The sequence below is a fragment of the Aythya marila genome, assembly GCF_965140915.1.
Source record: "Aythya marila genome assembly, chromosome: 3".
In the NCBI taxonomy this organism is placed as follows: Eukaryota; Metazoa; Chordata; class Aves; order Anseriformes; family Anatidae; genus Aythya; species Aythya marila.
Window position 1 is genome coordinate 30015222 of NC_139044.1, and position 142729 is coordinate 30157950.

A 142729-nucleotide genomic window follows, 5' to 3' on the forward strand; every position below is an offset into this window, starting at 1 on the left:
CAGCTCCTGCTAGCGGAGTTGGTGCCGGGTGATGTCTGGCAGGAGGCCAGCTCAAAGGGTTGGAGACAACCAAAAGGCTTCCAAGCGCCCAAGCCCTTCAGGTCTGGCATTGTCAGCAGCCTCGCTCTGCTCTCCTGCAAAGCGTCTGATGTTTGTGTCACAGATATTCCACTCAAAATCCACAACTTGCACGCTTGTATTAATGTTCACGCTTAACGCTCAAACGAATTGAATGAAAAGAAAGTCAAAACGAAGGCAGAAATGAAGGAGGGAGCAGGGCTGCTCATCCTGCTGCTCTTCAGCATCGTACTGAAGAGCCCCATCCTGAAAACTACGGCTTTGCAAGCGGCCGAAGTGCCTGTGAGGCTGCTAATGGAGAACTAGAGCCATTTGTCAATTTGCAGCTCCTTGACCCCAATTCCACAGGTTTCCTAGAAAAACGGCCCAGCATACCGATGGACTGGCTGGTGGTGATAGGTCTACTGCTGATTCAACATCCTGGTAAGCTGATACTAAGAATTTGGCTGTAACCAAATTTATATCAGTGGCATTCAATTTTCACACAAGTCCAAATGCAAAACCAAGTCATTGCTGAGTAGGAGAAATGTGCGATCACTGAGATCACCACATGAGACCAGCGTGGGCTACAAACACTATCGACAGACCCTTAAGCAAAAGCCCCATCACGTCAGCAGAGACCAGTCATGGGAAGTTGCCCTCCATCCACCTACCAAGATGATAGTGACCCTAACAGGACTGCACAACAGAACAGCCTGTTCCCTTCACTCCTAGCTCTTGTGGTTGACTACACGACCCTGATGCTGGACAAAATTTCTGGCTGATGTGCCAGAGTTCTCAAGCAAGGAAAAAAAAAAACAAACATGCAGTGTGTGCAGCAGAAATTTGCCAAAAATATAAGCTTGATTCAGGACTAGCTAATACTGTCTTCCCCCAGGGTACCATGGTCCCACTGAGGGCTACAATTCCTTCACAGAGTACAAGCATGGCAAGTGTAAAGTCGGTGTAAGACTGCATTGATCACACCTCCGTAGGAAACGCAGATAAAACGGTAAGTGCCAGACCAGATATGTAAAGGTATTGAAAAGGATGATTTTAAGCTTTTTTTCCCCTTCCCCCAGCCTGATAGTTCAAACAGTGTCATGCTTGCTGTTGGCTCTTTTGTAGGAACAGGTTGTTTGCTTTTTGTTTAAGTATTAGTGGAATTGGTCAAGGTCATTAACCTGGAAATTTAAGCACAAAAGCTAAGAAGAAATGGGGACAGTGCTCTGTGATTCTGCTTCCCAGTGAACTGAAATCTGCCCCGTTAGCTTTTCTAAAAGTAAACCAACTTGGTAATGTGTCAAGCACAGGTTGGCTCATGTGAGTGAGTTCTGGTGCCTGCCCAGGGAAACGGGAACATTAGAAACCCGGCAGGGGAATCAGTTAAGTTGAATCTGAATGCAGGGTGTGCTGGAGACCTTTTGGGGGATTTTTAGATGGAAACTGCTTTTGGCTTTGCAAAAGACAACATACACAAAATTAGAAATGGAAGCTGATACCTTGACTTTCAGTTTTGACTTTATTTTTTTAATCTCACTATAAAGATACAAATATATCTGGATTAAAATCAGTCTGTACCTGATATGAATGTGTTGTATGTGTTTTATTTTCACTGTAGATGAATGCTCTGTATCGAGACTGAAATGTCAAAGCTGATTAACATCTGTAATTGCCACAGAGAGCATAACAACACTGAAACACAGTTTTCTTCCCTTAATTGAACTTGCCATACTAAGATTCACTTCAGCAACGCAGTTTTGTCTGTTCTTAAATTGGTCCCTATCCAGCCAAACAACATACTGTGTTTAACTTCAGGATAGATTTTAGTCTGTATTACTTTCAAAATTTGGAAGGGAGACCTCCCTCCCTTCCCATTCATAACCTCCCCCAAGAGTTCTCTGTCTAATGATATGCAGAAGAACAAGGAGGCAAAAAACAGTAATAAATTGAAGCGAAGCATAAATCAGAGCAGTTCACAGCTGAAAAGGGAAATATGGAACTATTTAAAAAATAATACACCAAGTTAAAAAATGGAACCACAGGTGATGAACATTTTGTTTTCCAGTGATTTATAAAGGAAAAATGCATTGTTTAGTCCTACTCCATGCTACCAAATTGAAGAGACGTCAGCAAATCGCTCAGCGGTTAGCTGTTGTCTGTGTCTAGTCAGTTTACTAGCTTGAAAAGCAAATAGATGTAACAAGGTATCATTTAGAGGAAAAACAAGTAGGTTATTTGAAGAAAACCATATGTTATCTGTGAAAATGCAACCTGTGTGTTGCTTCAGCCCTGCGGCCCAGCTGCTGCAGCAGTGAGAGAAGTGCGTGGGGAACGGCACCGCCAAGGGCTGTGGGCTCCACACACCCATCTCCGCGAGCCGGTACAACTCCCGCACCTTCTGCCCCTCCAGAGACATTTTGGACATTTGGTTCTTGCAGCTAACAGGCCCACGGCAGGGAGAGGAGCAAGCGTGCTTTGTTGTGTGTTCAGCCTCGCTAACAGGAGGTGGTTTTGTGCCTGAGCTGTGGCTGGTTTCCCCACAGTGGCACGGCAGCGGGTGGGTTATGCAGGCTGGGATTTCCAGAGTCCGCAGCCTGGCTGATGCATGTTCAGAAACAAGTGGGTGGCTCCTAGAAGCCGTAGCAGAAGGACAGCAGGGCTGGGGTTCAGATGGAAGCACGCAAGCCTGGAGGTGCACCCCGTGCTCATGTGCATCCCATGGACCTGAACCACCGCTATTCATCGAAGTCAGCCCACCCGCTGCTGGTTTCTGTGAGTTTTGGAACAGGGCCTCTGTGAGGCTGTGAAAGCCCTGGGTTTGGCGCTTCAGACTTAAGAGCGCCTGTCTCCGTGGGTGTATTTGAGGCAATGTTTTAGTAAACTTGAGTGTGCGGGTGAGCCCTAAACACTTATTTAGGGAAATAACTTCATGTTTGTCTCATAATTGGTAGAGGAGGATGATGCGATTAGAGTGAGGCTACCCACCTGGTAGGCGTAAGGATTTGTGAGACCATTCTTTAAACTTGTGATGGGTACGTGAACTCCCAAAGGACAATTATATATAATTAATAATATAAATATATAGTTTTCAGTGGATTTATGCCAGGGTAAATTTGATTCCATGTGTTTTTAAGCCTGTACTAAACTTTCCACTGTTTTTTTGGAGGTAGATTTTAGGACAAAGTTCAGCTAAGGGCTCAAACCGAGACGATGAGGTAATTACACAGAGACATCCACATTGCAGGATTTTATCCAAACCAAACCTGAACTCCTAATTCTTGTTCAGTTCTCCTACAATGGGGGTGGGGAAAGGAGACCATGAACTGGGAAAAAAAAAAAAAAAAAAAAAAAAAGGATGGAAGAAAAAAAAGCCCTTCAACAGTTTGTTCAGATAGATATTAGTTCCTCTTTCTGCAAGCATTTCTTGCAGGTCGTGCAGATTCTGAATGGGCACATTCGCTAAGCAAGAGCAGTGTCAAAAGCAGTGAAAAATAACCTCAGCAGTATACGTTTATGGTATTTCTCAGACAAATGCACTAGTCAAGTCTCCTAGGACATTGCCTTCTTTGTAACCCAGTCAGATGATATGCAAATGTTCCAAACACCAGGCTGGTGAACAGAAACGAATACATTAAGTTTCCATTTACAGACACAGAGCATCCAAATGCTATAGGCAGTGATTTCAAACTGGGAAAAAAATGGATGGGCTTTTAGGGTTATAAAACAGTCATTCCAAATGTGGCTTTTCCATATGGCAGGTAGTGGTGTGTCTGGAATGAAAAGCAGGGTTTCTAACAGCAAGGAACAGCAGAAGCTATGCGTATTTCCTGCTATCATGTAAGAGGTAGCACTTTGTGAAGTGCAGCTGGCTTCAGTAGGGAAAGCTCTGAGCAGTGAAAACAAGCTCACCATCTGAAGGAGGGATGGGGGCTCTGAAACGGATGCAGAACATTGATGAAACCCACAGGAAATCGCTGATTATGAGAGTCACAACAATTACAAAACGGGGCGCTTACACTGTCCGTTGGCAGTCGGGGCTGATGCTGTCATAACGCTGTGCTGCGTGGTCACAGACCCAGCTGGGCACGTACACAGCTGCTTGTGCTTCTCTGTAGTTAGGTGCTGAAATGCAGAGCTGCTTTCGGGTGTGTTTTTTTTTTTTTTTTTTTTTTTACCCAGAGCCCTGTAAGAACAGAACATTTTGGGATGCTTCAGGAGCATTCATTAGTATAAAGTACCAGTGCGCCAATGCTTATAGCTGTTATGTTTTGGCTGATGCTTTTCTCTGTTCTAGAATAAATCGATTTTAACTAATCCGTCTTCTGTTCTAATTTATGAAAAAGCAGCTCTGCTGGCTTAGAGCAGCAAATTAAATGGCACCAACCCTAGTGGATGATATAAAGCTGAGCTTCTCTACAAAGAAGTATAATCGTTGCCCAGTGTCTGTGGTAATACCTAACATCCATCTGGTATTGCCTGCAGTTGGCTATTTTTAGGGCTGTTACTTCGATTGTGAGAAGCCTGCTGCACTTTAGAAGCTCTAGAGTATGACTCCTTGCTGTGCTAAACATCAGAAATCATGTTTATGGAGGCAAGCTCTGTGTTTATAGTGTTGGTGTGTGGGAGTCCCACTTCAGGAGGAAAAAGGAAACGAAGATCGCTCAGTTATCTTGTGCAGAGCTTTGGCAAGAACATCCTCTATTCATGGAATAGCCTTCATTAAAAAAGTCCCAGGGTGCTTTTTAGCATTCAAAAACCAGTTAAAAGCAGAATCAGCTATTAACTGCTGCACTTTGGGTTTAAAGTAGTTCCAGATTTCAACAAGAAGCTGCAGGCTAATTATTTATCAAACAAGCTGTCTCCAGCGAGAACACAGCCGTCCTTATAGACCCTATCAGCTGGGGCTGATGCAAACGAGGCTGAAACAAGCGGAAAGCCTCCACCGAGCCCCAGCGGGTTTCAGGCCAGGCCCCGTGAGCGCCAGACGAAGGCAACGCGCTGCGGGCCCACAGCCAGCACCCTCCGGGTTTCTAGCCACGGTGCCCCCCGTCTGCCTGCTGGGGGCCCGGCCAGGCGTCCCCACCTCAGCGGCTCCCCGGGGCGGTGGGGACGGGCTGGATGCCCGACCGAGGCGGGGGGAGGCAGCCCTGGGGCCGGGGGCGAGGCCGGGCGTCTCCCGGGCAGGGCCGAGGTGAGCCCCGAGGGGCCCCCTGAGGGGAGCCGGCGGCGGCGCTGCGCAGCGCCCCCCCCCCCCGCCGCCGCCCCGTTAGCGGTTACGGGGCAGCCGCCGCCACAGTGCGAGGAAAGTAACGGAAACTCTTGCGGGGCCGCGCGCGCATGCGCCGCGCGCCCGCCCGGCGAGGGGCGCGCCGGGGCTCGTAGTTCGCCTCCCCGCCCGGCCCCGCGGCTGAGAGGGGCGGCGGGACTACGGCTCCCGGCAGCCCCCGCGCCCACAGCCGCGTCCCCCCTCACCCCACCCCTCCCCTCCCACCCCCCGGGCGGCTCCTGGCGTGTGCGGGGCGAGCCGCGGGGCCGTGCGGCGGGTGAGATGCGCGCGAGGCAGCGGCGGCCCCGGGGGCAGCCGGCGGCGGGCGGGGCCGCGCAGGTGAGGGCGGGGGGCGCGCGGCGCGGCCGTTAGGGCCGTTAGGGCCGTTAGGGGGGCAGCGGCGGCGCCGGGCAGCCGGGGAGCCGGGCCGGGAAGGGCGGCGGCGGCGGAAAGGTCCCGGCGCGGGGGGGGCGCCGCCCTGCCGCGGGGAAACGGCGGAGGGCAGGGGGGCAGCGGGCGGCTGGTGGCAGGGCCGGGGGCGCGGCGGCGCTGAGGGGAGGGCTCGGGGGCTGCCCCCGCGCTTCCTGGTGGCGCCTGGCCTGCGGCTGCTCCGCGCCGCTGCCGCCTGCGGGGTGTCCGCAGGTGCCGGGGCCGGCCCCGCAGAGCCCCGCGTGCTGCCGGGCGCTGCCCCCCGGGCGCCGCCGGTGCCCGAGGTCCGGGAGGTGGCCCTTTGGTGTCTCCTCGGGAGCCCCTGCTAGCAGTTTCTGTCAGAACTGACATGGTAGGCAACCTATTTCGACTCGGCTTTGTAGAAATAAATGAGGGCAGGGAATAGTTTAAAAGAAATTACGTGGCTTAGCCGTGAAGGGCAGGCATAAATAATGGGATGCTTTGATGTGTTTGAACTGTTGGTCCTATCACTGAAAATCAAAGCATTGCCGAAGTTACAAAGTGCAAGTCTGACTTCCTTCATTCCATGCTGCCAGAGGGGACTGGGGTCCGGATAAAGCTGCTTGGTACCGTTTGGAAACTCCGTAGTTGGAGTGGGCAGTGTGCGTGAGCATTTGTCTTTCCTTCCAAATGCTTCAAATACGGCTTCAGCGCAGCAGCTTGTAGCAAGTAGTTGGAATCTCTGCTTGTGAAACTCAAAAAAAAAATAAAAATCTGGAATCCAGTCATGAAATGATTTGTTTTAAAAGGTTGTGGCAGGTTTTCTTTTTTATTAAAAGTGTAAACACTAAAGGATTTTTTTCAAAGGAACCGATGCTCTATTGTATGCTATTTTCCTCCAGTTAAGAGTTTGTGCAGGATGTTTTTAAGTTGCTTTGAATTAAAGTGTTAAAATGTATCCTGAGTACATTCTACATAGAGGGTTTTTTTCTTGGCATTATGTTTTTTGGAAGGTTCAGTGTATTTAATAAAATTCCTTCTCTACCCGCCAGCTCTTCAGCATACACCTGCAGAGCAGACCTATGGTCTATTCTCCCCCCTTTGTTTTACATATTTATTTTTTTTTTTGCTGTTATCAACTGAAGAGCTTTGCTCTGCTAAATTACTGATAATTAAAAGTTGTGTTCATGTATCGGTCAGCATTAGGTCTGATTTGCATATTGTACAGTAGGAGAACAGTTACATTCAAGTTATGCTTACAAAATGTTACAAATTTACCCCATATTTGAGCGCAAGGAATTGGTTATCCTGCGGCTTCGGAGGACCGCTTATGGCCTTGCTGTGCAACTCCTTGCATTTCACGTGAAATAACTGTACCTCTTTCCCTACAGGCAGAGTACAACGTTTCAAAATGCTGGAGGTTGTCTGGGTGAACCTAGAGATTACATTTAATGCGATTGCGTCTTCAGAAATTCTGCTCCTGTGTTTCATGAGCTAAACTATTTCACAAGGATGAAATCAGATACCTTTGAGGATCTCCAAGTTAACAACGTCCTGTGAATTCAGAGATTTTCTGAAGGAGGAGTAGATTTCATCATATACGTGGACTTCGTTTGTTGCCCGAGGATACAGTTTTCCCTTTTTTCATTCTGAAAAGCTGTCTACATGAAGATGAGGTTGCATCCAAGATACAGTCTGGGGAATTAGGTGAAAAAGGACACTGTTAATGAGTTTACCAACATTTTTTTCCATTGGTGTTTCCAGATTTTTTTTGGTTGTTGTTTTTAATACAGAAATGAAGGACAAGTATAAAACAGCAGAGCTGATGTATTTGTCTGAGGCCTTTGTGTAAGCCTCTCTTGTCTGGACCTGGTGCTAAAGGAAGAGCAGTCTGCTCTTGATCAGCTGATTGTGACTGTGGAACAGAACCTTTAATTTAAAGTAACTTTCTCTGGCTTGCACAGGATGAAAGGGAAAATTAACATGTTTTACCGGTCAGGGGCATTTTACTGAACTATGAAAGGGAAAGTTAGGTTTTCCTAACTTCTAATTTAAAACCAAGAACTGACAACATTTTTCTTAGAATTTGACTACTAGGCAGATCTCGACAGTTTAAAGCAAGTCAGATGTCAGCAAACGACTCTTCTCCCCCATCCTTACAGAAGTTTTCCCCACCCACGTGTCATGCTGCTGCACAACAAACTCCAACGTTGTCTTCAAGTCCCCAGTCGGGGCTCTCCAGTCGGCTCTCCAATGGCAGTTTCAGCACGCAGAGCCTCACAAACTCCAGGGGCTCTGTGCACGGGGTCTCATTCCTTCTGCAGATCGGTCTCACTCGAGAGACTGTCACCATTGAAGCTCAGGACCTGTCCCTCTCTGCTGTTAAAGACCTCGTGTGCTCTATAGTTTACCAGAAGGTACAGTATAACAGCACCGTGTTCTGCTGTTGGCAGTGATTGTTTTCTAACAAACTGCTAGGAATATCAAGGTGGAATTGGAATGTGCCGAGAAGTTTGGTACAGGGGCAGAGATCCATGGCAGATGGTTGCAGTTACACACAAATTTAGCTGACTCCCGAGGCAGAAGCTTTTGCTTTAGAAGGAATAAACCCTCCTGTTACTTCCTTGCTTTTGAAATCTAATAAGGGAAGGTGTAGAAGTCAACTTCTTGCAGGGATTAGTTTTCACAATATGGCAAGTGTTTTTTCCTTTCCATAATTGTCACCGGTGTCCTGGGTTTTTACTTGCTTCAGTTTGTGCTTGCTGCTGCTAATGGATAGTCTTGGTACAGTATAGCCAGCTGTAACCTAAGGACCAGTTGTAGCTACAGAAGTACACCGCAAGCCTGTGGACTTGCATGATGCTAGCTTTTACTTTTGTTTTTAGTTAATAATTAAAAAAAAAAAAAACACTAAGCAGCTAATGTTGTATGATTTTTTCCATATATGGAGCACATACTCTGCTCTTTAATGAGAGGACTATTATCAGTGTCATTTCTTTGTTCTAAGACAGTTGACCAAAACATAAAAACATCTTAGGGTACTTCTAAGATGTATCTTGATTAGGCTGTTGCATCGTTCTGACTCTCTGGGGAGGAAATGCCATCTCTCTTGTTTTTATATCCAAGTTTTATCCGTGTGTTTACGTTAGGTAGGGTAGGTACTACTACCCAGCCTGAAGAGTGGTTAACAGTGTTTAGTGTAAATAAGAAGTAATTACTCTTTTCCCTCAAGGAAGTCAAAGGTAGATAATTTTGTAGGGAATTGCTTTCCTCATGTCTTTCATTGTAGTGGCTGGTATTTTTGGTTAATTAGTTTTATTAGATGGTTCTTTTTCACTTAATAGCTCGAGAGAAAGTAAATGCAAATGTTACATAAACTCTCCTTTGCATATGCTGGCATATCTTTTCCCTCATCTCACAACTTACTGCATCTTCCATATGTTTACAAATTAGTTGGCAAGCAAGTTGATTTCATAATAGCTTTATGGGCTACCACAATGTACTTCAGCGTGTTAGTTCCTTTCTAAACAGACAAATTATTTGGGTCAACCTTTTTTTTTTTTTTTTTCATACAGTGTGTCTTAGGTGTACTTTTTTGCAGCCATTTTAGGGGCCGCTTTTTCTTTCTGTATCAACTCCTTCTCTTTGCATCTGCATATTTCCTGTCTTCTGTCTTGAAGAAAGATGAAAACAAATATATTCATACTTACTGCTGTTTTCCCTCTCTGTTCTCTAAGCAGACAGCTAAAAGTTTAGTTCAGGTTCTTGTTATAGCTTAAGAAACTTCCTACACACTGAGCCTAATCTACTGCAAAAGGATTTCAGGATCACAGTTTACCTCTTTCCATCTGGCTTTGATTCAGTGCACATTCTCCTGCAGCTGATGCTACCAAAAAATGACTGTTCAATGAGCGTATGCTTGCAGGCAGCAAACTGATCAAGAAACGCGTGTGGGGTAACAACTTTATGTGCGGCTGGCTCATCTTTCAAGAGGAGTTTTGCAGCCGGTGCACAAGTGGCAATATCCTCCCTCTATTGGATAGTAATGTGCCCTGCCTGGATTTTGTTCTTTGATCCGGTGACAGTTGCAAGCATATAAAATAAATGAATATTAATATATAAGTATTTATGTAAGAAGTTGTAAACCATGTTCTTCTGTGTACTGCCATGCATATGGCTGCCTGTTTTCTCCAGTTGCAAGCTTGAAGCTATTGGGCATGCCTTTGGGATTTGGTGATGTTAAAGCTTCCCTTTTCTCTGGCATTCTGTGGCTGGCTCAGATTGTCTTCTCTTGACCAGTTCCTGGTTGTCAGCTTTAGGAAGCTGTAGGGTTTGTTCTTGTTAGCAGTATCTATATATTGTTGCACGTCTTTAATGGAAAAGGAGGTATATTTTTTTATACTTGGAATTGTTCATAGCTTGTCTTTTTATTTGAATGCTATCTTAACTCTACTAGAATGAAGTGGAATTTTTCTTACTTATTTCTAATAGTGCTTTCAAATCATATTTCAGACTTGTATTTCTCTATATGCCTTGAACAAAAAATGTTTGAGGGAGATGTGACCACCCTCGGTTGCTTGGGAGCTTGAAGTACCTTCCTGGCTCTGTTTGAGGCTACAACTATGATATCAAACATGTTGGTTAGGACTTGCAGCTGATCTCTGAGGGGGCTGGATTTTGACCTTTGTAAAAGTAATTGCAGCATCCTCAGAAGTCTTTAGAAAAATGACTTACGCCTTTTTTTTTTTTTTTTTTCCCAGGGGAAATTAATCAACTGGGGAAAAAAAATCTTGCAAAAGCCTGTCTTGGGGAGCAGCTGAGTTAGGAAATAAGTACTGTGTCTACCTAATGCCTTTTCCTAGCATTTAGTGTCAGTCTTTCTGTAGTACTGATGATCAGTAGTGCTTCCTGTTTCAGATGCTGCTCAGTGCAGCTTGTTCAGGTTTTGCAGAAGGGTATTTAAAAGTAGCATCAGCAGAACTGAAACTAAAGAAGCAGCAGACACATATGCAGGGAGAGGGAGATGGGTAATGCAAACGTTTGATGTGTCTCTCAATTTTGTTAAAAATGTTCTAAACATCAGGAGAGGAACAAGAAAAGATTTTTTTCAAGTTTAAAGTGAAATTTGGGGAGTGCTGTGTGAATGGTATTGAGTATTAGAATGCTTGAAGGAAGTCTTCAGGGAAACAAGTCAACTGTAAACTTGGTAGGGATGCTTGTGAAGATTCTTCATTCTAGTCTTGATCTCTCTTCTCTGTTCATTCCTTACCTAGATTGCTGCCCGTTGAAGCACCAGGCATACAGTTCTCAGGGAAAGTCTGCAAAGGAAGCAAAGCAAGAACAGATGGGAAGAGAGAGAGTGTGTTTAGAAGCAGACAAATGTGTCTTTAGCATAAGTTGTAGATGGACAGTGTATGTTGTGCACAGTGATCAGATATTAGAGAGACAAGTTCTTAATCTTGTCTTTACATGTTGTTTCTTTGTTCTAGACAAGTAGAACGTGGGCCTTACTAGTTTAAGACGAGAAAAACCACAACATGTGGTGATGCCCTGCTGTCCGCAAACAGAATTATGTAGGACAGCATATGGTGCTAAAAGTGCTTTATTCTAGCTCATTTATTTTGTCCTGCTTGAAGTAATAGCTACAAATGAAAGACATTTGATTGTTCTGTGCTGTTACTTGTACAGCATCAGTATCTGCAGGATATCTTGTGACCTTTTTCCTAAACTTGTACATCTTTACTTTCATGACTCTGAAACTTCCCTTTTTCACTTTTCTTTCCGTGTTGTTTTTTCATCATCTTTCTCTCTATATGCTGAGTCTTTAAGGTGTCATTGTTTACCTTAAATTTCTTCTCTCAACAATATTTATGCTTTCTTACTGATGTTAATTTCTCGATTGTTTCTTGCTTTATGTTGCTTCAACTTGCCAGAATTCCAGCCTTAATCTGTTAATAGCTATTTAGGCAGGTGCCTAATGTGTACTCATATTTATTTGTTCAGCCTCTGTAAGGTGTTGAGAATGCAGTCGCTGCAAGTGTAGTTGTGTTCAAAAGGAGTTAAATTTTGCGTATTACACCTTCTTGTGACTCTTTCTACTGTTTCTGTAGTTTTAGACTCTAATTGCTTTTCTAAATGTCATAGCTCTGGTACACAGTGTTCCCTGGTCAATAGTTTGAATGATCTGTATTGAATATGATCCTGGCAGTATGTTTGTACTTTTTTGATAGCTCTGCCTATCATTTTAATTAGAGTGGTTGGGATTTAGTTTTTGATAGCTGGAATATAACTGAAGTCCTTGGGTTCTTCAGAAAACGAGCCAGTTTTCTGTGAAGATGAAGTACATTTGAAGGAGGCAAGCAAAAACTGGGGAGATGTGTCCAAATGTTTTGCTTTGATAATGAAATAAGCCTGACAGGAAAAACACAAATAATGCTGTAGACTCTTCTAAACAAGTGATGATTAATTGTATACTTATATTATTGATACACCTAAGAACTTTGGTTTTAATGGGACAGTAGTTTGGATAGGTAGCTCTTCTTTAATGGCTGCTGAAGAGGGGAAAAAAAAGAGTGTTCATTTTAAAATGCTTAAAATTATGTTGTGAAGAGACCAAAACATGTGGTATGAGTATGAGCTGTTTTCTGAAGGTTTGGACACTGTCGTAGTAATGGGGAGCTATCTAACCTGTTTGTGGCAGAGGCGTTGACTTGGAGCTGGAGATGATTTCTAAACTGCTAACAGATGTTATGTTTAATAAAATACTGAGAAGTAGAAGCATCCTGTTACAAGGATCATATTACAGTTGATCTGTATTACTACAAGAGTTGCAGAGATCCATTTTTTAATAATTTGGTGTAATAGGTATCAGTACTTGAACCTTTCCCCCCCACCCCCCCAGGTTAAGCTTGTATTCTTAGTTCATGGTGCTTATTTTTGAATGGGTCTAAAATTAATGCAGATCTTGCTTCATGATCAGGCTGTGCTTGAATGTTTTTTTCCCTGTTGGTTTGCCTTCTTGACTTGCCATCTGCTTTCTCCGTACAAGCTAAACAAGTCAGCAGTGTAATAGAGGTGGGGCACGAGAAGCCACCAGGCCTTCAGGAAAATGGGAGCTGGGGGAGTATGGGGGCACAGAGACGGTATGTGCAGGGCAGGTGAGCATCTGCAGTGTGGTAATAGGTTTGTGTGCTGCAAAACCTAGCCAAGCAGTAGTCCAAGTGTGTCTGTGCTGAGGCGTCTAGCGAGGGAAAGATCTCCTCCAATGTGGTTGGAGCCCAGTTCTCTGTGTGACAATGTGATTTGGCACATGACTTGAAAGAGTGGGAGCAGATAGCTGCGTAGGGATGCAGGAGAAGAGATGGGAGTGATTGCAGTGAAGGAGGAGGCTTTCCAAGGTAATGGGTGTTTTTGCACCATTAGACTTTGGGATTAACTTCCAGCAGTTTGAAGCATTTGTTTTGAGTTATGACGGGTCATGAGATATTGGACCTTGAAACAATATCCGCCTACACTTTTCCCTAGTGTGAATTTTTGGCGACTGGTCCAGAACTTTGTAAAGTAAGTCCTGGAACTTGAACTAGAAGGATCTTTTGGTTACTGCCAAGCTAGAAAGAAACCCCAGTCGTGTTCTGCTCCAGCAATACTGGCCGCTGGCTGTTGTGTTCTTCTGGGGAAAAAGAGCAGCGTACCGGTGCGCATCAAGGAAAAGCAGGCATGTGGCAACGCTTTGTTTGAGCACTCTAGATATGCCCCTTGTTTTCCTCGGTGTAACTGTAGCAATGCAGTAGTAGTGTTACTCGTGCTGGTACCACCTCCGTACAAGGATCACGTGTGCTCTTTATGTGAGTTAATATTGGTGTACCAGAGATGAATTTGGCACAAGCCATCGCATACGTAGACTTCCCGCAAGTGATTTCCTGTAGTTAGATGCTCTTCTGGAACTGCTAACGCTGGGAACAGCCTCCTTTTTGCTTTTAGGAAACAAAGTGGTACGGGGATTAGCAGTTTATGTGTTCTGAGTGACTGCGCAGATAGTTTGGGCTTTTAGGCAGGAAAGTAATAGCCATGTAATCCGGTAAGATAAAACAAGCTTTAAAAAATTCCACTTTGAATTTTGTTTTCAAGTTTACATTAGGAGCTCTTAACACTTCAAAGGAGCTGGATAGTGTTCCTCCTTAACAGCTTCGTGTAACAGCATAAAGACAGCTATAAAAGCTCTACTTCACTGCACTACAAGAGAGAAAAGTCTGGTAGTGTACAGTGTGAGCACAGTTTAAGCTTCGTGTAAAAATCCTGTTACAAGATACCACCTGAAGCAAACAAACAACCCCCACGACCAAAACCCTGTGTCAATCGCCAAGGTTATTGCTGGCCAGCACTCCACACGCATCCTTCTGGCGAAGGCGCTGGCGAGGGGTGTTGCATTCCCGGCTTTGGGGTGGAGGAGCCAGCAGGCAAGAAATTAAGGCATATCTTTATCAGAAGAAGGAGGCTTAAACCTGTGAAGTGTCACAGGGGCTGCTTCAAATCTGTGATTTGTAGGTGGTTTTGTGAACCGAGTGCAAAGAGGCAATAGTTCATACTATTTCTCTGAGTCACCAGTTAGCTGTCCGTCCTGGCAGCTGCAGTTAACCACCAGCATCGGTAAGGAGTGGTGCGCTGATCTGCAGGCAGATAGCATAGTCTGGTTGGCTTTCTCTCCCTTTTGTTGGGATGAAGTTATTCAGCAACATAGCGCAAAAGATATACTATAATTAGACACTATCTTGAGGATTAAAGGAATTGTAGCATTGATATGATAGCTTTCTCTTGTTGATACGAGCATGAAGTCTGATATCTGGCTAACCAGCATATATAAGATCAAGGAATAAAACCTCACAGCACATATTCAAAGACTGTAAATACATTTTGCTTTCTTGTTAATTGAGGCACACAGACTTTTTAACTTTTTACTCATTTACTGGAGATACAGATTAACTTTATTTTTTTTTTTTCTCTGTTAATGGGGCTGGAGGAAAATGTGTAGTGATTTAGTGTAAGGGGCCATTGGAGCCCATGCAGCAGTTGGAGAGTAAGCGAGTCCTTTACTGTCTTGTAAGAAATGGCAAACAGCCCCTCAAGGGCTCTGCATCCCACAGAACACTTGTGAATATTTGATGTGAATGTGCAGGGCGTGCACACCAAAACAGAGAAGGCCAAATTAATGTTTTGGATAAAATTGCTGCCGGAAAGAGGAAATTATTTTCTCTCTGAGTGGGAAGGGAGTGTGAAAACAATGGCCATGACGGATACCTTCATTACGTCTTTGATTTGGTAGAAATGAGTCTTTAGGCTACTTTAGCAAAGGACAATTGACATACCACAAGCTTCATGCAGTTTAGACCCTCTTACTTACGACGCCAGTCTTAAATTACCAAGCTGTAGTCTGTTTGTTACCTAATCAATAGAAAACATGTTGTGTGCTATTCTATATTTTTTCTGCACATTCTTCCTACCTTCTGTCTAGCCCTTCTGTGTGTTTATTCACACCTCGAGATTGAGTTCTGGTCTGAACAGAAGAAGGCCAGAGCAGCTGGTTGATCGCTGTTCATTGCTCTCACGGTTCTGTTCCTGCTCTTTTTCTCTGTGAACTGTCTGTTAACTTTTAAACTTTTCACTTTAATGTGTATTAATCGCATTCAAAGAGTGGAGAAAATACAGAATAAGAGTCATTTTAGTGGAACGTCATGGAAATATGGCATGTTGTATAGCATATCTGTTCCCTATATGAATTGGGAATATTATCTTCTGCCCTTGGAATGAACTGAGTTCTCCTTTTTTTGCATCTGCAAATCTCAACTGTTGTGGGACATGAGCACTGAGCCTCTTTGGCTTGCCCCTCAATGGAAGAGTGGCAGGTGCTGCTGGAGTGGCTGGAGCTGCCTGCCTGGCTGATCACAGTGTCTGTGAAATAAGGGTTGCAGGTGGTGATAAGCTGCCTTAGAGAAATCTGCGTTGGCTTTCAGGTACCAGACTGATTACGTATGTCTGAGAGATAAAAAGCCCAAGCATTTTTCCATTTCAGGCTTGCGAAAGTGTCACTGTTGGTTAGCAGAGAGGGAGGGAGGCAGGGAAAAAGTTCTTATCACTGGGTTTTGTTTTATTTTTTTTCTTGTTTAATGCTACATTTCAGTTCAGAAAATGCTTCAGTTCCTCAAAAATGTCAAGCAGATAATATTTTTTTTTTCCCCCATGGAACACTTAAAACACTTGAGTTCTGTAGTTATTAAAAAAAATAAATCATTTTGTGGGTAGGATTAACAAAGCATGTGTTAATTTAGAGTTTGCTTTCTATTGCAGTTCCCAGAGTGTGGTTTCTTTGGCATGTATGACAAAATTCTCCTCTTCCGGCATGACCTGAACTCAGATAATATTTTGCAACGGATTACATCAGCAGAAGAGATACATGAGGGAGATCTTGTTGAGGTTGTTCTCTCTGGTAGGTATTGTTAACAGAGTAGCACTTGCTTTGGCTGCTTAAAAGAAAACCGGGTTTTATGGAATATTAGTATTGTGTGTGCCTTGAACTCTTTTGGCTAAGCAGTCTCACACAGGGTCACCGTTTTGGGGTAGAGATTTCCAAGAAAATCCATGCAGTACTGATGCTTCAGTACTGAGTTTTGTTATTGTTTTCATGTTTTAATCTTATTTAGATTTATTAATTATTGAAATTGAAATGCAGGTATGGTTCAGAAATTGCTTTTCCAACCGTGTTCTTGGTCTTTTGCTTAGATTTGTCATCGTTCCGTAGCTTTTGCATTGACAGTTCATATCACGGAAATGTTTCATCCGTATGTAGTTGCTAAATCATACCTATAAGGACAGTCTTAATGGTTATTGTAGTGTTTGAAAACAATTTCTTTTAAATGATGAAGTCTGTAGCACTGGCAGTATTAACCTGTAGTTGTCTTCAGTAACGTCAGTTAGCAAACCCTGAGTGACTTTGGTTGTGTGTGTTTTGGAAATACCCTGTTGAAGTCAACCAGAAGTCAGATGTAGACTGGTAGCTAGTTAAGCTACAAATAACAGCTGGCCTAGTATTGAGCGGTGCTTTCAGGCTTTGAGGACTCAGTGCCAGACTGAAGCTGTGCTCTAGAAAGAGATGTCTTGGCTGTCATGGGGTTAGATTTGTTACTTGGGTCGATAAAGTGTGACTTCAAGAGTTCGAAGGCTGAGTGCCTTGGCTGCATTTCAGGACCTAGGCATGTTTAGTGTGTTTAATAATCGATCATCTCGGTTTGAGCTTTTCATTGCTTCTGGTTAGTGGCACATTGGGAAAACTTGTGTGTGTTTCTTCTTGACAATCTGACAGTTTCCTTATAAACAGAGACAGATCACCAGAAACTGAGGTGTTTTGAGGACATAAATCTCTTTCAGTAGGGTTTTTAAAACTGAGATGTGGGAGTCTGGATATGAAGCATTAGTGTATATTTTAGTCAAAGAATAAAAGACAATGGGGTAAGGTAATGATAGCATAATTTTATTTTTTTTTTTTTTACGTTACAAAGAAATAGGACAAAAACAGTACAATGGGACAAAATATATTTGTGCTTTTTTTAAGAAAAAGAACAGGACTAGTGAAGTTTGCAGTGTTCCACAGAAACTATCCGCAATTCCATTCTGACACACATCAAGTTCGTTCTAATAAACTTTTACTGAAAAAATCCTTTACAATATGAAGGAACCTGTGGAACTATCCTTTGTTTGAAAATGTTATAGGTTACAAAACAACTTGAAAATTTAATTGTTTCATCAATTGTTTACCTTTAACAAAGCTTGTTATATTTTTCCTTCTTGACTTACTGAGGTTTTCAACATGAAAGGAAAAAAAAAAACCAACACAACCTGATGATTGCAATTATTTTACTGTGACTCATACTGTTGATTGGTTGTGGCCATTAGCCTGCAAAGTCCACAGGATTTTCTTCCTCAATAAAAAAGCTTACTGAAAACTATGTAATCTTCTGAATGCATTTTTAAATGGTATACGGAATAATGCTGGTGTCTAAATGGCTTATTAGTGTTCTTTGAATCAGCCATTTTTGAAACAATCTATTCTTTTCATAAATCCTTGTTGATCTTATGGCAAGAACTGTAACTTACTGCAATTTTTTTAAAAGCTTTGGCTACAGTTGAAGATTTCCAGATTCGTCCTCATGCGCTTTATGTGCACTCCTACAAGGCTCCTACTTTTTGCGACTACTGCGGAGAGATGCTTTGGGGTTTGGTACGACAAGGGCTGAAATGTGAAGGTAAGTCTGATTTTCGCTGTATTTTTGTTGTGATTAGTTTTAACAGATGCAGAGGAAGAAATTGCATCTTGTTCAAAATGGAAACACATAGCATTGGAAATCCTCCTGCATCAGGAAACCTCAGTTCTGGTCTTGGCTTTAATACAAATTGTGTGACCCTGGGCAAACAAACAGCTTAACAACTGTTCTTGTCTCGCTTTGAAATAATAGCTAGCTGACAAATGCCTGTTGCTTGCTCAAGGAGCATGTACTTTGGAGAGACTCCCAAAGGGGAATCCCATTGCTTATGGCCTTCGTCCAGCTGGCTGCAGAGTGTTCTGCAACTGCTGACAGGTACCAACCCTGCCTGCTTGCTGGCTGCTCCTTGGCTCCTCTGCTCCACAGGGAGGGAGTGGTGAAAGCCTCCTGCTGGGAGAAGAAGTGAGGAGGGAGATCAGCTGCCTCAGAGTCTTGCACCTTGTTTCTAGGGCTGGGCTTACCGGAAAACAGTATTCCAGTGTGCTATGCAAAAACCGTTTCTGTGAATTGCATCAAGAACACTAAAATCAGAGAATTTAACAGAATCTGTTTCTGTCTTCACCATTCTTTTGAGTCCACTTTTAACGATTCCCTTTATCAAAAACAGTTTGTTGCTATTTCTGTTACTTTTTTAAACTTTTGTCTGCAAAAATGTCTCTTTCAGGTTGTGGGTTAAACTACCATAAGCGATGTGCCTTCAAGATCCCAAATAACTGTAGTGGAGTGAGGAAGAGGCGTCTGTCTAATGTGTCTTTACCAGGAGCAGGGCTTTCAGTTCCAAGGCCAGCACAAGCTGAATACACGGCCTCTGCCTCTGAAGAGGTACGTAATGTGAAAGGGGAAACCATTTCTGGCTTTAAATCTTTTAACATCTGGGGAACTAGTTGGTGTTTTAAGTGGTTGAAAATCAGTAGGAGAGAGTTGAGCTTGACTGGTATGATTGGTTTTAGTTAATTTTTAAATCTCTGGTGAGTCTTAGACTGTGACACTTACAGATAATGCTATTGCTGTGAGAAATGAAACTGGAAGGAAGAGATAACTTATGTATAATTTTGTCATTAGTCTGTCACTTGTGGTTATGTGAACTATGAGAACCTTGATTTTTGGGAATGATAAAATACCTTGCCTTCATTGTAATCCAGATTCATTCTGTAATTATTGTATCATTGTAGAATGGTTATTTAGCTAGCTAAGTACAAACTGTAAGCTTTTATGTTGGGAGAGTAGAGAATGTTCCTGATATGCTGCTAAACTTTTCACAGAGAGAATCTGAAAAACCAGCCCCTATCAAGGAGGATGCAGGGGATGAAGGGCTTGTGGTAAAGCCATCATCCATAACAGTTTTTTGTTATAATGGGTGCTATGGTTGCTAAGACATTACTGGATATACTTATAACACAGGGAGGACAAGGGGGAATGGTTTTAAATGAAAAGAGGGGAGGTTTAGGTTACAGGTTAGGATGAAATTCTTTGCTCAGAGGGTGATGAGGCACTGGCACAGGCTGCCCAGAGAAGCTGTGGATGCCCCATCACTGGAGGTGTCCAAGATGAGGTTGGATGGGGCTTTGGGCAACCTGGTCTGGTGGGAGGTGTCTCTGCCCATGGCAGGGATTGGAACCAGGTGATCTTTAAGGTCCCTTCCAATCCTTTTCTGTGATTACAACCCTGTTCTGTGATTCTATGACAGGACAGATGGTTATTGGATCCACTAATTTCATTGCAGCTTTTACCAAGGGGTAAAAGGTGTGCTTTTGACACTTAGTCTTTCCCACTTATCTAAGTTTCTATTACTTTACAGTATAACTATTATGTTCTTGTCGTAGTTTAAAATATAATTTATTTAGGTTGTCTAGTACAAGAATGTATTTTTTTAGCTCTGAGCTAAGAAGTATAATTTTGAGTCATGAAATATATTAATGCTGCTGTTTATGACTATTGGTAAGATTTTGTTTAGTGAACATAAAATAGTGTTTCTCCTCTCATGGAATTTCCTAGTGTTTATGACTTCTGCATACCTATTTAGTACCTCTTCAGTAACTCACAGAATCACAGAATTTCTAGGTTGGAAGAGACCTCAAGATCATCGAGTCCAACCTCCGACCTAACGCTAACAATGCCCACTAAACCATATCCCTAAGCTCTACATATAAATGTATTTTAAAGACATCCAGGGATGGTGACTGAACCGCTTCCCTGGGCAGCCTGTTCCAATGCCTCACAACCCTTTCAGTAAAGAAGTTCTTCCTAACATCTAACCTAAAACTCCCCTGGCTCAACTTAAGCCCATTCCCCCTCGTCCTGTCACCAGGCACGTGGGAGAACAGGCCAACCCCCACCTCGCTACAGCCTCCCTTGAGGTACCTATAGAGAGCGATAAGGTCGCCCCTGAGCCTCCTCTTCTCCAGGCTGAACAAGCCCAGCTCCCTCAGCCGCTCCTCGTAGGACTTGTTCTCCAGGCCCCTCACCAGCTTCGTCGCCCTTCTCTGCACCCGCTCAAGCACCTCCATGTCCTTCTTGTAGCGAGGGGCCCAAAACTGAACACAGTACTCGAGGTGCGGCCTCACCAGAGCCGAGTACAGGGGGACGATCACCTCCCTAGCCCTGCTGGTCACACTGTTTCTGATACAAGCCAGGATGCTGTTGGCCTTCTTGGCCACCTGAGCACACTGCTGGCTCATATTCAGCCGACTATCCACCATCACTCCCAGGTCCTTCTCTGCCTGGCAGAGCAACTCTTTGCTATCTGGCTTCTACTATTGGCTTAGATTATCAGTAGTATATTATGGTAATTGCTGTTAATCTTCCAGCAGTCTTACTTTCATGTGTGGGGCCACATTTTCCTCTATAGTTTTTTAGATTTAGATAACTGTAAGTTTATCCTGCTTGAAAGTTCAGTAAGATATTGAGTATTTGTTTGTTTGACTTTACAAAATACTTTTAATTTTTTAAAAAATATTTTTGCCTAACTTAATAAGCTATCCAGGCACGAAGTACTTTGCTTTTGAAAACTGGTAATGTGAGGTAATTGTGGTTTCCTAGTTTGCCTACCTCCAGAGTTCTCCATTTAATCCCCGATTTGGGGGTCTGTATATGCTATCTGTGAATGTGGCCAGGTTGCTCTAATAAAAAAAAAAAAAAAAAAAAAAGTCATAAGAATGAATTTTGGCCTTGTTTTTTGGCATTTTAGTTCCTGTGGAAATATAGATTCATGCATACTTTCCTGAACTTTGCAAGGCTTTTCCATCTGGTGTTTTCTTTTTTTTTTTTTTTTTTTAATAATTTATTTTATCAAAATGTCCTCTTAAAGCTTCTTGGCCAGGGTTTGCTTTCTTTATCTGATCACTTTCAGTGCCAACTCTTTGTCCCACCCGCACCTCACTTTTCTCCCCTGCTTTCCCTCTGAAGTGGAGCTCTGTTGATGCAAGTGCTGCATACCTTCTGTATTCTAGCGCTGCTGCCCAGAACCTAGTAAAAGGATTCCCTCTTGGAGTGGCCGTCCCATCTGGATGGAAAAAATGGTGCTTTGCAGAGTGAAGGTTCCTCACACCTTTGCTGTTCACTCTTATACTCGTCCCACCATATGCCAGTATTGCAAACGGCTCCTCAAGGGCCTTTTTCGCCAAGGAATGCAGTGTAAAGGTAAGCGCTTAATTTTCTGCCACAGCAATGAATTTCAGTAAAGGTCTTCTATATAGAACTTATTTAAACATACATTTTGATTACTAGAAGCTTGTATACTGCAAAATAAAGCAGTGTACATATTTGAAAATTGCATGTTCTTAAGAGTGTTACAGCACTCGTCCTTTTCATTTGAGTAGACTGTGCATTCTGTTTCCATTTTTATGAAAAATGAGATCTAATCATGTAGAATGGAACACTAATTTTAGGATAATTCTGAAGTATTAATGAAAATGGGAAATCCTTTTCTTTGTCTTCTAGACTCATCAATAAAGACTTTAGAAGCTTTCCCTATATTGTTCTAATACAGGATAATGATGATTATATTTGTTTATATTGATGACTATGTTTTTGGAAAATTTCATAAAGATAGGTACCTTTCCTGAAGTAGCTTAGGTTCCATCAGTTGTATATTTTTTATTTAGCATACGTTAAGATGCATGGCTTCAGCTCTTAGACTCTTCCATGAAGTTCCCAGGATGTAATTAAAGCATTGCGATTTTCTTGTGGCACTTCATTACTGGATTGTACAGGTGTGTTAGCTTTGTTGCAGGAAAGAAAACTGTAGTGAAGAATCCTAAATATTAATACGGGAAGGACTTTTAATTTCTCATGTGAGTTTGTCAAATGTGAGTACCAGAGGCTAACATATTGAAAGAGATCACTTAAAGCGAAAACTGTAAGCTTATAGCTGTGTTAGCTTTCTGTTGACTAAATATACTGCTGTTTTGTATATGAAAGAGTAGTTTTATTTCTGTTTTTGTTTTATTAATTTGCAGGTCTTTTAGTCTACTTGAAGTATGCATCCCTGTTTGATTTTTCAATTGCTGTATCTCTTAGACATGTGTAATAATGAAGCCTGTAAAAGATGTTTTGCAGTTTTAACTTTTAAATGCCAGTGACCATACACAGTTGTTGTGATTGTATATACAGCTATGAAAAACTGGGCTTACAACTTCATTTTCAGTAAAATGAATGACACTGGATAGAAAACTGTTAATATATAGAAAACGAGGCTAGAAAAATATTAAACTTACACACAGAACATGAATAAATATATTAATAGGCATTTATGCAGTTGTATCTTATATGTATTTTTAATATATTGGTAACTGATGTCAATCAAAATATTTATATACTGCTTTGTCATACAGATTCTTAATGTTTCCCACTGACTTCCTTGCTCAGATTCCCAAAGTCTGGGGTCTTGCAGCAGTCTCATGTTCTGGAGTGTCTCTGAGAGCCCTGCATTTCTTAAATTCATCGGGGCTTGTACTCTAGACTGTGAGATGATCTTTGGGATGCTAATGCTATATTTATATTAAATTAAATGTGCCCAGGAACATTCCCGGACACTGAGGTCAACTAGGACAAAATGGTCTTTACTCACGCCCAAGTTATCTTAGCCTCCCAACCCTGAGTGGCTGCGTGTGGATGGCTTGTTGGGAACAATGTCATAGGATGCTCTGATTTATGAACTAGGTCTGGGAACTGTTTGGGACTGTGCTAGTGCCGTAGGCTAAAAGCATGTTAGGGATTGTGGCTGTTTACTAGACTAGAGTTGCACTGCAGTACTGAAGAATTTTTCTGGACATCAAGAGTAAGTCAATCCTAATAAGTTAGTTTTTCTAGTTTCCTGGGAGGATCTGAAATTTCTCCATTTCTTCCAGCCTCCTTCAGACTGGCGAAGTAACGGTATTCAATAATACGGACTGTAAACATTGCTACAGAAAGGACAATTTATTAGTCTTCTAGAATTCTTCCTCTTAGGCACTCAGAAGCTAAACCAGGTTGCAGCTGGCCCCAGGGTTTGGCTACTCAGCTACTAAACCAGGAATGATAATGTCTTTCTTATTTGGACTTACAGGGAAAAAGCATGATGAACTTTCTCTGGATAGCAGAAATGGGCTAAATTATTGCTTTGAAAACAGCTGTGGGGACACTAGGGAGCTCTAAAATTCATGATATGGATACGCAGTTGAAAATTACAGTGATGCTGCTAGTAAAGGAAATTCCTGTAATGCTACTAACGGGTGCCGGACTATTGAGTAGGCAGCATCTGATACCTCAAATGCAGAAATGGCACACATCCAAGTTATATTCCATCTCCACATCAGGCCAGATCTGGATGTGCAGTATTCTGTCAGCCACGTGTCCAAGGAGAGATTTGGGCGGGCAGATATGGAGCTTCATTGATGTCTGGCCAAATCTGTAGCCTGAATGATAGGGGAACTGAACTTTGGGATTTACTGCGAAGCATACTTGCTCCGCGGTATAGGAGTGTGATCCTAGGGGCTATGGTGGCTGCAAGTCTTAAGCAGCAGGTGGGGAAACATGATAGAGATGAGACATTTAAAACAAGTAGCAATGGAAAAAAAGGGTGTGGAACAGATGAGAGGATGGGGAAAATTACATCATAATGGAAAAAAAATAACTAGAGGGAAAGCTATAGAAGTAAAGTCTTTTGTACTGGGAAGGGAAGTGCTGACATAATAAACAGTGGTTGGACAAATCATGAGACATCAGGACAAGATCATAAATTCTGGAAGTGATCTCATCAGTACTGTCTTCTGTTATGTGCATCTGGACTGAAGCTTGTGAAGGAAGTCGTGATTGTATGTTAGTGTCTGCTTGAAGAGGAGTAAAATCCTGGTATCTTGGGCTTATTTATCTTCTGTTTTAGATTGCAGATTCAATTGTCACAAACGTTGTGCATCTAAAGTGCCTAAAGACTGTCTTGGAGAGGTGACTTTCAATGGAGGTAAGATGAGAAACATTTCAGCTTTTGACGTCCTAGTTTTTGAATATTTTGCATGCTTTTATTTTACTTTCCCATTTTTTTTCACCTGAGATTGTTGACAATTAAAAGATTGACTGTAAAACGTATTTTGGTGGCTTTGATTTTACTTAATCAGTCTTGGCAAGTATAGTATGCTTTGCTTGATTGTGATTGTTCATAGAAAATGAAAAATTGAGAAATCTTCTTAATGTGCAAAAACTAACACTTATTGTTAATCATCTCATTGTTCACTGGAAACTGTTCATTGCAAACTGTGCCAGTGCTCAGTCACCTGCACAGTTTAAAAAAAAAAAAAAAAAAAAAAGAAAAGTGTTCCCTGGTGTTCATATCATATAGAGCCTCCTATGTTCCATTTTTTGTGTGCCCATTGCCTTTTGTCCTGTCCCTGGGCACCACCAAAAGGAGCCTGGCTCTGACCTTTGCACCCTCCTTTCAGGGATTCCTGTACATTGATGAGATCCCCCCCGAGCCTCCCTTTCTGCACAGTGAACAGGCTCAGCTCTCTCAGCCTCTCCTCATAGGAGAGACATTAACATACTGGAGAGAGCCCAGTGAGAAAGAAATTTTGTTGATTTCCTTTTCTTCAAAAGCTATGTAGACATGGTCCTGGTGACCCTTCTTGAGCAGAAAGGTTGGAATAGATGAGCTCCAGAGGTCTCTCACAATCTCAGCCATTCTGTGATGTGCTGCCCAAAATCTTGGGACTTGTAATTTTTATTTTTGGGGGGAATAAAATTGGTAACATTCAGCAGATCACACTGAATTGCAGAGCCTGATTCAGAGGCTTAGGCAGCAGCCCTGTGTGTCATTGGGTCTGCTGTAATTGCACAGCATATCCCGTCGTTAGTGTTTGCCTTTTCCAGCTTCAAGGCTCTTGTCTGGGTCTTGAGACTGGTGGCCGTGAACTATTATGTTGAACTTGTTGCAGCAGCCTGTTTTCAACACCCTTGTGGTGCTAAGGTGTTAGGCTATGTAATTTGGGGAACTATAGTTTCAGACAATTTTTTCTCTTGTGGACTAAAGTCTGGGTAATTTTTTTTTTTTATTGTTAAATGGGGCTCTCAGAAAAAGAACAAACAAAAAATAACAACAAAAAAACCACAGACACAAACAAGAACAACAGAGGGCTGTGGATGAAAGTGTTAATATCTTTTTATTCTTAGTTTTCAACTGTGCAAGTTGTAGAACTTCGGGTAATTTTAAAGTGCCAGCAAAGAGTCAGATGTGAATAAGACCTGTTCTGCTTTTCTCTTCTACAGTACCACAGAACCCTCTTTTCTTTCTTTTGATGTTATGGGCTGCAAGGGCAGCAAGAGTAGAATTGAGTTTCTGTTGATGAAGTATTTGATCTGCATAGGCATTAGTTGCCTGGATTGTCTCTAGCCATCAAGAGGTCACTTTGTACCAGTCGCTTGTGGAACAGAATTACTTAGTGAGATGTGGATGTACGCATTAAGATTTTCACTAAAACCCTTTCAATATGGCTGTTGTTTTGGTTGGCTTTCTCTTGCCCTGATATTAAGCAAAAGCAAATTGACAACGTTTGTTGGGATATTCTGTATCATTTAGCAAAAACTTGAGGATTTTGTATATTCATATTGCACTAGTATGTTTACTTGCATAAATGGGAACTGGAGAAGATGATTTTTTTTCAATTGTATATTTGAAATAATATCTGAATCCTGTATTGCTTCTAGAACCTGCTAGCCCAGGCCAGGATTTGGACATGCCAATGGAGGTTGATAGCAGTGAAATGAACAGTGATGGTAGCCGGGGTCTTGATGATACTGAGGAGCCCTCTCCTCCAGAGGACAAAATCTTCTTTATGGATCCATCTGACCTCGATGCAGACAAAGATGAAGAAGCTGTCAAAACCATTAGGTAAGTCATAAAGTGGATTTCAGTGCTCTGGATGCACTTTCCTCAATATTTGAAGTAAAACTTTGAATAAAACATTTCTGAGTAGTCTAGCTGTACTGCCTAATGTTTTTCTTTTCTTTTCTTTTTTTTTTTTTTTTTACTTGAAACTGCTTTGTAAAGTTATCTTGTCCCAGGTAAATCTGAAAAATAAATAAATTGAAATAATGTAGTCTTTTCTGACTGAGAAAGTACCATGCTATGACTGCTATTCAAGAAATAAGACAGATTATTAAAGCATGGTAAAATGCATGCCTTAGGCTAAGTCATATTTTAAGGCTAAGACATGACTAAGATCTTCATGACTTCAGCCTAGGGGGGTCTAGAGACATCTTCCCCAGATCAGGTTGCTCAAAGCCCTGTCCAGTCTGCCTGTGAACACTACCAGAAGTAGTTCCTTTGAGGTTTGTCCTCTTTACTTTCTGTATTCTCAGAAAATCATAGAACAGCTCAGGTTGGGAGGCACCTTGTAAGATCATCAGGTTCAACCTTTTATATGTTTTTGGCGGGGAAAGAGAACCTAGATGAGATTATCTAGCACCCTATCCAGTCGCATTTTGAAAACCTCCAGTGATGTGAATTCTACCATGTCACTGGGAAACTTCTTGTTCTGAATAGTGTTATCCTGATTTTTTTAAGTCATTCTTAAAAACTGAAGAGCAGTTGTAGTAGGCCAAACAAGGGTGATTTTAGCCCAGTGTCTCATAGCAAATATTTAAGGAAGAGTATAAGAACAGGAAGCACATATAATGATACCTTTCCAGTTTTCAGTGATTTATAGCTCAAGGACTTCCTGAGTTGGAAGTAGCATCTTTTTTTTTTGTGTTCCACCTCTAGGTAGGATTTTTCCATGTAATTCTAACTGCATCTGAAGCAATTTAAATTTTCAGTATGTTCAGCGTCTTGTGGCAGCCACTTCTACCGTATAACTGCGTGCCATCTTAAAGCATTCCTATGTTTTGGTTTGGAATTTATCATATGATTTTCTGTGATTGCAAAGCATTCTGCTAGCACCACATGTAGGAGCTGTGGTGCTAAGTGGGCAATGTGGTGGTGTATTCCACCCTGAATGCTATCAAAACCTGTTGTTTAACTAATGACTCTCAACATCTTAGGCTGTCATATACTTGTCTGCAGGAAAGTTAATATCGATGAACATTGATAAAACTTTCTAGTATGATTTGAATTAATGCACTTTTGTTTGTTTTCATAAAGAGAAAATGTACTTTATTAGTGTAATATTATGTTATAATATAGTTGATGTAGGCAAGAGAATGTAATAACAATGCTGATGTTAATCGCTTTTATGTTGGGCTAAGAATCAAGTGGCCAGTTAATTGTTTTGAGAGAATGATTTCTGTGGTTATCCCTATTCCACTGTGCTTCTTTTTGTCTTTCTGTAATGCCACTTAAGTACTGCAATACTTGCATTTGGACAGCTAGTGGGAGCTCAGATTTCTTATCAATTTCATCTATCAGTGAGATAAAGTTGGGAAGAGAAGGTGCCTGTTTTATACATTTAGCCAATAGTTCAAGTACTGTTATAATTGCAATACTGTTGTATTTTAATTTAAATACTAACTGTTCTATCTTTTTAGTCCCTCAACAAGCAATAATATTCCTCTCATGAGGGTTGTACAGTCCATCAAGCATACAAAGAGGAAGAGCAGTACAATGGTGAAGGAAGGATGGATGGTCCACTATACTAGTAGAGACAATCTGGTCAGTGATTTTGATTCTTTGTACATTAACTTAAATTATTTCTCTAAACCAGTGTACTTTATTTATGTAGATATACTGATTTACGGTATCATCTGACATAATTTAGCAATTGTGTTCATTAGAAAAAATTCCGGTGCACCTGTAGTTCATTCACAATCCTTCGTGGGGTGATTAAGTAATTTTCATTTTAGAAAGTACTTTTCATTTTAGAAAGAGAAGCATCTCTGAACTGTCTCAAATGAATAGCATCTTTAAGATTTCAGCTTTCCCAAAACTGGAATAATTTGTTTACTTGTATCTTCCTTCTGTTTGGAAGTTTTTTCAATTACATGAAAAGGTGAAAATTGTTATAAAATGATGAGTACTTAAACAGTTAACCATATTCTAGTGGTCAAGGTATTGAGTAAATGTAATATGTAGATATGGAAGCCCTTCATTCCTCTAGCATTAATTCTATTTGGAAGTATTATTGAGCACCGTTTCCTCCCTCAGCCTGCTATTTCTCTTCATGTCAGTGGAATAAAGATCTGTGGCTTGGCTGCATATCCTTAGGTATGCAAGCATCTTTCACAAGGACTATGTTGGTTTGCAGTGCTACCAGTAATGATCTCTTAAACCTTCTTAGGCAAGTTCCTTGTTTTTATATATTAAGGAGGAAGATAAGGAAGGATAGCTGGCTGTCTGGTGGGAGAGAGTGAATTTATTCATTTGAGGAGATGAAAGAAAAATATGAAGTCGAGAAGTTTCCAGAGCTTGTGACACCCAGTTTGTCACGTTGAAACTGTTCATGAAAAGCAGCATTGTATTCTTTGTCTCCATGCAGGAGTCTGATAGAAGGAGACTTCAGGAATTTAGAGAGGCAAGGTTTATTTCAGTTATGTTGCAGTCAAGCTTAAGGGTGTGATACTAGTCAGCTCAGGTTACTGCAGTATTTTTACTTGTTTTGGTTGTCACCTAGACAGACCACCACAAGTGGTCTGTCGAAAGCTGCCTTGCAAACCAACTCTTGAAAGTACAGTTTTCTAATAAACAGATGTATTTATCACAAATCAAAGTAAATATCTACCATATTTCAGCCCAGACTCTTAAATAAGCACTACTGTCAGCTGGCTATCAAATTAGGACCAGGTGGTAGACAGAAGACGAGTAGCTCTAGCAGTGTTCAGGGTAGATGTGATATTCAGATCTGATTTCATCTTTCAGTACAGTCAGTACATTTTTTCCGTGGATTCAATGATCAGATTGTACACCTTACCTTAGTTTGATAATTTTTATTTGTCAATTTGGCTGCCACCTAGATGATAGCTAACAAAAAGGTGGTGTAAATGAAATAGAGTATTCTGTTCCAAAGCTAGGTACCTTCAGCCAAGCAAGATTTGAGAGAACTTCCTAATGGGAGGAAGCTTTTGTATTAAGCACTGCAACATCAGATATATTAATTGATCACTTCGGTCTCAGCACTGTTAGCCTATTTCTTATTCCTGATATGATTTTAGCTTTCCATCAGTTCCAATGATGTTTGTTTTACCAGCAATATCCCTATACTTCTTGCTGACCCTGGGTAACACTGTATTTTACACTTCATAAGGAGAAGTTTCCAATCATCATCTGTATTCTGGTTTTCCTTGCTCAGAGCCCTTCCTTTCTCAGTATGCAGTATAAGCATATATTGAATCCCCAAGTACTTACCAACCTGTTCCATAAACACTCTTCTCCACAGGTCTTCCCTGACTTACATTTCAAAAAAAACACCACATATACATGTATGTCAAAAGGATGGGTGTACCCTTATCCTTTCACCGAGCTTCTACTCAGTGCTGGCTTGGAATTCTGTTAGGTTAAATCTCTTCATGTCCAAGCTTTCTTGGCTGAACTCCTACAGGTGGTCCTAGCTTCACAATGATTTAAGCTCTGCATTTGGTTTTAATGAGGGTATTAAGTTTCTAAATGTTGTAAACGTAGGCCAGAGCTAGGGGTCTTTGATTTTTCTTCCAGAAAATAATGTTTTTAACTATATGAACATGGTGCAAGCAAAGTAACTTAGATCCATATGGCTACGTTAGCTTTCACGTGCTTTTCTATTTTGAGGAATGTTCCTGTGCTTAAGATTATTGGACAGTTATGTGCATCAAGCATATTGCTTTTTTTGTGGAGAAGGTATTTCTTGTTCGTGGAGACTTCTGAAAAATGGCTCTTTTAGTCTGTCTTGATTTTTGTTTTATTTTTTTCCCCAAGATATTTTGTCCACCTGAGTCTTCTAATTTGTCTTTCTTGCCACTCTGCACTTTTGACCTTCTAGAATTTTGTGTTGACAAAATGATTAAGGACTTACTAGGCTTGCTCAGTCCTTAAACACATGAGATCTTGTGAGGGCATGGAAGGAGAAAGCATGGCTCCCGTAATTGTTACTGAATGAAAATAATTCAGGTTTTGTGAGTACATACGCCTGGAGTGAAACTTGTGTAGGTAGGTGTTTGCTGCAGGAGGTAACAATTGTTGTCACCACTGTCAGAGTAAGGTAAGTTAAATTTTTTCTGGTTTGTGGAAATATTTCTGCTAGCCTCTTCTTGAGTTTTAAAAAATAATCATAAAAAACCTGCATTTCCAAAGTATTTTTCATGTGTCTAGCCTAAGATGCAACTGTAGATTAACTTTACTTGATTATCATAGTTGTTTAAAGCATTTCTAATTTAAATAATTGGATAAATAAAGTCCTGTCAGTGATTTATTCCTTTTTGTACTGTGCATTTTCTAGAGAAAAAGACATTACTGGAGACTGGACAGCAAATGCCTCACACTGTTTCAAAATGAATCTGGAACAAAATATTACAAGGTACTTAATGATGAGTAATAACTGTGTTGCACTTGATTTACTCCAGGTGCTTTATGGACTTGAAATATGTCCCAATGAATAGTATACTAAGTATTATCTCAGTTTTCCGTATCTTTTTTTAATCAAAACTGTGACAGGTCAAAATTTGGCCAAAGCTCGTAAGTGGGAAGAACCAAGACTAACTCTCTGAAGCTGCTTGCAGCTCCTGTTTTAATCCTCGAGTATATCTCTTCTGATGTTTTACATGTTCTGTTCTCCTGAATTGCCTTGCATATTGAGCTTTCTTCACAATTCCTAGGTGATGTGTTTGGCTGTGAGTCTACTTAAAGGCTAGGATTTTTGCATTCTGTAAGAAGTGTGGGAAAGTTTGCATGCTTAAATATTTTATTTTCTGGTTCCCAAAATGAAATTCCCAACTGTACAACTGAAAGTTACAAGTAAGATTTAGAGGAAAATTTACTCTGCAGCCTGGCATAAATGAAGCTTAGCAATGAGTATGTTATATTGCTAATATATTAATGTGTTCAGTGGTGGAATGTTCAGAAAATGTCTTGAAATGTATAAAACAGGATTTTTCCCTTTCTCGTCTTACACCCTTAGGTGGGGTCCAAATCTTGCAGCTTCTTCCCTTATAACATCTCTAAGATCAAGCCTTTTCTCTGTACGCCCAGCTAAACTTGCCCAGATCCTTTTCATCCCTATCTTGACCGCTGCAGTCTCTTCTTCTCAGACCTCCCTGATACTTGTATTGCCCTGTGCGTTCAAAACACAGCTGGTAAAATATGTTCCTTGCTTGTTGCTCCGTCCTGTCACTGCTTTTAGTCCTTTTACTTGCCCCTTTGCCCCCCTTTTTTACTGCTTAAATATTAGGTTATTTGTCTTTGCTGTTAGAAAATCCAGTTGTTACCTCTGTGTTTATTTGCTCTTCATCTGAATCAGCTGCTGTCTTTTAACCCCATAATGCCAGCCTGGTGTTCACCTGCTTGTTCGCTACTCTTGCAAGTGATGTGCACCTGTACGCCTTCCTATACATGTGGAATGTCCTTTTCCAACTAGTGTCAACTTACAACCGTTTTTTCCTTCAGATCTGTTCTCTGTACTGCTTCGTGCCTCGATCTTAAGCTGGCAAGGTAGAGGAGCTGAAAGAAGTTAAGATCTATACGAAAGAGAATCTTTACCAAAAATAATTCAGATACATGAAGCAGTGCTTTTTGGCTAGCTTACATAACCACATCCTGTTCCTAATGTTGTCTTGTTTCACTTTTTTCCCTGTCATGTTCTTCTCTAGCTAAGCTGTATAAACTATAGGGGGAGAGAAACAGTCACTCCATAGCTGCGCATCGCTCATATGTTGGGGTGGAGTGTGTCGTGCTGAATATAAATGCAGGTTATAAAGAGAATGGTGATGGTATGGAAGGCACTGTGGTGGGGCTGACAGTCTCTCTAGGCATGTATACAGGAATTTAGAAAGCTGTGGGAGGGTGATGGTTGTCTACAGTTTGACATCAGTTACAAAGCTTGTTTGTTTTTTTTTTGTTTTGGTATTTTCATGCATGTGCTTTGATTTGTCTGCAAACACTTTAAGTTCTGAACATCAGTGTATTTAAGTATTATATGCATTTTCATTTTTTTCATCTTTAATATTTTTCTTCAGGAGATTCCACTTTCAGAAATTCTCCAGGTGACTCAGCCTCGAGATTTTTCAAACGTGGTGCAGGGCAGCAACCCATACTGTTTTGAGATCATCACTGACACGATGGTGTACTTTGTTGGCGAAAACAATGGCAGCAGTCATCACAGTCCTGTTCTTGCTGCCACCGGAGTTGGACTTGACGTAGCTCAGGGCTGGGAGAAAGCCATTCGTCAGGCTTTGATGCCAGTCACTCCTCAAGCTAGCGTTTGCACTGCTGCAGGACAAGGAAAAGATCACAGTAAGCAGGCAGACAAGGCACTATTACTCATATTCTGAAGCTGTAAATTACAGATTCCTTTTCAGAAAAGTTCTTACGAAGAATGGAGTATTTTTGTCAATTCTCTGCTGAATTGGGTCCATAATCTTCCACCAGTTTCTAAGAAGTGACGTTCAAGTTTGTGGAGGGTATATGGGCAAATCTTTTACCTGTTGTAGCAGGAAGTAGTAGTTAAGAATCGGATTTCCCCTATGAATGCACATTACAAAACCTTTATCACAGGAGCATTGAGAGCTCACACGTTGTTGTTGGTTGTAAAAAAGGGACTATAGTTTAGATATTTCTAACATAAACTTCCATACGTATATTTATTTTAGATGATATATATGCATACATTGGATGCTATTTGATATTGTCACCTATGTTTAGAAAATAAAATTGCAAAATGTCTGTAGCTAAGGAGAAGGAAAGGAGTTAGTGCTGAAGTGTGATAACTGCGAATGATGGAGAGAACTTATGCTGAGCTGTGGGTAGTAGTTTTTAAAAAAAATATATCTTCATATTGTGCCCCTGCTACCCTTTTTCTCTGGCACAGGATCATATTCATTATCAAGGCTCCATGAAGCATACACTGTGCTCTTTCTCTTCAGACATCTTGTTCCGTGCAACAACATCCATGCACGTTCTGTACAGGCATTTATGCTTTCATTCCTTAGTTTCCTTTCATCTTCCACCTACTCCTTAATCTTCTTTTGGTGATGTATATTTTTTTTCTGGAGATCCTGGGATTAGTTTTCCTCTCTCTGGTATCTCATTATTCTGCATCAGCAACAGTTCAGTTCATGTAAATGCTAATCGTAGGTAAAGGCACTTATTGAAAACCATGGTCTGCAGTGGTAAACTATGAAATGGTAGTCCTGGTATTTCTATTTAATTATTGTGAAGAAACATTTTCAAGAAGGTGTCTCAAGCAGGCCATGAACTTAAGTGATATGCCACTTCTGATAAGGAAGTACTACTTTCAAACACATACATACCTGTTTTTTAAAACCTAAAGCTTACTGTTGATGAGAGACTTGCAAACACTGTTGCAATTTGTAGTGTCAAAACGTCCACGAGGCACGAGATAGTCAATTTATACCATGTTCTAGCCAGCAAGCAATTAGTAATGAGGATACTCTTCCAGTCTGACCCATTAGAAACAATCCTTTCTGACCCTTTACCTGGTGTTTGGGATAGGATGTTTCTTTCTAGGACGTTTCTGAGCTGAAACGGGAGCAGACAGATTAAAGGCAGAGGAACAGTTCAGTAAGCTATTACATGGTATAAATTACATGCTGAATTCTGGCATTACTGTTTTCTTCAGAGATGTCAGCATTTCAGTCCTTACTTGTGTGCATTTTGAACACTTCAAAAAACTAGCTTGGAGTAAGTTAATCTGTACCTAATGTGAGGAAGAAGGTATTTTGTGTTCTGTAGCCATTTGTGGAGAAGGGTTCAGTGTGTTCTCTTAAACAGTTTCAAAAACCGTATCTTCATTTTTTTTTTTTTTAATAGTTGACTTGTTTCAACTTTGCTGCAATTTGTCCTTAGTCACTTTTTAGTATGCCTTTGTGTTTTTTTGTTTCTTTGTTTTCCCTTGTGCTCTGTGTTGTCGTTACAATACGGACTTGACCATCTTCAGATAGAGGGCAGTAATCACTAGACATATGCAGAGCTGTAGTTCCAATTGGTATTTCAGATGCAGTGTTCAGAGTGCCTTTGAGAACTACTATTTGTTGCTCTCTTAAGTCTGTAAATTCCTTCTTTGAGGTAAGGTACAGGTGACAAAAATCAGGTACATTTTCTTTGTTCTCTGAAACAGCGGTTCTGAAACACAATGCTCTTCTTAGGGTGATAAATATTCTTTTCAAAGTGCTAGTAAATCTGTAGTGTACTCTGTATTCACCTGATATGTGAAGTAGTGTTTTTTTTTTATTTTTGAAAATTAGCATTATAAGTAGTAGGTGTCCATTTTCTGAAATGCTTGACCTCTATCTTGAAGTCAAAGGAAAAAGATTCTTTCTGCCTTCATGCGTCTCTTCTTGTCTGTGCATCCTAATGTTATTTCTGGAATGAAAATTTTGTCAACATCGTTGTAGGCTGAAAAGAAATTATACATCTTTTTCTGGTGCTTTTACTTGCAAGGTATACTTTCAAGATGTGCTCTGAAATTCCCAGGATTGAAAGGCTTCTGTAGTTTATCCATGAAATCCTTTGCTTACATTGTGGGTTTTACTGCTTTCCTAAATTATCAAGTCTTCTGTTACTTGCTTTGCTTGATTTATTTCCTTTTCTTATACATCAATTCTTAAAGCTACAGAAAATCTGTAACCACATTCATTTGACTACAAAGGATCTACTTGGTCCTCTTATATTTTTTTAAATTACTACCAGAATTCTTAGTAGTTCATTGAATTCTGATGCGATTGCCACATCACTGTTGCTTTCAATTCTCCAGCTCTGTATTTTGTACACACTCATACTGTTTTTATAATCATTGATATGACAGAAATGAACAGTTAATCCCAGCTAAACTCCCAGGGTTGTTCATCCAATCAATGTGTGAAATTTGAGTTTCCAAGTATGATGTTTTTGCAAAACATCAGTAAAAAATCCTTTCACTGTGACTGGGTTAGAAGTCAATAAAGGTCTTTTTTTTTTCTTTTTTTCCTTCTCACTATCAAAAGCCTAACTTTTCTTATTTTGTTATATCTTTTTATTACAGAAGAGTTATCCCTAAGCATCTCTGTTTCAAATTGCCAGGTCCAGGAGAATGTGGTGAGTCATATGCATTGTAATAATAATGGTGTTCATTTACCTGGCTATTTTAAAGTAATTGATAATACTATCTGAAGGAGGAAGCAACACCCCAGGGTACTGCAGCTACAAAAGTCTGCATTAGATACCTAATTGGAAGTAATCCACTTGCCTACTAGCACAGCTGGTTGGTTTTAATATATGTCCCTGTATATGATGTGGTTAAGTGGAACCACTCCAGGAAAGTTTCTGCTTTTTTCCCCACTCTATTTTGGGGTAATGATGATACTCTTTACGTAATTAAATGTAAAACTTAAGAACAGCTTAGCCAGTACTAAGTAATATGTTTGTGAGTGCTTTGATTATGCCTGATAACTTGTGATTTCTTCTTTTCATGCCTTAGGATATCAGCTCTGTGTACCAAATATTTGCTGATGAAGTGCTGGGTTCCGGTCAGTTTGGTATAGTATATGGAGGTAAATTATATTAGATTCCATTATGCATTTATTTGAGATAGAGTGACTGCTTATAATTTTCATATTTGCCTAGCTGTATCTAGAATGTTTAGGTGAAGTTTAGCTTGTTAGAAGTTTTGTTTGGGTTACTGTGGTTAAGTCTTTGAGGTTTTATTTATAGTATTTCTTACTATTTTTTTTCTTTTATTTAGAGTTCTGTGTTGCATCAAAATCAGTTTGGGATTTTTGTGTTTTGACCACATTTAAAAACAAAGCAATCTCTAGTCTGAATTCAGCCCATGTGGACTGTATTATACCGTGTAAGAAGTCATGTATTTCAAGAGGCCGTTGAGTATACCTGGTATTTTTATAGATATCTGAGAAAAGTAGAGGAAAGCAATTAGAAAAACATATTTTAGTTTGTGCTTTTCACAGTACTTTATGCAGACAATTTTATACAAATTTTTGTCAGCAGGAAAAAATAGAGGGATTCTTTGTCAAGAGTTCTCAGCTTTAGACTTTATGTAGTTTTATCACTTTTTTATTTAAAACATTCCATTGCAACGTATAATGTGTTTACAGTGTATAAGCTTGACAAGAAGAAATATAAGAAATATGTTGTGTGAACTCTATTTCTTTTTCTTTTTCTTTTTTTATAAATACCATATATTGCATCTCTACGGTTTGTGGTTTTCTCAACACTAAATCTGTAAAGGAATAAAAAAGGGCAACTAATGATTTAACAGTGGGAACCTTTCTGTTTCTATCATGTTGTCTTTCTAGTCAGGAAATATTGTGGCTATGATTTTTCTGTGAGCCAATATTGTAGTTAAATACTTTTTTTCTATTACTTTAGTACTGTTTGATGGAAGTACAATTTGAGGGTCTAGTTTACATCATTCTTGAGAGGCCATGTTCCCCCTGCGCCCCAGCTTGGATTTCCTAAAGCATATTGTGAATTGAATTATGCTTCTTTTCTTATGAATAGAATGTACATAAATGCAGACAGTAGTTTAATGTTTTCCTTTTACCTCCATATATACTTCCTAAACTGCATTTTAGATAAACCTCAGCTTGGTATTTTTCACAATTCAATGAAATGACATTCGTAAATACATATTTTAAAAGCTTTTATCATATTCAATCTTTTTCACTTAATGATGTCTCAAAACATATAGGACATGCACACTCAGTTTCTTAAGATACAATCACAAGCTGAAAGAGCAAGGGAATATAATCTTATATTTTTTTCTGGCTCTCCACAGCGTTTAATTGTTGCTGCTGTTTGGGGAGACTGTATCTGGTAACTTTGCCTTGTCTTCTCCCCACCTTTATACAATTAGTGAAATAATAATAACAAAATCTGTTATTGAAAGCAATACAAGGGTAACATTAAGTTGCTTCCATTGTTGTTTTCCCCCTCACCCCATCCTCTTCTGGACAAACATTGCACTTTTACAAACTGTAAGTCAAAAAATTATAGGCTGCTAGTATCCAACTGGTGTTTCTTCCTGTGAGAATAGTTTCCCTCTGCTTTTTCTATTTAAGTACATTTTGAAAGGTCTGAAAAATGGATACTTACAGGGGTGCGGGGGGGAGAAATTCTAGGCAGTTTCTAACTGATGTTAAAAACTGATGTTAAACTTCCCCTGAAACTTGGGATAGTTTGACATCAGGAAAGGAATTTTCAGGCTGCCTTTCTGTAAATCTTTCTTCGTGTTCTTCTAGCTTCTGTGGCTAAGTGTGTTGTTAGTTTAGTGTTTTTGTTTTATGTTCTCTTGCAACCTTGTGTTTGTTTTCTGATGTTATTTCTGCTATTTCTGTTTGGTAACCTTGTTAACCCTTCTGGTCCTTGAGTGATGTCTCCATCACTGCCTCACTTCCTCCAGTGGAGATAAGCCTGATTTTAAGCCTTTAAGGCAGGAACAGGAGCTGCTCCATGCAGCAGCCTTCAGGAGCAGCTCCTCTGCCCAGCCTAAATGCTGGCCACCAGTACTGACTGCAGAGCAGCAGGTGAGGCCTGTCAGGGTCAGTGACAAGGCATCGCCAGGCTCTCCAAAGCCCTGCCTCTAGCTGTGATGGCAGAATCAATCCCCTGTGCTGTAGCTGCGTGCATCATCCCTTCTGAAATGGCCTCCAGATGTGTCACTGTGCAGATAACTGCTTTCGTTTTCCTTGGTACACAGGTTCACTTTGATCTGTATTAGTGTAGTATTAAATTATCAAGGTCTTCCAGCATGTGTTCCCATTAATCTCTCTGATCTGAATGTGAGAGGAAACAGTTTTAGTAGTTATGGGGAAGCTGAGTGAGCATTTACAGCTACCCAAATAGCCCTTGAAACATCCTGTGTATTGCAGGATGCTTCTTATGTAGCTGGTGCAGGCTGCAGCAGGGATACTATCAGCATTATCAGCTCTTTATTTAAACTATAAACTTCCAGAGCTTTTTGGTGACAACAGACCACCTCCTGGGTGTTAACCTTTTCTTCTTCATGGCACGTAATTACCTGCGGTTCCTGCAGAATATTAGGTATAACTTCTGTGCACATGGAGCCCGTAAACGTGTTTACTGAAACCACTGAAGACTTCTTTTTAAACACAGAAGAGAGGCAAAATTCTCATTTAGGTAGCGCGTCATAATGTATGAGTCCCTTACACAAGGAAAACCTCCAACTAATACATCTAACGTCAATGTGTATATCTGAGAGCCAGTTTAAATTTATCCACAGCCCTCCTATCAAGGTTGATCACTCCTAGTTATTCACATGCCAGCTGCAGTTTTAAATACAAATATAGTGATACTGTACTTTTGTACTAAATAGATCTGTTTCTCCAGAAAGGAACTTTTGCTGTACTGTTTTATAGCTGTGAATTATTTCTGCCTTTTGATGTCTGATATTGACTTTCTGTTCAGGAAAGCACAGGAAGACTGGAAGAGATGTAGCTATCAAGGTCATTGACAAGATGAGGTTTCCAACTAAGCAGGAAAGTCAGCTCCGTAATGAAGTAGCCATTCTCCAGGTACCAAGATATTTTAGTATGGTTTTGGAGTTCAGGTCAAATCAGCTATTCCTAAGATTTTGTAATGTGTTTAGGTGCTCTAAATTGATGTCTAAATCTGTATGTGTGATTTCTGAGTCTTTTTGTAAGAAAGAATCTTCTTATTGGGGGAACTCCTGACCATTTGGTAGTGTTGATAACTTGGCATTGGTATCTACTGCGTATGTGGAATCCACTGAAGCCATGTACTTTGGCTCCATGTTGTCCTTCAGGCAACAGGAAAATGTTTGTTTGTCTTTTTGCTAATGGCCACTTAGTCTAAGTGGTGTTTTTGCATGTTCTGCAGTCAAACTGCAAAGAGTATCAACTTTAAAAAGTAATCATTATAGATAAGTAGTGTTAAAATAAATTAGTCTTAGTAGTGATAGATGGCACGTTTCATGGGCTGATGTGTACGTTTCAAGCTCATTTCTTGCCTCTGACATTTTGTTTTTAATTTCTAACTTTCCACTCAGCTACTTTTTGATCTGTGGTATGTTATTTCTATGTAATTCAGAATATTTAATGCTGTTTTATTTTAGTTCTGTACCTCTACTACTTTATTTTAGAATTTGCATCACCCTGGGATCGTGAACCTGGAATGTATGTTTGAAACCCCAGAACGGGTCTTTGTTGTGATGGAAAAGCTGCATGGTGATATGCTAGAGATGATTCTCTCCAGTGAGAAAAGTCGACTTCCAGAACGAATAACTAAGTTCATGGTCACTCAGGTTGGTATTCAGTCATTTTTCCTGGAGATGAAAGGCTAGATATGTCTTCTATAATTATGTAAGAATGGAGTTTGGAGAAGGATTTTTTGTGTAGTTATGAAAGAGATAGATATACAGCCCCATGTACTAACAGCAGTTGAATAAATGTGGAAAGAATTTTGAATGCTAATTTTTTGTTCTTCTATCCTAAGGATTAAGGTTGTGGGTATCCAGAGATGCACATCAAAACTCTAGGTATTCAGAAAGATAGATAGGGGTGGGAAAAATACATTTTAAAAGAAAATCAAAAATTTTTAGCAGGTTAAACCACAACACAAAACCATCAGTTCCACATTTTTTTCCACTTCAGTTCCAGCCTATTGATTGGAAAAAATAGTACTTGCACGGTCTTCAAGAATTAACCCGTATATACTATGTTGATACAAATTATTGCATTGCTCTGTTTTGAAAATATTATTTCCTTTTTAAAGATACTTGTTGCTTTGAGGAATTTACACTTCAAGAATATTGTGCACTGTGATTTAAAACCAGAAAATGTACTACTAGCATCAGCAGAGCCATTCCCTCAAGTAAGTGAAGATTAAAAGAATAATTGTTTCCTGACTTCTCTTTGGGGGTTTGGAGGATGTGATGGGGGTAGAAGTACACTTCAGAGATCAGCCAGAGATTTCTCAGTTTAAAACCTACTTCTTTTGCAGGTAAAGCTGTGTGATTTTGGCTTTGCTCGTATCATTGGTGAAAAATCTTTCAGGCGCTCTGTGGTGGGGACACCTGCGTATCTTGCCCCTGAAGTGCTCAGGAGTAAAGGTTACAACCGCTCTCTGGACATGTGGTCGGTTGGTGTTATTGTCTATGTGAGCCTTAGTGGTACATTCCCATTTAATGAAGATGAGGATATAAATGATCAGATTCAAAATGCAGCATTTATGTACCCACCAAATCCTTGGAAGGAAATTTCTAGTGAAGGTAAAGAAACAAACTTTGTTATGTATTTATGTGTAGACAATGCATTCAAATACTTAAACCACAACTTTTACTGAGACGGGAGTGCAAAAATTATTAATAGTTTGGGTTTTGCTGGCTATGCCAGAATGGCTAAATTTAAGCTGGCATCTTTTTCTGAAAGATAAAATGTCAAATACCATGTTTTAGATCATTTTCAGAGAAGGAGCCAATAGATTTAGCAAGAATAATTGATGTAATGACTTAATAGCATGTTTAGGGAGTTGGGTCAATAGCCCAAAACCCCTCAGAAATCCCAGTGGAAAGTTAAATCTTGCATGAGTCTTCGGTGAATATCTAAAACATATTTTATCTAAAAAATTGAAGTTGAATCTGGAGTTTTAGTATTGTACATTAGTAAGCAAAGCAAAACCTGGATCTAAATGTCAGCTCTGAACAATCTAGAAGTTTACCAAGTTGGTCTTCAGAGCTCTCTAACACCAATTTTGTTGTTATTAATGTATATATGATTAACACAGGTAGATGTGAAAGTGGCACATCATTATACAAATAGTGGAAGTACCTACATAATTCTGGAACATAGGATTATGCTCAAGCTTTGTTTAGACACTTAGGAAAAGCTTTCAATGTTTCCATCAAAGTGGGGAAAATGACAACAACAAAAAAGTTTACCCCATTCCTATTTTGTGGCCTCGTTTAACATAAACAAAGGTAAAAATCAAATTCGGGAGCTTGATTTGTTGTAAGAGCTCAGTAGGACACACACACACACACACTTCACTTTCACTGCAATGTGTGAATGATGATAGATGTGATTAGTATATAAACAATGTAATTGTTTTGTTCCTCTTTGACAGCCATTGATTTAATAAACAATTTGCTTCAAGTGAAGATGAGGAAACGTTTCAGTGTTGACAAATCCCTTAGTCACCCGTGGTTACAGGTAAAATGATTTGCCTTTATCACTATGCTTATAATGATTGAATAGTGATTTTCGGATTAAATCCAAAGTGTTTATCAAAGTGCTTATCAAAACTGTTTCTACTACTGCTTGTTAACAAGCAACTACGGAGGCTTGAGTATTTCTGGTTTTAGCTTAATATTTTCCGTGCTCCAGGATTGTGCCCATTTCTTAATGGCTTTGTTTTCAGGGAAAACTGTTCACCCTTCCTTGCCCTCCCTCCCCTTTCCTTCTTATTCCCTGCCTGATGCTAACAGACACTTTCATTTTTCTGCTGCCTCTGAATGCAGACAGTGAGAAATGCACAGAGCCCCACTGAAAACGGGATAGAGAAAAGCATTGTTCCATGCTGAAGGAAATTCACAAGCTAGTGTGTGCTATAGTTTGTAGTCATTTTAGAAGAGAATTGAAATAGAATTTATTAAATAACTTAAAATACATTACACAATTTAAAAAGATATTAAGGGGGAAATCTAATTAATGTTGAGTACAAACTGTACTGGAAATATTGTTACTTGATGTATGTGTATGTATACCATTAGTTTTAGTTTAAAACTCACGTATTTGTCTTGCTACAAAGAGTTTTCAGAATTTCTAGTATTACGGCCTTGGACACTAGCCTATTTCTTTTTGAACTCTTTTTTGACGTGTTCTTTTTATTTAAACAGATCCTGTTGGCTGTATCTTGTGGTTATTTACATTAAATTCTGCAGTTAGTCTCTGTACTTTTATCTTTGGGAAAATAGGACTTCTGTTTCTTAAACTGCTTCTTTGAATCTTTTATTCCTTAGGATTATCAGACTTGGCTTGACCTCAGAGAATTTGAAACACGCATCGGAGAGCGTTACATTACCCATGAGAGTGATGATGCACGCTGGAAAGAACATGCGTATGAACACAACCTTGAGTACCCCCAGCATTTTATTATGGCTCCTAACCCAGATGACATGGAAGAAGACCCTTGATTTATTCGTTTTGCTAAATTCCAGCACAGATGAACACTCCAGACAGAAACTGAAGATAAGTTTTGGAACAACTGTCACTCTTTCTGAATGTTGTACACACAGCGCAGTGTACAAAATCTCAGAGGATCCTGCATTGACTTGGGGATAGACTGTCACCCAACAAGCTTTACTCCATCTCTGACTTAAACTCTGAGTAGTTACTGGACAGTGAGATAAGCCCCGTTGGGTAACATTACACCAAGTTGTATGGCTACAGAGCCATTACCGAAGTGGAATGTGTACAGATTGAATGGTTTGCGTGTTTTTCCTTTTTTTTTTTTTTTTTGTAGCCTACACAGTAAGAATTTTGTAATGGTTTCCTAATCCCTATTTAGTAGGCCATAGAGGACTGTTTTCTGTTACTTAGATACATCTCCCATTTCTTAGACTGCATTGTGAAAAGACGTCGTGTAAGGAAATCAGTGCAGAATACCTTGGCTAATAGCAGAACGTGTTTTAGGGTTGAATATGGCTTCAGAGATGAAGGAGTAATTTGCTGCTGTTAAGACAGTTATGTATGTCTGTCTTTGCCCTAACTGAACTTTTTCCAGATACCAAAAAAAAAAAAAAAAAAAAAAAAAAAGAAAATCCTGTAACTTCTTACATTCCTCTTGAAATGCTGACTGACAATCTAAAGAGACGACAATCAAAGCTGTGCTAGTCCTTTATTTTGTCTGTTAAAACAGAGCAATAAGCCCCAACAGTGTGCTGTTGTGCAAGGCTGGCACATGTTGTAGATGCACACCAAAGGCATTTGGCCTTAAAACCACACAAGCAGTGCAGAGAGAGCGCGAGACTTGATGTAGCATATCCTTTCACTCTGGAAAAAGTTTCTAGCAGAAGGATGTGGAAAAATACATGCAGCTTTCTTCTGTTGTTTTTCAATAACTAAATTGAAAATTTTTATAGTATTTTTCTAATTTTTTTTTAAGGTTCCCTGGATTTGCATCAGGACTAGTTTGTAGCCTGCTAGCTTATACCTTAATTCTGTTCTAAACCTAGGTGTGACAAAATTACCTGTTGCTTCTGCCAGGGCAGCTGGACTGTAAGAGAAAGGGCTCTGCCTTCCAATCTTTACCTGCAGCCCCTCCTATTCTCTTCACTGTGCTCAGCTTTGTTGTTCTGAGCTGAAAGAAGAATCCAAAACCAACTTCTAATTCAGTTTTTTTTGCAGATGTTTTGCTTGATGGATTCCCAGCCACTTACGGGACTTTGTGGCACAATTGAGAGGAAGCAGCAATGATCTTTGAAACGATTCCTTAGGAGGATAGTGTAACAAAATTCTTCGTATTTCAAGGAGGTTTGAAGCCTTGGATGATAAGCAGATAGAAGAGTTTTTTTTTTTTTTTTTTTTTCTTCCCCCCATCCTGTTTAAAAATGGGAAAAAAATGAAATCTTTTGTGCGGGAACAACTGATCTGTGCTGCTGGAAGGTGCTGGATGGCTGTATGTATCCCTGGTGTGCCAAGCTGCTTAACTGGAGCTTGGTTTAAAATACTTTTTAAAATACTGATACAGGCTTGAACTGCAAAGGTAGTAGGAGACCTTGGGGTAGCTCCTTTCTCTCCTAACATTTTTTTTTTTGTGTATGTAGATGAGTATTATTTTTTCTTCCTTCTGTTGTTCAGGTAAGGAAATAGGTGAGCAGATGTCTTCTAAGCTGTTAGAAACCCGTAACATTTTAGAATTCTGGGGCTAGCAGCTCCTTGCAGTCACTGAACTGGCAGTAAAGTCAGCAGCAGCTGCAGAAGTACGTGCTTGTGGGCAGGTTTGGGTCTTGAACCCACCCTTCCTTTTCTGGTTGCCCTTAATCTAACTTCTACCACATTTTGTATGCATCTGAGTTGATTACTCTGAAGCTTGGTTTCCCTGTTAGGATACACTGAGCTTTGCACAAAACTTTTGGTGCAGTCTGCATAGCAGTTTCTACAGCCGCCTGTGGGCAGAGCGTTCCCACCCGTCCTGCCATCCCGCCCTCTCTCCCAGCACGTGTGTTTCTCAGGTTTGTGCAGGGGACTTGCCTGATGGCGGCCTGGTCCGTGCCACTCCTGCACTGGGGAGTCATGCTTCCCCTTTCATGCTGTCAGAGCAATATAAAGGAATTCAAGAGGGGCAGGGTTTGTCCCTTAACCTTGCCATTGTGTTAAGGTGAAGCTTTGGGACTGATTCTTCTCAGACAGGCACTATTTTTTTAATCTATAGAGACAGAACAATCATCGATTAAGTTGGTAGTCTAGTATTGGCCCAGGTGGCAAGGGAAGCGGTGTTTTTTTTTCTTCTAACTTTTACCACCCAAGCGACCAAATTTCAGTGAAGCCATTGCTATCTTCCATCCCAACTGTAATAGTGTAGATACGGTTTGGTTTTAAGCTTCAGATTTCGAACTTGAGCTGTCACGTCAGGTTTTCCTTCCTTTTATTTTTAAGGGAGGAAAAAAGCCAGCTCAGTTGCTTGAAAAGCACAATGCAGAAGAAGGGGGTACAATTAAAAAAAAATAAAAGGCCTGGCTGATGTCTCTCCCCATGAAGTCTGCTCTGTGCTTCAAGAAGTTATATGCGCTATTTATTCTTAAGTTGTATTTAAAAAAATAAAAAAATAAAAAGCTGTTGGCCTTTGGAGTGGATTGCCTGACAATATATGCAGACTTGTGGGGCCAGACAATAGAAGCCACAAGCTAGTAGTACAAGAACCACAAAAAATCAGATACCCACCAGAAGTAAACTTTCTTCACTGATGGATAAAAATAGCTGTCTTTTTTTTATTCCCTTTTTTCTACCTTTACTGCAACCTTTGACAGCAGTAGGTTATAGTGTTTAATATCCTTATCCCTAGATGAATTAAGTTGCGTTCATTCAATAGTGCTATGATGATGCTAGAAAAAAGCTCATGTAAAATTTTATAGCCTCAAAAGGACACTGTCAAGTACTTTTATATTTTTATACATCCCGTTGTTTGTAAATATCCTCTGATAAGCTTGAAAATAAAATTTATTTCCCTATCACATTTGTTCTCCTTATTTACATGAACTCCCTCTCCTTTCAGATGTTCTCAAAGTCAGTATTTTTTCATACTTGTTTGGGGCTCTGTCTGGCATGAGGTGTATACCCTGCTATGGGATTTCTGTTAGCAGGTACTTTCAAACAAAACTGTTTTTGCATTCTTCCTATTATCAGTCTATTTATTGAAAAAGAATCTTCGGTGGCATCAAGGCATGTTGTTTTGAGCAAGTACCTCTGCTGAATACAGTTAAAGTCTCAGAGCAGATTTGTCACCGACAAATTGTAACTGGATCGCATCAGTGAATACTTCCCTTAGCTCTACGGTGAGATCCATGAAATGTTCATTCTCCCCTCTGTGCACACCCATTTCCAGATGTGGAGTTTTCGATTTCTACATGCACTGCTTTAAGTAGGTCAGTGTCTAGGTTTGGTTTGGCACTAGCTGTACCCTTGAAGCATGCTCTACCAAAATGCCCCAAAGCCCTGAAGTGTAGTGATTTCCCTATCAGCTTTGTGAAAGATCAGTGTGAGGAAAACTGCCTGGAGAAAGTGTGATGTTTCACGTGCTTTCAGTTCAAAGATCACTCGAAATGCTTACTTCTGTACCAATTATATTATTGCAAAAGCTTTAATACTTGAAACCAAAAAATGCACAGGCTTTGATTTCTTTTACTCTTTTTATTCAATAGGTTGCTACTGGAAGCTGCCACTATTAGACATTTTGGTATTGCAATCGATATTATTTCAGTAAGAGCTCACCAAATCCAGCAACAGGTGGGAGGGGGGACTTGGATTGCAGATTATGTTCCTTGTGAGGGGGTGTAAGTCTGTGATGAGGCAGCAAGGCAAAAAAATGAAAACGATCTCCCATTTTCTTAGGGTTCATCAACATATCATAGCTGTGGAGTAACTGCTCCCGAGTTGCTGAGTCACGTGAATTCTGCAAGAGCACCTACAACAAAAAGGTAGGTTGTAGCCCTTCCTGCGTTCCTACAAATTCCCTGGTACCTGCAATCTCTTATTGAATCCTTTCTTTTATGCTAGTATAGCAGCACCAGTGTTCAGTAAAACTCGTGAGCTTGCTGGCAGAACTCACACATTAATCCACGTAGCCAACTTTTGCATTAAGTACTCCTAAACATAGTATGATCAATTCACTTTGAGGGATCCAGAGTAACTTATGTCTAGGAGAAGCAACTCTTTCTTAGACCTACAAGTAGTTTTAAACAGAAATCTGATTTTAAAAGAAGCTCTTTTTCTGCTTAAGAGCATTGCTTGTGCATTAGGAGTGTGTTATGTGCCTGTAAACACTGTTTGTACCTGCATTCGGAGGTCAACACCCATGTTCTTTAAAAACTCCCGTTGTTTTATGGGGCCCAACGTGGCTATTTTTCCCTGTGCCATTTTTCGAAGATAGCTGAAATCAACATCTGCTGTCAGGTCTGCTGTACCTGGAGCTTTCAGCACATCGTGGAGTTTGTGATTCCGGAAACCCTGAAAAATTGGAAGATTACACTCAGCTTTACTCCTACCGGGTCTAGCAAAGCTGTAAATGCAGCAAGGGCTCAAAGTGGTTCTTCCCATATGATAGAAACCCCTGCAGGTACTGATTAAATGAAAGATCAGTTACTCACTTTCATGGTTGCAGTGTAATACTGTTGCTTTTGTGATTACATCCATCCAAGACCTTTCTTGTACAGGAACTTAACGATCCAAGTGAGAAGGTAACTGAGTGTTTTAGCACAGTACTTCAGGGAAAATGCCTTACCCGGAAAGTGTCAGTTTTGGTTCCATCGTGACCATAATCAGCAATCAGTGCGGCTCCGCCATCCTTTTCGATGCGACTGGCAAGCCTCTGAATGAGGACACCGGCCTCGGGACATACTTCCACATGATCTCTCGTTTCCTCAGGCTAGTGCAGAGTTCAAACATCAAAACACCTGTATTAGCAAACAGGTACAGGGCAAGAACTTTTCACACTTGACTTCTTGGAACTGTTGTCATTATTTGGGTGTGGAGGTCCAGGGGTATACTCCAGGCTACCTATTGCTCAAGCTAGTTTTTGATAATGGCCACTTCCAATTAGTGCTTTCAGAGTTCTCTCTTTCCTTCATCTTTTGTACAGCCCAGAGACAACTGGAATGAGTTTTTATAGGTAAGTGAGAATACCTACATTACTGTGGTAATGAAAGAATTAAAATAGCACTTCTTCCATGCATACACTTCAAAAAAGCCTTTCTGTATAAAATCTTGTAGGTGGTTTAAATCTCTATTACTTCATTTTATAAATTTAAGAATCCAGTGAACTTCAGAAGGAAAAGAAAGTTTTAGACACTTGCCGTTACAGATTAGTATCGCACCTGTACTCAGTGACTGTGTACGCAACAGGTTGAGAACCTGGCTTAGGCAGGGCTGGTATTGAGATGGTGAGGTGACACCTGCAGCACAGAACTCTTTGCTGCTTGCCGCCTCTCTGAAGTGTCTGCTTAAGCCCTGATTTTGCCAAATTTGATGTACAAGTTTATTTTTGTGCTATATATTCACAGCACACAAGGTTGAATTGCTGGTGGAAGTTTTGTAAAATACAAACTGGAACTGTTTACTTGTTAATAGATGGAAAAGCCTCCTCTTTCTGTCCATGTAACTGACAGGTAGTGCGTGACTTGAAAGGGTAATGATTAAGTTATGAACGCTGACTGGTATAATCTTACCTGAATAAAGTTTTCTGTTGCAGGGGTACTGGATGGTGACAGGACAAATCGGAGCTGGTCAGGAGCCTCTGGATCTATATCAACCAACACCTCACGCCAGCCTTTCTCTGTTCTCTGTTTAGTAAGCCCAGAGTACTCATTTTACACTCTTAGTAGGTACACAGAATCTTACTTGATTGGACTAACATGCTACGCATTTTCTCAAGTTTTAAGCACATAATGTGCTATTAACAATAATTCATTACTATTTAATTCCAGAAGCTGCCTTAGAAATGCTTGCAGTAGAAATGGGTCTGAAGATCTAATAAGTACAGGTTTAATTAAATGGAATAAATGATGCTGTTGAGCAGAATGCTGCCTCTTCTAGCGACAGTGCACTGGTTAACTTACCAAAACAATTCTATCAGTAACTTTTCATAAAGTAATTATGAAATTGAAGTTGAAAGGTTCTTCTGAAACATATCTAGACTTCATTTTGCTATTCACATTGCTGTTCAAATGAAAGCTATCCAGTGCACTGTCTTTGTTGGCAGTGACACATAGAATAATGTTGGAATTGGAGCCTTATTAATGTAGCGTAAGAAAATAGAGGAAAAAAAAAGTTTACTTATGGAAGTAAAAACAAGTCTTTAGGTTTCTAAAAGGCTTTTGCATTCAAAAACAATTAACATAAGGCTTGGTTCAGCTCTTATTTGTCCAAGCTTAGTTACAAACATTTTATCACCATAATCCATGCATGTGTTCCCTTTGGCACCATAATTCTGTTCTTCAGCAAAGGCCTTTAAGTTGATGGTCACATTTATGGTATTCCTCTTGCTATACCTGAAACTTATGTATTGGCAGGGCATCCAGAAACTCATGTGCTACGTAAAAGCTGTAACCTGTGGAAAGGTTAAAATAAATGCATTACCATACCAATGCTTCCATAGCTGTTTCCAGCAGAAAATTTAAATGTTTTTTATAAATTGTAGTGCATTAAACTAGTTAATGTCATTGGGAAATTGCTATTATTCCCAGCTTGGAGACAGTAAAGGGAACACTTGAGGTGCTAGCTACAGCTTCCAGTGCATGATTTTTTTTTAGATCTGTATCTCAACATTAGCTCCTCAGTCATTATTTAGACAAAACCACTGAATGGTGTCCCATGCAAAGAAAATAAGAATCAAACTACGTGAAACTGGATAGCTATCCCAAAAGGAAGTTATGATTCTCAGTTATAAGAATCTGAGTCAAGATCTCATCTAAGACTCATACATGAAGTAGGACTGTATATGTAAAACTACTTTTCTATACAGTATGAAGGCTGGTGTGATGTCCCCAGTTATTAAACACTGCAAATGGAGGGAGGATGCTATTGCTGTAACAAAATGTTCAAGCTGCTTACCTTGTGGTACATCTTGAATGCCTCTGTACCAGTAAATTGGAATTCCAGTCTTGCTGATGCCTTTCATATAAGCAGCTTCGTCCTCAGAGTTTGACTGCACCTTCCCTCCTGTCAGCATCTGTGCTTGGGTCTCACTGAGTTTGGGACTCACTTCTACCAGGTGAATGGACACGTCGCATTTACTAAGTAAAGAGGCAAGCTGCTTGAAGACCTACAAAGGCAGATGAGTTCTATTAGTCAATCACAGGCTCCATGTATGTCTTAAAGGTCTATAAATGTCTATTAGGTACAGTCAGGGGCTCCATGTATGTCTCAAATTAACCTTTAATCACATTATATTTAAGATAGAAGATTGTTAGCTCTCATCAGTAAAATACTCTCGGGAGAAAGGACTGTGTTTTGCTCTTCTCGAAGGAGAATGGGAATTTGTTAGTTTTAATAAAAGCTGCTATGCTTCTAATAGAAGTTGGAGAACTACTACATATATAGCAATAAGGACATAAAATGCTAGTAAGTAGCTTGAACGTGAGTAGCTCTTCTAGTAGCTGCAGAGGAGCTAACAGGGAGAAAAACGGTTCAGTTTGTTTAAACAGCATAAATAAAAGCTGCTCACTATTGCTTAGTTCACTACGGTTATTTGGGCTTTTTCATTAGCATATGTAAATGAAACAAAGCTTTTGAAGTACTAAATCCCCTTAGCAGTTCGGTTTTTGAATTAGTAGTATTATAATTAGAGTGCTAGGACAGGAAGGGTTAACTCAGAAGCAGCAAGCTCCTGAAAGCCTCAGAGAGCTGAATTCAACTTCACTCCTGTGCTCATGGCCTCCCTGCTCCGTGCTGTTGCTTGCACTAAGGCCTCTCAATTAGGCACAGCAGCACCCTCCAAGATGGTGTTCCAGTTTGGAAGAGATCTTTCCATAAATGAATAATCTGTGCTGGAGCTTTCCTGCCCTCCCTTTCTATCAAGAGGCGATTGCAGCGTTGCAGGTGCCTGTGCAGCACACGGAGGCCAGCCCACGTTCTCCTGCCACTAGAGCAATGCCGTCTCTTCACCAAGTCCCACTAGGGAATGTTACACCTCCATACCAAAACCTTACTTCAGATACCAGCGTAGCTACGCAATAAAATAAAGCCAGAAACGAGCGGAATAACCTTTATTTCCACCTACCCGCAGGATATCGTCGGTGAGCGCGCCCGTCCCCGGTCCCAGCTCCACCAGCTGCATGGCTGCGGGCCTGCCGGCGGCCATCCACTCGCTGAGGCACCAGAGCCCCACCACCTGCCAGGGACACGGCGTCGCTCTCAGTCTCAGCCGCAGCCCGCCCCGTCCCCGGCTCGGCCGGGCTGTGCCGGCTGCCGGCGGGCGCTCACCTCTCCCGGCAGCTGGCTGACCTCGGGCGCCGTGACGAAGTCCCCGCCGACGCCGCCTCGCCGCGTGTAGTAGCCCTGCGGGGGGAGGCGGTGAGCGCCGCGCGGCCGGCACCGGGACCGGGGCCAGACCCGGCGGGGCTCGCGGAGCCCCGGCCCCGCCGCACCTGGCCGGGGTTGGTGAGCGCCTCCCGCATGTACTCGGCCACCGTCAGCGGCCCGGTGGCCCGCAGCTTCAGCAGCAGGTGCCGCAGCACCCCGCCGCCGCCGCCCCCCGAGCACGGCCGCGCCCCCGAGCCCGAGCCCGAGCCCGGGGGACCGAGCGCGGCGGCGCTGCCCCGGCGGCGGCCGCCGAGCCGCAGAGCCGCGGGCAGCAGCAGGCGGCCCGGCCACAGCGGCGCCATGGCGGGGAGGGGCCGCGCACGGCCCCGCGGCGCGCCGGGAGCAGGCAGCGCGTCTGCGCCGGGCGGGGGGCGGGCGGCGAGGCGGCCATGGCGGCGCTGAGGGGACGGCGGTGGCCGGGCGAGGGGCGGGCGGGCGACGGCGACGAGTGGAGCGAGGAGGACGGGGATGGCGACGGGGATGGGGATGGAGGCGGCGGGGACGGCTTCACGCTGGACGAGGTGCTGCGGCTCGGCGGCACCAAGGTGAGGGGCGCGGCGGGGAGCGGGAGCACGTGGCGGCCGGTAACGGCTGCCCCCGGGGTAACGGCCGCGCGTGTCCCCGCAGCAAGATTTCCTCATGCTGTGCGCCCTGGACGAGGAGGAGGAGGAGATGGTGGACGGCGGCAGGAAGGGCGCCATCGATGACCTGGAGGAAGGGGAGCTGGAGGCCTTCGTCAGCTCGCTGGGGCTCGGCAGGTTCGCGGAGAGCTGCCTGCAGGAGGATGAGGAGGAGGAGGATGGCGGTGGGGAGAAGGGGAAGCCGCCCAAGAAGGAGAAAGGGAAGAAGGAGAGCGCCCCAGCTTTGCAGGGGGGGAAAAAGGAAAAAAAAGGCAAAGAGCAAGTGAGCGGCAAGAAGGAGAGCAAGAAAAAGAAAGCTGGTGGGGTCCCAGAGCAGCAGCTCTCGGCACAGAAGGAGAGGCCAGAGGAGGATTTTGAGTTTCACGCCAGGCAGGTGATACTGATCAAGCCAGGAGGCAAGTGGTATGACCTGGAATACACCAGTGAGTTCTCTTCTGAGCCACAGGACCAGGCGCTTCTGTCCAAGTATAAGGCCTTGGCCCAGAAGCTGTACCAGCACGAGACAGACCTGTACAAGAGCAAGACAGATTATCAGAAGGGGGCCTCTTCGGCGTGGATGAAAACTGTGGTGTCATCGGGTACCTTAGCCGACAGGATGGCAGCCATGACCCTGCTCATCCAGGACAGCGCTGTCCACAGCCTGCAGTTTGTTGAGAACTTGGTGAACCTCGTCAAGAAAAAGGGTGGCAGGCAGCAGAGCCTCATGGCTTTGGATACTTTCAGGGAGCTTCTCCTTTCAGATCTTTTACCAGACAATCGAAAACTGTGGTCCTTCTCGCAGCGTCCTTTTAACAACATAGAGAAGATGTCAAGTGGCAACAGGGATTCAAGAGACAGGAGGCTGATACTGTGGTACTTCGAGCATCAGCTGAAACTGCAGGTGGCAGAATTTGTGCAAACCTTAGAAACCCTGAGTCACGACTCTGTGACAGCAACCAAAGCGCGAGCGCTGGCAGCTGCCCATGAGCTGCTCTGCAACAAGCCTGAGCAGGAGAAATTTCTGCTCGTTCAGCTGGTAAATAAACTGGGAGACCCGCAGAACAAAATAGCCACCAAAGCCTCGTATCTCTTAGAGACGTTGCTTTACAAGCATCCAAATATGAAAGGAGTGGTGTGCAGTGAGATGGAGAGGCTGTTGTACCGCTCAAACATCAGCGTGAAAACTCAGTACTATGCCATGTGCTTTCTGAACCAGATGGTCCTCAGTCATGAAGAAGTGCCGCTGGCTAACAAGCTGATAACTTTGTATTTCTCCTTCTTTCGGAACTGCATTAAGAAAAAAGATGTTGAATCCAAAATGCTCAGCGCTCTTCTTAGCGGGGTGAACAGAGCTTACCCTTATGCTGAGACTGGTGATGAGAAAGTGAAGGAGCAAATGAACACCTTGTTTAAAGTTCTGCATCTCGTCAACTTCAGCACCAGCGTCCAGGCCCTGATGCTGCTGTTTCAGGTCATGGACTCCCAGCAGACTGTGTCGGACAGGTACTACGCAGTACTATACAAGTGAGTGGCACATTTGGATTTCTGGTCTAAATTTAATTTTATGAAGTAGTCGCTGGTAATTCGAAGTGATTTTAACTTGTAGAAATGTGTACTTGGCTTTTAGGATCTTGCAAGTTTTGTGTCTCGCTGGCTAGATGTTTCTGATGTTTTCTGTGAGCTAGAAGAAAATATATGGGGTTTCTTTTACTTAACAGGGGGATAAAACATGGTAGTGGTAGTTCCTAGGAACATGCCTGAAGGATTTTATGCTTTGTGCTGTTTTCTGGTAGTATGCTTTAATTCCAGATATATTTTGAAACTAAATTATAATCGCTTCTTCTAAAATCACTTGTACAGGTAGTGTGTTTTAGCTATGTAATAGCCTACAATCCTGTTTTTTTAATGAAAATCCTTTTTTCATGAAAAAATGCAATGTCAGCAAAATCCTTAGGTGATTTAATTTGTTAAGTTGGGAAACCTTGGGCTGTAAAACTATCACTTTCTTCTGTCCTGGCTGATTTTTTAGACTCTTCATAGGATCCTTGCAGGCTTCTGTTTAATTGCTGGTGATTTTAGAAAGGGAGCTCAGGTTCTCCCAGGACATGCAATGCATTTAGCGGCCTTCCTGAGCCAGGTGGCCTGGAAAAAAGTAGAATAGAAAATGCACTTGCTAACACAGATACCTGGACAACACAGATACCTGGACTCATTGTGAAGCTTGCTGATTGCTAACCATTTTCTTTCTACTTTTTGAACATCTGAATAGATCACCTTCTCACTTTATACGTCTTCAATTTTTAAACTTTTCTGTTGAGCTCTGTTTCTCTAGTATTTTTTTTTTTCATTTACTGCTAGCTGTATTCATAATATATGATATACTGAAGATTAAAACTATTACTCAGCCATTGATGTTTTGGGCTTGGTCATAATGGTTTGGAGTATTGGCGAGCAAGCTGGAAGTGGTCTTCTAGATACCAGTCTGAAAAATGTACCTAATTGTTGTTGACAGCAATTACTATTCTATGTGCATCGTGACAATTAACAGTATTTTCTCCTGCGTTTTCTACAGGAAGCTTCTAGATCCTGGTTTAGCAGCCTGCTCAAAGCCATCCATGTTTCTTAACCTTGTCTATAAGTCTCTGAAGGCAGATGTAGTATTACGGCGGGTGAAGGCCTTTGTGAAGAGGTTACTTCAAGTTGCTTGCGGGCAAACGCCACCCTTCATTTGTGGAACCCTCTACCTTCTGTCCGAGCTTCTGAAAGTAAAACCAGGACTAAGGGTCCAGTTACAGGATCACATGGTACAGCATTTCTTTATTTCGTTGGGCTTTTACTAAGAGCTAATTTCATGAACGCCTTTCCCTAACCTGTTTCCCTTTGCAAGTAATTCCTCCTTTACTGGAAGGACTGCCTTTCTAAACAGAATTTTTATCAGAGTTTGCTAACATTTGGTTACCTTATGGGAGAAAGTACTTGAACAATCATAATTACATTAAGAATCTGTATAGATGTAAACATTCTAGCAAGTCTTACGTCCTTCTTTTATGGAGAGAGGATTATTTTGCTAAATGCCGTATAAGCAAGCAGGTAAACATTCCTGCCCAAAAAGCTTTTTCCAAACATGTCCTTCTTTGTGACTGTAGAGTTCAGTTTTAAGTCTTGTAAATATCAAGGCCAAAAGTCTGTGTTGCTGAAATACTGGCCATTGTTTGTCTGTGTTTTTGTGAGCAGCTACTTTAGAAATACATGCATCTTTCTAACAAATCAGAATAAAACTGGAAAGGAGAAGGTGTTCACAAACTTTTTTTTTTTTTAATTTATTTAGGAGTCTGATGAAGAAGAGTGCTTTAAGGATCAGGAAGACGATGAAGAGAATGAGGAAAAATTTGTAGATGCAGACAAAGAAGTAGAAAAGGAAGAGGGGAGTACAGCAGAAAATTCTGGTAAACCAGACAATTCGAGCTCAGCAGCTTCATGGGTGCATCATGTGAATATGAGAGGTAAATTAGCAAGAAACTATAATGCATGCAAGGCCTAACTTCAGTAACATGTTGACCAAGAGTTTTTTGTAAAATTGATTTAAACATTGTTTTATTTTTTTTAAATGTAAGTTTGATTCAAAGCAATCAGAATCATTTTACTGGTTTTCCAAAGAGACTGTGTTAATCTCCTAGCTATTTTCTCTGTACATAGTTCAGTGTGCTCGTGCCTAAGTAGTAAACAGATTGGGGATTTCTTGCTTCTAAATTGAAACACCTACAGAGCGACGTAGCCAGTGTTACGATGTGTAACTGCACCTTCACTTGAAGCTTGCTAAAACAAGTTGTCTAGCTCTGAGCCTGCTTCTAGCTTTTTTCTTTCCTGATGACCTTTTCATAGCAACGTAGAACCATCTAGGTTGGAAAGGCCCTTCAAGACATCAAGTCCAACCATCAACCTGACCTACCGAGTCCCATCACCAAGCCATGTCCCTTAGTGCCATGTCTCTTAAATACTTCCAGGGGTGAGGACTCCACCACCTTCCTGGGCAGCCCTTCCAATGCTTGACCATCCTCACTGTGAAGAAATTCTTCCTAATGTCCAATCTGGTACGACTTAAAGCCGTTTCTTCACATCCCGTCACTTGTCACCTGAGAAAAGAGACCAACACCCTTCTTGTTGCAGGCTCCTTTCAGGCAGTTGCAGAGAGCAACGAGGTCTCCCCTCAGCCACCTCCTCTCCAGACTGAACAGCCCTGGCTCGTTTAGCTGCTCCTCATAACACTTGTTTTTTGGTTCCTTTTTTCAGCTTTGTTGCTCTTCTCTCTACATGCTCAAGCAACTCAATATTCGTGTAGTGAGGGGCCCAAAACTGACCGGTATTCAAGATGCAGTCTTACTGGTGCTGTGTACAAGGGGACAATCACTTCCTTTTTGGAGCAGAGCAGGGCTTTTCAGGGGATTCCTTGGAAGCAAATCCTTTGAACTCTCCTGTGTCCTGATCATAGTCTGGGCTGCTGAATATAATCCTGTCTTGCTACTGTACAAATCTGTGGCCTGTCCAGCTAAGAATGATGGGCGGCATTGCTGTCATGGTGAAATGAAAATAATACTCTCATAAAGTTGCTTGAGGAAATTTAAGTCTTTTTTTCATCTCCTTTGCCCCCTAGGCAGGAAGAATGGGGTTTCATATGATCCTTTGCACCGAAGTCCTCTCTACTGTGGTGCTGAAAGTACAAGCCTTTGGGAACTGAAGAAGGTAAAGCATTCTTGTGTTGGTACTCTAAAGTGTTTCTTAGTATGGCTCTTGCTTCAGGAGAAGAAAATTAACTTGGTTATTTTTGCAGTAGCTACCTGGGTAATGTGACAAAGGTTAAAGGACACATTGTTCAGCTCTAAACTTGTTTATGCTACATTCAGTGCTGATAGTCCAGAGGAGGGAATAGTAACTTTTAGGTGGAGATTTGAACTGTAATAATTCTTTTTTTTTTTGACTTTTGGATCTTAGTTTTTATTAACAAAACTTTCTAGCATTGCATTAAATAAAACTATAGTTGATCCTCATTGTATTTAATTAATGTAAGTAGAAGGTTAGAACTTGATGTTTCTCAGTTGTTCAAGGGCAGAGCACATCGGCCTTCTGCTACTCATGCAGGTCTATGTTTTATTTGGTGAGTTGCAGAGTGGTGTTAAAACGTAGTGTCAGGAGTCTGATATGACAGCGTGAATGATGTTCGCATTTATTTTTGGACTAGAAATAAACAAATGATTTGTGTTTTTCAGCTTTCCGAACACTACCATCCATCTGTGGCTCTGTTTGCAAAAACAATTCTAGAAGTAAGTCTTTATCAGTCTCTAGCTTTGAACTTTGATTTTTTTGTTAGCTGTCTTTTACCATTAAAAAAAACACACATCGTAAGGCCTCCTTGAACTCTGCAGGTAATTAGAAGTTCTGCAACACTGTGAGTAGCATACACTCGAAAACAAAGCCTTTCATGGAATCAAAGCCTTTTTATCTAAAGCAGGCTGCTCACAGAAGTAATCAACTTAGCGAAAACATGGTATCACGTGATTCTTAAAGCTGGTTTAGAGTTTTCGTCTATCTGTTTAAAGTTCTGTTTGTTTTTTTTTTTTTGAATGTGGGGAGCTCTGCTCTTGAATCAAATCCTTTTTAATTCTGCTGAATTGTGCACAATGCCTGCTTAGAATTTTTATATTCATTTGAATATATGATATTTAAATTGCACCGAGTACTGACTTCCTGGCTGCAAGCTGTAAATCTTTTTGTCAATAAAAATGTTTTGTCTGTTAGTACAGTACATTGCAAGGTAGTTCATCACTGAAACAAAGCAAGAGAGATGCTGTTTGTAGAAAATACTGGTATTTCAAAAACAAAAAAGTATAAAGACTGCAACCTTTCAGGCTTATATGATGAAATATCCCCCAAGTCCTTGTCTTTCGAATTGTGGTTTAATGATTTTGGTCTGTTTGAGTCCTCTAACTATGTTTTGTTGCTGTCTTTTGAAAATGAAGACTGTAACGATTTTTTCTCCTTTCAGGGAAATCACATTCAGTACTCCGGTGACCCTTTGCAGGATTTCACATTAATGAGATTCTTGGATCGTTTTGTGTACAGAAATCCCAAACCCAATAAAGGCAAAGGTAAACATTGCTATGTACATATTAGCATTTAATCTTGATTATCGACGATGAAACTTCTGTCAGACTGTCAAGTGCCAATTTGTGTTTGTCAAGAATTTGGAGTACACGTGGTGCAACAGAGGAATGGCGTCAGTCTTCAGGGCAGCATGAGAGATGTCTGCACCTTAGCAGAAAGAATCCCTTCCCTTGACGTGTTTGTTGGCATATCAGTCACTCCTCCCAGCTTTGTATCAGTTGTAATGAAGTGTTTTTTGTTCTGCTACAGAGAACACCAGCAGTGTGGTAATGCAGCGGAAGAAGAAGCAGTTTATGACAGATAGGCGAACTCTTGCAGGTAATCCAGCCACTTACCCTTTAAGATTATGAATAAGAAGTCATAATTTTATAGTTAAGAAATTCTTGACTGATTGTTGTGGGCATCCATCCTGTGTGCTGTCCATACCACTTCTGCTAGCAATAAAAGAAGAACAGATAGCAAGTTCTGTCCATCAAGAGTGGTATTTGATGTTCAGGATCAGGTCTAAACTTCATGTAAGGGTGCATGAAGTCTCCACAGCTGAAACTTTGGATCCATTAAATCATCTTGAGACAAAGGAACTGAGTTCCTTTTTTTAGCGAGGTGGGGGTTGGTCTGTTCTCCCACGTGCCTGGTGACAGGACGAGGGGGAATGGGCTTAAGTTGAGCCAGGGGAGTTTTAGGTTAGATGTTAGGAAGAACTTCTTCACTGAAAGGGTTGTGAGGCATTGGAACAGGCTGCCCAGGGAAGTGGTGGAGTCACCATCCCTGGAAGTCTTCAAAAGACCTTTAGATGTAGAGCTTAGGGATATGGTTTAGTGGGCATTGTTAGCGTTAGGTCAGAGGTTGGACTCGATGATCTTGAGGTCTCTTCCAACCTAGAAATTCTGTGATTCAGTGATTCCTTCAGTCATTATCTTTGAGTAGGAAAGCAGTTTTTCTTCTACTGTACTTTCACTTGGCTTTACACGTCAAAGCTTGCTAATACCTTTCTTTTCCCTGTATTTTTTCCTTTAGTTGTCAATTATTTTCTATCAATATAATTCCTTTTTCTTAGGCATTGTTAAGGTCATACTTCCTCTTAGCCCTTAAAAATGTGTAACAGCAAAGGACAAAGCTACTGCAAACAGTGTGCCTTGCTATCACCTGCATATGCTTTCTGTATCTTCTCTCATGCCAGACTACCCTTCTCTGCATACCCTTGTATGAAAAAAGATAGTACACTCACTGGGTAGAGAGTAGATTTGCAATCTTATACGAAAAAATTAGAATATTGTGCTTATAGCTGGCAACAGCATTGGGGAAAAATGCTAAAAACCTTAGAGTTTGTTCCAGGTTATGGTATTTCTAGTTAGAAGGGCAATCTGTTAGGGTACTAACTTCAGAGATAGACGTATTTATAAAATACTAAGGTTTCTGCGCACAAACATGCCATTTTTATGTCTGGCATCCTAGTTTTACAAATAATCCTTTTTATTTTTTTTAATACATAAAATAATGTAAAAATCTTTAAAATGTAAGCTTATCTAGTAGTTATTGCAGTAGTAGTATGTAGTTAATGTTTTTTTTTGTTTCCAAGTTATTGTGTAACCACATCCTGCTTAATAAAAGTGACTTAAAAATAAGAAAATTGATTTATAAAATGATGTAAATTTCATTAACCTCTTTCCTTAAATGATATGGATTCCTTCATGCAGTGCCTCAGCTGCAGCTGTTGCTAGGATTAGCGTAAGGTATCTCTGGCAGTGTTATTTTGGTTAGCATCTTCCTGCCTCCTGAAAGAGGCTGGGTTTTGTCTAGGCGCAATTTTTACAGTAATTAAGAACTATTAGTTAAAAATCAGTGTAAAAACTCAGTGAAAGTTGCTGCTCGAGGACAGAGGGAGGTACCATCTTCTGTGCTGGAATCTGTAACATTTTCAGGGATGTGCTTCGTGTCACTTCAGGTCTGTGGTGTTGTGCAGAGGTTTTACTGCTACAGATTAGCTGATGTATCCATAATTGTGCATGGCTTTAGGGCTATCAAAGATTAAACTAAGAAGCTTTACCTACAGTGCATTTGAGGATACAGTTTGTTTATTGCATTCTTTAGTTTATTTTGAAGAAATTAAGTGATCATTTAGTACAGGTTTGAAGTGGTTTTGTGATGAAGTTGCTTTATTTAACAGATGACACTGGATATCAGTGTGCTTCTGTCTGTGCAATGCTGTTTCACCTTTCAAATGAATAACAATCATTTCAACTTGAAGTAATATCAATTCTTTTTGGCCTTTGCAGTCAACAGTAAAGAATTCCTTGCCAGAGATGAAAGCAAAATCCCAGTGGATGAAGTGTTCTTTCACAGGTAATGAAATATTTGAGAACATTCATTGTAAGTTTTGTTTTTGAGTGCATTGCCTTCAAAAAAAAATTGCTTTTCATAAATATTCTGTAGTGTTCCAAACGTTTGCAAATTTTGATTAATTTGAGTGACTTGTGATGACAGTAGTTTCCTTAGAACATAATTTCAAAATTGGGCAAAAGTAAAGAATATTACTTATGAATGAAAGCAACCAGTCTACATATCAAATAAGTTGACATTATAATATAACTTAAACACTGGGTGATGGTGAATGTCTTGCGGGTTGCAATTCTTACGCATCAGAAGTAGATTTAAGAAAATTGAATATTTTTATTAATTGTTTATGTTACTAATATCAAAGCTTATTAAAATGGAACAGTGCGAAGAAAGTCAGAAGAGCTAATCTTCTGCATTTTTTTATGATTTTTTCTATATGGTTGGTTTTCCTTTCGGATCATTGTCTAAAAATGCAGCTATAATACTTAGTTTAAAGTGTTACACATTTGGCAAAAAGTAGTTCATATCTCCTTGGGAGATCAGTCTTTCTTTTCCCATCTTCCTTTTGCCCTTTTATGAATTCAGTATGTTCAGAATGATTTCTGTCACCTCTGTAAAATTGCTTGGTTTTAAACTTTACGGTAGTGGCTTATAGTTTAAAAAACAAAGAAAACACAAATCTCTGTTTTGGGATGAAGCAGTTAACTTACACTTTTTAGCTGGGGAAATACGCATGAAGCAATCTCCTGTTTTTTTTTTTGTTTTTTTTTTTTAACTTGTCATAAAGATCATCTCTTTGTGCCTAATTATGTTATTTCAGATTTTATACAAAGATTGACAATAAGAGAGAGAAACGAAATCATCAAGAGGATGAAGAAAGTGTGGAAGACGTAGATGATGATGAGTTCGAAAGAGCGTTGGGTAAGGTTACGGTTTTCCGTGAAGTAACTGTCCCAGTATTTTGTGCTTATATGAATTATTAATGTATCCTTCACTAGTTTATGTTGTATAAAAGAACCAAATACAGTCATATGAAAGTAGAAGAAAACTATCTTTTCAATTCCTATTCTCTATTCTATGCTACTATAGTCAGCAGGTCATACTGTCCCCTCACATGAGACAGGCCAGATGGATCGCTGTCTTGTAGAAAGTTTCTCTCACTACTCCAGTAGTGTTCAGCTTGTTCAGCTCAGGCTGGAAGTTTTCAGAGTTTGAATATAAACTCGTAAATAGCAGTTTGTGCCCTTTTGTTCTTTTCCTAGTGTAACCTAAGCATTAAATAACATTTATAATTTTGTATAATGTTTTTTATAGAATTCAGAGCTCCCATACTGGGGGTATTCCTTAGTGACATGATTAATATGGTCCTCGTTATGAGAAGAACCTGTCACTAATTGTATTTACCATTTAATTGTTAGTATTTCTAATACATAAACTGTCTCTGAAAATTTTTGACATTAAATTGAGATGCTTAAATTAAAGGTAGTCTAATGTTACATTTTACTCTCTGAATCAGAACATTTCTAATTTTTCAGATCTCATTTTTACCACTTTTTTTTTTTTTTAAGAGCAATTTATTCCAAAGTGAATCTGATGATAGGAGCTTTTGCTCCCTGAAATCAGGGCCCTTTGTTATTGAAGCAGATGTTATTAACTAGTCAGGAAAATGACACCTAAAATAATGTATTTTGCATTGACTTCACTTTTTTTTTTTTGATATCTTTTAGTAAAAAGTTTTGTTTTCTTTGAATTTCCCCCCCCAGATACATTTGAAGCTGATGATAGTGCTGTTGATGTTAGCCAGGATGACCTTGATTTTGCTGGGTAAGACCTTGAGACAATTCTTTCATCTCTTGTTCTAATACCCATATAGAGTTTTACTTTGAGAAACTGGATAGAGGTTTTTCAGAAAGACTGCGCATATCACTTTGCAAAAAAAAAAAAAAAAAAAAAAAGGCAATAGCAGTTGAATGCTGGGTAATCCTGCTTTTCTGCATCCCTCGGAATGGGGCATCATGATCCTGTGGTGCTTACAGTATGTTGGCTTGAAGTGTGAGACCTGTAGTATTTATCTATACAATGCGGTGACCCTGTAAGCAAAGTGCAGTCTTACTTGGTTTTCATCATCTCAGGTTTCTGTTTGAGAATTACCAAGTACAAAACAAAGCAGAATGAGGCATAATGGTACTACTCTAAGGATTGGTTGTAACTGGACCTAACTGAGTGATAAACTTTGTGGGATCCAGAATCACACAGCTCAGTTTTCAGGAGGTCAGCAGTTACATTACTGATTAAGTAGCCTCTTCTTTACTTAAACCATCTGCAATGCAACTTTAAAATCAGCACAGAAACTTTATTTTTCAAGACATTTTTGTGATGCAGACTAGTGTGTGTATTAAAAAAAAATAGGAGACACAAAACAACCAAGCACCTAGTGTCTGAAGAGCAATGTTTACTTTCTGGGAAAAAAAGAATATAGGTGTTATCCTCATTTAGAAATACCTGCGTGTTACGTGTTTTTTACAAAGACTTTGTGAAAAGGAGCAGAGACACATAAGGAAAAAATACTAAAGCTGACTTTTGTGTTTATTTTGGAATAGGATTCTCTCCAGAACTTAAAATGGTTTAGTTTTTAACAGTTCCATATGATGATGTTGAAAACATACCTGAGTGCATAATACGTTCACTAGCTCTCATCCTACATTTACTACTGTGATGCAGTGCAGCTGCAGTGATGTTTAAGTTTTCTAACAGTGTTTGCAGGTAGATAAATGTTATGTGGATGCAAACAGTATTTTGCCAGATGATTTGCTAAGCCTGTTACATATTTGTTTTAGTAACATAAAAAAGAAAAACACAGGCAGTAAGAAAAGCAAAAGAACTGAGGATTCTGGTGCTGACTGGGATGATTCTGATGATGAAGATGAATTCAGTGATCTGGATGATGAGGAGGTCTCCTTAGGAAGCATGGATGAAGAAGACTTTGAGAAGGATATGGATGAAGAGGGAGGTGTATTTATGGATGTGTCTGATGATGATGACAACCTAGGTAAAGTAACATTTAATACCAAAAACAAGAAGAAAAAGTTTTTAAAAGTACATTACCTGATATGTAATCACATACTTAAATTTAGTTACCTAGGTGGGAGGTTTGGTTTTTAAGAAGTGACCAGTCCTTCTCTGGACATGACATTTTTTGCCACAGTCTCCTAGGTGAAAGTGGGCATTAGGCATCTGGGTTCAACAGTTTGCATACAAAACATGCTTTCTTCATTCTGAAAAAAATGGCAGAACAAACGTAGCTTTATAAATAAATAACTGTATGCAAGATGCAAAAGTATTAAAATATTTAAAAGACAAAAATAATAAAAAATCTATTATTTCTGTAACAATAACTGATTGGTGCACCTTTATGGTTTTATTATCTTTTCAACTGAAAAGCATTTTACTCAGAATGTGCTTTATGTGGCTGGAAAAGCACAGATTAATGGAGTATTTCAACTGATGACTTAAAGTCACAGGAAGATGATTGAAGGTAGAACCAGTAAACTATTTATACAGCTGTTCACACCTTAATCTTTCATGAGATTGTTACTTCATTAGGCTTACCAAGCAGACATTCAAAGTTTACATAATGTTTTAGCCTTCATATTGTTATCTTACTATCATTTTTCCACAGCACAAATATTAAGGAAATAAGTTATGAGGAATGACACACCACTGAACAATTTTTAATTGATAATTCTGTCCACTGTGTTTTAAACTTACACATTTTTGAAATAAAGACTTGCACTAGACAAATATATCTAAATAGATATTTTATTGGGTAGTGTGCTTTAAATATCATGCATGAATTATGAGAATAAAGAATTCACTTTTTTTTTTTTTAATTCCCTGACAGACCTTAAGAATGACAGCCAATCAAAGTCTGTCAGTAAAAAGACCAAGAGAAAGAAAGAGATGAATTCTGTGGGATCGCTTGAAGGTAAGGAAACGCTGCCATTATTTCCTTTTAAGAAGACTTAATGCAAATAAGTCTGAAAACTTTGGCTTCAGAGGTGTTTAATACAGTAGATTATCTACACTTTTGGATCTGGCTTCAGATTTGAATAAACTACAGATAAAACCAAATTTTTTCCTTTGTCCTCCAACCAGGGTGGCCTAATTCAGAATGACAATCTGCTCTTGAAGGATTGGGGATTGAAGGAATTCTATTTGAAGGAAGGATGGAGTTTTTCTGGCAGTTACTCTAGCTTGTGGGGGTGCATTTGATACTGACACACATTGCATAGCATTGTACTATTTAGTTCTGTTTGGAATTTTTTTTTCTCCTTTTAAGGGGGTGGTGAGTAAAGCTTTCGAACATCTCTTTTAGGTGGTCTTATTAAACAATAGCAATAATTAAAAAAAAATACATTTTGTTTAAGTATCATTGTAAATTTGAAATTCTGTCTCATACGAATCATACTTTTTGTTTGTAGGATCCAGCCGAGGAAAGAAGAGGAAACTCACAGATGCCAATATGCTAGCATCCGCAGAGGAGGCAAGTTTGATCAGTGCTTAAAAAAAAGTGATTGGGTGTTTTACATATTTCTTAATACTAAAATACAAAATTTGTCTTTTTAAAGTTTGGCTATCTGCTGGATGAAAATGCTGGGTCCAAGTTTGACAATATCGGATTGAATGCCATGGCTAACAGAGATAATGCAGGTAAGTACATGCTGTGAAGAGCAGATAGCTGTAAAGCTGCTACTTGTTTTCAGATTCTGTACTTAAAAAGACATACTTAACTGGGATACATACCAGGTCAGAGAGCACACAATAGGGACAGCAGCTCAAGATCAGTAAGATACGACTTAGTACTGAGCATCTCTCTTGACTGAAAAAAAAAAATATTAACTGTGACTGCTGGAGTGAATAAGGCTTCAGAAAAGAGAAGCAGGCTAGCATGTGCTCCTTTTACACTGTAAATAAGAAGTGGCAATATGCTGTTACTCAGGCTTTCATGTGAATTCTGCTCTGATAAAGAGTATTCTGGCTCCTTGTCAAGGGAAGACATAGCACAGATATCTTTATTGGAAATATTTCCTTGCTAGATCGGTGAAGAAAAAGTAACTTTCTAGAAATAACTTCAAATTAATACAAATTAAATGTGTACTGCTTTCGGTCCTTTCTTTGTATAACCTTTGTAAAGGCATAAATGTAAACCTTTCTTTGTATAACCTGTACAAGTCTTTCTGGTGTCACCTGAAAAAGTATTAACAGCAGCATTCAAGCAGTGCATACTTCCACAGGAACATTAATAAAATACAAATCAATGGCAAGGGTGGTCTTAAACATGGAGATTTTGAGATGGTACATATTGTGAAATGGAAAAAAAATTCTCAGGTGTCAAATCCAGCAATTTGCACTTTATTAACATTTATAGATAAAGTAGTCAAGTTTTAAGTTCTACGTGATTTATCCATATTCCACATAATGTACAGAAGTATCCATCAGTTTCTCACTTCTCATCTTCCCTCTTACAGATGTCAAACAGATCAAGTGGGAAGTAGAGCGTGACAGGTGGCTCCACAACAGAGATGTGAAAAGCATCATCAAAAGGAAGAAACAGTTCAGGCACAAAGGGCTGAAAAAGAAGTACAAAGGCAAGAAATCAAGAAGGTGAACCAAACACCTTAATGTGGACATTTTTACAATAGCTGTTCTAAAATAATTATTTTTCTTATCCACCTGTTTTTCTTACCTTTAGTTTTTGTTGCTTAACCATGCCATTTGGTCATTCTCCTTTATGTCATGAATTCCAGCCCACTCATTCGATTTGTAATAAACTGAAAAGTAAGAAAATATTTGTTAGCTGTAAATTAGAACTGTATAAAGGTGAAACACTTTGTGGCTAGTTTGGTTGGGTGTATAGTCTTCCACTTCTGAGTAAGTCTTCCACCCATTCGACACTCCAACCACACCTATACATTACAGTAAACACTTCTGCAATCTCTCCTGGGGTAGTTTTAAGCAGTAAGAAAATCTGTTTTATACATGAGATGCAACAGAAGCTTGAGCCATCTTTTCGAAGCAAACTACAAGCCTACCTTCCAGAATTGATGGAAACCTTTTCTGCATTGTGTATCTGAAATCTGACAAGAAAGATAAATCGGTTAATTTACACAGCATATTTCAAGACAAATAATTAAATGCACTATTTTTCTAATTACTTTTTTATTTCTACATTTGTCCTAGCTCTTTGTTATAGCTGCCCTCAAATAATGTTATCTGATTTTTTTTTTTTTAAATTGTATCACAACTGTACTCAGGTTTCTCCTGTGTGTTTTCTAAGCTTCCTTGTACTGGTGTCAACCAAATACAGGCTAGACTTGAAGATGAAGGATGCTCAAAGCAGACACTTAAAGGAATAGCAGGAACATTACTTTCCTTATATGGCCTTAGGTGTTCACTGAATCCTCCTGCAAGTAGCTGCACCAACCCAACAGAAAACCATGAAATGACAGCTTTATGTCATGTGAATGATTTACAGCAGATCAGGGACAGATCATGAAAACGATAGCGTATTAGCATGAAGTGCTGAAAGCCTCCTTCTGCGTGCAGTCAGCTACTGGATGAGCTCAGCGCGCCCTGCAAAACTACACAATAAAGAAAAAGTAGAAGGACGTGCTGGAACTGGGATGGCGTAGTAAGAAGTGGGAGAAATTAGAAGCCGTGGAAGCTGAGACCAACTGGAACTTGAGCAGCTGAGACCAGCTCCCTGCCTGGCTGCTAGCAGGGGTAAGCTGGTGTCCCCAGGCCGGCCCGGCTGGCCCCAGGGCAGCAGGCGGACACTGCAGGGCGGATCCCCTCAGCCGGGAGCTGGCTCATTGCTGTGCTACCCCAGCGCCACGGCTGGAGCCTCAGAGGCTTCATGGGCCGCAGCTGCCAGCTGCAGGGGGACCCGGCGCAGCCCGACACAGGGGCGAGCCCGGGGAGCCCCCGGGGCTGCGCGGCCGACACGGGAGCGAGCAGCGCCCGCCTCCCCTCCTTGCTCGAGGCAGCGCTCTCGCTACGCACAGGCGCGATGTTCAACCTCCCTGCCGCACCGGCTAAGCTCCGCTATGTTCTTTAAAAAATATAAAACCCCGCAGTTGGAACGAGCCCGGCGGCGCCGCGCCGCTCTCCCAAGCACCTCGCCCAGCCCCGAGCTGCTCCCCGGCCCCCCGCACCTCGGCTGCTGTCCATGGCGCGGTAGAGCAGGAGGACGCCGCCCAGCGCGGTCGCCTCCAGCGCCACCAGCCCCGCCAGCAGCCGCCGCCTCATGGCCGCCCGGCCGCCATCAACGGCCGCCATCAACGGCCGCGCACGCCCGGCGCCGCCGCGCTCCTCCCCTGGGGGGCGGCCACGTAATGGCGGCCGCGCCCGCCCGCCTCACGGAGAGGGAAGGCGACGAGAGGGCGGCTGGGCAGTGCCTATCCGGGCCAAACCACGCTGGGCTGTGCCGAGCCGATCCGTGCCTTGCCAAGACGCGCCATGCCCGGCTGTGCCAATATGCGTCAAACCGTGCTAGGCTGTGTCAACCCATGCTAAGCTGTGCCAAGCCGTGCCAAACAGTGCTGAGCCCTGCCGAGCCGTACTGAACCATACCGAGCCAAACCATGCTGAGCCATGTCATGCTAAGCAGTGCTGAGCTGTGCTGGGCCATGCCAAACTGTGCCGAGACGTGCTGAACTGATCTGAGCCATGCCCAGTCGTGTTGTGTTGAGCTGTTCCAATCTGAGCTGCGTCAAAGGCCTTGCTGAAGTCTAGGTAGACCACATCGACAGGCTTTCTCTCATCTGCCAGCAGGGTCACCCAGTCAGGAGGAGATGAGGTTGGTCAGGCACTTGGCTTTCAGGAACATAGTGGTCCCACATACATTGCGTGACTGCATTCAAGATGAACTATCCATCACCTTTCCTGGCACCAAGGTCAGACTGACAGACCTGTAGACCCCGGTTCCTCCTTACGACCCTCCTTACAGATGAGTGTTGCATCAGCAAGTCTCCAGTCATCCAGGACCTCTGTGGATGACCATGACCGCTGATAGGTGATGGAGAGCGGCCCAGCAATCACACCTACCAAAATGGCAGCATCACTTCCCCCTCGGTGGTGGTCTTTTTGTTCTGTGGTTTTGATTTCATTGTTTTCTTTTCTTGATTCATGGTATGGAGATGAGTTTATTGTCAAAATCTCTCGGGACTTTCATTACTAAGGACTTTCCTATGAGGCTCTTTTTTCCTATTAATGTTATTTAAGATTAGTTTTAATACCTTGCTGCTATTACAGGGCAATTCTTTTCCAATTCTGTTCTCCCTGGTGGCCAAGCTTGCTAGTATTACTTGCTCACAGTGGGATTTAGTACTAAAGTAATTCCTTCTCTGTAGATGATAAATGGGCAAGATCAACCCAGTTTCTGTTTCCAGAAAGGTGGGAAGGGGAAGAGAAAGAAATGTATCAAATTCTAAAGGTTTTTCAGGAGTAGAGGCAGAGGCAGAAATAATGCCAAGTATTTCTACTCCACCCCTTAAAAATGCCTATTTAAAGGCACTTAACTGCATTAGACCAGCAGTTTCAATCCCCAGCAAAAGGTGATAAGCATGGCTGAAGAAAGGAAAGCCTTTGTTGATGAAATAAATAAAGCACTGGCCAAGTCCGAAGGCCTTTCCCTGAAGGATCTGCTGTTCTCCTACCGGGGGACTCCTTATCCCATGACCGTGTGCAGTGCGGAGACCTTCCAAGCCCTGGAGAACCTGGAAGCCAGAAGGGACGATCTGGTGCTGGTGTCTTACCCCAAATGTGGTGAATAGATTATAGATTACTCGCTGTAGTCTGTGATACTGTAACTAATTAGCTGACACCATAAGGAGGAAAATAACCAACAGAGGATGGTTTTACATTGTGGGGGGATATTGGGCATTTGTAGTACAACCAGAGGCAGCAGGTTTTTGTGCTCATTGTCTCTGTTATGTAGTCTGGTCTACTGTTTTTTAATATGGTTTATGTTTCTGAAGAGATAATATGTTTTAGCATTCACAACAATTTTTGGCTGAAGAAGTGGGAATAAAGTATGTAGTTATTATGTATCAGTGGGGCAAGATACCTCTGCCAGTATGATAAACTGCATTCTGAAAAGTGTGTTAGTAATGTAATGCAGTGTAATGTACAAAAGCAATACAGGTATGCAGTAGACTCCTTATAAGAAGCAGAAAGCAGCAGGGCACGGCATCTTGCAAAATTCAAGCAGCTTCTTAGCATTATCCTTATATTCAGCATCACTATTGGTTTTTGTTTGGTGATTGCAAAAATGATAGGCTGTGACATAGTGGAATTTGAAATCTTGTAGTCGGAGGTCTGCAGAAAGGATGAAAGGTACAATAGGAGCTTTGGGGGGGGGGGGGGGAACACAATAAAAACAACAGCCAACCAACCAGCTGATTTTGATCAGTGTTATAAATGTCGTGTGTGAGATGGTTGCTTATACGAAAGGGATGGGTTTTGTCAATCTAGGAAAGAAATCCTTTCCAAGTGTTTCTGCCTTGAGACCCAAACAGCAGAAACATAGGGTTGTCAGAGAAAATGTGGTCCAGGAAAGGATTTCAGTGCAATAACATGGTAGCTGATGCACTCAAGTTGGTCTCTGATCAGGGGGCCCTTAACCAAGGTCTCATCCAGCAAGGTGAAGAGCACATACTGTTCCTGTGGTTTTGGCTTGGTAAGTTCTGATCTGGAAAGAAACTGTTATGTATTTAGGGGCTTAAGAAGTAAGCTTGTAGTGTTTAGGGTAAATATACGGCAGCTGTGAGACAAAACTGAGCCAAGAGAAAGAGAGGGCAAATACAGAAGAAGGGAGCTGACGTAAAATATGAAATATGTATCTTTGTTGTAAGGAACCTTTATTTCTGCTGGATTTGAGTCCAGGGTTTTTGCTGGACTGTATAAGGACAGGCCATTGACAAAGCTTGGCACCACAGCTTTGTCTCTCGGAGCTTTAACAGTGTCCTCATTCCTTTTAATTATTGAGGACTATGAAGGTTAAGTTACAGTGAAGTCTCACTGTATGAAATGTTTCCCTCAACTCAGGTGTGTGCAGTGGAGAGGAAAGCTCTGACTGATGCAGAGACACATTGATGAGGTGGGGCTGCAGGCTGACGGAGCTCCTGGATGCCAAGCTTCCCAGGGACAGGTTGCATGTTGAGAAGCCAAGATGGGATTTAGGGACTAAGACTTTTAGGTTTATCAGCTGTAGCTTTTGTTTAAAATAAAATCAGTGTTTGTGCACATGTAGTTAATACTGGGCAGATGGAGACATGGATTTAGAGACTTTTAATGCTTTTGGCATTGGTCTTTATGTAAAAGGGAGATTGATATAAATTATATACATCACAAAATGTCATATATAAATCTTACGGTATTTGGTGGTATATAAATACATTCAGGTGTATTATAAGACATGGCATGCTGTGTACGCATTGCACACACATAACTGTATGAATAGGACACAGTCCTGAGCCACTTTATGTAACATCGGGTGGAAGAGCTCCTTTCTGAGAATAACTTTCAGCTGCACGCGTGAGCTTAACGCTGTTTGCATCCTGTGTTCCCTGTTAGTGCCTCTGGCAGCTGCGTTCACAGGGGACTCGCAGCCTGCTGGAGGCTGAGGCAGCTCCGCAGCTCCATCCCCGCGGCCCCAGCGGGAAGCCTTCCAAGTCCCTCTGCAAGGACGTGGGGAGGGTGCCGCAGGCGCGGTGAACACGCCGTTCCCTCGCTCTGTCCCACCAGCAGTTGGTAGGGCATCCGCAGAGCGAGGTCCCCGGGAAGCTGAGGAAAGCAGGCAGCACAAAGCAGCCGCAGGAGGGCATGGAGCTGGCCGTGGAGGTGTGCTGCCCCAGCACAGCTGGTGCCCGGACAGCCATGTGTGGGGAGGCTTTGCCATGAGATCCTTCCCGAAGGGTCTGGTGGGTGGCAGCTCCTCTGGCATTCTTCTGGCATGCGCTTTATGGAGACAACAACAGGCACAACTGGGGATGAGCACTGGTGGTGGCATTGCATTGATGACTGTTTCATCCTTGACCCAGTGCAAGGAGGGAGGGACAGACACTTCTCCACTGCAGAATGAGCAAAACTCCTTGCTCACTCCTTTCTCCTACCAAGACCCTTCCCAAGTGTTTCTCCGTACAAGTCAGGCAAGCTCCCTTTATTGTCTGTCACAGATTGCTTTATGACTGTATTAAAAAGATACTGAGTGCATCATTAAGTCGGTTCTACCCCCAGTGCTTTCCACATATCAATCGTAAGTGAGCCAAGAAGGTCACAGCTAAGAAGCCGTTGAGGATCTCATTAACTGAAAACATTATTTTGTTTATAATCTTTTGAGAGCTTTAGTATTATCTGTAATTTGATGACTGTCTATTATGCTGAATTAAGCCATGTAATGAGAAGGCTTTGAGATCTTATATAAACCTTTTTATTTTGTTCTCTGGGTTTCTTGGTCCAGGTGCGAACTGGCTTATCCAGATTTTAAATGACTTGATATTCACCACCATCCAGACTAAACCTGTAAGCACAGAACTACCATTTATTGAATGTGGAGATCCAGATAAATACCAGGTTAGTGAAAAGAACCTACTAAACCACTTACAGTCTGTTGTTTTCTTTCTCTCCCGCACCCCCGCATGCAAGTTATTAAAATGAAGTCATGCAGCAAGTAAAGATATTTCTCCCAAGAGGGGAAAAAGGATAATCTTGGATGACTAATGCCTTTTGATTAGGTTCTGCTTCACACTGGCAACTCTCACAGATCACTGCTGCACTCATGTAATAAGCCTGATCTCACTTATTGTTCTGTTTATTTCTAAAGAGGATGAAGCAGATTCCATCCCCAAGGATTCTGGCAACGCATCTGAATTATGATTGCCTCCCCAAGTCTATTTTCAAGAACAAAGCCAAGGTGGGCTTTTTTTTTTCTTTATTTTTTTTTCTCTCTCTCTGCAAGAACAAGCCTCATTTTTCTGACGGTACCAACATACAAGAATAATTCTCAGGCTGCATCCTTTTCTTGCACCCATGCAGGTGGCATTGAGGAAAAGCAGCTTGGAGACAGTGGGAATCTCAGGAGTCCTGAGCTGGCTTAGCACCTGCTGTAATACAGTAACCCTAGGGGTGCATAAACAAGAACAGATCTAGAGGCTGTGAGAGTGCTCAGAAATGGCAGGGGTGTCATGCTTTTCTTTCTTATGCTGCTCTTTTCTGTGTAAAACAATGGTTGTGGATGGGAATGAAAGTGGCAGCAGTATCTCTGGGACACTGACTGTCTCCATGCAGAGCCACACTGTTAAAACTTCAATATTTCTGGTTCTCAGTCACTGAGCAATGGCAGGTACATAGCATTTAGGAGATGTACCACAGAGGAAGGGAGGAGTTGGTTAAGGAATGAGGGTTTTATCCTTGTTCCATTAATATTTTTCCCTGTTTTATGTATAACATGTTTTCAGAAGTGTTTACACTTCTCTGAGGATTGCTGCCTCATAGGATTTCAAGTACATTATTGCCATGCTTTGAAAAATGGAATATAAATGTAGCAGCTGTGGTTTCCTGAAGGAGAATCAAACAGATTTTTACAGCAAGGGGTTGGCAAATGTTTCCTTGCTATTTCCCAGGTCTTAGGTAGTTGTGGGATAGTACTCTCTGACAATATTACACTTTTTTCCCGTTGTTCCTTTCTACAATTGCTCCATAACATAAGCAAATCTTAAAAGTGATAAGTGGTCTTTATTATGACCACATTATACATTTATTCTCAATGCCTTACCTAATAGTGAAAATATTTTGTAGCCTCCAGTAAGTTATTGATTGCAGAATGCTTGGTTATACTTTCATTTTGGTTGCCAGGGGAAATATGTCACCTACAACTGTTGACCTCTTTCTCCTACTCCAGATACTAGTGCTGTTTCGAAACCCTAAAGATACAGCTGTTTCATTTTTCCATTTTCACAACAATGTGCCAAGCGTTCCCAGTTACAGCTCTTGGGATGAGTTCTTCTCCGAGTTCATGAATGGAAAAGGTATTGCTATAGTTACTGAATGTAGCTGAAGGAGGAACAGAAGAAAATATTTAAAAACAACTAAATGGGACCAGTGGGAAAACATCTGTCTCATAATTAGCTTACTGGTGGCCATACCTCATGATAAAGGAGGCAGCTGAATGCCAGAATGGGGAGAAAGTCCAAAATATACTTTGCTTCTGGGTATTTTGCTCCTCCATGCAAGTGTACGGGAGTCTCCTGGAAGCTTGATAATGGTATTGGGCTGAAATTATGTCACCAAGTGATGGAGGAAATGCTACAGATCTGAAATAGTAATGGAATGACAGTTTGTTGTCTTTGCTGTTTCCATGTAGGAGGCCAAACACCTCATAAGCAACACAAATTTTAGATTTAGACTGATGTCTAACTTTGGCTTTTAAGAGTTATCTTTAATGACAATATAGAAATGGAGGGGAAGCACAGAGGAAATTCATATTTCTGTGCAGAAGCCACTTACATTTACATTACACTTACAAAAGTCCAGTGGAAGTCTCCATCATTCTGTTGTATAGCAAGGTACCACAGAACAGACAGGCTGTTCTGTTTGCTTGCGTAGATGTAACTGATGGATAACAGAAGGTGGTTCTTCAGTTAGAGAGAAATAAGTACCCAGTGATAAAAGAAGGTCACACTGATGCTTTTTTTGCTTCTTCACAGTTGGCTGGGGATCTTATTTTGACCATGCAGTCGCCTGGAACAAACACATTGAGGATGAGAATACCATGATCATAACATATGAAGACCTGAAAGAGGTAAAGCAGGCACTGTACCGACAGGCAAAACAGATCTGAGTCTGTTCCCTGAAAAACTGCTGAAATTAAAAGCAATAAGCACAGGTTCCTGAAAGAGCAACATCAAGTATCTATTTAAGAACAAGTTGAGTCTGGCTATATGAAAGCTGAGCTCCAATATGATGTAGAAGACATACTGTGAAGGAAGATACTGTTTGTAGATGATAGCTATACACATCCCAAGTGGGTAGCTCCTTTGTCAGAGGAAGCAAATTCTATGACTCCCCTTTCACTGCATTGTTTTCAGAATCTGACTTCTGGTGTAAAGCAGATAGCTGAATTCTTTGGATTCTCCCCAGCGGCAGAGCAGATCCAGTCTGTTGTGGACAGGGCCACTTTCCAGGCAATGAAGGACAAGGCTCAAGAAACTCATGGTGCTGTTGGCTCAGTTCTTTTCCGCAAAGGTAAATGTGTTTACAGCAAACAAACAGTGTATTTTGCAAGGTTGGTGAATGGTAGCACTGCAGTTTGGGCACACAGGAATTTGGATCAGTAGATGCTTAATCTTTGTGCATAATTTTCAGGGCTAGAAGTTAAGGAACATTGACTGTGCTTCAGGATGCTATCACTTGATTTCATCACAAGGGCCAAAGTTATTCAGTAAAGCCCTGTATAATGTGATTAGCAAAAGTACCCTACATGTAGCACAACCTCCAGCATGCAGTGAGCACCAACTAAAACAGAGAAGAGTCTTATTTTGACTTCTGTGAGTACTAGAGGTATCCTGGACAAAGTGCTTCCACAGATTTTTCTTGGATTTTCTAACTAACCCTTGGGATTGCGTAGGAACCTCACTCAGCACATTGAATCTAGACACTGCACAGGTTGAGCTGTGTCTTTTAGCCATGAATCAGGCTAGAGCTGCAGACTCAGAAAACCTCAGGCCATGGACTCTCCAAAACTAGATCAGAAGTAGACTGCAGCTTAGGGCAGTGTTTGGTTACAGCACACAAAGCTCTTGCTGTTACAAGTGACATCTTTGAACATTCAGAGTTCTTTTCACATCTGCTGGCTCTGTTGCTAGTACTCTGCAGCTGCACAAAGCAGACCAGTAGCTTCCTATGTCCCCTTTATGTTCATATTCTCTTGAGGACATCAAAAGTACAGCAGCAGAATATATTCTTGGGTCATAGACTCTCTCTCTTTTTTTTTTTTTTTAATTTAATTTTTGTTGTTCGTGTTGTTGTTCTTAAAAGAAGAAAAGTGAAAGAAGAAAAAGAAGAAAGAAGAAAATCCTGAAAGAAGATGAGACAGGATTTTTTTGTTTGTTTTGTTTTAAATCATACTCCTTGTTCCTTACTGTCAAGGGTATTATTTTACTTTTCTTTATGTTCCAGGTGTTGTTGGAGACTGGAAAAATCTTTTCACTGAAGCTCAGAACAAGGAAATGGATGCCAAATTCAAAGTGTGCTTAGAAGGAACCAAGCTGGGAGCAAAGTTAAAATATGATGTGTACTGCAAGGCCTGAGAATCTATAGAATAATCTTGTGTCCAGACAGCTTTTCATTCACTTTTATGAAATCAAAGAGAAATCAGAACAATACTTGATTTGAAACTTTTGTGTATCTGTGCAATTGCAAGCCTGTTCGTGCTGTCTTAACTTGCACAAGCAACCCTCACTCATACAGTTAGTATATTGACTGTACCAGCTTCTCTTAAATGACCTGTGGTTCTTTGGCTTCACTTGTTTTTTAAAACTGATTTTTGTCATGATTTCATGTTACTTAGTAGAATCCTGTGTGAAATATATATGTAGTATTTGAACATGCTGAAATCACTGGGAATGTATTCAGTATGTCAGAAGTGATTTTCCAAGAGATTTTTTAAAATAATAGTGACGTTTCTTAATTTTTAGATTTGGAAGTTCATAATATTTCAATTTAAAGTGAAATTTCAAAAAGTTTTGTTGGGTTTTGCCACTTTCTGTGTGTAAATAAATGTGAGAAAAAAAATAAAGGAACTCAGGTAGAAACTGACTCCCACTTTCACCACAAATATTTTTCTTTCTTTTGGTAGTGTGAGATCTCATCCTGAGCAATTGAAGGAATAGGGAACTTGGACATGGAGGTTGGAGTCCACCTTCTGGTGGTGGCTTGCTTTGCTGCTCACCCAGGGGAGAAATTGGGAACATGTTGAGAATATCTGGTTTTGTACATGTGATTGTCAGGAGGACTCTGGAGCACTCCAGAGAAATCACTTTGGACGTTAAGGAGGTGAATGAAAAAGTTCCTGGCTGGTAGGAATGTGAGTAAGTGACTTCTTCCCAGCATCAAGGCCGGAGGGTCAGTAACCCTTTGGTTCACTTGGTGGAAGAAGGGTCTTTTTAGATATGAGAAAAGGAAGTGTGCTACTTGCATAACACTGGAAATACTTTGCATAATTGTCTAGGTTTGCCTAGGTTACTTTATGTCTGTAGATGTGAATTTGCTTTTGAAATCTACAGCTGTGATAACAACCATTTAAAATCAATAAACCAAAACTGGGGTACCAGTGAGGATTGCAGAGCAAAATAGAACATACCAAACCAAACCAGAACTAAGTGGGTTAATACCAAACAAGCAAAAGTTTAAAGTTGATGAAGCTTCCCAAACAAATCCAAGGTTCCATGTAAGTCCTTTGTAGATGCTGGGGGGATGGGAGTGGGGGGTGAGGTGGAAAGCAGCTGTATTTGTCATATATTTGCCTGAGGTGTAATAGGCCCTGCTGGGGTAGTAGGTTAATGTCACTGCTAAGCAGTTAACAGAAGGAAGTTCAAAGGGTTCTGGTTAAGGGTAATGTTGAAAAAGGAGCACTATTCCCTAGTAAAGTAGGTTGCCTGAACTACTAGATTAGTAACAGCCAGCCTATCTGCTTAAACTGCCATCTTTCTCTATTTAAGATTTTCATGAAGTATCCCAGGGCAGCTCAAGAGGAAATCCCATCTCAAGATGCTAAATAGACTACTCTTAAATTATTACACTCTTGGACAAGCAAGGTTATTTAAGCTAAGGTCGCTTAGCCATCTGAGGGAATATTTTATAGATGGCATTCTTACGTTCTTTCAGTCTGAGTTGCAGGCTCTTCTCAGTATGTATTCACATATTCATTAATTACCATCTCTTAAAAGAGCATTAAAGAACAGTGAGTAGAAGACTATTGAGTGTGAGGGGCAGCTAATTTGTTTGCAGCTTTCTGTGTGTTTTAGGTTCTGTTCTGTTAAAAATGATGCGGTAGGAAGACACAGAAGAAAGGTAAATGTCATTGAAGAAAGGGAAAATTTGTACCTCCCTCAAACACATTCAGGATAGAAAAGCACAGAAACATTTTTGGATGGTGGTATTGAAGGTCAAATTCAGTGGCCCAGAGTGCTTATGGCTTTTAACAGCAGCTAAACAAAAACAAAAACAAAACAAACAAACAAACAAACAAACAAAAACCAAACACAAACCCAACAGAAAAATTAAACTCCATACTGTGGAAAATCACTAGGCACACATATATTCTTTCAGCCATACATATAGACAGCAATTTTGGTTTTATATTTTCCATTTATATTTTTTATTTTATAAATGTTTTCCCTTTTATACTTTTTATTATGGTACTCAGCAGTAAAACTTTAAGTGGTATTTTTGACAAACAGCATTTAAAGAACGTCAGATCATCTACCTTTCAAAGAAGAGATATTTTCACTCCCTAACTACAGATTTTGATTTTTTTTTTTTTTTTTTTTTTTGTATTGGTGACCTTTTTCACACTTACTATTTTTTAGCAGTTGTAAGCATTTATGATATCTATATTATGGTAACTGCTAAACGCTAATCTATTAGTATTTTTGTCACCTCCATTTCCCATATGGGCTGCTCGATAACAATCATAAAGCAGGGAAGTATATTAAAATGATATTGCAAAACAGAAATTGGAGGTCTTCTTGGAAAAGAGAAGCATAACCATATCTTTTGCATGCAAGAGATGGCTCCCTTGCGTGTGTTCAGGGTGTCAATAACCCAGCCAAAAAGGAAAAGAATTCTGGTACTGAGTTGTAATAAAGGTAAAATGGGATCAAAGCAGACAGAACTGAGCTCAATTTTCTCCTTTACAAAATGCACGCATTTTATATTGCAGCATTATGCAGTACATTAATTGGAAAGATAATTAATGCTGAATTACAGTGGAAGTGCTCTAAAAATACAAGGCATGTATGACATCCACAGGAACATCAAATAATTCTTTTCTGTGGGTAGACTGGTTATTAGACTGGATGCCAAATGGATTTATAATGAAGGGGGATGTGAGACAGTCATACCAATCTTGTTATAATAGCAAATGCCTGGGCTTGTATTCTAACGTTGTTTCTTTAGGAAAAGCCCTAACACTGATCTGAATTTTGTCTGAACGATCACCTTTAGTGATTAGCACCTTCTGTTCTGCTCTTAACACACTGCAGAGCTTGGCAACATACACTGATGGTGTTGAAATGAGACTGATCAGTGGTTGTTCTGAATGTTGATATTGTCAGGACTGATGCAAAGGAGAGAAATAGGAAACAACATTATGAATGCAAGCATACTGTATCAGTGCTATGTCTAGCACATTGCTAAGGCACCCTGGTAAAATGTTATTTACCTTGTTTTTGGTAAAAGAATACAGTTGTCATGACTTGCTGTCAGTTTGGATACTATGACATAATTGCTGATAAAATAGTGTATAGATGTTTAGTATTGGCACAGTTTAAGTTGTAGCCTGTTACTTCAATCAGCCATAACCTGTTTGTTTTGGCTGTGTTAGAAAGGTTCTTGAAGACCAGATCTTGTGGGTCCAAATTAAATGACAGAGCAGGTAATGAAGTGACGATACTGAGCCTTTGCTCTCCCTGCTTTCCTTACAAAGCTGTTCAGATGCTAGAAGAAGAGCATGGTAGGGAGGTCAGGGCAAGGGCCCACCATCCTGTGTGTTTGGTCTTCTCATGCCAGGTGTTTGGCACCACCACCCAGCTTCGCAGCCAAGCAAGAGGCAGCTGGTGTTGGGAATGGCCTGAGTACTAACTTCCCTTCTCCCAGCTTCACAGAAACGTAACCAGTAGAAATGTGTAGGTATTGTGCTAAGTCTTACAAATACTCAGTTTGCATCTGAATGGAATGTTTTTCATAAGAACATTTGGCTTCTGCAAAACCTTCAGAAGCTTGAGGAAGATAGAAAATTATTCTTTGACTATGCTCAAAATATGAGGCAGTCAGGAAATGAAAGGAGGCTGTGAAACTACTGTCTTGGGAGGGTTGTGTACTTGTGAATAGTATAAGCTTATTGACATATGCCTGTTGGTCTCCAGTGAGTTCCCTGCTCCTTTGCGTTTACAAGCCAATGAAGCTGTTTTCATTACTACAACACTCATTAGCGTTCCCCCAGCAGGTAAATAAGTCATAGTTTCATTATTGTGTATTTCTGCTATATCCGTAGGCAAAATATTTATATCCGGAGGAAAAAGTTAAATATGAGATAATCTTAGATATTGGCCATGTCCCACCAAAAGTAAAATAAAAAGCCTACCAAACAACAGCAGAGAAACTACCAAAACCAGCTAACCCCCCAAATGGGACACTTACAGCCTTCCTTCTTCATGGCTTTTGTCAAGGCACAGACAGTGTCTGAAACAGTTTCTGCAGATTTCCAGACCACACTTTGCTTTTGTCCTTTGTGTAAGTATTTTCTGCCATGTACATTTTTCATTTTTCAATGCAGTCCACCCTCTTTTTTCCTGATGGCATGGAATTATTTTTGTTTTCTGACTGTTACTTGTCCAGAGAACTGTTTCCTTTTCTAATATATATATACATATTTGTTTTTCCTTTTCTGGTGAGCCGCTGGGTTTGTCTTGCCTTGTAACTTGCGAGCGCCTGTGCCTTTGGTATCAGACGCAGGGCAGCCAGTTATGCATCGCTGTGGAAACTTTACCGAAATGTTTCCGTACCGACAGCATCCAAATAGCCACCTCACATGGCGAGGTCGTAAGGAGGTGCCCTGGCTCAGGCGGCTGGGGTGTTGCTTGGTGAAGTCTGCCTCCGCTAAGGTAGCACTGAACAGTTGCCTAGAACTTTCTTATGAAGGGATTTAAGAGGAGGGGAAGTTAATTGGAGTAGGAAAAAGAGTAGCAGTGGAGATTGGGTTTCCCTGCACCTAACCTGCCCTGAAGTGGGGTGGGGAGCTAAGCAGTGAGCAGGGCTCCAGCGTGAGCCCTGAAGCCCTCACTGCCCCAAGGGAAGGTTGTGGAGGGAAAAAACATTCACTTCTCCTCAGGAAAAGTGGAAAAGTGGGGCCTTTTGTGGGGGAGGAGTGGAGGACAGCAGCCAGAGGCCAGGTGTGTGCAGGGCAAGGGTGGAGCTTACGGCTAGCATCAGGAAGGGTAACGCCAGCAGTATGCGTCGCCTGTGGAGAAATTGTTCAAATTTTCTCTTCTGGGCTGACACTACATGGTCTACTCTTAAAGGTGAGATAAATTGTTCTTTATCTAAAAATATGTTCAGCTCTGAGCCCATAGTGGGGCAAATATGAGGGAATCAGTTCCCCTCTAGGTGACCAAGGCCTGTTGTGCAGGCTCAGGTGTGAACGGTCACGGGATGGTGGTGGTGGGGGTGGACCTGTCCCCCCACCTGCAGCTCTGCTGGCTGTACGTGTGCCATGGGTGTCTTCCCCACACTGCCAGAGGTCACCACGCAGGGCAAAAAGCCTTTCGAAAGCTACCTGTGGAGTGATGCCAGTGGGAAATGCGTGCACGTTGCAGAATGTCAGCAGAGAAATGAATGTGTACAGGCGTTGTGGTTTGTTCAGTCTTCCCGTTGTCATACCATGGAGAGTAATGCTCAGGGTGGAGGGGTAAACAAGGCAATAAACAATCTTCTGCAGTTATCAAATGTGAGTTTCTCTGTGGCATTTAATTGCTTTTGCAAGGCATTTTATGCCTCTCTGGCCCCTGTGCCCTGGCTATTGCCATTTTAAATAATCAATCTGAAGCACAGGAGACAGAGTGTACATTTTCTACGTGAGTGATTTCAAAGTTTCAGTGCAATGTGGGATGGGTCCTCCAGGGCTCTTTCTCATTGTGTTTTTCACTGACAATGTTTTAAATAGTTTACAGAATAGGGCCATACAAGTGCTTTGTCCACAAATGAATTGTGTGCTGAAAGCCCAAGGGCAAAGGAAGACATGAAAAATGCATTAATATGGAAAGACAACTATGTAATGCAGTGGAATAGGTATCATTATTAACTGTTGTAAATACAAAGCTATTTGCCAGCATGACAGACTTTCCAGAATAGCAATAATGGAAGCAATGGTAGTTTGTTTCAGAAGGAAACCTGTTCAAAGTTCAAAGTTGTCAAAACCATTGAGAGTAAAAAGAAGAAAAGAGATGGTGTTAACTAGGGTACAGGGAGGCTGCTGCAGCCTTTTTGTAGTACAAAAGTGAAGATGAATGCTGATCTACCAAAGAAAAATAGATATCAAAAGAATCAATATGGCAAATTACATTCATTGAGTAAGGAACAGTTCAGCTGGAAAAAAAGAAATCAAATCAAACATGGCATCTGATTGCAAAAGAATGAACATAAATACAGAATGAATTGAAACAAAATAAAACAGAAAAGTTAGGCTGAAATCCCTTTGGGCCAATTGAGCTCCTCTTGCCTACCTGCCCACAGATTAAATTTGCATGAAATTTACATTCATTTACATAAATATACATGAGGTTCTGTTTTATGATACAGTGGCTTCCAGCACATCTCCCTCAGTGTAGGGGGGACAAGGACACAAGTGCTAATGAATTCTGCTGTCTGTACACAGCCGTACCCTGCTCTTTGCCTCTGTAGCCCACGTGTGGCAGCACATCTCTTTGCTGGTGGCTCCTCTGTATGTCACACGGCCACCCTGCTGTCTCCTGTGCCAGTGGCTTTGCTTCCCGAGCACAGGAGCTAATGAGATGCTACAGCAGGTGAGCTTAAAGAGAAGAAAGGAGCTTAAAAGAATTTTTCCTCTCTGAAAATAAGGTAATAACTTTTTACACATGGTGATGACAACCATGTAGAAGTGTCACTTTCTTTTTTTCTTTAAAAAATATATATATATATATATATATATATATATATATATATATTTGTATCTCTGGAGCCTAAAGGGATGCCAGAGGTCAAGAGGTGCTTTCAGGCTGTGTGTTCCCGCTTCCCATCTGTGTCTACCTCTAGGAAGCCGGAAGGTGGTTTTGCAGATATGCTAAATTCTGCAGTGTTTTCCAAAAGTTAGCTGAAGGTGATGTTCTCCCTCTGCCACTCCCCTTCGGTGTGTTGGATACTGTGAACCTTGTTCTTGGTGCTTTACCTCTTGTTCACTGCTCAGGGGACTCCAGCTTGCCAAGCTGGGCTGTTCGGCTTGTAGATCAACTGTTCTGGATTTCTAGTTGCTTGCCTTGAGGAATCTACCGAGGCACGTTTGTGGTTTATTTACATCCTTGGTTAGGACAAAGAGCTCTATAATCTTGCAAAGGCAAGAAGCTCTTGTGCGTGTGTTTGCTCTGGAGTGCTATAGGTATGGCCCCAACAATGAAACTGTCTTGATTGACTCGTTGTTGCACGGCGAGAGCATATTGGCTTGCACCAAAAAAGCTAGCGTGTTGTTCTGTGGGCTCTGGAGGGAGTGCATTATCTCTGTCTTCTTTCTCATGAAGTCACAGGCTTTCCACATTGTGTCTGTTTTCACTGAAATGCCTGCATTGACTACATTTCTTCACATCCATAGAAGAAAAAGCCTTTGGGCTCTTCACGCTGCCTGGCAAGGGGCAAGTTGCATGGCAGGCTGGTGTCCTGGCAGTGCCAGCATCTCTGTTTGGGGGCATTTGGGAGGTGCTGGGCAGCAGAGAGCCACTGCTGACACTCTGCAGCATGACCTGGAGGACAGCCAGAGCCTGCAGCATGGGTACACGGGGCTCAAGCTCCCCAGCCTCCAGCCATGCTGCCAAGCACCACATCGTGCCCCCACATTCACCCAAAGGTGAATGCACATCCACTGGGCACACTGTGGAAGCAGAGCAGAGTATGAGTCTCCTTTTTGGGGTAGTCTGGAAGATAGTGGCTGTTAGTTGCATATTTAAATATTGATACATGTGGCCACTAATCTCTTTAATGGGAAGTCTGAGTCCAATTTGATTGCATCCTGGGGTGGCTCTACATAAATCACTTCGTTTTAGAAAGGGTTATTTAGGATCAAATGAAACATTGTATTGCTGAGTTTTGCAGGCTTTTGCTAACTTATATGAACATAATAGTTAGTTGGCATTTAATTATGCATGTGCCTAATCCAAAGCAATATGGGGTTTTTATATGGATAATTGGTAAGTTGTCATGTAGGTGGTTTCTCTAAATGGCTTCATAGCATTTAGAGAACAAAAGAAATTGCACATAAATAATAGGTTATTAGAAATAAATTGGTACACATTTATTCATGGCATCAGAAATGGACAATTCAGCTCACAATGGAATTCTTCAGAACACTACAGCTGCGGTATTTGCATAAAATAACATCTGAAATTTACAGTTGACTTTGTTTCCCATTTACAATGCCTTATGTAATTACTACAGCAGTCTTCTTGTGAAGAAATCCATTATAATCTGAGTTGTATTCATTCTGATGCTGTGAATAATTGTTGACGTATTCAGTAAAATGAGTTTGTTTTCTTGGCCCCTTAAATGCGAGTGAGCCATCCTATGGGGACACATGCTCAACATCTTTGGAGCCATCTTTTTCTGCTTCATCCTATAAAGTTGTTTGCATGAGAATGGCATAAAATTAATCCTCCAATTAGCAGCTAATTTGGGAATGAGGAGAAAGTTTAGACCTGTATTTTCCTTTGGAGATTCTCAGATGGGAAACAGCTGCTGTGGGGGCATCAGCATCCCTCTGTAGGGGATGAGTTGGACCTTTAAGAGCTCTCCCACAGGCACTGGAGTGTGCTCCCTGTCCCTTTCTATTGAGGGGAGCAGGTGAGGAATTTGTGTTGCTCTCTGGTTTTGTGCTGTGGGAATCAGATCATTGAGGGGCTGGCACTGCTTTATCATCAGGTATTAATTTGGTTCTATCCATCTGATTGCGAAGTTCAGTCCTAAATATATGAAAAGACCTATCAAATGCCCTTCAGCAAAACATGATGTGATCGTGCCCTGTAAGCATCAGGTCGCTGTTTGTATTGTGACAAGCCATTTCTCTGTACAGAGAGGAAGCAAAAAGCCTGATAGATTTTCACACAGTTACAGGACAGAGACGCTGAATGAGGGGAAATCCTGAGGGCTGATAAAGTACCTTTAGTTGTACATAATTCTGTCACTTCTCACCTGAGTGCAATAGTCCTGGGAATGAAACCATCGATGTTTAGGTGTTATTGATATTTACAGGGCACAAGGGAAGTACTGGACTTCTCATTTGTTCTTTACAGTTGCTTTCCCTAAAATACAGACTCAGGTTCCCAGAGGATTTAGATGGTGCCCTGGAGCCAGACATTTTGCCATCCCCATCCCTGCTCCCCACCCCACAGAACAAAAATGAAGCAGGGGCTTCACCTTTCTGCTTGTTTATCCGGAGCGATGATGCTGGTGTCTCCCTCTTTTCTTTTTGAGGCAACCCTGGGGCAGATCTTACTTGGAAGTTTAATTCCTTCTTCAGACAGAGGGGTCAAAGCCGTGTCTCCCAAGACAGAATGGAAGTGCCGAGTTGCAGGCTCCTGTGATAAAAGGGGACCTTACTGACCTCTTGTACTTAGCTTAAAACGATGGAAATAAATTGGGTAAGACAGCAGGAACATGAGATCGACTGGGCCAATTTACATGCTGCAGGGAGATGGGATGTGAGGGGCAGGAACTTTAGGAGAGGAGAGGGAAATTACTGTGTCTCTTGGACTGTGTGTAGCACATTGGTTGCTGAACTCTGCCTCGTGCTGTGCCTGGTGTGGAGAGCAATCCTACGAGTGTGCATCAGGCAGGCGGGCAAGCTCAGAGGTCCTCAGGGAGGCTGAAGAATGTCCACGTGCTAATTTTGGCAGGCTTAGACACAGGAGACTGAAAATATATGGGCATGAAAACCATATGATCTTCTGACTAAATGGAAATTTATATTCTCAGAGTAAAGCTTATATGGGTGAGCTCATCTGTCTCTCTCTCCTAGAGAAGCTGGACTTGAGAGCAGTACCCTGTCGCTGTCACCTTGATGTCCCTCAGGACCAGCAACAGCACAGCTGGGAAATAAAAGGCAAAGAAGAGAGGCTGGATCAGCTTGGAAAAGAAAGGTTTCTGGCAAATGAACAGTGGCAAAACCTAGCTGAGGGTTGCTAAAAAATTCTGTACAACCTTGCACATTTTGTCCGTCTGTCCTCCTGGAGCTGTCAACTTTCATAGATGTTTATCTATGCTGTATCCTACCCACATCTGAAACAAAACATTCTGGCACGTGTGTGACAGCAGTGTAGCATTACATTACTACTGCTTTGTCCCATGGACTCTGTCAGCTTGGATACACCTAAAGCAGCACAGAAAATATAGGAGAAGAGGTCATTTGTTTGCTAGCACCTGGAAGGAGAATGCGTGGGTAATGTTAGAAATGGCTCAGTTTTCAAAATAATTTAAATAAAAAAAATAGGATTTATTAAAAGAATAGAGGTAAGCAAACAGTGCTGGGTGCACCGGGAGTCTCCGCTCCACCAGGACGCACACCAGTTACATCAAGCAGCTGATTTTTATTCTCCTAGACTAATACATATTCATTACTACTTCTAAAAAAAAACAGGTTATTATAATTAGCTCCCGGGGTCCAGTCCCTCCTCCTGGAGCATGCTCATCAGTCTCCTCTGGGGGTCTCTAGGGGTCTTTCATGCTGAAGGCTCGTAGTCTTCCTCTCCAAGTTTTTTTCTCGTCCTTCCCCTTTGTACTCCTTTGGCACCGTATCAAGTTTATAGAACATCTCCTGCAGGTCTTGTCTCCCAGCCGTCCTTCAGCTTCTTTTTTTCTTCTTCTTAATCTCTTGGCCACCTGGCCAGATATCAGAGGCCTGCATAGTATCCCAGAACAGTCACTAGTTGTTATCAGTTGTTCTGAAACCCCCAGACATCAAAGACTTCATACAAACACAAATAGCTTTCTTATTGACACTTCACGAGTAATTAAAACATTCTTCACCAGCCAGTCACAGGGACAGTCACACCTATAGCAGTGTTAAATTAATCTCGAAGAAGACAGAAACAAGGCTGTAACTGTTAGAAATAGAAGTCCAGAATAACAAAAGCAAACAGGTTCATAAATTTGAGGAGTATTTTCTGAAGACTTGATAAATTGACTAGAATGAGGGGGAGACTGGGACACACTGCATCTGTGGTTCAAGAATTAAAATGCCAGTGCAGGGCCCAGAGGCAGACAGGACTGTTCTTTATGGACACGAATTGTTAAAACATTCCTAACAGTAATCTCTAGTTCACAGCATAATTTCTACTGTGTGCTGTCTCTGCAAGGTGTTTTGGACAGAAGAGCTCCAAGACATGCCAGTGTTACGTGGAGATCTTGGCATCCATCATCTCTGGCAACACCAATATCCCAGTTCTCAATTTCTAGACTGTTTTTGTTCCTACTCTTATTTCTGGAGAACGCATTCAATGCCACAAGCCCTCCTTGCCTCTGATTACTAGGGAACACCTGCTGAAGATGCAATCTGCAGCTGTTAAAGATTTGTTAATCACCTTAAACAGGCTGCTTAGGAAGGGACAGCTAGAGGCAGCAGCAAGATGGAGAAGAGGAAAGAGGTAGTAGGTAAGAGAACAAAATTGGGTGGGTAGTCAGCGTCTGTGAGTTAAAAATATACTTTAAAAACAAACAAGAAAAAAAAATGAAGTTAGGTGTATCAGCACTTTATAACCAATTAATTCACACTACAGAAGACTTTCACTGTAGCCAGACGTTGTTCCAAGACTGTATGTATTTAGGACACATGTACTAGTGCAGTTATTACTATTTTTACACAGAAGTACATTAAGAAACAATTTGTGCAGGATTATTACTCTTGTAAACTTCTCATTATCAGTCCTACTAATCCCCAAACAAAAGCTGGAACTGCTGTAGTTACTGTTTATTGACCAGCTGAATGACAGTCTATCTCCAGCATTGAGGTTACTGATTTTTTGGCTTTATGACTAATGAAATTTGACAATGTTTTAGCTGTAGGGGGATTTTAAGATTTACAATGGTGTCGAAAGATTGGTGCTAAGAATTAGCTAATTATATTACACAACTTTCTGTTACGGATTCATTTGAAATTCTGCATGCGTAAAAGGACGCTCTCTGAACTGTAGTTTGCCCCCAGTGTTTGTTTTGAATCAAAAGTTACTGATCTTTATTTTCTCCTGATAAATGCTGCTATTGATTTCTCTAGTACCTAAAGTCCTGCTTTAAGAAAAAGCACTTAAACACTTGTTTAAATCAATCCCTATTCAGAAAAGCATGTGAGAGCAGGCTTAGTTTAAGGTCCTCTGTGGACCTTGTGGAGCTTCCTGCATTATAAGAGCGTTTAGGTTTTTACGAGAGTGTTTAGTCCATTAGGCATGGTGTCAATTATCCTTCATCCACCACTCTCCTTGGGCTCAGATTATGATAAAAGTACTCCCTCCAGATGGGTTTGTGGTGCAAAGGTGGGTTAACCCCCAAGGCTTCTGGGAAACTGCTGTTTGGACTGTCCTCCTAAAAGGTAAGTGTGTCTTTTCCCCTTCTCACCTTCTTTACTCTGCCTCCCTTGTTCCAGGCAGAGGGCTGCAGCTGTTCTGGTGCTCCTGGATGGAAGTAGTCACTACTGTTCCCGGCCCAGTGATGGCACTGCAGAGCAGGATGAAGGCAAAAGGTTTGTTGCCCTGGAATGCCTCTTGTGTCTCACAACACCCTGTAAGAATGCTGAATGTTCTGCACACAAGGCATTACTGATTCAAGGTCATACCATTAGATTTCAAAACCGTATTCTGTCTGTGATTTAACGTTACCTGAATTGTAATGTACTAGATGCCTATTTGGAAAAGGAGTTTGGATGCTAAATTTCTGAAGATGCAGATATATTTATATCTGGGAATTGGTCCGTCCTGTTTTAAAGAGCATGACCAGCTGGAAAATGTAGATCCAGAGTTTTAACCACACTCCCTCTAACAAAGTCTGTTAGTCATTAGGTTTCAGTTTTGGGCTCAGGTTCCTCAAGAGCCACTCTGACAGTGCATGGTATTGCTAGACTGATTGTTTCTCTGATCTGACAAACATTTAGTAATGAGACATTTAGTAAAATAACATGTATCTTTATATAAGCATTTTTCATATGGGGCATTGCAGAACATTAATAGGAGTGCCTGGAGGTGAATACAAGGTTTACAGACTGATGTCAGTCCACAGCAGAAGAATGTTTGGTACAGGGGATATCAGCTTTCTTCTAAGACCTTCAGGTGAAACTACAGTGTAACTAAAAAGAGGCAAGGAGATCATTAACTAATTCCTCCTTCCTTTACTGGATTATTATAAGACATTGCTCACCAGCCTTTTATGTGAAATGCCAAGATCCACCTTCTGCAAGGTTTTCCGCACCATACGTGCCACAGTGGGAAGCAAAAACTCATGTCCTGCATTCTCATATCTGCATTAGCTGCTCATAGAGTAAGCTTGACTTGTACTGAATTTTATCTATTTATTTATTTACTGAAGGCCCTACACAGCACATGGTATATTTCAGACTGAGATTTGGGACCAAACTCTCATCTGACTGCAGGTCTAATCGAGAAACTGTCTTTTTACAGTCCTGGAGCTCTAACACTGTGTGAGACTTAACGGTCACAGGGACAGAAGCTTCCATTTCTGTTCTTTATCTTCAGAAGATACCTGTTCTTACACTATTTCAGAAACATAAGAATTGCCTCTAAAGGACTACACCTGGGATTGGGTTACCCTATCTGGGCAATTTATAAGACCTGCAGGAGAGAGTTTGTTCTGATTAAAAGTTGGTCTAACCCCTAAAAGCGTAATGAGCTGAAGATGGGTTTTATGTCACTAAAACAATCCAGATTATTTGTTTCTCTCAGTTTATATAGATCAAATTGTCCTTCTTTAAGGCAAGCACAGGTGGGCTTCACTTCGGATGGCTTATGTGGGTGCTTCATAGGTCTGCGAAAGTATTTGCTGTTCTTCTGACTTAAGAGATCAACTATTGCTCAGGGCTCAAATGTAGTTTTGTGTATACAGCCTTTGTGTGTGCTGCTAAAGGTCAAGGATTACAAAAAGCTGTTTTTAACACATGTATAGAACGATATATATTTTTTTCAGACAAGATAAAGATCCCAAGAACAGTTAATTTGCTGGTGCAGTGTAAAAGCCTTGGTGACCTTTTGAAATTGAATGTAACTGAATTCCGATCTTCACTGAAATTTCCAAATACCTCAGTGCTTTGTGAGGTGCTCTTGCCTTCTGGCATTACGTGATGTATTAAACAACATTAAGCATTTTGGTTATGTATTTCAAAACATCTGTGACAAAATGTGGAATATAGGAATATGTTTCTGTGGATTTTTGTGGTGTTCTGTGAGCTCTCTGAGTGGTTATGCCAGGCTGCAAACTTCCTTTTGGTTGCAGGGTCAGCCCTCGTCGTCTTCCCCTCTGTTTACCTCCCCTGTGGGCTCTAATTTGATGGCCTGGCTGTACAGGGCTGCCAGGATAAAGGCTGTCAAAACCTGACTTGTTTCTCTGTATGTACCGTGCTGAGCAAGATGAAGTGGGTGATGTGTATCCTGTATCAGTGAATTACAGGATACGGTTATCACAGTTGTCTGCCGCTCAAAAAATGAGTGACACCTCTATATGTGGTACAGTGAAAAGGTGTAGGAAGCTGAATTGGGATGTTTTTATTCTTAAATCTTCAAAGCTGCTTTAGGATTAGGGATTCACATTGAAGTCCACCACTTCTAGGTGGTCTGTAAGAACCCACTAAAATAAAAGATGGGTTTTTATTTTCAGGGTACCCTTCCACGAGGAGCCACAGAACCCTCTTGTGGGTCCATGTCACGTTGTTGTTGGCCTCATGACTTTGTCAAGTTGTGTCCTTGATTCAAGCAGCTTGTAATGCTTCTTGTGTATGCTTTCTTGAACGTTTCTTGTGGATGCATTCACACTCTGCCAGCGTTTTGTGGCCACCATACAGTGTGGGGTGTTGCTGGAGGTCTTAAAACTTGTGCCTGCCTCTCTCACGGATGCTGCTGCCTTGTGGACACTCCTTGGAGCTCTGCCATCTTCTCCAAATAAGAGCAAATGGATTAGATTTTCAATACTAATACTGTAAGATGCCTGCAACAGAAAATCTACAGATCTCTCCTTTCTCCCATATCTATTTTTTTTTTTCATAGCTACGTGGTTTCATTTAGAAACTTTAACGTTGGTATTGGAAATGCTTTTGGTTGAGATCATGGGAGGTATCAGTGATGCTTATTCAGCCAGCTCTCCTGCACTAGGACTTCAGCAGGCCACTGGGGTGGAGCGTGGCTGATTCAGGACCAGTTCCATAACCTCCCACCATGCTATTTTTGAGACAAAACAATAAGAGGCAGTCTTAGGCCTCTGCAGAGATTGCAAGTAAAGTATTTTGCAAATAAAAATGACACACCTGTATTTGCAGCTATCTTAACTTTCCGAACGTGTGTACTTGTAATTGCAGTAGAATATCCTAGCTAGGTTCTTGCTAGGAAGTGGGTGTTTCACACACATCTATGTATCCTGAGGAGATACAGGTACAGATTATATATATCCCATTTTAAGTTTCCCATTGTGTGGGGGATCTATGATGTCACACGTAGAAGGATCATATAAAAAGTTATGTTAACTTGTATCCAATGACTTCTCTTTTCCTTTCCAAGTGGTGTCAAGGCCAGTGTCTTACTTTATCTTATGAAAAGTTTAAGAAGTCATCATTTCTGGTTAAATTGGTTCCCCCCTCTTGTGAGTAATAAACAAGAAAGGTGGACTAGAGGCTATACTTCCAGTGCTATGTCTGTGGCTAAAATGGAAGTTGATGGATGGTAATGAAAATATCTGCTTTGAGAGTCTTTATAGCAACCCTTCATCAAATTGAAATCACTGCTCTTTTCTCAGAAAGAAACTTTAGCATTGTATCATGGCCACAGCCCTACACTTGATGCTGAGTTCAATTAAAAAAAAAAAAAAAAAGGTAGATTGATGAAGTAGGATCCACCAGCTAAAGTTAGGTGGATCTCCTTGGGAATATTGCTTCAAGAAGTGCTGAGGGCTACTACAGACTTCAGATGTGCAATCTGTCTTTAGTAAGGCATTTTGCTATTTGTTCAGATTAGTAGCAAAATATGAAGTAGACTCTGAAAACTGTCTTTTAACAGTATATTCCTCAATATTTTTTCTTCTCTGTATCAAAATCTGTCTAAAACAGTAGGATCTAAGTCTCATTTTGCACGACATTTAACATTTTGGTTAATACCACGATTAAGTCACATTAATTAAGTCACATGTACTTTGTCCATAGCTACCATGTGATTCTGAGCCACCTTTCTTTATTATTTCTTTGCTTTGATGTTTTGAGATGCCTGCAAGCTGTTATGGCTAATTTGCCCATGGAGAAGGTTTATGAAGAAACAGAGTAAAGGCAGGTCCTAGGGAAAGTTATGCACACTCTCGGCCAACGTTATAAAAGTTTATTCCCTATTGGAAGTGTATATTGTGTGTAATTATGCTTCGTGTATAACTTTCAGTCGATCTCACAGCAGAGAAATTGCATCCCTTTCAAACCTCTGGTACAGTAACCTTAATATGGGCTATTACTCTTCTGAATTCCCCACCAGATGTTCAGGTTGATGAATGCCTCAAAAGGCTTTTTTTTTTTTTTTTTTTTTTAATTACAATTGCTGACACGCCAGCATTTGTTCCATGTTTGAGAAAATTGGTGGATGCTTAACAGATCAATGTGAGCAGGTTTCATCCTTGCAAATTAGCATGGGTAAACCGTAATTGCCATTTGCTTTATTATTTTTTTTTTCCCCTTAGACAACCAAGGAATCCAACTAATAGCAGAGGATACCTGCTAGGATACAGGTGGTGCTGCCTTTGGAGGGCTTTTTGACTTGCACGTGGGTAGCCTTTCTTCACAGGTACACCTGCTCAGGAGAGCTACCAGGCTTGCCTTCTCTTCCTTGCAAAGAGCAAGTTTAATTTCTGTTCATCTCAGGAAGGCCTGCTTTCCCTGCACTAGTGCTAGCTATAGACCTGGGATAAGTGCAAAGAGTTCCAATACAGGAGGCAGATGGTCTGGGTTAGGAGACGAGCCAAGAGAAGTGGATTTGAACAACATATATAGTAATTCCGACTTTGTTATGTGACCTTAAGCAAATTGTTTCTTCTTTTGCACTATAATTTTCTCTGAGCTGCAGGCGGACTGTTTCTTGTTCAGAGGCACTTAGCCCAACAGGTCCAGCTTTATTAAAGCTTTTATCCTCTAGGCAAAGCCTCTGCATAGGCTTCTGGAAGCTCCTCTAACTCATTGGGTAAGCTAATCTGTGGCTCCTGAGCTGCTTCTGTCAAGCCAGGGCAGCTCTGTCTTGTTAAACACTGTATGCCTGCAGGGTTTCAGGTTTGATCCAAAACCCTATGGGTCTCTTTTCAGTAATTCCACTGAGCTTTGGATCAGGAATTTAATGCTTTGTGGGATGTTTTTGGCGTGGGAAGCATGCATTCATTCCTGGTGTTTCAGTGCACTTTCAAGCTTCTGACTGATTGCTATTTACAGGCTTTGCATTCTAATGATTTATAAATTTGTAAAATGCAAGTAGAATTATTTAGGTTTCCTGGGGATGCAGTTCTAGACACACCTGGTCTAATTAGAGGTTTAATTTCTCTCCCGAGTTAAAGACTAAATCCTTTTAACTCTCTAGGGAGAAAGAACAAAAATGGCTGTGAAGTATTGAGCAGAGCCAACAACAAAAAGAAAAAGGTATTGTAGAATGGCCATTAAAATCTGCAGAACACTGCCATGGATACAGAGTAAGATGGCTCAGAGGTTCTGTATCAATCTATTTCCATAGCAGGCTTGTTAGAGCAGGAGAAATAATTTTGACTCATGCAGTTTTGCAGACTTAGCTGTAGGTTAATAACTTCTGCATGTGACTTGTTTTGTTTTCCTGTTGCTGGAGGGCTGTTCCAGTTCCCTCTCTCTGAGTGATCCAACTGCAGCTCTTGACCATAGTTACTGTGTTAGTGGTCCCATGGGTTTAGGAACCCCCCGTTACAGCTCAAAGCTCTTTGTATGGAGACACAGCAGGGACAAGGCCAGGTGTAGGTCAGATTTTGTGCTTGAGGTTGCACTTGGCATAAATTCAGGTCCTTCAATCCTAAATTACAACCCCAAAACACTTGTATAACTAGTGTTTAAACCCTGAAGGCTCCTAACCTGCACAGGGGCATTCCTGATTGACTGAAGTTTCCCAAGTGTCATAACTGTCCCTGTGCACATGTCAGGAGTTATCCTTGCGTTGACAAGTGAAGCAACTTGGCTTTTAAATAATGTCTGAACCCTTTTCAGGCTCAGAAATCAAGTTGTTCTGCCTCTGGCTTGCGGGCTGCTTGATTCTCTTAAGTGCTCATGGAGTGGGTCTGTGGTAGCAGATTGCCTACAAAATGCAATTTTGTGTCATTGAGTTCATTTTAATCAGATTAGAGGAGGGTCATGTTGCTACTGAATGTGGTATATTAAAGGTCTGTCCTGAGAGTGTTTGACTGTGGTCTAGTGGTAAGATAGGTAGCTGGGAGGAGGCAGGCTTGGTTCTCTTTATCTTCTAGTTGCAGTTTATTCAGTGTTGAAACCAAAATATGGACTTGGTTTGTCTGAAAAATCAGCTTGAAAGAAAGAGTCCACTCAGTTACAAGAACTAAAAAGGTAGTAAATTGTGAGTAAAGTGCAGTTGAAAACCAATTCTACTTTGTGTTCGGAAACAGCAAGCCATAAGCAATATAGTCAATCTTTGTGTATTTTGGATTAAGCCCTTAGCCAATGGCACTTGGCAGTGTTCTGAAGCTTTCTCTTACGGTACCAAAATGCACAAAAAAGCTGCACTCGAACGTTACCAATAAAACAGCATTCAGTGGAGCAGAAAACCAAGAGGAAGGGGTATGAAGTTTGGTTCTAAATTAATTTATTTCTTCAGATCAGTAGGACAGACAGTACACTCACCAGCTCATAGTCTGTGTTTGGCTAAAATTATTCCTGAGAAGTTTTTTATATTTACAATGGAGGGAGAGAGTAACCTAAGTATCCACAGCTGTTGCTGTGCTATCTTCAGAGTACTTGACTTTGTGAGTCTTCTCAGGTGATAATTATAGGTTTTTCAGTACTTCTTTGTTGAAAAGGCAGACGGATGATGATTTTGCTTCTGCAGATTTTTATTTTTATTTTACTTTTGCTCTGTATTTATTTCTGAAGAATACTTACGCTCTTGCTAAAGTGCTCAAGTTATGGGGAGGAAGGATAGCAAATTAGAAGCTTGCATGGAAGGAGCTGTATGCACATTGAACTGACCCTCTAAATGGATTTTCCGCCGAGTGCTTACATAAAGCTCATTAGTTATTCTTGACATTTTGGTGTGATGAGCTTCCTCAAAAGGATGAAAAATTAGACCTCATTGCCTGGAAGACATGGGAGAGTGCTAAATGCTGACAGTAATTGCCTTGTCAAATAGTCAAGAATAACAAGACTTCAGGTAAACAACTTTTCATTGTTTCATCTATATTATCGTAATATTACGCTCACTTGCTGCCTTTCCTTTTGAGGCTTTTCATTCTGATGGCTCAGACTTGACACTGCTGGTTCTGTTGGTGATTTGGCCTTTCTAGTTCTGACTTCCCATATATTTTAAGCCATGTCTAATGGTCAGGAGTAAAACCTTAGTACCTAACTTTCTCTCACTTGCATTTTTCAATTCCATTACATATTCAACAGCGCTTTGTGGTGTGGCTTCCACTCAATCTGGTCTTCCCTCAGTTCTGTTCAACATTGTAGTTAAGGCAGTATAATAGTTTGGACTTGCAGAGTGACAGTGCATTGGCCACATTCTGCTGCCATTAAAGCCAATTATGAAATTCCTTAAATTTGTTTGACTCTTAGTGAGATCTTCCAAAACCTCGGTACACCTGGAAAACAAAACAGAATCTGGCATCTTTAGGCAGTGTTTAGTGGTTTGTAGCAAGTGGAAGAGAATCACCAGGGTAACAACCCCTATGAAGAATTTTTGGCGGGGATTAATATTTTCTAGCCATCATGCATCTCTGAAACTGACTTATACTTTTGATGGTAAATCAGTTTTGAGAGAAGTGTTTTTTTTTCTTTCCTCTTTTAAAGAAGCTGCTGTATGCCAGCAACCTAGGGTTTGGCAGAGGGGCAGTACGTAGGTCAGTGACTCCTTTTTTGTTTTCTCCCTGTGAAGCTACTTGTGCTTGCTGTCTGCCCAGGCACAGCAGAGGTTTAGATTAGCAGTAAATTTTTGGAGAGGCCCATCTGGGGTCTCCCAAACTCCCACCATCTGAGTCAGACGCAGTCAGACTGCAGGGTAAATATTGTCATTATATGCCTCTCAAGATATCCTGTGACTTGGGTACACAGCCAGTACTGCACAAATATTGCCACTCAGGCTTCCCAGTGCTGGCACTGCTGGATATTTCAAAGCTCTCCGCAATGAGTGGATTCTGATGTGCTCTTATACTTAAAAGCTTTTCCCTGGCTATTTTTTCTCCACTTGGTATTTTTTTTTGGATGTGGATGGGGGGATTGATGCTTATTGTTGTCTCTGCCCCCATGTCTCAGATATCTGTATTATTCTGGTCATTGAAAAATGCTTTTTAGCCAAAGTTATTAATGATTTAAAAATGATTATTTGCTGAGTTTTCAAATCTGAATATGGAAAGAGTGAAAATATTCACTTTTCTGGTATCTGGTAGTTTCACTTTTGACTTCCAGCTGATGTTGCCTATTATCCCTCTCTTTACAGAACGCCATTAACTTAAGGAGAATAACCTGTTTACATCAGCAGACTGGAAGCCAGCATTTGGCTTGTATCTATTTGCTCTGAACATATATATATGTGTATATATATATATGTGTGTGTGTGTATATATATATATATGTATATATATATGTGTGTATATGACAGATACAGAAGAGGTATCCCTCCAACATTGCCTGGTACAAATTGATTTGACTTCTGTCAGTCGGGGCAGGGCTGCAGGTGTGAGGTTTGCAGGTGAATCCGGACGGGGCCGGGAGACTTGAAGAGCACCAGGTGGGTGCCCTGGTGTGTTATATCTAAAGATGGTCACTAGATGGCAACGTTACATAGCTGAAAGGCACCGTACCATCTTGTTTGAAAGGGAATTGTTTGCCTTGTCGCTATCATCAGCAGATGAAATGGTCTTTTTCACTCAGGTTATTCAGCCAGGGTGGAAGATTTCCATCAGCCTGCTGCAGCTTGCGCAGCCGATCGCAGAAATTGGGTAACTGTTTAGAGACCTCCTGTTGGGCTTTCTCGGGTAGTTTAAGGACAGGCCATTCTGCACCAACAAAAATCAGTGGCAAGTTCTGCTATACTTACTGCTCCTCAGGCAATGGGCTGCGTTTTGAATAAAGATCCTTTTAGATTGCTATTTAAGTAAGACTATTATTGCTCTGTTTTGTAGCTAAAATATGCATTTGAAGTTGTAATGACACCTGACAGCCCTGAGCTTGGTTTGAGAAAGTTTCCTTATGCACTGCCACAGTTTTGTCCACTGTGGTGGTAGAACAAAGGGTGATTATTATTATTTTTTTTAACGTGACCTTTTTAGAGCAGAGTGTTTTCCAGGTTCTGTAGAAGTAAACAATCTGAACCTGAGCATTGCATGCTTCCGACTCACACTCTCATGTGATAATGCAATGTACTTATTGCAAGCGTCAGAGTAAACAAGCCTTGTGCCAAAAGCAGAGCGATGTGGATTCCCTGGAAGGTGTGGGCTGGAGGGATTAGAGACAGAGTGTGCACTGAGATCTTGTCATGGAGTTCTGGGAGGTTTGGGTCAGAGGTTCCTGAGCATCACCGGTTGTGCCAGAAGAGAACTTAGTGGGGCCAGAAGTCCCTCCCTGAGTTTTTCCTCCCTGATATTTCTCAGGGTAGTGGGTATCTTCAGCTCCTGCCTTGGCTGTTTCCAGAGATGAGGACGTAATCTCTTTGAAGTGTAAAAATACAGTATTAGAGGGATAGATTTCTTAATTATAACAGATCCAAACAAGATTAATCATTTGTGGGTTAAAGAAAGATATTCCTTTAAATATAATATGAAGGCTGAAGGCTCACCAGTAGCAAATGAATACTGTAAAATGATGATTTCGGTAAATTTAATGAGGACACCGACTCCAAAGACACAGGGCTGTTTGTTCCAGATTCACCATATTGCACAAGAATTTCTTTTGCAAGTTGGAAATTATGGACAGGGAGAAGACCATGTATATACATCAGGATATAAGTAACCATCAGATCATGGGGTCAAAAGTAAGTGTAGAATGTTTCTGATAAGGTATTTCCACTAGAGACAGAAGAGGGTTAATGCTCTGTGGATGCTCATCGCTGATGCTGTATATACTTCTGGTCACCCTGTCTTTAAGGAAGATAAACTCAGGCTAAACCAGGTGTTAATACAGCCCCAGGATGCACAAGAAAAGACTAAGAAAACTTTTCTTGTTTAACTAGGGAAATGAAACTGAGTGTTTAGGGAGACAGTGGCAGGGGGAGAAGGGAAGAGAGAAGCTGAAGGGTCATTTTAGTAAAAGAGCAAATTGGATGTGAATTAGGCATACATTCTGGCTAGAAAATGTTATTTGCTATTGGAGCAGGAAGGTCTAAATGAACTTCTGAGACATAGTGCACTACAGAGAAACCTGACTGTTCTTCTTCGGGGGTTGTATGTCCTGATCAAGTGTTGAGGGCAGATCTTGTCACCTCTCTTCATTCCTCAAACACATGAAACTGAAATATTTGGTGTTCTAGTGAATTATCATGCAACTGTGGACTGCTCTGTGAATCTGCTTTGGAAGGGATTGCATGTTGGATAGCTCAAAATGGGGCTGTGCTTGAGATGCTTGCTGTTTGCAGGATTGTTCTGGGAATGTTTAATAATAGCTATGTTTAATAATATATAAAGTTTATGAATGTAAATATATATGTTTAATAATAACTATCAACTGACTCTTGATATGGGGATTTCAGAAACTGAACACTACCTATTTCTTGATTCTCCTACTGGACTTAATCTTTCTTCACATCTCTGCCAAGCTGAAAAGCTCTGCCAGCAGAAGACTTTTTTTCTTCTATTTATTTATTTATTTTAAAAATAGATTAAAAGGGAAAGGTTTAAAATCTCCATTTTCATGCTGCTCCTGTGGTCTGGTTTCTCCAGACAGAAATTGGTCTGAAAGATGCAGGGTGGAATGCAGGCTGCCAAGACTGTTGTATCTCCTACACAAATCTTCAGGTATGTGTGGCAGCCATCCACGTGTTTTCTCCTTTGGCTTCTACACATGAGAAGACAAGGTATGGTCTCGTTCTGTATAGAACACAATGGTAATGTCAAATGGCTGCTGCTGTGTTACCTTTCCAGTGCTCTGATCTTCAGCTCTACGGAGAAAGAGGGGAGATATTCTGCATTTGCATCTTTGTAGTATAACCACTGTAGGCAGTGGAAATTCCAGGATTATTGATGCACGACTTCGCTTTCTTTTGTCTTTTCATGGAAATCGGTGCAGAACGCACGGTTTTGCAGAGACATCCACAAGGAGGAGCCCCGCACTTGCTAAAGCTCCAGCTCTGTCCTGCTTCACTGCTGCATCCACCGAGGGCAGCCTTGTCTTGAAGCGTAATTAGTTCTGAGGAAGAATTTTATCAGCCTAGTCTTTGGGGAGCAGTAGCATGTAAACACTTATTAAAATGTTATTTTGGGGTCATAATTCTGTCATGAGTCAAACTTGACAGAAGCAGATAGAAGAAGAGGTTATCTCTCCACAGGGACTGTTTGTGTTTCCTTCTGAAGATTTACATCAAATGATGCATTTCCCTTTGGTCTGTGAGATCGTAGGAGGAGAGAGGACGTTTCCTTATATTAAGGAAGTGTGTTGCCTTGTAGAGTGAGAAGGACATAGACAGCATAGATTCTTATAAGCAAGATTTTCCTTCTGGTCAATTCAGAAAGAGAAGTAATAGTCATTGACACAGACACCAGGTCTCTTTTTATTTCTTCTGTTTATTTTTATTTATTTTTCCTCCCCTCCTTGAAAGCTGCCACTCAGGGGCTTTTAATTTAAGGTATTAGAAGGGACAAAGAAAATAGTTTTTCAGCTTTGTGATCTTCCAAAGAATCTCTGTGTATTGTAACTGGATTGATTGCTTCATCTCTGGAGGTCTTCAGAAAACATGTGGATATGGAACTTAGTGATGTGGCTTAGTGGTGGACTTGGCAATGCTACATTAAAGGTTGGATCAGATGGTCTTAGAGGGCTTTTCCAATCTGAATGATTGTGTGATCTCTGTGTCATGGTTTCCTTTTGGTAGAAAGAGGACCACAATTGTCCTTGCTTTCTCAGTGGAAAGGTTCCTCCTGTACTGCCTCATGTGAGAGGGGCATGGTTACCTGTGGGTTATCTGGGAGAATACCGTAGGATGTGTTGGCTGTCCTTCAGTTTTGTAGCTGGGCAATGACTCCACTGGTACTACAGACACAACCTACTGTGGCAAAGGCAGATTGGTGGTGCCTTTGGGGCTCTCTGTCACTGACTGTGGATGCAGTGAAGGGGATGCTGTGTGACACCATTCTGTTACCCGTTGCCGAGCATGTACTTGCTTGGGCAGTGTTGTGTGGGAAAGTGGCAGGGTTAGAGCTGTGTACCTTCCTGCCTTCTCACTGAACTTTGATTTTGGGGCAGCCCTAGTAGCCACGCTTTGATTTTGCTTATATAGGTTTTACAACAGTGTGCCTGCACTGGCAGCAGTGATACTTCTCCTAATTTGGAGGGATGGCTGAGCTGACCCCAGGAGATCCTCATGTTCAGAGCACTTGCTGATATCAGTGTTGTCATTCCTGGACACGGGTGCCTGCCTCTGAGGGAAGGCTGTACAACTGTTCATCACTGCTAAGTGAACACATACAGTTTCCATCGCTTTCATTTATACCTACTTAAAACTGTGTTTAGTTCCTTAGTGCTCATTAGCAGTGATAACATCATCTGATTGTCCCAGCATGATCTGGTCTTTTGTGATTGATTAAATGCAGAGGTAAATTTGAGACATTAAATTGGCTGCAGAAGTGGTTTCTTGCAAGTGGACCATGGAAAGGAGGCATAATTGCTATTCTACGGTAAACCACAGGGGTCTTTGTCCTCTCTCTCAATAGAGGTTTAGATGTGTTGTGGCATTTTGTTTTCTCCGTGGCTCTGTAATGAAGAAGGATTAGTTTGTGGTTATCGAAAGGAGCAGCGTCTGGGTAGGTGTGAAGAGATTTGCGTTGTACCTTGGCTGCTTCTATCAGACTCCCTGCTCGTGTCGAGGTAAGCATCTTTGCCTCAGCGCTCGATACATAAAATGAAGCTAATGTGACTTTGCAGTTGTCTGGGGACATCAGAAGGTTCAGTACAATGTTAAAAGATGATAATGACCACCAGCAAGGAACCTCTGGAGGGTGATTATACCGAACAGATTGTTCAGCTCAGTAGAAGAGGGAAACAAAACAAAACAAACCAATGCTGTAGTCCCTCTATATTCTTAAAGTCAGGCAGGAGTTGTGGAGCTCATGCCTCAAGGATTATGGAGGGTTTTGAGTGCTGAAGAAATGCAGGACCAGGTTTTTGAAGGCTGTTTCCCTTTGCACATCTAGGTTGCTCAGGAGCTAGATGCAAAGACCAGGCTCTTCTGTAGAGCCTTGACCCCAAAATCAGTCTTCCAGTTCCTCTCAAGAGTTTGCAGAAGAAAAAACGTGCCCAGGACTTACTTGAGAGAGCACCTACTGGGTGTTTCTATTGAATTTAGGGGAAATCTTGGTAACTAAGCGGAATGGAAAAGGAATGGCTTGGAGGCAATGTGAAATCTCTTCTAGGGATAAATAAAGAACTTCAGCTGTTGTATTTTTAATCAATGTCATTGTCTTGTGACTGGTGGAAGAAGGCCACCTTGTGAGGGCTAGGTCTTTGTCCTCCTTCTCCCTGCCAGGTCCCCTGTGATCATCTGAGCCATCATGCACATGCAGCATTTGAGCTATGCTCTAATGTGTAGAAGTCTGCGGTGGAAATGAGATTAAATTTCCTCTTCCCTTCCCTTTTCTCTCTCTGTCTGGCTTCCGACAATGTGGTATTTCCTTCAAGGCCTGATTCTGCTTTGCATAGGCATCCAAAATGTCTGCTGCTGTGCTGTGCAAGGTAAATAGAAGTGGATCCTCCGGTCCTGAAGCCTTTTCCAGACTGTAGTGCTTGTGCTCTTTGCAAGTACAATTCATTTCAGTTCCTTCTGGAAAAACTCAGTAGGATAAGATAGTGTCCTGTAGTGTTCAGTTGTATTTCCTTTGTGACATCCCTGCCATGTAGTCCAGATGAATAACAAAATCAGGTTTGTTGTTTTGTCTTGAAAGGCAATAAAATGAACTCAAGCTGTCTTTGTTCTGCTGTGTCAATTGGTAGTCTCCCTGCTTGCTCCAGAATCAGTTTTTTTTTCTCTTTTCTGGCTATTGGTGGTGCTGATGCATGGGAGAAATGGAACAACTTGCATTTTGTAAGCAACGTTGATAGTGTGGAGCGGAGACTAATAGAAATGTGGCTATTCAAGTACACAATAAATTAGGCAATGCTGACATGGATGTGATAAGATACAAATAGGTAGCGTAGCTTTGCTGTGCTTACTAGGGCAGTTTCTCCAGAAACATAATCAAGCAGCTGATTTGCATGCTATTTCACTCTTCTTTCTCTCCCTCTCTCCCTCCTGTGTACTTTTGTCTTCTCTCCAACTTAATTTTTGTGTGTGCTTCCTCCTGCTATGTCAGCCTTAAATTCTAAAGAGCAGCATTCTGAGGAGGGATTATTTCTTTTGAAAGAAGGAATAACAGTAGAAATTGGACATGACTTATTTTTCCAAACGCAGTCCCAAAGAAGCCATGCTGACTTACACCAGCTAAGGATCTACAGCTGAAAGTCCACCTGAGCTACTTCTGCTTCATGTCAAACACCTTCCAAGGGAGAACTGTCTGCATGTTAGTGGAATGGGATATTATGGACACTAAAGTGCTCTTGGGAGAGATCTGTTTGAAACCTGACTATTTCGAAGGTGATTTTGAAGCACATGCTTCTTCCCAGCTGGGGCAGGGAGATGGGACAGAGGGATGAAGCTCCATCTGTCCTTCAGCCAGTACACCTCTGCCAGCCGGCAGCTGCCATCTGCTTAGGAGGCAGCAAGGGCATAAAACACTCTTTGCTTTGGGGTGGAGTTGTATGGGGAAGGCTCATCTTGTATCCACGTGCTTTCTGAGCCTGGTGTGCCATAACAGGAGAACAAGGAAGCGCAGCTGAGAGCGTAATGCCAGATTTGTTAGGAATCCACTCTAATCCTTGAGGCTGTGAGAAAAAAGGCAGCACGCTTCTGTTTCATTATAGGCTTCTGAGTCCAAAAGACTCTGTCATTTATTGCTTGGTGTGAATATTAGGGTTTTAGTACGGTGGAGGACAGCTATCTGTGACTATGGCTTTGCCTAATTGTAAGTCACACCCACTCACACCCCCTGCTTGCTTTAAAAAAAAAAAAAAAAAGGTTACAATTTAGAGCCTGAGATTTTTTTTTTTTTTTTTTCCTCCCTCTTTTAAGAGCAGTCATGTCTTCCCTCTAAGGAAACACCTGGAAAAATCAACATTTTATGGTGTGCCAAATAAGTTCCTTTGAAGTGGCAAGGTGAGGCAGGTTGTGAAGTCAGAGGCTTGCAGAGGATTTCTTCAGCTCAGTGAAATACCTGCATGGCCAGCAACAACCCCTTCCCTCTCCAGGTAGCTCTGAAGGCAAGGTGAACATTCTGTTTTGTATTGATCACTTCTCCCCACCCACAAGACTTATTCTGGACTGATTTACAAGCCTGAATACCAACAATGAAATAAAGCCTTGAAAGGAATAATAGTGTAAAAAAGATTCATTGCTGTATGTGGAGACTATGGGCCGAATTTAGCTGTGGTGTTACTATTCTGGAGTTTTATCTGCAAACAGGGGGAGTGATCTTGTGTGTATCTCTGCATATCCTTGTATATCTTGTTTCTGTCTGGTCTTAAGAGATAATAAGAAAGAGAGATCTGCCCTCTAAATGTGTTTATATCAGCTCAGGTGTCAACTCTTTAAGGAAGGTTTGGGATCGGGAAATGATGTAAAACCCCAGATCTTGTGCTGATGTACTCCTCAAGAGATTTTACCACATCTGTGTGATATTCATGGCTCTTCCACAGGAACCATGAACAGAAAATAAAGAAGATAACTGGAGAAGTCGCATGTGCTAACTTCCCAGAACACTGTCTCGAATAATTGCAGTTGATATTTAACTGGAACACAAACTACTCTCATGAGCTTTTGTATTCCAAAGTGGGAGCCAGGAGAGAGAGAGGCTGGAGCAAGAGGCCACAACATATCCAGAGCTGCTGTCACCTGATTTGGTCTTTGATTTATGATTTAAATGAATAAACAAAATCAAACCTTCTTGATGAGAAATATGATTAGTATTAAAGAGGTCATTAAGCAAGGCAGCTACCTATTACTGAAGTCCAGTTCATGATTTTGTATGAGGATTTGCCACACTATTCTTCCAGTACTTCATTACACAGAATCACAGAATTTCTAGGTTGGAAGAGACCAACCTCTGACCTAACGCTAGCAGTCCCCACTAAACCATATCCCTAAGCTCTACATCTAAACGTCTTTTGAAGACTTCCAGGGATGGTGACTCCACCACTTCCCTGGGCAGCCTGTTCCAATGCCTCACAACCCTTTTGGTAAAGAAGTTCTTCCTAACATCTAACCTAAAACTCCCCTGGCTCAACTTAAGCCCATTCCCCCTCGTCCTGTCACCAGGCACGTGGGAGAACAGGCCAACCCCCACCTCGCTACAGCCTCCCTTGAGGTACCCATAGAGAGTGATAAGGTCGCCCCTGAGCCTCCTCTTCTCCAGGCTGAACAAGCCCAGCTCCCTCAGCCGCTCCTCGTAGGACTTGTTCTCCAGGCCCCTCACCAGCTTCGTCGCCCTTCTCTGGACTCGCTCAAGCACCTCGATGTCCTTCTTGTAGCGAGGGGCCCAAAACTGAACACAGTACTCGAGGTGTGGCCTCACCAGAGCTGAGTACAGGGGGACGATCACCTCCCTAGCCCTGCTGGTCACACTGTTCCTGATACGAGCCAGGATGCCGTTGGCCTTCTTGGCCACCTGAGCACACTGCTGGCTCATATTCAGCCGACTATGCACCATCACTCCCAGGTCCTTCTCTGCCTGGCAGCTCTCCAACCATTCCTCTCCCAGCCTGTAGCTCTGCTTGGGGTTGTTGCGCCCCAGGTGCAGGACCCGGCACTTGGCCTTGTTGAACTTCATGCAGTTGACCTCAGCCCATCGGTGCAGCCTATCCAGATCCTCCTGCAGAGGATCTACCAGTTTGCATGTTTTAAAAGGCAAGATGCCATGCTGATTATGTCCATTCTGCTTCATCTTTTACTTGTTAAGAGTGACCTAGTGTGATGAGTAAGAAAATGGGTTGCTCAGTAAGCATGCTGTCTTCCAGTGCCCTTTTGATACTTTAGGCTGGAATTGGAGATGTTAAATTTGTGGCTTTGACAGGGCCCATAAGCTCCTTCATTGCCTGATCTGGGAGACTTTCATTCAGTCATCTGAAATTCCACAGCAGTGAAACTTAATATCTAGGTTGTCAGGCTAAATGTACAATTTTTTTTTTTTTTTTAATTTAAATATAAAAATGATTCTGATCTGTGAAGCTGGTCCTTGAGTTACAAAGTAAGAGTAGACTAACCTTTTTTTTTGAGCTGTAAGTTCTTAAAATGCAAAGCCTAAGCCCCAAATCAGCAGCCTTCCTGGGAGGTGTTTGGGAGTGCGTGAATTAGACAGATTTAACTGGTGTGTTTTATGTGTCAGTGTTTTATTGGGTGAGTTCTTTTCTTAGGACCTGTTCCTCCAAATGGAGCCTGGTACTGATGGAATGCTTGCTTGCACGGTGTCCAAGTGTGGTGGTTGTTTTGCAATTAGTCCCTGCTCCATCAGAAGTGCTGGGGAAGGTCCCTGGGGTTTATCACAGTTCAGGATAGTGACTGGGTGTTCTCAGTCTGGGATTTCCTGGTACGTTACCACTGCAGTAACTGAGGCTTCAGAAGGAGCAAACACCACCAATGTTCACAGGGATGTCCTTGAATGGCTTTGTTGTGGGTTTTATAGGTTGTTGAGCTGTTGTATAGGATCTTCAGCCCTCAGTTTTGGACTTGATCTCCCAACATGATACAGGGCAGCTCATAGGGGTTAAACCGCAAAGGAATGCGTCTACTCTAAATTAACCAGACGGGAAGAAAGTTCTGTCCTCATTTTACAGCATCTCATGGGATTCTTCTTATCTTTATTGTAGGGAGAAGGAAAGGAAAAGCCCTGTAGGATTTGAACAGTGACATAAGTGTCAGCTCTCCTCTAATGAAGAGTCCAAGAGGATGGTTGCTTTGTGCTCTTGAAACCATGGCAGAAATAAGCCTAAGGAATGAGAATAACTTGTTTTATCACTGTCCTATACTGTCTCACAGCCACCCACAGAGAAACTGGTAGGCAGTGTCTCTTGATCACTAAGATGGATGGGCTCATGGCAAGACCTTAGTTATCAGATTTCAAATTCGGTGTCAGTATTTGCTTCTGGGTTTGAGCTATTTACAATGGGTTTTGGCCTGAAGTGCAAGCTGATAGTTGTAGGGAAATGTGGTACGTTTCTGGTGAAAGGAAGTATACATGGAGACTGCATGAAATAGATGTGCTCTTCTAGCCACCGAAGCAAGTGGACTGAACAGTCCAGTTGCTATGTATTCAAACGTAGGGCATCTAGCACAGTCACAATGGCAGGATATTTTCTGGGGAAGCTGTGCTTTATGGTATCTTAACTTCCACAGAAGATTAGAGGCAAGCTCTAAGTCTTGCAACCCTCAGTATTTTTCTTCAAATTGAAGAAGCTAATCTATTTTAATCTCACTACCTTCCTCACAGCCCTACTAATTCAAGTAGTTTGCATGCATCCTCAAAAGGTGAGAAGATATATTTGGTAGAATGAATTCTTATTTCTTGTTTTTCTTTGCATTTCCAGGTGTTTTTATTTTTGGTAGTCATTGGATCATTAGCTGCTTATCTTGCTTTGTTGCATAAGAAAGTATGTACTGCATCTGAAATCTGTGCAAAGTGCTCTAGTATATCACCAATAGCCTGAAAATTTTAATTTTAAAGGCTGAGTCTTGCTGCTAACCCTGTGTTTATGAATACCTCGTGTTTGCCAACATTCTTTCTGGTTCCTGAAAGTTGCTGTAGAGCTGATAAAGCTGTCAGAAATATGCTTTGGGTTCATTTTATCTTAAAAAGAAAGTTGCACACGGAAAAGGTACAACAGAAATAGATCAGCTCTGCACCTGCAGAGAGGCTGGTACTCTGAGGCTGAAAATTGCATGAGATGTGGCCTTATTGTGCTAGGGATAAAACCTGGCCTCTTGGTTCTGCTCTTGTAATATTTCACTGACATCTTCAAGGTGTAAAGGAGTCCTTCTCAAGATGAACGTAATGGTTCAGCCTGAAAAATGCTGTTTCTCCTGGTGTCTGGTACTTCACGACCCAGGAAGAGATTCAAGCAGCTTTAGTGGTGACTGGTGTGATCGGAAGGAGAGTGGTTTTCAGTTCTTCTGTGGTTAGTGGCTGTGCTCTGGTTTGTGATGGATTTTGTATCAGATAGGACTTGAATATGCAATGAATATAAGTAAAGATGTTGGCATGTAAAATCTTATGAATACTTTTCTTTTGTAATGCAACATTTCTGGAAAGGAATAATCTTCAGGAGCAAAGAGATAAAGGGGAAGTAATAGGCTGTGTGAAGGACGATTCGACTCAGAAATCTGTGGCATCTCTGAAGGCAAAAGTTTAGAAGAAGCAAAGTCAGCTGCTTTGTAATGTTCTCCCTTCCTTGTGTTTACTGTCTTAGTTCTAAAGCACACGACTGATGTCTTAATTCCTGCTGTAAGCACTATGTAAGTTTGTTCGAGTGCCCAAGTCTTGTGTGAATGACCAAGCAGCAAATTCTGTCTCCACAGGGCATATTTTTAGTGCGGTGTTGAGGGAAACAAGGTGCAATTAGAACTAACCCATTAACTATAATAGCTCTTTATATACCATGCTGACTGCAGACCCCTGTGGGGGTCAAGGCATTGCCAATTAGCCTACATCTGTCCAGCAGCAAGGTTCTCTTTGATCCCTTAAGTCTAATCTCATTTTATTTGTAAGTAAAGCTGGAAAGCGTGGTCTGAAAGAGATAAATGAAAATGCTACAAAATGGCCCTTACATGGCCCCGAATTTGGTATTATAATTGTTGGAGAATATATTTTTGTTTATACTGCATTTTCTGCAATAAAGTGAGTTTAGCCTTGTCAGCCAAGGTGGCATAACTCAAGAGCTGTTGGGTGCTAACAACTCTCTCAAGTAATAAAAGAAATGTGTTATGAAAGGGTGCATGTGTTATGACTTGGGGACAAGCATTTTGTATGGTAATGTCACAGTCTTTTATTCATGGCCAGACTAGTAAGGATGTTGATGGAATAAAACAAAGGGTAGGTCCTTCAGACTGAGCCAGAAAAACTGCTGTGCTGCCTGATGAAGACAGTAGGCAAACTCAGCACGCCTTAATCCTGGTCACTTAGCAGGCAGGTATTTACGTCTGCAAGTTGATTTATCTTCTAGAGAAAGTTCTTGCATTATCAACATCACAGAGTACCTAAATAACATTATTTAAAGATTGCATTATGCTCAGGGAAAAACCTGAAGAAAAAGAAAACTCTCTCCACCAGGTAATCTGCTGTTAACATAGCACGTCTGGTAGGGAAGCTATCCTCAATGGATATGTGGAGGTTGAACTGTTCAGCTGGACTCAAAGAGCAGTAAAATGAAGCAAACACTCTGAAACTCATCATCATTAGGGACCTGCATAAAAGTAAATCAATTTTTCCCGTGATTGTCATGCAAAAGACTGTTGAGGAAGGATTATTGCTCAGTGAGTTTCACACCAAGAAATGGGTCAGAAAGATTGTTGTCGTTATTTATCTTTACAGAATAAGGGAATATCTGCACAGTCATAAAATCTTACAATGTTACTGGATTGGTTTGTGTAGATGGAAACTGTCTCTCTCTGATCATAAGGAATTACGAACCACACCAAAAAGATGGCTGATATAATAATATTTTAAGAGATGAGAAGCAGAAGATGATCATTTTCCCCATATTTGCCTGTTGTGAGACAACTGCTTTTTTTCCCCCCCCTCCTGCCTAACAAAATAGACCGTAGGGAATGGTTTTCCCTGTGTGTGGATTCCTGAATCTTTCTGACTAATGTATTATGGTCCTTCTATGGACTGGAACTGTGAGCGCTCTGGGACTATAAGAAGCACTAGGGTAGTAGGATGAATATAGTCCTGGATTAGTTTCACCCACTTTCTTTTTTTTCCCTGCCCTCCTTACTCATTTTATACGCTTTGGCTGGCATTATAGTCATGTCTTCTACTCTAAAGCCTTCACTTCAGTTAACAGCCTCTCCACTGTTACCATAGATTCCTGTTACCTTTGTTTCTGTTTACAGTGTGAATACACGTCCATCATTACATTGTTGACCATGACATGCATCAGTAACACAATAAATTGTCTGGGGAACTAGTGAGCTTCTAAGAAGAAATGTGCTGTGGCTGCTAATGGCCCCAAGGAAAAGGAATTTCATGAGGAGTGAAAACTCTGGTGAAGGACACAGCAGCCAGCACAGCGCATTAGAAAAAACAAAGCCTGCAAGGGACAAGAAAAACAACAGAAATGGGAGACTTTTCTCCCCCTCTTGTTAATTGAGTGAAGGTAACAAGGTTTAATGTAGAAACGAGGTGTTGAGGTGCTCATCGATGGCTGGTTCATGGAGCAGTTGATCAGAAAGCACACGAGGTGTGGCTGTGCTTGGCTTGGTGCCCAGTGGTGTGTGGGTCCTGAATCCTACATACACTAATCAGGACTATAGTGTACTTTGGCTCAACATCTTTGTTAGAGCAAGGGAGGCTAAAACAACTCATTACAGCTGTTCTCAACATGGTGTAGGATAACCACATAAAAACAAGGGAGCATGTTACCACTGTGCTGTCACAAAGACTTGGGGATGTTCCACCTATTAGAAGAGACTGCAAAGAAGTCATTTTGGTTTCTTTTGCTCCCCAAAGGCTAAGAGATTACCAAAAGCAAGAAGAACCTGTCTGGAAGCTGAAGTTATGTTAGAACAAAAATTAATAAAGCTCTGTCAGGTTATATATTAGAAGTCAATGAAGTTTTTGTCCAAGTTTTGCTTTTGTTCTCTCAACTATCACAAGAGATCAAAACTTCAATGGTTAGCAAGCTCCTTCAAATATATCAAAAACATGAAGCCTGCCAAAAAATGTGAGGTACGAGAAGAATACTTAAAAAATAAGACCATTGCAAGGAAATTTAATGAGTTCTTTGTGGTGGTGGTGTTCTCTATGGAATAACCTGGGGGAATTTCCCATGCCAGAACCCTTCTCGTTGGGCGCTTCTGAGAGCGTGTGACCCCTAGCTGCAAGCTGCCCCTGTCGCTGAGAACTGGGGGTGATAAATGTTTTGACCAAATTCAAGAGGATTTCAGAGTGGCTTGGGAATTCTAGGCCTGTAAGTCTGATGTAAGTATATGGCAAGTGGTAGAAACTATAATTAAAAAAAAAAAAGGAAGTAGAGGCTGTCTGGATAAGTGTCGTGTACTTGGGATGAGTTAAGGTGCGCATCTGCACTTGTGCAAAAATGCAAATGCATCACTGTTCTTTGTAGGAGTCAATGGGCTTTTAGATAAAGGTGATCTGTGTGGTACAGTTGTCTTTGTCAGAAACATTTCAAAAAATCTCCTTCCTTGTTAGAGGATTTTAAGGAAGCTAAGCAGCTGTGACACCAGAGGGACCATTCTGGTATGGATGGATAATTGGCTGGAGGCTGGAAAACAAGATCAACGGTCAGTCCTTGCAGTGGAAGGAGATCAGAGGAACATGCGCTGGGACTGTGCTATTAGCTCTGCTCAGAAGTGACTGGGAGCAGCTGCTGCTGGTGGTACTGAGTTAGCACGGTAAGGGCAGCAAGGATGAAGGCTGGCTGGAAAACTGCAGAAAGACCTCATAAGTCTGTGTCTGGGTAATAAAATGTCAAAAGAAAAAACTATGTAGGCAATGATGAAGTGATCTGTGTGGGGAACAAAGAATCAACCCATTTTTAACCGCTTAATTCTTTTTTTAATTGGTTGCTTTTTTCATCGTTTCTTATTTTTTATTAAAAAAACAAAAACAAAACAACAACAAAACTGAGCTCATCCTGGAAAGTGTCTCTGGAGTGAGAACTTGGGGTTTTAGTGGATAAATCTGTGAAAAGGTCAATTCACTCACTGTTGGTCAAGAAACAAATCAAATGTTGGGGTTTATAAGGAAAGGAATATGGAACAAAACATGTCATTATACGTAAATATGTTCTTGTGCATCTTGAATAACATGTGAAACTCTTGTCTCCTTATTTCAAAATGAATGTAGTAGAGCTGGGAAGGTTTGGAAGGATGGCAAGAATGATAAAAGGCACGAAAATCTTTTGTAGGAGGCTGTGACAAAGTGAATCAGAACTCTTCAGTTTGGAAAGAGACAGCTGAGGTGTCTCTGATATACGTGGCATGCAGAGAGCTGAAGGTTCGCTTTGAATATTCACTATGCCTTCCAATTCAGGAACTGAGGGGCATCAAATGAAGCTAAATGGGAGTCCAGCTTAAACAAAAGGAAAGCTGGTTCCTCAAGTGAAGGGTAGAGGACACACGGAACTTCGTGTAAAAGGACAGTGTGGTTTATAGTAGCTTGAGATCCAAGGAAAACCCCTCTTGAGGAAAGAGAAACTTGGTTGAGGGGTTACTACAGAAACCCCCATACCTTGGGAGGTCCCTGAGCTGAAGGAATTGGAGTTGGGAGAACTTGGGGGACACTGTGCTTGCTTGGTACTTGATTTTCTTTAATTATGAGTTTATGGCTTCTGCTGAAGACAGGTTATTGTACTGGGAGCTGGACTCCTGCTGCCATCCAGTACAGCACCTCTTTTGTCATGGAGTAGGACAGGGCCTCAGGTTTGAGCAGGAATGTGATCAGACCCCAGCCTTCTGCCCGGGGAGCTGCAGCAGCCCTGGTGGCCCCTCTACAAAGCACAGAAGACTTCTGTAGTGCCCAGCCCCTTGGGGGGGCTTCACCCCAGGGCAGGATGGGCGCCAGCTGTGAGGGAGTAATTCAGCAACTGCTTCTGATGGATGTTCAGGACTGCACATAGCATGGCTACCTGAACAGCAGCTTACGTGGGCTTGGCTGGAGGGTTTTTGATCCTGCACTGAGTATGTTGGGACTTGGGGGATTCCTTGCAACATGCCCCCCGGTCTCCACGTAGTACAGTGGTATTCAGTTTGCTGCATAACTTTCAGTTTGCTGCATAATGCTTTTGCAAGGTTTCTTTCAGTGTTACTGAACACAGTGTTTCAGTGTTTTTTTTTTTTTTTTTTTTTTTTTTTTTTTTTTTTTTCCTTCTCCCCTGCTATTTATTTTTATGCACATCTTCCTGAGCCTTGTCCAATCTCCCTGTAGTCAAGGTGAGCCTTTCCTCTGACCTCCCCAGCTTTGGAGCCAGGCCAAGAGCGTGCGCTCCTTGCTGGGCTCTGCTTTGCTTTCCGGTAACTGCAGGGAGGCAGTCCTGGAGAGCCAATTTAGCACAGCCTGCACCTGAAAGTTTTAATAGCTGAATGTGCTGGAGATGCAGGAAGCTGCACAGAGGGGGAAATGTGTTTTTATATATTTTTCCTGTAAATCGTTAGATCTGGTATATATTTCTATCTCTGATTTCTGGGCAGGGATCCTGGAAAAGAACAGAGTGAAGTGTATGCTCATCTAATTTTTTTCATCTTACAAAGAAAAACAAGTGCTGAGCTTGTACCTAGTAGGAATGAAGTAGTAGCATGTTTTCTGTGTTTTTCTTTCTTTCTTTTTTTTTTTTTTTTTTTTAAAAAAAAAAAAAAAACACTTTCTTTTTAGATAAGAGGGAGCTGCAGTGGTACATGCGGGGTGTTCAGCCTGGAGCCGGATCTGTGCTGGAGCACCACAGACTGGGATAATCCAGCGTCTGACTGGGACACTGCTGTGCCACGCGACCTGCCAGCAGCTGTGCTGGGGACCCGCAGGGCTCTGGTTTGCCATACTTGTTCCCTGGCAGCAGGGAGAGGCACACTTCTGTTTCTGTGTGGCAAGAGACTGAGGTAATTTTGTGTCCACTTCTTAAAGTTTTGGACAAAACAGCATCTGGAAGGAGGGCATCGAGTCAGCGTCCTGTGCTGTAGCATCACTGATCATCCTGGGAAACATCTGCTAACTGCATTTTGTTGCAGGTTGCTGCTGCCTAGCTCTGAGCTATTTCCTTTAATGCAGCTCAAGTCTGCAGCCAGTCTGTCTTACTGCCTTCACACCAGTTTGTGCTGGCCTCTGCTTGCCCCACACCAGCTGCAGTGCAGCTGAGCGGGGCTGTTCAGATGCCCTGTGGTGGTGGCTCGCAGCCCCGTCCTCGTGGCAAGCAGGGATCTGCAAGCCTTGTGGCTCTTTCTGCTGAGGTACTCCATGCTTAGGATACTGGGTTAGGGCTACAGTGACAGTGATGGGGAGGGATCTCTGTGAGTTACCTGCTTTCAGGAAAACACAGTTTTCTGTCTTTTAGCTGGGCACTTTTAAAAATGATGGTGATTATTTAAATATACTTGTCTGACCTGCTCTTGCTGTGCCTTGAATGCTGGTGCTCTGACACCCAGAGAACTGCCAACTATTTGTCTGCTCCATCGTGGCTCTTGTCTGCACTTTCTACAAGAGGCCACTGAAGCACAGCTGATGTGAGAGGGTGCTTTGAGCCATATGTATGCCCCTATCTTTTGTTATCAGCCCGACAACCAGTTCTTCATCCCGGAAAGCTGCGGCTGGATGTGTGCAGTGCAGTCACCGGGGGCTTGCCTGTGCAGCTTCAATCAGAAGCGGCTGCTGGTAGGCCTCGGTAAGAAACCCACATCTCTATTTCTGGTCTCGAGCAGAGCCGCGGGTGTGACCGGCTGCAGGGAAACTGAGAGGAAGCCACCCAGTCATCACGGCCAACAAAAACACCAAAAAGCTAGGAAAGCATTCTGTGACACCAGCACAGAGTCAGAGGGCACAAATTAGGGGATCCCCAAATGGGTAAAATGGCGAATAAAACAATTACAGCAGGAAGAAGGGAAGTAGTAAGATTGGGCAGGAAAGCCAGATGTGTGGATGAAGTTACTTGCAAGATGGACTTTGGAGGCTGGGAGTAGGCATGAGCTTTTGGAAGTCTTGTCTTTGGACTTCATCTCTTCTTCAGACTTGTCTTGTGGCTGTATGTTTTCCATGGTTTCAGCTGAGGAATGGATTTTTTGACCTGCTGGTTCATGCGCCTTCCTGTCTGGACGGCTCTACCTGGAATCCACAATTTTGCTGCCTGCGTGGGAGGCTCTGGCTGCTGAAGGGGCTGCCTGCAACTCTCTATTCCTTCTTTCAGGGTGCACCAAAATATTAAATACCATAAAAAACGTGTCTGCATCTCAAGCCCTTGATACTCGCCAGCTTGCTTTTTACTCATGTGTCCTGCTGCCAGTATGGCCCTGGCTGGTGTTTTGCCAGCTCGTGTCCTTCTGAGTGAATATTTCTTTCCTACACCGATCTGAAACAGTGTGCTTCTGTACAACAGAGCCCATTTGTTGAACCACCTAATAGGAACTAAATGTTACCAGATTCCTGTGCTAATGAGCAGCTTCTAGGTCTCAGTGCTAGCAATAAGGAGAACAAAACCCTTACGGACCTTTCCTGCTCAGTGCAGGCAGTGCTGTGCTGGGCTCGGTGGCCACTCCTGCTCTGTGGTCTCATGGGCCTCCGAGTGGGCTTGAGGCCAGGCTCGCTGACCTGCTGGGGCATGGGCAGGCTGCTTTATGGCAACTCCAGTAGTATTATATGGACGGGAAGCTGACGGATGTCTGCCTGTGCAGTGGAGGGCACTCGGATACACACTTGATGTTCACATGAATGCTCTATTGCTCTGCTTTGGTCACAAATCACTGTGAGAGCAGGGAGGATATCTCGCTGCTAATATTGACCCATCCCTCTACAATAGTCTTGAGACTGTGTGCCTGGGGGGAGATGGGGTTTTTAAGCAGCTTTAGTGCCTGGTTTCAGTGCAGATGTTGCCTGTGCCAGACCTGCTAAAGCCCCAGGTATTCTGCAGGAGCTGGGGGTGAAGGCAGGCTGCGTGCCAGGCAGGGGCTTGCAGGCATCCCTTCCTTCTGTGCTGTCCCAGGGCACTGCAGAGGCAAAACCAGCATGTGCTTGCTCTCCCTTTCCCTGCAGGGCTGCAAGGCATGGACTGGGAAAAGACAAAACACATACAGGATATGTCTTTAACTTTGTATTTTCTGCCAGCGTATGAGCCAGCACAATTCATACTTGGACTTGAGCATCGGAGTGGTTATTTACGGTCAGCTTACCGGTGTGCTTGCGGTAAATAACCACCAGACTGCAGGGCAATTCCCTCCTGTGGTGCCTCTGGAGCTGCTCCGGGCTGCACCGTCCTTTGTGAAGGATGCAGCACGGCACTAAAACAAGTAAATATAAATTGTTGTTTCGGTCAGCTTTCTGATGGCTTTGTGCAGTAAATGGGAGTGTGTGTGCTCTCCACAGGCGTCTGTGGAGACGGTTGGAGGAAGAGTGTGGAAAAAACAGACTGATAAAAGATCAGGAACGATACCAGCTGATAACAAAAATCTCTTCTGCAATGTAACATAGGAAATGCATCTGAGAAATATTTTGGAAAGTGTTTTAAAGTATTCATTATGTTTCCCAAGATAGACTGAGGAGAAATAGAATTATTTTTGATGAAACAAATTGATCTCTCATTGCTAGACATTTTTTTCCTCTGGAAACTGATGAATTTAACATCACGTTAGCTTTTGCAAATGTCACATGAAATAGATGAGGAGAGCAACTCGGGAGAAAAGCTGTAATCAATCACAAGGTGCCACAGTTCTCTCTTCTCTGATCATCTTCCCAGAAAGCAATTTGAGGAGGGGGAAGATTACAAGTATAAAGAAAATAAAAAACAAATACCCCTCCCCTTTGTGAAGGCGGATTAAGTGAGTCAACAGCCATCTTCCTCATGCAGAAGAAAAGCCAGAGGCTGCAGGGTGGTCCAAGGTTTACAAAAAACACCTTTTAACTTATTTGAATACAAACAGAAATGATAGTGGTGCGTAAATGTCCTGTTCCGTGAGCTGCTGGTTGAGCTTCTAAAGTAAAAAAGAAGTAATGAGGAAAGGAGCGAAATGAGAGGGTGCTGTGAAAAGAACCCAAAATTTAAGCTAATGCCATGAGGTCAGACTAGATGATTGTAATAGCCTTGAAACCAACGGAAATCTTTTATGCTACTGAATTGTGCTCTCACTTTTTCCAGGAATGGCTCCATTGGCTCTCAGGATTTGTACCTTAGTTACGTGCAGCTCTTCAGTGTGTTATTCTCTGGTCATTTCTACTAAACCGCTGCTGCCTTTTCATATCATTCACACAGGTGGTCCCCTTCTCTCCACACTTCACAGCTGCCTGCCGAAGGCTAGGGCTTTCAAGGTGCTCGCAGCAGACACTGGAAGCACAGATGTGCCACCTCCCTGCCCTTTCGCAGGCTGTGTGCTTTGTGCTCTGCTCTGAAGGCACGCTGGAGGAGAAATAATGCTTCTGTGCTGCACTTGGCCTTATTTTAGACATAGCCTATGGTGAGCTTTTCAGCTTGACATTTCAAGAATGAAACAAACTTCTGCTTAAAGATTTGGGCAAGTATTTCATGTAGACTTGCGCTCTGTAGTGGTTGATGTGGCCATAGCAGTTTGTTTTCACTTGCCCAGCTGTGAAGTAGGTCAGTATCTAAAGGAGTAGCACTGTTTCAAAATTTCAGTGAGCTGAGTTTTGCAGTCAGAAGTCATGTGCCAAATGCCATGAGAAGAAAGGGAAAAGTCTTTAAGATCTTGCCTTCAAGAGTAAAGAAGAAAGATTTCTTATCCTTTTGGTGGCTAAAATTCCATACTTTAGGTTGCGTGTTTCAGAGACTCTCCATTTAAAACAAACAAAAACAAAACAAAAAAACAACAAACAACAATGAAACAACAAATCATTTGTATGTGAGCCTGTGAATAATGGAGCTGGGTGGAGGGAATTAAAGAAAGAAATCATGTGAGGCTTGTTGTCTTTGCTGCTCGGTATCCTTAGCAGGTAACTCTGCTCCCACATCTGACCCAGGTGGCAGGCCAGCAGGGTGCCTGTGAGAGCCCTACTGCTGGATTGGCCCCGGGGGTGCCCATTTTCTTCATCCAGTGCTGCCATAGCTATGTGTGGAACTGGCCTCGAGCTTTGATAGCTTCTGTTTCCTTGGGAAGGATGCTTTGTAAGCTTCTTTCAATTTCCCATCTCTTCTTCAGCTGCAGGCTCCTGGGCCCACAGAAGCCTCCTGTGGGATGGAGGGATGGGAAGGGTGCTGTGGTGAAGAGAGCAGCCTTCTGCATCTGTATGCAAACTGAGCTGTTGACTTGGCCATCAGTGTGGTTCATTAGATGATCTTTTCCCCGTGTTTCTGCATTGAGCATTAGGGCTGCTGTAATGCGTCTTTGACTGCTTTAGGCATACCAGAGTGCTGGGTCAATAAAGAAGTCAGAAAACATCTGTAAGAAAGGAACATTCCAGTGAATGTTATTTTCTTAGCTCTGGCTGCTGACAGTGTTGTTGGGGGCTTGCTCTGTGTTCAGCTGTCGCTTGCAATGTGCTCAAATGTGTAAGGATCTTCATGTTCTGTAATGATCCAAGACCTTCTGTATCACTCTCCACTGATCTGAAAAATAAGCAATTTCAGAGGAGTTGTCATCAAAGCTGGAAAAAGCTTCTGAACAGTGGAGTTTCTTTTTTTAAAAAATCCTACATAACCCCTGTGTCTGAAGCACTGGGAGAGCGTGAGTTCAGTAGGCAACTTCAAACGATATCTCACCACGGCGTTGAGCTCTTCTACTGTGACCTTTCTTTTGAAAAAAGTTTTTCTTTTATTTTCTGGTTCAGATCACAATGTGGGCCTATGGAAGTGCCAAGGATAATGGTCAGCAAGGCTTCTAAATCTTAGATTTGTAGAAAGAGTGGAGTGCAGGAATTCAGCTGAAGCTGGAAGATGAGAAAGAAAATGGAGATGTGGATAAGTCATTTTCACCAGAAACTATGAAATGATCTTAGTTTTCATGACAAATACTTAACTAGCCTTTAGTCTGGCAAGGAGGATGGTCAGAAAGCACATAGTGGAGATGGCACTTTTTTTTTTTTTTTTTTTCCTCCTCCATGTTCTTCAATAAATTACAAGAAACAAACAATACTAGGAAGAGCTAAAAACTTTGTATATGCCTGACATCAAGATAACACTTGACCTATAGGCTTTGTATGTTGATCAGGACTGGTCCCGGAAGCCATCCTAGATCACCATGGTCTAGGAAACCAACTGTTTCATAAGATGGATCTGTAAGGTGTAAAGGCAGACATGTTCTGACCGTAAATTAGACACGAAGGATGTTCTGTGGGCATAAGAAGTGGCTACAGTTTGTGTGTAGGTACGTTGTGTGTGTGTGTGTGATAGCTCCAGTGCCAGACGGGTGGCAGCACCTGCAGGACACCAGCCTTTGTGTTAGCCACCATTAGTGCCTTTTGTGAGTCTGTTGCACTGGACTTGCTGCAGTGCTGCCACTTCTGGCTGGGTGCGTACTCTCAGCAGCTGTCTCTGCATGTGGCTAGGCTGCTGCAGCTCCATCTTCCCAGATGCAGCCAGGTACATGTACAAGAGTGAGCACCTATTCCTATGTGTAGAGCTATACATATGTACACACAGGGCTGGTCCCACAGATCAGCACAGCCAGGAAACACAGTGCTCATGCAAAAGTAAATGGCATCTGGGGTCCATTTTTGTTCCCCTCTGGCTAGTCAGAATGGAAATCCCTTAGGGTAAAGTATGTGTGTGTATATATATATACACATATACATGTACATACATATATGCGTGTATATAGAATGTGGCTCCTTCCAGCAGCTGGTTTTAGACTCGCTGTGCCCAGGAGGTAGCCCCTGGCCCCCAGGTCTCCTAGCTGGTGGCACCTGGCACACCAGCCCCACTCCAGGTGCTGGTACGTAGACCCCTGAGCACAAACAGGCACAGACATGCAGCGAGGATGCTCTGTGCACTCTATCCATTAGCCTGGGATGCTTTTGTCTTCAGTTGCCTCATGCACAGAGGCCTACATGGGTGAATGGTCTCTCAGCTGAGCCCAGGCCTCACGGTCTCTCCAGTGACTTGTCTGTACATCTCAGTTCCTCCAGTAGCCAGCACTCAGACCCTGTGCTCTTTCCAGACCTGTGTTTTTTTTTTTTTTTTTTTTTTTTTTTTTTTTTAAATCTGGCTCCTAATCCTCTTACCCTTCTCAGCAGCTAGTTCAGCTTGATACTTCTAACAATGATATCCTGACGTGTGTACAGCCCAATACGTGCACACTCTGTCCAGTCTCTCCAGTTGCTGGTATCATGGACACGGGTATCTATGACTTGTGGGCTCTGCTCCAGTTGCAGGCACTTTAGACCACTCATGCACTCCCATCTCTCCACTTGCTGGTACTGTAGGTACACTTGGACATGGTTTGAAATCAATAAATACATTTTAAAACTCAGAAGACTGGACTGATAGAGTAGATGCTGAGGAAAAAGAGAATTATTTCTGGAAGGAGTCAGTCACCAAAACAATTAGTAAGCTGTATCGTGAACTGTTCTCTGATCTTATATAATGAATGGCTGGCACAGCTTCCTCGTAGTTTGTATTCCTGTTTGTAGTAACTTGAGCAGATAAAGCTGAGATTTTATCACTTCAGAAACTTTATATTCCCATACAGAGTAATGAATTTGTATAAATATTCTACCTGACTGATGTTTCAATGACATTCATGTACCTCCAATAACCTACTGGTTTAGTCTCCACATGTTTCTTGACCTTTTTCCTCCTCGTTATCTGTTTTTCTCTTCTGTGTGTTCCAGTATTTATCTACCTCTTTGAGGAGTCCCAGGCATGAATAGCACTCTTTCTTCAGGTGATTATTTCCATGATCTCTTTTGTTCATATCTGTGCCTCTCCTCTTCCTTTGATTTTATCCAAATGTCTCAGCATCTTCAAACCTGTTACCCACATTCCCCTCTAAATAACAGCTTACTGCTTCAAAAAGGGCACTTTGATATGACTTTTCCTGCTGTTATCCTACTCTAATTACTTTCTCTACAGGCTTTTTTCTTTCGCCTGGAAAGTCTCCCTCTCTTGTTCTCAGTGTTGCTGTGACCTGGCCATCCTCTGGCTGCACTAGGAAGGTAGTGATACCTACTCAGAAGTGTGTGACAGATATGTATGTATCCACATATACACATACATGCATAGCATTACGTACACAGAACTGCTTCCTACAAACTATTCATCTTCTCTGAGCACCTGCTATGCAGCTTTTTCCACTGAAGCCTCATTAGCTTCAGTCCCTCAAGTTCCTTTCCACTTTCCCTGATTCTGATTTTTTTTCTTTAAGTGAGCTTCCAGTCTTCCTGCTTTTCCTTTTCACAGCTTCCTTTTGAATTCCTTTATGTCTTGATGGTCATCTCCTTATCTCTTGCTGTCCAATCTATGTTCTAGAGATGCTGTTAGCTTTCCCGTTCCTGCCAAATGCTGTATGTGTTTTTTATTGATGATGGTGTCTTACTATACCCATGATGTCACCTGGAAAGACTTTGATGGTTATGTTTGTCTGCTCTCCCTTTTTATGTGCATTCTGCCAATAAAATGACTTTATCTCTCTCTGCTCTTTAACACACTGACTCTGCCGTTATCAAATAATCTCAGCAGTGCAGCAACAAGAGCCTGTCTCTTATTTAGGGCTTCAGCAACTGGGAACTGCCTTTCTATAGCTCTAGCTCACTTGATTGTGCTTCATCTTGATTATCTTTTCCTTCTTACCTCCTTTCTCATCTTAGCCTATGATCTATCTTAGTTTATGGTTTTCTCTAACCAGTTTTTAATCTTGTAAATCCATTTGAGATTAAAACTGTTAGACTGTACTTAAACCCTCTTCAAATATATTCCTATATAACATCTGAAATATCTTTGTTCCTGTAAAACAAGGAAGTACAGCACACATGCAAGGATCCTATATGTGCAGTCACCTCCAGAGGGAAATACTATGACTGTCAAACAGCCTGCAAATACCCTGCACAAAACAACAGTATACATGAGTGCAATGTATAATAATAATACCCTCTTGACAATGGAGAGGGAATTGTAGTGGAAAGTATTTATCTACGTACAGTGGAGCTGCTAAATTCCTCCAAAGTGCCAAGATGTACAATAGTGACCCTGTCTGTGCCTATTATCTGCTTTGTAGAGATAATATTTTCTGTTATGAGTACTGGGGGGATAAAACCTTTGAACTCTAAGTTGAGAAAAATTGATCTGATGAAAAGTTAAATGTAGGTTTATAAGACACTTCTTGAATTAAATTAGATGCAGAACATAAAGCTAGACTTTAATGATGCTTCTTCATGTGCTAATCAGTCCCACACTGGTCGTCTGATGATACTGATGAGAGCTGAAAAACGGAGGAATTGAAGAGTAATTTAGAAGAACAAAAGCATTAAAGGAGGAAACCACGTATCACTGAAGTTTTAGATGAAGTTTTAGACCCTGGTCTTATGAAGTGTTACTCATATAACTACAGTGAGTTCCTTCAGCCACACTGAAGTTACTCATGATGCTAAAAATTAAGCATGCTTGAAAACCTTTGTGTGGCCAGGGCTGATTAAAATAGGATGTGAAGATCTAGTTTTAGGACAGAACAAAGAAAGAGTAAAGGGCAGTCAGGTATCCTGGAATATTTTATATATAGATAGATTCTACACCTCTGTCCTCATTATAAAACTTATGGTTTAGGATCTCATTAACCAATATTGAAAGTCTTTCTACAAACACAGTGCTGCTGGGTTCCACCCTGATGAGTTTTACATTTTACATTTTGAATAAACACAATAGACAGAAGGTGGGTGATGGAGCACGGTAAATTAACTAAGCTTTTAACCTCAGGACCCTGTAGACCATTTGCCCCCCAGTTGAAGATGTGCTGCTGGTTCTGTAATGCTCCGTAGGGACTTAACCTCTGCTGTCATGAAAGGTCCTTGGATACCATGGCAAGATTAACTTGAAAGAGTAGGAAAGAAGCAGAGGCAAGGAGGTTGAACAGATCAGTACCAAAGCCAGGACACAGGTTCCAATGCTCAGGTCCTAATAATTAAATCATGTTTGTTCTCTGTAAGTATAAAAACACCACATAGAGGAAGGCAGTAATTTTTGGCTTTTGAAAACTTTGGGGCTCTCTCATACCTTCAGAAGTGCTTCTTCTCTGGCATGATGCTACTCAATTTTGTTCTGGATATTTCTGTTTTGCAGAAGGGAAGACTTCTCATTCAGAAAGGTCCAGTATGTGTTTTTCACTTTAAAGCAGTTGCTAGTATGCTCTTGTTTATTTAAAAGTAAAGTGAACATTTCTTAAAAACAAGCTATTGACAGTCCAGGGGAAATTTTATACCATCCAAATTCATGTATTTGGAGAACAAGATAATTGAAAATCTGTGCAAGTGTAGCGAACAGTTAAGACAGACAGCAGCACAGGGTTGCAAAAAATTCACCAAAAGGGATCTGAACTGTAAACACTTGATAAACAATGAATGAAGTGAGACACAGTAAATACAAACAGCACCTGGAGGACTGCATACTTAAAGAATCACAAGAAGGAAAACAGACAAGATGATGAATTTTAATAGCATTCTCAGATTACTGGATATTTTCCCCCCATGTTTTGATTTTTATGTTTTCATATTGTGAATTAAATCTGAGCTGAGAATACTCAGATTTTGTAGGATTACACTCCTCCAGGTATGCATTTAGGATCCCACTGATAAGGATCTTATTTAAAGCAATAATGACCTGAAATCCTGAGCCATTTAATAGGCTCATTTCTTACTGAACCAAATAGAAATTGCAAGTTTTCAGCACCTGTTTGTGCAGCAAATCCGAAGATTATACTTGTCTTTCTTTGGTCCTTGCATGGAAAAATCCCCAGAGAAATTGACTGTATGAGAATGGATGGCTGAGACAGGCTGTTAAGAAAGAAATGCAAAAGGCCCAACACAAAACTGGCACACATTTAAGGGCTCAAATGAAAAGGAGAAATGAGAACTGGTGGAGAAGGAATTTAAATTATTCTAAATATGATAAAAGTGTGAATCTGAAAAAGTGGAAAAGATGAGGGAATGGTTAGACTCAGAGGCTTGGAGAAGAGTTTAAGAAGCAAAGAGATGAGAACAGACAAGCATGTAGGGACAGAGGCTGTAGCTCAGCTCAGATAGTATGAATCCTTATCCTTAGATATCCTTAGAATTCACTGAGCCAGGAAAACAAATAACCTGTGCTACCAAAGAAGAGGGAGGGGAAAGGAATTTTAGTGCTAAAAATTGTTTGTCTGTGAATCAGCGGAGTTTGGGGAATGTGGAGGCAGCATAATTGGCATCTTCAGTTGCAGGAGTAACCTAAGCCAAATTTCTTGAAAATTGCATGCTGGCCACTGCCTTGTGTTGCACCAGAGAGACCCTACTGGATTTGACTTGTGATTTAGGCATGTTTTATGAAGGTAGGTGTTTAGAAATGTTTTAATAATGACTGTTTCTCTGGTCACCAACAGTCAGGAAAGTCTCTCAGGTAAAAAGCCACGAGGAGCTGTGCTAGAAAGGCCTGCTCTCTCTGCAGGGTGTTGATTTTTGTAGTTTAGGCAAGGGAACAGACAGACTTTCATTGGTAGGCCTGGATTTACAAGCCCTAACATTGCTGAATATGAAGGGAAGTCTGCAGAAATCTCTGGTAGATAGGCTTATACTTCTCCGGATAAACTGTCTAATGGAGATGCTTTCATGCTGTGCATCTAAAGGCTGCTTTAATATTAGCAAGGCAGGAAATAATCTTCTTGCCCACAGCATAAAACTTATATCTTGCTGCAGCACAGGCATGGTTGATATAAGAAAATACTTTCTTTAAAATAAAGAAGATTGAGCTTACAACTAATTATATTACTTACATTTTAAATATAATGCTGGCTGAACTGTTTTCTATTTCTCATCGGGGAAAAAAAATATCCAAAACCCAGAACCCTAGTAGCTTTCATTCTCAGACTGATTTCCCTTTCACCTTCTCTGATGGACTGAGGCAAAATGTTTAGGTTTTGGGCTACTGGAAACAAAAGCAGCTTTGTTTTTTGATAGTAAGTTTAACTTCTGCATGGATCAGTTTACTGGAAATATTTTTTTTACCCTCCTTATTACAGAAGTCTCAATGCTGCAAAGCATCCAAATATTTTCTGGCCACCTCTGATCAAAATTTCTGCCTGTGCAAACAGAGCATGTAGTACCTCAGCCTGCATTTCTCTCACAGGAGGGAGAAGCTTGGGTAATGATAGTGTTTTCCTGCTTTCATAGTGTCCTAAAAGTCTTTAGCTGAGCTCTCATCAGGTGTAAACTTCTGTGGATTCAGCCTGTTGTGTGTCTAACCAAAAGAAACACATTGATAGAAAATCATGCACGGCTGCTTTAAAAAAAAAATCCTGGCACGTTATTGAATCAAAAGCAACATTTTGACAATTCTAGACTTTTTTTTTTGTTTTGTTTTTAACTTGAAGTTTCCTTTTTTCATGTGTATGAACTTTCCCCATGGCTCCTCATTACGTTTGCTGGTAGCAGTGTCTACTTGTTAAAGTCTGAGCTTTATCCCTGTTGCAGAGTTATGGAAAGCACTCACTTCTGGCTAGAAAATACTGTGAGTCTTGTATATTTAATCAAACAGGGAGCAGGCTGAGGCTGTAATAACTTGCCACCTACGCTGTTCTGTTAACATCTGAGGATTTTCCATTTTGTGAACGTACAGCGGTCCTCAGAGCCGACCAAGAGTACTATAAACACATGATGCACAACAGTGACACAGAGTACCTTACCTTGATGTTAGAACAAAATGGCGAAGTACATCTGCTACTAGGGTAAAGATTTACCCACTTAAAATTTCCCGGCTGACAGTTAGCAAGGTGCTCTCTCCATATACTCCAAAATGGTTTAGTTTAGAACCCACTTTCTATTTGATTTTCATGCTGCCATGGCTTTATCAGGATGTCTCTGTCCCAAATGCCTAATCTCTCAAGGTTTTCAAATGGCTTTGGGCATTGAAAATTGTGAGCCTGTCTTAGTGGTACTCGGAATTTTGCCAAAGTAGATGGTGGATGGACATATAAAATGGACATTGATGCACCTGCATTCCCCTGGAAGAACGCCAAATTTCAGGATACTTACATTCAGCATATTAAGTCCACTACCAGGAGTCACATGTGGAATTGCTGTCTGCTCTTAAAAGCAGACTGAAAAATCACCAAATTATTTACAGGCATAACAAATAAGCCTTGTATTTGCTGCAAATGTGTTCATCAGCACTACCCTCGACATGCATAAGACAGTCAGTGGTTAAAATTTTTTTGAAAAGTTGGGAAAGCATCTGGGAGACATCTGCTGGATTCATATCCATTTGTGGTGCCACAAGTTTGCAAGAGTTTTAGGGAAATACATGTTGAATTTTTCAAGAGTGTAGTTGGGACTGAGGAACAGGGTTACCCCTCCCCTTAGTGCACTAGGGAATGTCCAATACTGTCATGCTGTCTATAAGAAATCTAAAAAGTGGAGCTGACTGTGTAGAAAACACTTTGTTTATTGAGAGCATTCCTCACGATAACTTTCCTGGCTACTCTGTTCACAGGAATAATAATCCCATATGGCTGGTAGCATTCCTACAGGCCATCACAAAGAAACAACAACAACAAAACCACTCATACATTTGAGTGATATACTTTCTACAGGCACCTGGGTAAGACAGAGAGATTCAGTAAAGCAAACGAAGGGCAAAAGTGACCAAATGAGGAGCTGAAAAGGTCCCCCTTGACTAAATGCTTTGCAAACTTAGAGGGCAAGTTTGTTGTTTCACAATAAACATTTTTCGGCAACAGAAACACAAGAGTCAGTGCAAAAGAACTGATTGACTGGGGATGCCACTGTTTACCTAGAAAGCTCAGGCTGGCCGAAGCAGTGGAAGTGAACTCTGTAGGCTGTAGCCTATGTACTTGTATTCTGGAGCTGCTTTTATCTGAAAATGTCATTTTTGATAAATAGTGCCCATTGTATATTGGGAACAATCATGATAGTTGGGGAAATCGAAGGCAGTGAGCATTGGAGAGGAAAAAAAGAATATTGAAAAGAAACTTTAATTATGTTGGATTCAGTTTTTGGGATGGAAAATAGCGGCATTATCCATCAGATAGTCGACCATCCATCATTCGCATTCATCCACCCTCGCCACTGGAACATTTGAAATGCATGGTCAAAGTGCCAAAGAGGCACAGTTACAAATATCCCTTGGAAAGTTTAGGAAATGAAGAAAGTGGGTTATATATCTTTAACTCAATTCTAAGAACAGCTAAAACAAATGGCTTCTTATTAGATCCAGTTAATATTGTACTGCTACTTTTAAGTTGCCCAAACTTTGTGTCTTGAGGTATAGCTAGACTTTTGCTTTAGGTAGAGGAGTGCTTTGTAATGAAAGATTTAGACCTTTAGAGAGTTTAGATGTTATTCATTGGCCCTAGGTCTGAAAACATGCCCAACACTGCTCTGTGATTTAGTGTTAATTACAAATTTTTAAATAGCCACATTTTAGCTTGAGATTGGTGGGAGTTAAGACAGTTTCCAATTTGATAATGCATTCCTAGTCTTCTGTATTTAATTATTTTTCTCCAAAACCAAGATGATTTGTCATCATGAATATATGGGAATTAGATACTTCTTTGCAAAGAATAACCTTAGCCAATCCTACCCTGCCCCCTTCCCCTGCAAAGAATTTAATAGCCATTAGGATACAGATTTAATGCACTGTGCACTGATGAGCACAAGAAACATCTGTAGACACTATTGAGTATTAAAAACAGAGAATACTGATTACCCTAGGAATATTCAGATTTGAATTACTAATCTGCCCATTGAGGATGTGGGTGGAAGAAAAAGCCATTTCTTACAAAATGCAGAATACCCTGGATCTGTGTCTAAAAGGTTTTATCAAACTATTAGAAACGTGGAAGCTTGGTAAAAATAACCGTATGGTCAGCCCAGTTTAAACACAGCTCTAGGGAATAATTAAAAACATAGCTCTAAACTGTAGCGTTTTTAATGAAAATAAAATATAGAAGGCACAATGCTTCTACTGTGGATATTCTGATAGTTGCTGTTCTGTAAAACTGTCAGACAGGAGCAGAAATGAAAAACGAGAGAGGGATTGAGTGGCACAAACTACCCACTTAGAACTCACCTGGTTAATAACCTTGAAAAAGTTGTCAGAAGCAAAATTGAGATTCAATTATATTTAACGAGTAAGGAATGACTATAGACGTTCATTGTTCTTTGGGTCTAGAGAATGGGGTGATTTGTTGACTGTGAAAATAAATAATTTCATGATTAGAACAGATATTACCCACAATACAATCTGAGCAGTGCAAATCTATTAGCACGTTTTCCTTTTGTCGCTGAAGTGTTGTGAGCAGTACCTAAGTGTTTGGATGTCAGTCCTGGGACTGTGACAAAGCGTTGGTGATTTAGCCTTGAGTAAGTCCTTCTGTAAATGTTAATGTTTCCCTGAGTGATGGAAAAGAACATTAATGCTTATTTATTTACTTATTATGAGAGAACAGACTGTTTGGTGCTCTAAAAACCTTGAAGGTCACTTAGAAGCTAGGTCAGATGCAAGTTAATCATAAATGCACAGCCTTGTTCAATTTTACAGTGGTACTGTTATTTTTTGGAATCATCTTTGAAAGGGCATCTGCTGCAGTCATGTAGCATCTGGTATTAGTCTGATCATCTTGGTCTCAGCCATGCTAGTTCAGCCTTCGTTGTCAGGCAGAAGGTAACAATAATCTTATATGGCTCTCTTGATCTTTGATTCTGTGTTCCTTATGGTTTGTAAATCTGAGGAACTGTTCAACACTAAAGTTAATACACTGGTCATATTTTCATACCAAATGCCTTGCAAATAAAATACTAACTTTGAGTCCAAAGTTTCATTCTTCTGGGAAAGGTACTGGCAAATAGAGACCTCTGGAGTTTTATTCCAGTTAGATTACTACATTCCATATTCAAAAATATATAGCAACCAATGTTCACTAAATATCAGATGTTAAAGAAATTGATTTAATTTGATTCTTTGTCAGGGAAATCTCACTGCTACTTGTTCATACTATTAAGGCCCTTATTTTGTTAGATAAAGCAGGGAGAGACAAAACAACTTGTACACACCTTAAGAAAGCTGGAAATAGAATGGATTAGAACTTGCCTCTTTACAGGTCTCTCTTTGATCTGTCCTGCTTTTGCAGTCTCAGATAAACAAAAACAATTATATCAATAGTATGGGAAATTAGTATTACTGTCTGCTCACTTTCCAAATAATAATATCATAAAATTACAGAATCATAGAATATCCCAAGTTGGCAGGGACCAACAAAGAACATTGAGTCCAACTCCTGGCTCTGCATAGGACCACCCAAAAGTCAGACCCTGTGTCTGTGAGTGTTGTCCAAACACTTCTTGGACTCTGATAGTCTCAGGGCCGTGACCATGGCCCTGGGGAGCCTGTCCCAGTGCTGACCCCCCTCTGTGTGCTGAACCTTTCCCTAACCCCCAGCCTGACTCTCCCCTGTCCCAGCTCCATGCTGTTCCCTTGGGTCCTGTTGCTGTCCCCAGAGAGCAGAGCTCAGCACCTGCCCCTCTGCTCCCCTCGTGAGGGAGCTGCAGGCCGCCATGAGGCCTCCCCTCAGCCTGCTCTGCTGGGGGCTGAACAAACCAAGGGACCTCTGTCACTCTTCATGCATCTTGCCCTCCAGACCCTTCACCATCTTTGTAGCCCTCCTTTGGGCACTCTCTAATAGTTTTATGTCTTTTTAATAGTGTGGTGCCCCAAACTGCACACAGGACTTGAGGTGAGGCCACACCAGTGCAGAGCAGAGCTGGGCAATCCCTTACCTCGACCAGCTAGCAATGGCATGCCTGATGCGTCCCAGGGTACGGTTGGCCCCGTTGGCTGTCAGGGCACGCTATTGACTTGTATTCAACTTGCTGTTGACCAAAACACCTAAATCCCTTTCCATGGGGCTGCTACTCAGTCTCTCATCCCTCAGTCTGTATGTATAGCCATGGTTGTTCTGTCCCAGGTGCAGAATCTGGCACTTGTGCTTGTTAAACTTCATAGAGTTGGTGATTGCCTGGTCTGTCAAGATTTCTCTGAGAGTCCTCTCTGCCCTCCACGAAATCAACAGTTCCTCCTAATTTAGTATGGTCTGCAAACTTACTTAGTGTGCATTTGAGTCCTGTGTTCAGATTGTTTATAAAAATATGAAAGAGAACTGTTCCTAAAATGGAGCCATGGGGAATCCTACTAGTGACTGGCTGACAGCCTGATGTAACCCAATTTACTACAATCCTCTGAGTCTGACTCATCAGCTGGTTGTGTACCCATTGTCTTTTGTGTTTGTCTAGCTGTATGCTGGACGTTCCATCTGAAAAAAAAAAAAAAAAAAAAAAAAAAGAGAGGGTCATTTAGAACAACCTTGGTCACACAATCACCATTAAAACATTGACATGAGAAAGAGGCTGCTTTCGTTTGCGCTGTTATTTTCTCCCAAGCAACATGCTACTTTGCTTCCTTAGGAGAGTCAGTGCGTATTTAAAGCTTTCTACGTTGCTGTTTCAGTTAATGACCTCTGCACTTCACCATAGCATTTCTCAGAGAGGTCACGACTGAAGACAAGGTATTTTGTTTTAAGTGTTTTGCAGGAGTAGTGGAAGGGCAAGAAAAAACAAATGGGTTCATTGACAACATTAGTGCTTCCACTTCAAGTACAAATTGCTTATAATCCATCTATGCCTCTTGTGTCAATGAATGATTTGTTCCAGATGCAGAAGTTTAAGGACCTGATACTGGGAGGTACAGGTACAGAAAGACTGAAGATAAAATATGAATGGAAATGGAAATGTGACTGAAGTCTTGGTGAGCCTTTCATTTTTTCATTTTCTTCTGGTGATATTGGAAGACTTGATTTTATGATGCAGTTTTCACCATTGGCAGTGGTGTATAGCAAAATGTTTTGAGTTAATGCCTATAAAAGCCATTCTGTGACATAATGCCACTTAGGAAATATCTGTGGCTTAATTGTTTGCTTAAAATATTTTTGTCTATGCGGAGATGATAAATTTGTCTTCATAAATATACAGGGTTGAGTTTCACCCAGAGACTACTCATTTTTTAAGCTAAATCTAGCTGCATGATGAATTGGATTAAATTTGGCATAAGAAAATCTAGATCACATTTAGAGGGAAAATAGACTCATACAACAGTTTTGCTTGGAAGTTGTCTACAGTGATTGTATAGTCTGACTTTTTGCTCAAAAGAAGGCTAATTTCAGAATTTAAACCAGGTGTTTTCTGGTCAAGTTTTGGAAATCTTGAATGGCTGGAGATTCCACAACCTTTGTGGGAAGTCTTTTCAAATGTGCAGCCACTCCTGTGGTGGAGAATTTTTGCCTTTGTCCAACCAGAATTTCCCTTGTTGCAACTGATGACCATTGTCTCTTGTTCTTTCATTGTACGTCCCTGATGAAACACTGTCTTTTCTGTAACATTTTTCCAGAAGCCTGTTAACAGCTTTTATATGCCGTATGTGTCCAATCCCACAGCTTTTGTTGCTGGCCCTGTTCTGGACTCATTTCAGTTTGTTGACATCTCTCTTGTACTGAGGAGCCCCAAAATGGACACAGTATGCCAAAGATGGTCTGAGTGCTGAGTAGAGGTGAATAGCCATTTTCCTTGACCTTCAGGCTACTCTCTTACTAATGCAACCTAGGACACGGTTAGTCTTTTTGCTGCAAAGGTGCACTGTTGACTCATGATCAACTTGTTCAAAAGGACACACAGATCTTTTCCACAGAGCTCCTTCTCCACATATCAGTTCCCAGATTGTACTGCTACTTTATGTTTTTCAGTCCCAGATACAGGACTTTGAGTTTCTTGTCAGCCCATTTTTCCAGCTTGTTGAAATCACTCCTGAGTGGAGTCCTTCCCTTTGGCTTATCAACCACTCCATCCAGTTTAGTATCATTCACAAACTTCCTGAGAGTGCATTCTGTCCCATCATCCAGGCTGTTTTAAAGACATTAACTGATATTTCCTGTTGTGTTAATCTGCAAGAGTACTGCTCATATCCTGCCCTCAATTAAACCTTTAACTATTGGCTTCTACCATTTAGGTGTGGTAGTCTGTCTTGCATTCTTCTTATCCAGGTCATATCTCCCCAGATTGGTTATGAGAATTCTTTGGGAGTCTCGAATAACAAAAGTCTTGATAAAGTCAAGGTGAACAAAATCTTGTTCACCAGTGGTTAATCTTCCCTTGTCCATGGAGCCAGTCATTTAATTATAGAAGACAATCAGCTTGGTCAAAATCCATGCTGGCTGTTCCCAATCACCTTATTGTTCATGTGCTTCCATAAGGACTTGCTCCAAATTTTTCCTAGGGACCAAGGTGAGGCTGACCAGCCTGTAGTTCTCCAGATCATCTTTCTTTTTCAAAGTTGATAATTTGTTATTTTTATTTTATTTTACTTTCCAGTTCCTTATTTAGATATGACTTTTCTTATGACAAGATCTCCTGGGAAAGATATCAATAGTTATCGATTGATATCAAAGACATTTTATTTGTGTGATATGGTGGTAGTGTAAGCTACAGCACTGAGATGTGGTATTGAGACCTTACCTTGGAGTAATGCTTGATTTGAACTTCATTAGACTCCTTATTTAGATGATGCCACTGGTCACGACCAAGAAACCATCTTCTCATAACAGTCCAAAGAAAACAAATCCACAGAGAAACTGAGAAATGTTGAAATTCTTGAGAATGTATGTTGTGGCAATGTTACTTGTCTTTTCATCTTTTCATTCTTTAGAAGTAAAATAGTTATTCTTTGACTCAGTTCACAAATCATTTAACCTCTGGTTCCAAACATTTAATTTTATTCTCTGCCAAAGTGTTGATAATCTCATTTTAATTACATACTCTTTATGCTTTACCTTTTTTGTTTGTTTTTAATAAATATTTTCCAGTTTGTAGTTCTCTTGTCTACTGTGAACCCTTGACTTTATGGTGACAGCTACTATCATTACATTGGAAGTTCAAACCAATAATGATAAAATACTAGCCTTATGGGGCCTGCCAGAGCCACGTCTAATTACATCATTAAAATTGCCGACTGTTGCTAGGAGATTATAGACAAATATTTTCCAATATAACATTTGAAGAGCTTAGCTCTAAGTAAGAGCTTCCCATTTTATAGCTAACAAAAGTACAGTGTCTTGCAATCTTTATGAACTGTCCAGCGACATCATAAGTAAAAAATAGAAATGGCAAAACCCAAAAAATCTTGTATTCCCTTCTTGTTTAAACATAAAATCTATCTTTTCTAAGAACCTGTGAGGCTTCCTTTCACAGAAGCAAACTCCTCATCATTTCCAGTCATGTCAATGGAAATTTGGCTCAGTTATATTTTAGCACATATTAACAAATTCTCAGTATAGCATTTGCATCTAAAATGTTTCTGATGGATTAGGTTAGACTCATTAGAAGGTAAGCAGGTTTGTAGCTCTTCTTTTTAAACACAGGCACCATGTTTTTTTTTTCCTTTCTTCATGCTTCTGTCTTCCTTAGCTTCTGTCTTCCTTGCCACATGAATTTTCATCATGTTCTAATTTTTGATCATCACAGAGTACCCTAAGGCATGTATCAACCAAAGTGTAGGTACTATAGATAATGTCATGTACCTGAACCTGACAATTAAAAAATTTATGGTTTCTTAGATGAAATGGTACAGAAGGATTTGTCCCAGTAATTTTGGAAAGTACAGTTAGTGCACCTGGATCCCCTGAGAACAGGAAAAGAAGTGATCAAAGAGAGAGTTTGAGAGCCCTGTGAGGGTTTTGGCAGTGGACTGAGAAATGGTGAGATAGATGGATGAGAGAAAACGTGAACAGAAAGTAGCTGAGAGTCAGGTCAAGTAGGATGGATAAAAAGCCAAGAGATGAAAAGGGAGCAGGCAGTAACCCAGAGTTCCCACTGGAGATGTGTTTGTAGCCATCCTACTGCTGTGTCCCTTCACTGAGTCAGAGAGACAAGAGTAGCAGTACAGATTTTTCTGTTGTAACCAAAAAGCCTCCTGGTCTCAATCACTTCTTCATTCCAGCTTTAAGAAATCTCTAGCCTTAGTAGACATGCATGATGATTATTGACTGAGCTTGTTGCTTGGAATACCTGCATTTCTTTCCATTAATCTCGTAATGTATAGAATAATGTGTTGCTAGAAAATTTGTTTTCTTACATGAAGTCTTTCTTTTTGTTGTCCTGTTGGGCAAAAAATGATAAAAAAAAAAAAAAAAAAACTGAGATGAAAAGTGCAATGTGAGCTGTGGTAGCCCAGCAGACTGTGATAGTAGTGGGAAAGCTAGCTAAGCAAACTGGAGCCCAGGAAAGCTGTCAGGCTAAAAGTGGTAGGTTTCCAGGCTGTAGGAGTAGGAAGGCTGTGTCTGCAGGCAGACTATCAGGCTGCTTGCCCTGTCTGCCTGGAAACATTACCAGCTATACTGATGTGTCCTTGCAGAGCTTTTCGGCTCTGTAAAACCACATTTCCTAAAGGCGAAACATTGTCAGAAAGATTTCTACCAGTTCCACATGTGCCAAGGGATGATTGTACATCCGGAGTGAAATCACACAGCTGTTTTTCTGTTTGGACTCTGGTGCTTGTTCTGCAACAGAGAAATAAGATGATGTGTCATGTTGCACTCGGGGGTTAGAGACTTCAAAAAGAAGCCAGGAATGAGGAAAACCTGAGAGACTCCATAGGGACTACATAGTCCTGAATCAGCATTTGGAACCATCTCTTCAAAACCTGGGGAACCCAGGGAACTGAAAAGACCCCAGGAGATGCTGTGAGACTGCCTGGCGTGGCACCCCATTTTTTTTGCCAGACACATCATTTCTTCTGCTGGAGAGGAAGGTTGTGTAAGGAACTTTGATACCAATTCACTCACTTTTCTCCCTCATTGCACCTTCTTTTTCCATGGCACAGGGAGTTCTTCTAGTTGGTTAGCTGCATGTGTCTAAGATTAAAGAGCTTTAGTATCCAAAGCTGTTTAGTCTCCACAACATCAATTGGTCTTGAGCCATTACAAGTGAATAAAGTATTACCCACATAGCATGTAGGTAAAGCAAAGGGACTACAATTTTATGAGAAAATAACAGATCATTCAACATGTCAGTCACTGGCACACAGCAAGTCCTTACACCAGCATGGGAACTTGCGTAGATCCTGTTAGGTGGGAGAGAGTTTGAACAAAAACATTCTCGTAGAGTCCCTTCCTGTTATATGACAGGGCTGTTTCCAGTCTGTACTCCAAATAAATATTTTTTTCACATGTTTTACTACTTAGTGCATTTAAGGACTGTGTATCCCTCATCCTCTACTTTGTAGAACAGACCAGTGAGTATCTCATCGCCAGTGATAGCTGACAGATGTCTGAACTTTGCTAGCACAATAAAACCAGAAACATGCATAATGGACTTATGGACTGCCCCCTCTCAATGGCAGCTGTGAGATACTCTATAAAAGGCCCAGCTGCCAGTCTGCCAGAGAAGAAAAGCTATAGCTTGGAGCACACCAGAAAAATGGTACCACAACTGATTCCCTTGCCAGCCTATAACTAGATTCCCAGATGTACTGCAAGAAAACACAGACTAGAATTGTAACCAGAAGAGTAGGTTATTGGGAGGGAAGCCATGGGGTGAGTAGCCAGGGACAGGAAAGTCCATTTTCTGTGTTAGTTGCTGTTTTACAGTCCTATATACCACGGCATAAAAAAAAATGGGAAGGAAGACTCATTTGACTGACTAGCAACATTCTAATTTTTAATGGCATGAAAACATCCCCAACCAAGTTGAAAAAAATATACATTTAAAGTGAGGTTTCAGAACTGGCTGATATAAAAGCAAAAGAAAGAATGCCAAGGCTCATTTTTTCTCTTTGTGGTTCATCATTAAGATATGGAGAGTTCCTGCAAACATTGAAATGAAGGGAACGCTGACCGCATTCAGCAAAGGGGCAGGCTTGAATCGAACCTTAAGTCCTAGAACCTGAAAGCATGGGAGAATTTTTTCTTCAAAATCCAATCTAATCTAGCCATATAGTTTGGATTTATAGCTAATTGAAGCAATAAGTAATCAAGTCCTTGACATGCTGTGCAAGAGAAAGATGACGTTAAAGCCACTAGGATAAATTGTAAGAAAAGATGTCTGAATCTTGTGATATGCAGCTTTAACCTTCAAAACGTTAGCACAGCTACTATTGTAAAGGCAGACATTTTCTTCTTCAGAATGGACACAACTGAAAGGTTAAAGGTGGGGAAAGCTTCCTCCCACTCTAACAAAAAGTGTAGAAACACAACAGAGTTTAGCACATTGCTCAAAGAGATTTGACATTGGTGGCAAACAGTGAATGAGCTCAGAGGGACGTGGGGAGGGATTCATCTGAAAAGGGTGAAATTTGATGTGACTTTCCACAGCGGAGTACTTCTGGAGGAAGAAACATTTCCTTAGAGATACGTTGCTGCCAGAAGGTATCCTTAGCTGGGACTGTTCCTTATTTGGATGCCCTGTTCCTATTTACATCCTTTACGCAGGAATAAAACAACACATTCTCAGATTTAAGGAAGTGCCACTGTGCACGTTACCTGTCCATAGATTCATGTAAGGAGCTAATTTTGTCAAGCATTGGAAAGCATTTGGATAACAGCAGAGACTCAAAAGAAAAACCCATGATAGAGATCTGTCTGTGAATATGACTGAGGTATTATTGGCAGCTGCACACATTCCCTTTGGTATTTGTTCAGAGTGCTGTGGCAGGTCAGTGTTTGGAACTGGATTAGTACCTTACCACTACAGTACTCAAAAACAGATAAAGAGCCAAGTCCGAAGGGGATGAAAAGTCAGACAAGCTGTGATTTGGGTCAAAATAATGATGAGCAAAGCCTAATCCCCCCCAGGTTTACGCACATGGTTTCCAACCAATAGAGGTTAGGAGTTGAGATCTGGTATGAACCAAACAGGCTTAAGTTTCTGTTTGATTTCACCTGAGCTGGTGGAGTAATCTATGTGCTGAGAATTGTTATGCTGGAAGGGCACAAGGGCACTGTTGTTCTGTTAGGGTTGATTTTTATTTGCTTTTTTTTTTTTTTTTTTAACGGATCCTTTGTGCTCAGACCAGATCATTTGAGTCATTCGAGCATCTTCATGCCTCTCTGTCCTGGATGGGGCAGACGTTTGGCTGTTGCTGTAATAGCATACCTGTTCTTCAGTGAAAGTGTTTCCTTTGATTTGTGGCGCAGCAAATACCTTAATAATGCCTGGCTCAGAACTGTTATCTCCTTGTAGATGTGTGTCCCTTCTAAGCCTAATGGATATTTCAAATCAGTGAGTACTAACATAGTTTGACAAAATAAACCGAGTATCATATTAAAAAATGTTTGTGACTAGCAAGACCATTATAACATTAGTCACCTTCTACCTTCTGATGTTTTAGTGTCGCTTTCAAAGATAGATAATGAGGAATGGGAGAAAATAACATGTTGCTGCCAACAGAGTTCAGTGGTTATCTGATCCCAATATTAACAACTGTAATCAGACCATTTGTATCAGTATTTTTCCACAGCTCCATTGGTGGTAAGGCAGCCACGGCATTGCCAATTCTTTTTTTTATAGTGATAACTGCAGCTAGATTCAGCTTCTCAAATCCTCCCGTGGAACATTGAGTTGTTAGAGATGACTTTAAAGATGACTGATGTACCCAGGAACTGCACTCTGTATCCTTCATAATAGTTTTGTTCTTTTCAGCAGTAACATGTTATAGGAAACTGAAACTGGAATTTTTCTGGATTTGCATCTCACAATTATAAGTTCTGCTTGAAGGGTCATATAAAATCCTCTCCACGGTAATTTGTTGGATTCTGATTTAAGATATTACCTAATGATTCTTTTAAGAGAAAAAGAATTACAGGAAATTTGATGCTCAGTAATTATTGGTAATTTTAACTTGGGGCCAACCTGAATTTCTCAATGTGGTTAAGTCGTTATAAAATGTATAGTCATTATAAAATACGAAGGAGAGTCTTGGGGATGTATAATCTGTAAATCTGTAAATGGCCATAGGGGATGGCCATGGCAGCAGCAAGCCAGAAAGTTTCCAGGCTATCTACAGAGAGAGGCGAGCCCACCAAGCAGATAAGCAGCACCTTCCTGCTGCAAGGCTCTGTGTGCCCCAGCTCTTGAAAGATAGTGCCTATTGTAATGTCAAAGCAATAATGAAATAGTACATTTGTTATCCTACTCTCTCAGCCCTTACATACCCACTTGCTAAGCGTATACTTAGGAACCAAATAGGCAAACTGATTTTGTAGAAGGTAATTAAAATTAAAACCTGAACTTCTAACTGTATTTGCCTGACTGTCTCTAGGCCGTGGATGTGATTAATCAGGATTTGGTAGCATGTTGAATAGTCTTCATTTCCTGCTGTGTATCTTGTTTGGGGATCATTATGGATCCCCTGCTACCAGCAGATAACCTGGATTTCCTGCATTAGTCAGGGAGAAACACTGATCTGCCTTATCAGATAGCTTGGAGGGAGGGTAAGATTTTTTTCTTTTCTGTTTTTGCTTTCCTGGCAGTCTGGAGAAGCAACACGAACTTTGATTCTACTTCTTAAAGGAATCAAAGTTTATGTATTCTCACAAGTAAGATACATGGAGATTCTTAAGACCATGATGGTTACTTCTTTCTATTTTGTGTTTTTAGCACATCTGTTGGACTCTTTTATCTTGTATCCACTTGTGCTTCTGTTTCAGAATAGGTTATCTATAATGCAGTAACATTTTGCTTTTTAATTCCCTTTTATATACAGTCATTTGGGAAGCATCTCCTGTTGTACTTGGGGAAGTATGTGCTGTGTAAGTTTGTAGGAAGCTTTCTGACCAGCAGTCATTACACTTTTTTCCAAAGTTTAATTAAAGTGTTTGATCTTCTGTGTATGATGTTTCACTTCCCCAGAAAAAGTTTCAGATTCTACAAGGGTGAATTGTGATCCATTATTGGATACTAAGTCTTCTGGGCTCCACTCTGCAGGAAACTGTGGACAGGAAAGTAATTACAGTAGCAGGTGTGACTTGTGACATAAATGCTGTTTCTGGCCATTTATTGAAGCAATCTCTCAGGATGATGGCAAAGCAGAAGTCAGTGGTGCATGAACAAATAGGTCTTTGATATCAGTAGCAAACCTTTCCCACAATGAATCAAGTAAAGGGACAGGCTGCTATGGTAATGCATAAGTCACTGCTCCCTTGCTCGGCTCTTTGCCCTTTACAGATTCTAGGCACTTGTTTGTTCTGACAATCCATTGATGTGAATCATAATCCAGATGTATAAATGACCATAGTACTTTTGTAAATTCTCTGGAATAAGAAATTGCTGACCAACTTGCGTCACAGCTTTCTGGTGGGGAGGGATTATACTGCAGTGGAAACAGCAGGTAGAGCTGGACAACAGGGACTGGAATTACCAGGTCTTGTGGTCAAGATGCCGTGTCATTTTTGTTGGACTGGACACATTAAGCAAGGAGTACTGAGTGGAACTTTCACAGGTGCCAATTAATAACCTTATTATTTGTGCAGCCATGTCTATATCTATGTCTGTGAAGGCATGGCACATGTGATATACACCACAGAATCACAGAATCACAGAATCCAAGTAATAACATTTCTAGTTCTAGGTTTGTACTCCATAGTCACAGAATGGTTTGGGTTGGAAGGGACCTTAAAGACCACCTGGTTCCACCTCCCTGCCACAGGCAGGGGCACCTCCCACCAGACCAGGTTGCCCAAAGCCCCATCCAGCCTGGCCTTGAGCACCTCCAGGGATGGGGCATCCACAGCTTCTCTGGGCAGCCCGTGCCAGTCCCTCACCACCCTCTTGAGTGGAGAATTTCTTCCTTATATCTAATCTAAATCTACCTTTTTTTGGGTGTAAAACCATTACTCCTTGCATTATTGTGTTATTGAATTACTGTAATTATCGGAATATTGTACATACGTATAAACTTGTGGACTACAGGATGATTTGCATTAGTATTGGTTTGAATCCATGTTTAGTGCCTTAATAGAGCACTAGACTCTAAATCTGTAATCCTAAATTAAGTTCTCTTTTGTAGCTGTGTGGAAACATGTTTTTGTTCCACAATTTAGGACTTTCCCTCAGTTTCAAATGGTCTAGGCACAAATGCAATGGTCTTCTCAGCAGTGTGCCATAGGTTGCAAGTCTGAGTCCAGAACCATGATTGGAGGCAGTGACAGACACAGCAGTGTGTAGCATGGGGTAGAATGATACAAATACCTGGCTGTTGGCAAATCAGCATTTTACTGCTTCAGATCTTTGGAGTTTTGCTTGGAATGATTGTGGAACAGATGCGCAGAGAAGAAGAAACATACCACATTGTACAAATCAGGCCAGAACATATTTGTGAAACTTCTGAAATCATATTTGCTTGTTTTGAAATTTCTCTCCTGTTGGAGACGTTATGCACCAAGAGAAGGCCATTCTGCCAGCATGAAGTGGTGACTGGCAAAGTCCAGATCCCACCTCGCCATGCACATTGCTCTGCAATGCATTTCTAAGGCTGTACTACAGGAACCTTTCCCAATAAAATGCCATGATTTTGATATTGCGGTTTACACTGACTATTGAGAAACATGACTGTCATTCTTTAAAAAGCTCTGGGCACAGAAGACAGTCTGTACCATGTACTCATTTAAAATGGAGAAATCCACCAAGTGCACTAAATGCCGTGCAGTTCAGGCTGTCCTTGCATGCTGTGATGTAGCCATACATGACCTCAGGGGTAAATGACATCTTTGTGCATCCTGGAGATATATGAATTCTGTTTTTTATAGAAATGTGTGAAGGGCAGTTGCTTGGCTTTCCTCGGCTTCCTTCAAACATGAAAAGATGATCTTTGGTTAGAGTCAGAAAAGATGATTTTTGGCTTCTGAAATGCACTGCAGACAGGTGTCTGTGTTGCATGTACATACACAATATTATTCATAGCATACTTTTATGCACAATACAGAATTCAGCAATTGTGCTGTCTGGGTCAAAAGCCATGTTCATGTATAGTAAGCCAAGCACAGAAATTGGTTCCCTAGATCACTCACTGCATTTAAGTGAGGGTCAGCAAGTGACAAACTTCTAGAGCAGTGGTGGTGAACCCAGATAATATAGAGCCACTATTGTACATTAATTAATCACCTGTGTCTGTCCTCCCAATGTAGCGGAAGTATTACTAAGTTACTAATACAATGTGCATTGGAATATTTATGTATGAAGTTAAAAGTCATGCTTGGAGCAGTAATTGTATTTATCTTTTTCCTAGAGGAAGGAACACAGCATGCACCAGAAAAGTGGTTTTTTTCTTTTTTTTTCCTTTTTATTTATTTATTTATTTATTTTTTTGCAGCGTTAATGCCAGAATTTCTTTGCAGGACATCCACAGTCAAATGCAATGTGTCATGCAGATCAGAGCAGTAAACTGGGTTTCCTTGTAAGTGATGCATTTTGCAGAGCTCGTGTTTTGATGTTTGTGGTGTTGGAATTTTCCATAGGCTGTGTTTTCCACCCTGGCTTCTGTCTGACTGCCCAGCTTGAGCAATGCCTCATATTCCTTTCCCTTCTGCTGTTGCTGACTCAGCCTGACTAGCAAGGATTTTAGTCTTCTGTGACTAAGCAGTTTTAAATGTAAATTGTAACTTGAAGTTAATTTTTAAAGTATTTCATTTTTTATGCTTTCTATGCAACCTTGTATATGACAGTGATGTTGGCAAAATAGCAGTGCCTTGTTTTTCTAATTTACCCAGTTTCTCCCTGGGTAGATTAAATGTATAGTGCCTGTCTATAATATTTATCTTGCAAATGAAATGTCCTTGAATGTACACGTATGGCAGGAAAAAATGCATACAATGTATGTTAAGCTTTGGTTTCCAAACAGTCTAGGCAGAGCATGTTTTCTTTCCTCAGAGAGATGATTATCACTAAATTTAAGTACATAGCTTTGCACAGATTTCATCTGAAGCAGTAGAAAGAAATTGTATATTGTCTGAATTTGCAGATCTGACCCAGACAAATGCACAAGCAAAGCAAAGCAGGTACACCTGAGCTGTCCACAAAGAGATGGTCTGCACAGCTCTCCATTTCTGCTTCCCTTCTCAAATCTGAGCAGTGCACCTTAATGTCTGAAGTATCTCAGAATACCTGGAATTACCTGGAGTACTCTGCTGCTTCAAGGCAAAGATAAATGGAAAGGTCACTTTTGGAGATAAACTAAACTGACAATGGTTTAATCTCTGAAATACAAGCAAGTGGGAGAGGAGATACCAATGCAAAGAAATGTGTTCATACCTAAGTAAATAGGGGCTTCTTGATTAATAGGCTTTTGATTTGGAAAAAAGATTGCTGCTTCCTCAGTTACTTTGGAGACAGTCAGCAACCTGCATCTAAAATGCTTCACAAATGTGTTAGAAGATTCATTTCTACTCTGTGAACAACTTTTCATTGCATGAAAATGATGGATACCTTCACAGAGCATGTACAAAGAAAGAAATTACTATGGATGACTTGCTTGAACATTGCTTCTTGTAATCAATGTTAATTTAGTAAGATTGGAAAACAAAAACTGCTACAGCTCATTCTGATGAAAAACAAACCTGCTAGGCTGAAGAACTGTATCAATCACAGTTCTTTATTCTTCTACTCAGTAGAAAACAAAATATGAAAGCACAGCAGAATTTCTTGGATCACATTCCCATGTTCAAATATGTTGATGTTGGAATTAAATCCTTTTGAAAGCTTCCTGCTTACCCTCCCTGCACCCTCTCCCCTCCCCCCAAAAAAAGCTTTTAAAATTTTATATTGCTGACTTGCATTTTCTTGTGGCACTCTTGAACTTTATGATTTTCATTTGTGCTTTGAAGCAGCAATACAAAGAAGCAGAATAGCCGTGCTTACATCTATGCGTACACCACAGAACTACCTTCCTCCCTCATCCGTGGGATTCTGTCATCTTCTGAAATGTGGAAGACATTAACAAAATGAGTTTTCTGGCAAGTGGTGTAATGCCATCCAATCTTCAATACAGTAAATATACCTGACAGGATTCCAATGAAAATAATCAGAAAATTACCAATTCAACTACAATTTCCAAATGCATTTATAGATTTCTCAGTTGCTATATGCAGCAGTGGGTCTGAAAGATGCTGCAACACATTGAAAGCTAAGGTCTCATTTGCGTGAAGAATGTATGTAGAGTTAGGTAATAAAAAATACTGCATTCATGAAATATGTAGCAGCTTACAGTAAAATGATCACCATTTCAAAAAATAAAAATAAAAATTCATGGGGTAGAATCCTGATTGTTCTGAACTTGATGTGCC

General features: G+C 41.2%; 5 protein-coding genes across 6 annotated transcripts; 3 read left to right on the plus strand and 2 right to left on the minus strand.

Annotated features, from left to right (window-relative positions):
* Positions 1-5541: 5541 nt before the first annotated feature.
* PRKD3 (protein kinase D3) lies at positions 5542-45256 on the plus strand. The gene is made up of 19 exons (XM_082756281.1): positions 5542-5665; positions 7108-8133; positions 16058-16196; positions 17878-18009; positions 18692-18849; positions 21477-21666; positions 24389-24466; positions 26203-26386; positions 28021-28144; positions 30900-30977; positions 32632-32908; positions 35655-35707; positions 36090-36162; positions 39056-39162; positions 39750-39911; positions 40382-40480; positions 40610-40877; positions 41732-41817; positions 42627-45256. The coding sequence occupies exons 2-19, from the start codon at positions 7843-7845 to the stop codon at positions 42798-42800; spliced, it is 2673 nt and encodes an 890-aa protein (XP_082612407.1). The 5' UTR covers positions 5542-5665; positions 7108-7842; the 3' UTR covers positions 42801-45256.
* A 1192-nt stretch (positions 45257-46448) lies between these two features.
* NDUFAF7 (NADH:ubiquinone oxidoreductase complex assembly factor 7) lies at positions 46449-51720 on the minus strand. Its single transcript, XM_082756773.1, has 9 exons — positions 51468-51720; positions 51304-51378; positions 51101-51211; positions 49933-50143; positions 49371-49429; positions 48549-48662; positions 47606-47749; positions 47158-47331; positions 46449-46789 (listed from the first exon to the last, which is right to left on the minus strand). The coding sequence occupies exons 1-9, from the start codon at positions 51702-51704 to the stop codon at positions 46577-46579; spliced, it is 1338 nt and encodes a 445-aa protein (XP_082612899.1). The 5' UTR covers positions 51705-51720; the 3' UTR covers positions 46449-46576.
* A 135-nt stretch (positions 51721-51855) lies between these two features.
* Positions 51856-66186, plus strand: CEBPZ (CCAAT enhancer binding protein zeta; the record flags this gene model as incomplete). Its single annotated transcript, XM_082756772.1, has 16 exons — positions 51856-51947; positions 52030-53546; positions 54595-54826; positions 55351-55525; positions 56674-56762; positions 57287-57340; positions 58063-58165; positions 58431-58499; positions 60458-60524; positions 61339-61439; positions 62282-62342; positions 63356-63567; positions 64420-64503; positions 65000-65061; positions 65147-65228; positions 66047-66186. Exons 2-16 carry the CDS (start codon positions 52042-52044, stop codon positions 66184-66186), a joined length of 3036 nt encoding a protein of 1011 aa, XP_082612898.1. The 5' UTR covers positions 51856-51947; positions 52030-52041.
* CEBPZOS (CEBPZ opposite strand) lies at positions 65910-67858 on the minus strand. 2 transcript variants are annotated; one of them, XM_082756774.1, is made up of 4 exons: positions 67733-67858; positions 66611-66655; positions 66265-66349; positions 65910-66147 (listed from the first exon to the last, which is right to left on the minus strand). In XM_082756774.1, the coding sequence occupies exons 1-3, from the start codon at positions 67854-67856 to the stop codon at positions 66267-66269; spliced, it is 252 nt and encodes an 83-aa protein (XP_082612900.1). In that variant the 5' UTR covers positions 67857-67858; the 3' UTR covers positions 65910-66147; positions 66265-66266. The 2 variants fall into 2 exon arrangements, with proteins under 2 accessions (XP_082612900.1, XP_082612901.1); XM_082756775.1 differs by having other exon boundaries at positions 65910-66349.
* An 844-nt stretch (positions 67859-68702) lies between these two features.
* SULT6B1 (sulfotransferase family 6B member 1) lies at positions 68703-76356 on the plus strand. The gene is made up of 7 exons (XM_082755632.1): positions 68703-68708; positions 72040-72152; positions 72403-72492; positions 73480-73606; positions 74285-74379; positions 74666-74822; positions 75756-76356. Exons 3-7 carry the CDS (start codon positions 72406-72408, stop codon positions 75884-75886), a joined length of 597 nt encoding a protein of 198 aa, XP_082611758.1. The 5' UTR covers positions 68703-68708; positions 72040-72152; positions 72403-72405; the 3' UTR covers positions 75887-76356.
* The last annotated feature ends 66373 nt before the right edge of the window (positions 76357-142729 follow it).

Coding starts and splice junctions, on each gene's coding strand:
- PRKD3 (XM_082756281.1), top strand. CDS start 7,843: ATGTCAGCAAACGACTCTTCTCCCCCATCCTTACAGAAGTTTTCCCCA. Junction 8,134..16,057: donor GCTCTATAGTTTACCAGAAG/GTACAGTATAAC, acceptor TTTCTATTGCAG/TTCCCAGAGTGTGGTTTCTT. Junction 39,912..40,381: donor CTAAGTTCATGGTCACTCAG/GTTGGTATTCAG, acceptor TCCTTTTTAAAG/ATACTTGTTGCTTTGAGGAA.
- NDUFAF7 (XM_082756773.1), bottom strand. CDS start 51,704: ATGGCGCCGCTGTGGCCGGGCCGCCTGCTGCTGCCCGCGGCTCTGCGG. Junction 51,379..51,467: donor CGCTCACCAACCCCGGCCAG/GTGCGGCGGGGC, acceptor CTCCCCCCGCAG/GGCTACTACACGCGGCGAGG. Junction 49,430..49,932: donor CATTCAAGATGTACCACAAG/GTAAGCAGCTTG, acceptor ACCTTTCCACAG/GTTACAGCTTTTACGTAGCA.
- CEBPZOS (XM_082756774.1), bottom strand. CDS start 67,856: ATGGCGGCCGTTGATGGCGGCCGGGCGGCCATGAGGCGGCGGCTGCTG. Junction 66,656..67,732: donor CGCCATGGACAGCAGCCGAG/GTGCGGGGGGCC, acceptor CTTTCTTGTCAG/ATTTCAGATACACAATGCAG. Junction 66,350..66,610: donor GTTTCCATCAATTCTGGAAG/GTAGGCTTGTAG, acceptor CTTACTTTTCAG/TTTATTACAAATCGAATGAG.
- SULT6B1 (XM_082755632.1), top strand. CDS start 72,406: ATGAAGCAGATTCCATCCCCAAGGATTCTGGCAACGCATCTGAATTAT. Junction 73,607..74,284: donor CGAGTTCATGAATGGAAAAG/GTATTGCTATAG, acceptor GCTTCTTCACAG/TTGGCTGGGGATCTTATTTT. Junction 74,823..75,755: donor CTCAGTTCTTTTCCGCAAAG/GTAAATGTGTTT, acceptor TTTATGTTCCAG/GTGTTGTTGGAGACTGGAAA.